This window comes from Lycium barbarum, chromosome 9 (assembly GCF_019175385.1).
Source record: "Lycium barbarum isolate Lr01 chromosome 9, ASM1917538v2, whole genome shotgun sequence".
Classification (NCBI taxonomy): domain Eukaryota; kingdom Viridiplantae; phylum Streptophyta; class Magnoliopsida; order Solanales; family Solanaceae; genus Lycium; species Lycium barbarum.
The window spans coordinates 124,135,823-124,280,001 of record NC_083345.1 but is presented as its reverse complement, the minus strand read 5'-3'; the positions used below and the strand labels follow the sequence as shown (position 1 = coordinate 124,280,001).

The window sequence follows — 144,179 nt, the reverse complement described above, 5'->3', positions numbered from 1 at the left end:
TTGAGTATTTCAGTATGATATTTGATATTATGGTATTTTTCTATAAGAGCCAAATACCATTTTAAAAAAATGCATATCAAGTACCGTAATATCGAAATGGCAGTGTCAAAAACTCCGATTTCGGTATTTATGAGAGTATGCGCACCCTTAGCTTCTTGTCTTAACATTTGTGGTTCTTTATTTTTAAATGTCCTTGCATTTTCTAAAGAAATAATAATATATTTTTAGGAGGAAATATAGACAATAAAATGTGAATAGGCTGCAACCCTTGCTTGCTAATGAAACAGACATTAGAACATCGATATTTCTTAGTTTTTATAATATTATTGGATATTTTACGACCACAATAGTCTTTTGAGACAGTTATCAGTTCTTTTAGTTGAAGAGGAATGGTGACAATTTTTGCCTCACAACAGGTGGACATGGGTGAATTGTGAATAATACTCCCTCCGGTTCAAAAAGAGTGCCTACTTAGCCATTTGCAGACCCCTTAAGAAAATACTAATTTCTAGGTAATTTGACTAAATTACCCATAATTAAATAGGTATTGAGATTTGATCACTTAAACACTTAATAAGGGCAAATCTGAAAAAATAAGGTTAATTCTTTCTTGATTTGATAAGGGGACACTTTTTTTAACCAAAAAATAAAGGCCAAGTGGACACTCTTTTGGACCGGAGGAGTATTATTTATACTACTTTTCGCGGATGACATAGTCCTGATCAACGAGACTCGTAGTGGAGTTAACGCTAAGCTGGAGGGTTGGAGATCTACCTTGGAGTTTAAAGGGTTTAAGCTGAGTAGGACCAAGACAGAGTACTTTGAGTGCAAGTTCAGTGAAGCACCTCAGGAGGTTGGCGTGGAAGTTAGGCTTGGTACCCAGGCCAGAAAAGTAGTTTCAAGTATCTTGGGTCTATCATGCAAGGCAGCGGAGAGATTGACGATGATGTCACACATCGTATTAGGGCAGGGTGGATGAAATAGAGGCTCGCTTCCGGAGTGCTATGTGACAAGAAGGTGCCACCACAACTTAAGGGCAAGTTCTACAAAGTGGTGGTTAGACCGACTATGTTGTATGGGGCGGAGTGTTGGCCAGTTAAGATCTCTCACGTTCAAAAGACGAAAGTTGCCGAGATGAGAATGTTGAGATGGATATGTGGGCACACCAGGAGTGACAGGATTAGGAATGAGACTATTCAGGACAAGGTGGGAGTGGCCTCGGTGGAAGACAAGATGCGGGAAGCGAGACTAAGATGGTTTGGGCATGTGAAGAGGAGAGGTACGGATGCCCCAGTGCGGAGGTGTGAGAGGTTGGCCATGGATGGTTTCAAAAGAGGTAGGGGTAGGCCGAAGAAATATTGGGGAGAGGTGATTATACAGGACATGGCGCAGTTACAGCTTAGCGAGGACATGACCTTAGATAGGAAGGTTTGGAGGACCCACATTAGGGTAGAAGGCTAGTAGATAGTCTCGTTATCCTTTCTTATTAGTAGGCACATTATCGCAGTAGAATTTCTTGTGCTCTGATTTATGCTATTATCTGTTATTTCCTGTACTTTGATTATTCTATCTTATCTGTCTCGCTTTCGTTATTTGCATTTCCATATCGCTTTGAATTTCTTAGCCTATCTGACCTCTTTTTATGCTTTTCATGGAGCCGAGGGTCTTTCGGAAACAGCCGTCCTACCTTGGTAGGAGTAAGGTCTGCGTACACTCTACCCTCTCCAGACCCCACGTTGTGGGATTTCACTGGGTTGTGGTTGTTGTTTGTATTTGTTAAACCTATAAGTGTTTATACTACTTATTCCATATGCTATTATTATATTTCTCACAAATTCAACCCCACTCTCCTCCTCTCCGAAAAGAAAAAAAAACAAGGGCAAAATTGGTTCCTTTCTCTTGTTTTGGAACAGCCATTAGTAGGAAGGGTATTTTTGAGCTATTTGGATAATTGGCGAGCATTTTGAGCTAAAAACGTAACGGCAAGAGCATTTTTTAGCCAAAAAATATAACGGAGGGTAAATCTGACTTATTTCGAATAACATAAGGGTATTTTTGGGCGTTTTCCTAAGATTCAATTAACATTCAAATAAAAGAAATAAATGAAAAAGGTAATATTTAACAATACATCATTTGTATATGTACTTGTAAGTTGTAACCTCAAGACTTAAGAAGCTCATATTTATTTTATTACAACTTATTACTTTTGTATGTAACAAAAATAATATAACATTTTTGTATGTAAAATCAATTATTTATTGATCATTGTAAAGATATTTATGTATTTTTGTATTCTATTATTTTCAGATAATTTCTATTAAGCACTCATTTTCAAAGAAAATATTCATGTTGAAGACTTTAAAGTTTATGGACATATTATGTATCCTTAACTATTTTTAAAAAGTAATCAAAAGTAATTTCATATATCTAAGAATTCAATTTTAAATAAGTTCTCATATATTGATAAACATTGCAGTGGTGTTGGTGCATTTAGTTTTGATAAATTAATAATAATAAGTTTAATGACATTTCGTAGCAACATAATAACGGAATAATGATGGATTTTTTTTTTACATCAGAAAATAAATAGAAAAAAATATGTTAAAATAATGAAGAATTTGCGATTAAAAATGAAATGTGTCGCTAATTTTTGTTACTGAAAGTTTTAGACAAAAAATTCCTATCGCTTACATTATTATTCATATTAGTTTTACATAATTTTATTTTATTAAATTAAACTAAAAATTTAAAATCTAATATGGTATCTTTTTTTTTCCGCTAAGGAAGATGTTAATATGGTTGATATCTAAGTCCAATTATTATTAAATAAGTACTAGTTGTAAATTCCAACTTTAAAAATTATTGAAATTATATCAAATTAATGTGTGAAAAGTATCATATAAATTTCAATATAACTACGTTTTTTTTTCCAAGAAGTAGCAAAGGAATGTCGCTATCGTGGAAACGTTGGATTGATCGAAGGGGAGGAGAGCAATATCTTGTGGAAAAAGGCAATTGTCTGGCAAGATCCGAGTCTTACATTGTAATATTCCTTTACTATCTTAATAACTTGTTCACTATCATAAATCAAATTGTACATTGTATTTACGAATAAAATTAATATAATTTATATACAAAAAGGGTCTTGTATCTCTTGTGACTTTCATTTGATATTTTATAACAATTTTTTATGTTATTAAAATTATAATGTTAAAGATTTAATATGGTTTATAAGTGTGTAACAAAACTAGCTAGTATAAGTAATTCATATTAAACAAAGTATTACTTATAATTTCACAGGTAATTTAAATAAATATTGATTAAATAGAATATTTGATTATATCAAATTGAAAAAACCCACATGTTGTATTTCTACATTGACACTAATTATACTCAATATAGATTAGTAAACAAGTTGTAAAGCAGTATTTTTTTCTGAGTAGACCGTAATTGTTTTTAATAAGTAAAGTGTATAATTTTTTAAATTAAATAAACCGTATAGTTTGCTATATACATCAAATACAAAAAGCATGTAAACACTATTCATCTTCATTTGTATGGAAATGTGGATCAATTTTAGTTGGTCAAATGTTTTGGGAATAGGAATAAATCATTGTATTTATTAGTGTGTTTTGGAGGAAAACATTGCAAAGTCAAATGGTAGTCTTTTCATAGGTGTGGCCACATTTGGGCCAAATAAGTGTGGTCATTTAGCAGCTCTCTTTATTTTTCTTCTATATTTCTCCCTCCGTCCCATATTACCTAATCATATTACTAAAATATATCTCCCAAATTACTTGTTCATTTACAAAGCGAAGATAAAATTAATTAAATCTTTCCCTTCTTACTTTTATTATTAAATGTTGTTGAAAATAGTCGATATTGATTAGAATGTATTTATTGGAGAGAAATAGGGGTAAGGTAGTAAAATACATCTTTCATTTACGATTTCTTAAGGTGCGTGCAAAAGGGAAAGTGACCACGTAATATGGGACGGAGGGAGTATTAATTATTATTATTATTGGGATCTTTTTTATCCGCGCGTTAGAAGTGCCTAAGTCACCGACGCCGAGGTTTCTTGCTCCTGATTGGCCTTCCTTAGGGAAGACCCCCGGCTGCAGAAGGTTCTGTGGTGAAATTTACTTTGTTATCTCCGATGAAAAGTGTGAAATTGACGCTGACTCTCATTCTTGGAATCAAAGTTTTGGTTGACGCAATACTCTCTGGAACTCACCTCACCTATTCATTATAGTGTTCATAATGTGGTCCTTAATGCTGATTCATTAAGATTTAACAACAAATAATTTATGTAATTCTTGATCAGTACCACCAGTGGGGTAGGGTAGTAAGTACCCTCACATGCATCCTTAACTGGAGGTCTTAGATTGGAACACTAAGAATAAAGTTGCCTTTCTTTACAAAGACGATTTTATTCTTAGTGCTCGAATCTGAGACCTCCAGTTAAGGATGCGTGTAAGGATATCGATGCCAATTCAAATTTATCGGGTGCCAAAACAGATATCGACCATCTGAAAAGGAAAAAAAAAAAGGAAAATGAAACTTTAAAATGTTTGAACCTATAACATTTAAGATAACAGTTTTATAAGTGACTTACCACTTAAAAGTTCACTCAAAAGACCAAAGAAAAGGAGAAAAAGAAAATCAAAATGTATTTCTTTAGCTTTTGACATCACATATATAACATTTGCTAACACAATGGCATCATAGACAATTATTTACTATCAAAACCTGCAGGACCCAAAATTATGACACAATGTCAACATGCAACTGAACATTTATGTTAAATTTTCAGGACATCACATGTGATGTCTAAAGATTGTAAAAGGATTGTCCTTATATGTTTGTGAATAGTAGTATTTTTCTAAAAAAACAATATGTATATATACAGTAGGTGATAGTGGATATTACTTTAAAATAAGGCAATGTACATGTCAATTTGGGAAAATGATATGAATTAAGCCTTAAATTTACCACCGTCTTAGGCCAAATTCACTTACAAATTGAATTTAAACTATGAGCCTACAACATTTACATAAATTCTGTGTACGTCATTATAATGAGTGTTGTATGTTACACTTATGTACTACAAGTTCTTAGTCCTTTCGTAATAAATTTCTATCAAATCTTCTTAGATGAGTATAGATAGACTTTATGAAAAATTTGTCCAACTAATAGAAACTATCCCTTGACAAAAAAAAAATGCAGATTAGAACAAAACTCTCGGCAAATTAAAACGACTTTTATCAAGTTTTTTTTACAATCTAGACATCACTTTCTTTGTCCCCTTGTGAACAAAGTTCAATGTAAAAAAACATAGTAAAGAATTTTGCACTAATCCTAGAATCTAGACAAAAATGTCCTTTCTCTCTGGTCATTATCAAGTCTTACTGATGGACGCTTAGACAACTACACAGGGTCATTTGATTACACGGATTAGGGGTTTCAGTTTTAAAATTTAGAATCATCATTACTCAATGTTTGGTCATGAGTATTAATTAAAATTAGGATAAAATTTATACCACAGGTTATCTATTTCCTATAGTGGACTGTCTAATTATGGTTATAATCCCTGCAGGACTTTAGTCTTAGAATAATCTTGTTTTGAACCAATGACCTCTGCGGATTGTAGTAAGATGAATAGGATCCCACCATAACTTAAAGGTAAGTTCTATAAAGTGGTGGTTAAGCCAACTATGTTGTATGGGGCGCGGAGTGTTGGCAGTAAAAAACTATCTTGTTCAAAAGATGAAAGTTGCGGAAATGAGGATGCTGAGAAGGATGTGTGGACATACTAAGAAAGATAGGATTAGGAATGAAAATATTCGGGACAAGGTGTAGTGGCCCCGTTGTGGACAAGATGAGGGAAGCGAGGGTGGGATGGTTTGGGCATATGAGGGTCTGTAGATGCACATATGCCCCAGTGAGTAGGTGAGACGTTGGCAATGGTGGGTTGAAGGAGAGGTAGAAGGAGGCCGAAGAACACTACAACACAAGGCATATATTGCTACAAAATACGTTGTAGCTAAATATGAAAGTTTTCGTGGCTAAACACTTTAGCTATAATTTTTTTTTTCTGTAGCATTCGTAGCAAAATGTAGCGTGGCTAAAAGCTAGCTACAAACTTTACATGGTCCGTGGCTAAGGACTTATGCTTATTGCCACAAAATATTAGTCTTTTGCCACGAAGAAAATAATTTGTAGCTATCTTCATATTGTATCCACAAGTTGTTATATTGTAGCAAAAGCTTAAATTTGCCACGCAAACTCAAATTTTATGGCTATTTCTATAGCTTAGTCTCGTGGCAATAGTACTCATATTTAGTTACGAATTAAAAAATTCATAGCTGTGAATTAAAGTAGTTGCCACAAATATTTTCATATTGTAGCTAAGAATTTGTGCATTTAGCCATGAAAATAAATAGCATTATAGCTAAAAAAGAGTCTTCATTTGCTCCGAAAGGTGAAAATTTATAGTCATGTTCTAAATACGTGGAAATTATAGGAGTATATGTTTAGCTACGAATTCAAAAACTCCTAGCTATAATTCCATGCTTTTTTGTCACGAGGGTTAAACTTGTAGCAAAAGAGCTTTTTAATTTGCTATGGAAATAAAAATGTGTATTCATGTTCTAATTTGTGTGGCAATTATATGTGTGTTTAGCTACAAATTCAAAAATTGCATAGCTACAAAAATTGTTAGCGATATAATGTAGCTGAGAAATCATTTTCGACATGAGATATAGGCAATCATATAAGAATATTATCTTCAATTTTGGAAGAAAAAAGACTTAATAAATGTCCAACAACTTCAAAATAGTGAAACCTAACTTTATTCAAACATATCAATATATTTCTACAAGAGAAAAAATAATTATTCATTTCCCTGTCGATTTTGATGCTTCAGTCACTCCTCCACAAGCTGCAATAACAATAAAAACAAATTAGAAAATGATACAATAAAGTGTTCGTTTTAAAAAGTAATTGTATTTGTTAATATGAATATTTTTTTTTAAGGAAATCACATATTTACTTGATTAGTAATATAAAAAGATATAACAGCTACTTACGATTAGAGCTGCGTCATTTGATTGTCGAACTTGAGCTGCAAGCATCATTTGAAATTTTTCTTCCCATCGCTTGCTCAACTTTGCTATCTTGTTATCCGTTTCTTTCTTCATTTCTTCAATTCTCTCATTGCATTTTTACGCACCTTGTAGGTCCTCTGGTTTTTCTTTTCACAACATTCAAAACTAAAATTGAAGATTAAATAGATAACGTCAAGTAAGAATGATGATAGAATTAAAAAAGATCAATAAAAAATAAAAAAATACCTGTTGAATTTGCTGATTCGTGTTCTTCCCTAACTTCTTCATTCACCTCTTCTGATTCATTTTCGCTATAACTATTTTCTTCGAGAAAAGTATTCATAAAAATATCACATTTTTTCGGGAGCGTATAAATCTGGATAGACTTCTCCTTATGTGTCTTATAACTAACAAGCATTTTCCTAACATCTAAATCATCACGGCATTCTAATAACCCATCGTAATCGCTAATAACTCTATCACCTCCTAAGTAAAAGAACTTATCTCCCTCAAAAATATCGAATTTATAGTATTTCTTTAAATCATCCAATAAATCAAAGTAACTAATAAAACCAATGTCCATGTTTGTTTTCATCAAATCCCCACTTACATATTTTCTAGAAGGCGAGAACATAAAATAACCACTACAATGGTAGCTAATTTCAATCTCACTCAGTGTGTCCATGCTTTCTGCAAAATTTTGAATATTAATTAGCTATATATGATTAAGCAAATACACAAATCTCTCTAATTGAAAATAATAATAATAATAATAATAATAATAATAATAATAAATTCAATATTGCGTAAAAATTATATTACCCGGATAAATTAGTTCTTCTACACGTTGTGTGGGCAGATTTTCTTTAACCGGTGCCGTCTTAGAACTCTTATAAGCTTCCATATTGTGATTATCAATCAAACGATTAGTTTTTTTGCGAAAACCATTCCTAGCCATGTCTGATCGCAAACAAGCATTTGTGAGGCGCAGCGTCAAGATATAAGTTTTATCAAGCCACAATTACTTATAAGGGAAAGCTTTTTTGAGATACATAAAATTTATAAAAAAATAAAAAAATATACATACAATTCAGAACCAAAATTTGATACTTTTGTTTTTTTAAAAAAACAAAATTGCAGTAAGCACCTTGATTAGAAAAATTCTTTTTAAAAAATGTGACTGAGATAGACTCTTTACTAAACTTCAATAAATTACAATAAAAAATCACACACAAAAAAAAAAGTTATACACTACAAACCAATACAGCAGAAAAATAATGCTTTGACGAACAACCAAAACTTATAACAAAAATGGAGCCTCACCTAATTCAATAGCAAAAGGTACTATATTCAATATTTTTAGTGATTCTAACGCATTGGTTAGAAAACTCTTTAAACAAATTGTGAATGAGACAAGAAATAAAGAAAATAATATAAATTTTACCTCTTAACTATGTCTTGAAAATATCAGTTGAAACTAGGGATATTAGAGATGAAAAGTGAAGGCACTCTTTTTTCTTTCTTAAGTGATTAGTCTTTTAGGGTTTTAGACTCATTAATAGGAAAATAAAGCTATGATTTAGGGATAAAATATTTAGAGGGAAATAATTTGGAGGGAACTTTTTTTGTTTTTATTGTTGTTTTCAATTTTCAGCACAACTCTTTCTTTTTAATTTAGTAAATTAGAGGGAACTTATTGTGAATTCATCATGTTTCCCTCCTAATAGTCTAAACAATAAAAAAACGTTAGCTAAGAATTTTCATTATGAGAATACATTGCAATTTGATATAAAGTAATTAGATTCATCCAGTTTAGTTGATAACTTATTAATTATTGGACATTGTTTGAAGTTAATACTTATTTGATATAAATTGTAATATAGATTCACTTCTATATTAGCTATATTAAATTATTAATATTAAGACAACAAATTATAATTAAATTGTAATAATCATTAAGTAATTGAATTAGTAGTGCATCATAAAGGTATTGTCCCGATAGATCAAGTCCAAATCAAATAACAATTCTCGAAACACTAGATCTCGATGAAGCTAGAGTTGGAGTTAGATATTTAGACACAATTATCTATTTATTTAAATAATATTTAAACTTATAGTTACAAGTAAAATCTCGTATAATCAAGTCAAATCGAACTAAATGTGACCATATAATTTTTAAATTAGATCGATAAAGGTATTGTTTCAATAGTAGAGGTCCCAGTGAAATGACAATTCTTGAAAGCACTTGTACATTGAGGATGAAACATGAGCGAGCCTTAGTGAAGTTTTGTTTAAATCAAAAGTAAATTGTCACTCAATTTAGTTAGATATAATTTAACTATTTAATTTATTTAAATTATATTTAAAACTTACAATTAAGACCATGTTAAATTGAATGATCAACACCTAATTAAATCAAATCGATAAAATATTGTCTCGATCGAACATGTCCGGCTCAAATAATAATTCTCGAAACACTTGATTAAGATTAACCTAAGTGAGATTTGGTAATAATTTGTACTTTAAATTCGATATAATTACTTAATCAAAGGTAATTAGACATAATCACAACTTATTAAATTTGATTTGAAACTTACAAGTATGCCTGTAAAATTTGAAACGTATCGAATGATAAACATCTCTAATTACACTAAAATGTATTATATCGATATAATAAGTTCAAGTCAAATAACAATTCTTGAAGTGCTAGATATGTATGAAACTTGAGTTGGGCTTAAATTATACTTAGATGTTACCTATTTATTTTAAATATATTTAAAACTTACAATTACAAGTAAGATCACGTAAAGTTAAACTGAATGGAACTATATGAACATCTAATAACATTAGATCGACAATCTAACTGTTTATTTAAATTATATTTAAAGATTACATGTAAAATTGGATTAATTAGAATGATCAACAACTAATTACACTAAATCGATAAAGGTACATTGTCTAGGTCGAACGAGTCCGAGTCAAATAAGAATTCTCGAAGCACTTGATGAAGATGAACTTAGTAAGACTTAGGGTGTGTTTGGTATGACGGAAAATGTTTTCCTCAAATTAGGAGAAAATGTTTCCATAAAAATTTGAGAAAACATTTTTCGAATTAATAAATGTTGACACCCAATTTTGTCCCGCCTCTCCTCCGAAATACCTATTTATACTTCTGGTATTTTGAGAAATTAAAAAATATGCATTTAAATTTTACTATAATTATTAGTCTTTTATTAACACCCACGTTTTTATTCTACTGCAGTTATTATTATCATTATTATTATTATTATTATTATTATTATTATTATTATTATTCTTAAATTATCATTTATTACTAATTATCATTAATTATTATTATTCTTGTTATTTCCATTATTATTATTATTATTATTATTATTATTATTATTATTATTATTATTATTATTATTATTATTATTATTGTTATTATTATTATTAATTACTAATCATTATTATCAGCGTTATTTTTGTTATTAATTATTAATCATCATTATCATAGTTATTTTTATTATTAATTATTATCATTGTTTTATCAATAATTGTTATTTATTATTATTATTATCATCATTATTATTTCTTATTATTATTATTATCATTATTATTTTATTATTACCACTATTACTGTTATTATTATTAATTTATTATCATTTTTGTTATTATCAATAATTGTCATTTTTTTTATTATTAATTACTACCATATTTATTATTATTATTAATTATTATCATTATTCTTATTGTTATTTGTTATTAATAATCAATATTTGTTATGTACTATTATTATTATATCTATTATTATTTTTTATCACCATTATCATCAGCATTATCATTATTACCATTATCATTATTGTTATCATTATTAGCAGTATTACTACCGCTATTTATTTGCTACTATTATTTAGTATTATTGAAACTTGCATTTCTCGACGTTTCTACCAATTTCCGCACACACATCGCATTTATTTCGCACATTTAAATGATAGCGTTTGTCATTAAATATTATAGCACGGTCATTTGCGACATCATATAATTTTTACCCGGATCTTTTTTTATAATTACATATTTCCGTATTAGGTGATATTCTGGCACCCTTAGTACATCGTCAATCAAAATGTGTCTCTTATTCAAATTTAGAAGCCAAACTATTTCTTGCACTCAGTCCGTATTTTGACTTACCGGGCCACAAATCAAAGTCCGATTAATTCCTAAAATTTTTTGGACTAGACCATATGTTTTATCTCAATTTTTTTAGATCAGTCCATATTTAATTTAATAGTCTGTTCTTTTAATACCCAGTCTAAAATTTGACCCGGTCCACAAATGGACCGGGTCCAATTCATTCTTCAGCCAAATAAGGGAAACCCTTTTAGGGTTTCCCCTTCATTTTCCTCCATACCCACCGCCGCACCTCTCTCTTCTCCTTTCCCTTTCTCCCTCCTCCTTTCCCGCCTCCCTCGCCGCCGCTCCCACTTCCCCCCTTTTCTTCCTTCTTCTCCGCTCCCCACTTTCCCCTGTTCCCCGCTTCTCTCTCCTTTTCACCCACCGCACTTCCCTTCCCTTTTCTTTAAAAAAAACTCGAATGGAAAACACTATAAAAGGGGTGGCGGGTTGAATCGTTGAGGACAGGTTCTAGAACCCCCAAAAAAATTGCCTCGCAAAGAAAGAAGATCCCTAAGAACTGAGTGGAAAAAGGCAGAAAAAGGATTTTTCCGATTCAAGAAACCCCCCAAGAACCGGAGGATTTTTTTTGGATTGGAAAACCCCCCCAAGGAACTAAGTTCTCAGCCGCACAAAACCCCTTGAAAAATTTGAGTCTTTTAGCCTGAAAAATTCCATAGAAACTGAAAGCCTTCGTTTTTTTTTGTCGCTAAAAATCCCCCAAGCAAAAATTTCAATTCTATCAATCTCTTTTATTTCTGGGAATTGAGTTTTGAAGTGTTTGAGTGTGTATCGAAGGCTTCGCACCCACTTCGCTGCACTCAAAGAAGGTAATTCTTCATCCCCTTTTTTTATTTCCGCCGCATTTCTCTGTTGCTCGGTGTTAGTTTAGTTTATTGTTCCGTGGTTCAAGCATGTTAGATAAATTATTTTAGTTTGATAGATATGTCTGGACTGGTCTGTTTGGGCGATTAAGCGTGTTTAAGTATGATAATGTAGTTGGTTTGTTTAAGTATGTGAGCTACTTTCCTTTAGTTGATTTCAGTTTTAGCAGTTGTAATATGTGCGCGCGTGTTTATATGCTAAGTTCGATTCACGTTTGGTTAGATATGCTTCTGCGTTAGCCGATTTAATTCATACAGTTAAGACATGTTCTGTGTAATTTAGCTGACTGCTTTGGTATGTTGTTGTTTAAATTAAGTGGCCCAGTACGTCCATGTGTGTTAAATTAGTTCAGCGTGTTTAAGTATGTTAGCTGCATTTTGCTTAGTTTAGTTTTATCCAAAATAGAATCACGTATGCCGATTTGTTTGGTTGTTAAGCATGATTAACAGATGGGTAATGCTCCTTTTCAGCAGATCATCCTGCATAATATGTTAAGTTGTGTTAGATTTATTAGTTCCCACACACTGCCTTGGGTTATTTTGGTTAGTTAATCATATCTTATCCCTTTTTTTTTTAGTTTAACTAGCCCTAGTTTAGCCTAACTTTGTATTGATCTAATCTGTGGAGCCTATACTTTGGGTTGACTGCTGTAAGTAGTATGAGTCATGGGGTATGTCTTAAAAGGATTAAAAAGTATTATGAGTGCAATCCTAGCATTTTTAGATTTGTGTGTATGACCTGCCAAATCTGGCAAAGCGTTTGAGATTCCTTGTTTGCTAAAACATGATATGCAAATTATACGATTACCACTTAGATCTGTTCACCCTTTTAATTGAGAATATCTCATGAAAAAAAAAATACATCCTCGCGTGGCATATGTTCATCCCTGTTCACGGGCATTAAATCGAAGAGTTAGCTATAAGTTATGAATTTAAGTATTGTCTAAAACCGATGAAAATCCAGTCCAAATATGGTGTTCTGCATTAGTGAGTACATCGCTGGAATCTGCTTACTTGCTTTGTTCACAGGGACTTGCTTTTTTTGTTTTTTTAAAAATGATGCTGCAATACTTGTTTAATTGAGGCTGTGTATATTATGGATTAGATTGGTATATTGTCCCTTTGTCCTAAACTATTGGGTGTGGTCTTTATTTATTCCTGATTCTCTAGTGTATAACATGCCCAATATGAAACCTCTTTATTTCAACTTGTCAACTGTTTTCTTCTTTGTAATAGCAATTTGAATTGGATAATCTTTCTTTGTGTCAACATTAAGTATTAGCAGCTGTTTGGTTGTTTCAAAACTGTAGCTGGCTGGGACTTTGTTTAGTTAGAATGCTTCTCATCTGAAATGTACACTTTTCAATCATTACATTTAAAGGGTGAACCTCTTTTCTTTTGAAACAAGCTGCATGCGGAATACTAAAATAGTCACCAACTTGTTTATTTTCTATTTGGGTCAATGCTTGTGAAAAGTTATGTTGAGCTGGTCACCCATACCTACATAGCCCCCTTTTCTCCCTTTTTTTTTTTAAAATTGTTACTCATTTCAGTCATGCTAAAAAATAAATGAACTAAAATATCTCATCTACAAATTCTTAAGTTTATCTCAATCCAAAAAAAAAAACATTCTTCAAATCATGTCTCGTTATGAACTTTAGAATTAGAAACACTGTTTTGTTGGGCTTGAGAATGTGAAGTTAAGGTCAGACTTGATGGCTGTTTGTTTCCATTTTCTCTTGCTGAAATATATATTCCAGATCTTGAAGTCATGTTTCTTTCACGTCTCTGCCACCATAAGTTTAAAGAACGATTTCGTTTTAGTAATAGACGTTTACATGAAATCAGTTTTCGTCGCAAGTTATTAGTTCGTTTGGTATCTCTCGTTGGGTGGCTATTCTTTTTTTAGAATGTGCGGATCACTTGCCTTTTGCAATTTTGAGTTTAAAATATGGAAAGTCCTTCACTTCCCTCTGACTTAGAATTTAAAACATTTCCTTAAATGACTGTTCATGATGTTAACTAATGACTAAAAATGAGTTTTCGTTTCGTAAATCACAAGACGGGTAGGATTGTTTGAGATAGATAAGGAAATTTCCAACTTTTCATTCCTGTTTGCCTCAGTACTGTCGCTGGTTTCGTTTGTGCTCTTTAAGTTCAGCATAAATATGAGTTATATAATTTCATAGTTTGTTTTTTAGCTAAATTTTGGTTGGTATGAGCACTTTAACCTCATTCAAATATAAATACGGTGAAGTAGTGAATTTGCTTGGTTGAGTTCGTAAATTTAAATATATCTATAATATGTGCTCTGCTATGTTCAGTATGTTTACGCACTTTAGAGTCTTGTGTGTTTGGGTTTCCTTCTTGTTACCCGTTTTGAGATCCACTGGTTGTTTTTTTTTTGAATTTACATTATTTACATTTAGCTTTATCGGTCATATATTAATCCTTTCCTTTCATTTTATGCATGACCATCGCATACGAGTCCGAGGACTTATCTTCTTTTTGCATTCGGTGTTGGGCTAAAAGACCAACGAAACCTCTCATCATTCCTCATCCGCAGCAAACAGAAAAGAAAATCTGGGCCAAGGCCCCAATAGCAGTCCAGATCCACAGCGATACAAGAAAAGCTGCTGGGCCGAAGCCCAAACAGCGCATAGGCCCAACAATCCCAAAATGGGCTGGGCCCATTTGATTTACTTTTATATATTTCATTTTCATTCGATTTGTATTATGTGACTAACATTTTACTTTGTTTTATTCTTCTTGATTTAGATGAACTTAGCGAATTTAGTGAGTTAACTTTAACATATTGGGTAGTAAATTTAGGAGAAAAACTCACAAGCAATCTCCCATAAGTTTCATTTTCTCCTTTTATATTTATAATATACATAATATTTACCCCCTAGAATAATTGATAGCATAAATTCTTTTGAGTTAGAGGAATCATATTTTAGTGTCTTAATTTCAGAATGTCATCAACACGCAAACGTATTTTAAAATAACTCTACAGATTTTGAGCCAATCATGTATATTCTTGATTAAGCTAATGGATAAAGATAATAAAAAATGGACAAAAGAAAGCTATTAGCTATTTCGTATTTTTTCATACTCCTAAAACTCAAAGTCAATTAATATCTCATTGTTTAGTTCGTTCAAATATTTATTAAAGCATTGCATAAATTTACGTCTTCTTTACTTATATGTTAGATTATCCTATTTTCGTAGACTCATTTTATTGTGCTACTTCCTTTTAAAATTATTGATAATTATTATAAATTTTATTTCAAATATCATTCTAAGATTTCCTTTTATAAAGTATTGGTCTTATTTCAATAGCCTCTTATTTAAAGCGTTAGCAACATTTATAAAACCCTTTGTTTCAAATAGCATTCTAAAATCTCCTCTTATATGAATTACTAGTCCCATTCTTTTTTTTTTTAAAATAGCATCATTATTTGAAGTCCTTCTATAAATGGCATTTAAAATCTTCTTTTGCACAAATCGTTATATCTTTCTATAAGTCTTATTTGGCACAATATATTTTCTTAAAATTTAAATACTATATCCAACATTAATTAATTAATCTAAGTTTGGCCGGATAACCGTATTCAACGGATTCTAAAGGATGCCTAATCCCTTCCCTTTAGGATGATATAGAACCCTTACCTAGAATCACATTGATTAAGCAGACCATTAATAGAGGTTTAGTTTTAGCTTTACCTTAGTTAATATCTAGGTGTCCTAATTCACCGTTAAACTAATTAGGTGGCGACTCCTTAAAACAAAGCAATATAGGAATCTCCAACATGTTTGTACTCCGCTTCCACTCCCGGGTTAAAAAGGGGTATAACAGCTTGGCGACTCCGCTGGGGATTTTTAGGTTCTTAACCATAACAACTTAGGTTAATAATTAAATTTGTTGGATGTTTGGTTGTTTTCTTTATTTTTTTTTTTGCCTTTATTGTTGCTTTTTTTTTTTTTTTTTTTTTTTTTTTTTATGTTCTTTTAAGTGATTGTTTTATTATGTAAATTTTCTATGTAATATGTATGTTATTGCTTTCCTTAAATTGGCATTCCGCTCATATTTCTTCCACTCCTGGAAAACTCACACATATTCACACACTTAAAGCGGCTTCGCAGTTTGCGCCCGTGCACTACTAAATTACCCCTTTAGTTGGATTGGTCTAGTGGATTTAGTCGATCAGCGGTGCAGTCGACGGCCACGGACTTTCCACTCCCAAGTTGTCCGCTTGGGGGAGCCTTGCGTCATAGGAAAACAACTCCTAGTCAGCCTAAGATAGAGCTAAGCCAAAACCCTTTAAGGGCATGCACGAACCTAGGAGGCTTAATACCCAGGGTGTATTAAGTCCATTAGTCAACCTCTTCCAAATGTCCAGGTGGGTCTACGACCCCGAGCGACGATTATCACGTTATGGGCATTGATTTGAAGGATGAATGTGCGTTATGTGGACCATATGCTTTTAGGTAGAACTAACCATTTGTGAACGCAGGTAACCATGAGTCAACACAATGCCTACCCGAGATTCAGCATGGTTTTGAGCGTCCCTTCCCAACTAACAGCATGGTGGGTTGATTTGGGGGATTACGGACAGCGGGTTGTACGTGGAGCATTGGGACACTTACCGTCTTTGATGGATATCCAGCCCTGCAGAGACATCATCGAAGCTGCAACTGTGTTTTGGGATGAAAGAGGGTCGTGTTTAGATTTGGCAACATTGAGATGACTCCGTTGTTAGAGGAAATAGGAGGCTATATAGAAAATGTGGCATTATTACGTAAACCAAGAAAATGGCAAAATTGTGGCATGATTATTCCGAGACAACCTTTACCAAAAGAATTTGCTGACAGCTTCGGGTTCAGAGAGGGTAAAGGTGTGGAATGTTTGCAGAAGTCTATGATACCACTCGAGTATTTGTATCACAGATTCGGTTATCAAAGGAGTTTCGTCGATCATCAGGATGAATTCTTCTCATATGACTCTTGGAAGCAGAAACGGTGCTTCGCTTTCGCAGTATGTTTTTTAGGGACTATAGTATTTCCTAAAGGAACCACAAAAGACATTCACACCCATCTTGTAATTGTAACTAAGGCTCTTTTTGGTGGCATCGACGGGAAACACTACACTCTGGTCCCTATGGTCGTGGCAGATATCTACCGAGCATTAGGGCGTTGTAAGCGCGGTATAAGCATTTTGAAGGATGCAACTTTCTTCTGCAAATTTGGCTGATGGAACATCTTCAGAAAGTCAACGGGGGTCTAGCATTCCAGAAGCCGACGGGTGAGAATCACATTCTGGGTCATGTTCCAGGCGCTATCTTGACAGCAAAATCATTTGAGAAACCAAAGTGTGTGAAAGAGTGGGTAGAATTTCTTAGCCATGTGAACGATGACTCGATGCAATGGATGTTCAGTTGGTTTCCGTTTGAGGTTTTGGTGTTTCGAACGAAGATCGTACCATTTTTGGTCTTGATAGGACTTCGAGGTTTGCAGCCTTACGCCCCGTTGAGAGTTTTGAGACAATCAGGGAGGAAGCAAAACATACCTTTAGTGGCAGATATGAGTCATTACTGTGTTGACTACAAAGAAGGGAAAATTCCTTTTGCAAAAGAGGTTATTCGCATGTGGAAATTGAAAGAGACCACAAAAACAGATTCAGTTGAGCCAAACAGATACCAAGCTGGGTGCGAGGACAACTATGTGGAATGGCTGGCCGCTGATTTGGAGGAATCAATCAAACCCGGTGTTAGTTTGAAAGATCGGATTAAGGATGGGGAAGCCGAAGCATGCATATTACTCCGACAATTGCGTAAGAAAAGTCTTGTTTCTGAAGCCGAGCATCATGCGCAACTTAAGGAAAAGGAAAGGGAAGCAGAGAATTGGAAGCAGCAAGCACTTAGTTACGAGCAAAGTATGCAAGAGTTGGATACACTTCTGGCTGAACAGGGCGATACTTGTATCAAAGAAGGCATCAAAACAGGGGGTGTTCTAGCTATGTCATACCTTGCCCAAAATCGCCGAAAGATCGATCAGTCAATTCGGGCAACCAAGAGGTTCAAGAGCGACGAAGGGCCATCTTCATTTTAGTTAACTTGTTCAATAGCGATTGTAATAATTTCTTTTGCATTGGGATTGTATTCGTTTTGGGTTTTCAATTAATAGCACACTGGAATGACACATGACTACATATGTTGTCCTTCAAATCCACGCTAGGCCTACCTTTGGCACAAAAGGTCCCTTGCATAATAGGACGCATTGATTTCCTTCCGATATGTTTTGTTTGCTATTCAATATATGTTTGTTTGCAATATGTTTTGTTTGCTATTCAATGTATGTTTGCTACGCAATATGTGCTTATTTGCTATGCAACATGTGCTTATTTCAACATTATCTGCTAAATCTCCATATTATTTTAAACAACAATCATTCGGACCATACTAACACAGCTTTCTTCATTCTTAAAAGGTTCATTTTTTACTATCCCCCAGAGGTTGATTCGCGTTGACTGTGAACTGGCAGACCACCCATACTTCACGAGATTAAAAGCACGAACATCCGGCAATATGAATGATTCAGGGGCATCCGAACAGACTGGCTTGGGACTCGTCACTCTTCCAAGAGAGGAACCTGAGGCTTCAGGAGGGGGAAATGATGAACTCATTGCCCAATTGTTGCAGCAAATGGCCAATATGCAGACCGAAATTGAGCGACTGCGGAATCTCACCAATCTGTCCATCACTTTGAACGCCCCTCACCCTGAGCAAAGAACAAACACAACAATTCCACCATCCTTTTCGCCTGTCGATTCACCCGCTCCACAACCTTCTCCCTCAAACCCTCCGCTTTACACAGTCCATCCAAATACCTCCAACCCCCAACAAACTAACCAACAATCCGCCTCACAACAGTCAAATCCACAACAAACCATTCCACACCAGATCCACCCGCAACCAACCATCCCGCAACAAACTATCCAACAACAAACCATCCCGCAACAAGCCAACATACAACAAACTACTTCACAACCAAATGACCACCAACGAGCCAACCTCCAGCAAATTAACTTCCAAAAAACCAATTCACAACCTTTCGCTACTCCTTACATTCCTCAACCTGCAGTTACCCAAATTAACCCACATACCCAAAACTACCAAGCAGTTCACCATACACCATTGGCGCATATTGCCAGCCATAACACACAGTATGCGGCAGAAGCTCATCCTTTCACTACCCAGGCACAGGCCTTGCAACATCCAGAAGTTGACCCCTATGAAGAGTTGGAAAGGGAAGCTAGGGCAAGAGCGGACGAAGATGTGGCAAAAGAGCTTCGCAGTCTGAGGGAAGCAGTCAGGAACATCCAAACCAACAGGGGATGTGAAGGACTTGAATATGAAGATCTGTGCATTCACCCGGACATTGAGTTACCTGCTGGATATAAGGTGCCGAAGTTTGACATGTTCGACGGGAAGGGAAACCCTCGGGCTCATTTGAGATCATATTGCGATAAGCTTGTCGGAGTGGGTAAAAATCAAGCTATCAGAATGAAACTGTTTATAAGGAGCTTAACTGGAGAGGCACTCGATTGGTACACATACCAAGACCCGCAGAGGTGGCACAGTTGGGGAGATATGGCCCAGGAATTCATGGACAGATTCAGGTTCAACACTGAGACTATCCCGGACCGGTTTTATTTGATGAAGCTGGAGAGAAAATCAACAGAAACTTTCCGGGAATACGCTATGCGCTGGAGAGCAGAAGCAGCAAAAGTCCAGCCTCCAATGGCAGAGAGTGAAATGACGATGCTTTTCGTACAATCTCTAAAGGACCCCACATATTATGAGAGAATGTTAAGTGTCATTGGGCAGAAGTTTGCTGAAGTCATCAGGATGGGGGACTTCATAGAAGAAGGGATAAAAACAGGAAGAGTTACAAATCTTGCGGCCTTGCAGGCCACAAGTAAGGCCATTCAGGCAGACCCTGCTAAGAAGAAGAGAGACGGAGTATCCCCGGTCATGGCCATCCAAGATCAAAGACCCACCCCAAAATCAACCCGCCAATATTCTTCACCCCAGCCCTCGCACTACAGCCAGTACACCCAAATACCTCAGCCTTATTACCAACCCCCACCTACCCCCCTTCCCGTCTATCATACTCAACCAGCATACTATTCACCCCGGACCCCTCCCTACCAAAACCCACCACAACACCGTCCAACCTTCGCAACGCAACCCCAGTACCATCCGCCAAACCGCCCACAAAACACCCCTAGACCACGCCCAAATGTCGAAAGAAGACCAACCAAAACTTACACACCATTAGCCGAACCTTTAGCCCAACTGTACGAGAGGCTGAAAATGGCAGGGATACTCCAACCGATTCAAGGAAGAACTCCTGATCCCATCCCGGGATGGTATGACGGGACTAAACATTGTGCATATCATTCGGGAATTGCAGGGCATGATACCGGAAGCTGCTTTGCTCTCAAGGATAGAGTTGAGACATTAATCAAGGAAGGAGTCATACAGCTTAAGGAAGCTCCCCCGAACATAAACAACAATCCACTGCCGAATCACGGCGATGCAAATGTGCACATGATCACCCTTGATGAAGATTGCAATCTGGAGGGGACTATCGTGCCAGTTAAAGAAAGGGAAGAGGTTGAATCGTCAGCTTGTGTTGCTCCAATAATCACAGTTCAAAAGAGGGCTCCATTCGAAGTTCTCACTCCGGGGCCCAGGATCACAGCTTTCGTTGCCCCAACACCTTCTCGCAACACCAAAGTGGTCCCTTGGGATTATCAATCCGGTGAGAGAGATAAAGGGAAAGGGAGAGTGGTCGTGGAAACCATTGCCACCGGAATGACTAGGTATGGACGGTGCTATGCCCCCGAAGAGATAGCACGAGGGGCGTCAAGCAAGGAAAATGGTCCGAAGAAGGCCGTTACAGAAGCTGAAGTCGAAGAATTCTGGAGAAAAATGCCAACGAAGGAATATTCTGTTGTAGAACAATTGAAGAAAACGCCAGCTCAGATTTCCTTATTCGCATTATTGATGAGTTCTGAAGCTCATAGGAGCGCTCTAGTGAAAATACTGAACGAAGCCTACGTTCCGGCCGAGACTTCCAGTGAGAAATTATCGGCTATGGTAGGGGAGATCCTTGAGGCCCACCGGGTCTCTTTTCATAACGACGAGTTGCCACCTGAAGGTTTGGGGCATAACAAAGCATTGAACATCACCATCAAATGCAGGGATAAGTTCATCTCCAAAGTATTGGTCGACGGAGGCTCTGCTGTGAATATATGTCCTGTTGCCACTCTACGAGCATTAGGGATAGACGTCGGGAAACTCCGTGACAGTCAAGTCAGTGTCAAAGGATTTGATGGAGCCCAAAGAGATGTTGTTGGAGAGATCGATTTGTTTCTGGAGATTGGGCCTGTGGAGTTCATTGTGAAGTTCCAAGTAATGGACATATCTGCTTGTTACAACCTGCTGATCGGGAGACCTTGGATCCACATGGCCGGCGCGGTTCCTTCCACTTTGCATCAGAGCCTGAAGTTTGTGTGGAATGACCAAGAAATAGTGATCCATGGAGAAGGCAACAATTCTTTATACCCGGAATGTTCAATTCCTCCTATTCAAAGTGTGGAAAGGCTAGACGGATCGGTTTTTCATATTAAGGGGAATGTGTGCACTGCTCAAGCGAAAAGAATGGAATTGCCACAAGTACTTATGATGGTGGCGTGGGAGATGCTGAAGAATGGCTTCCGACCCGGTCAAGGCCTTGGTCCGAACTTGAATGGAATTGTGGAACCAATTCAACTGCCCGGTCATAAGCATACTTTCGGTCTCGGATATGAGCCCACCCCCGAAGAGATTGCTTCGGCTAGTCTCAAAAGAAGAAGTGACATTCCCTTGCCAAAGCCTGTTCCTTGCCTGAATCAGTCATTTCTTAAGGCTTCCGCTGCCCAAGCACCAGAGGAAACGCTTGAAGACAAACTCCTGGAAAGTTTTAAACACTTATTCATCACCGAAGAAGAAACTGAATGCAGTATGGTTTCGGATGGGTATTCTGAAGACCCGACTATCCGGGATGCAGAGCCAGGATGTCGTTTGAACAATTGGATTTGTAACCCGCCCCCGTTTCTCCGGGAGTCTTGGTAGACTAATTGTATTCAGCATTTGATGAAACAGACACGATTTGAAATTGAGGCCTGAATCGTGTCTATGCTTTTGTTATTTTTGCCTCTAAACTTTGAAGTTCAAATGCAATTTTCAAGCCATGCTTTTATTTATATTTTTTTTTCCATCTTTGCTTAATTAATTTTCTTTTATTTCTCAGCAATCAAATTAACAAATCTGCCAATACTGTGAATGTGACACATAATGAAACAAGCAAGCCCATAGGAAATGCCGAGCAAGATTCTGAAGAAGATGAAGGGGATATGCAACCCGAGGGATTAACTAAGGATTTCGAGTATTTTGAAAATAAGCCGAAACCAAATTTGGATGAAACGGAAATTATAAATTTGAGTAATTCAAAAATCATTATGGAAGTGAGAATCAGTGTCCATTTGACCCCGTCGCAGAGAGAAGAATTGATCAAACTCCTGAAGGAATATATAGATGTGTTCGCTTGGTCTTACGATGATATGCCCGGATTGAGCACTGACATTGTTTCGCATAAGTTGTCTCTTGATCCATCCTGTCCTCCGATAAAGCAAAAGAAAAGAAACATTAAATCAGACTTGAGCTTAAAAATCAAGGAAGAGATCTCCAAGCAGTTTGATGCCAAGGTCATTCGAACTACGATGTACCCCACTTGGCTAGCCAATATCGTTCCCGTGCCAAAGAAGGATGGCAAGGTTAGGGTATGCGTAGATTATCGGGATCTCAACAGAGCCAGTCCGAAAGATGACTTTCCCCTTCCAAATATCCATATGCTCATTGATAATTGTGCAAAGCATGAGTTGCAGTCTTTCGTTGACTGCTACGCGGGATATCACCAAATCCTGATGGACGAGGAAGATGCAGAGAAAACAGCATTCATCACACCTTGGGGGGTGTATTATTATCGGGTGATGCCTTTCGGGCTCAAAAACGCAGGGGCCACGTACATGAGAGCCATGACCACCATCTTCCATGATATGATCCATAAAGAGATTGAAGTCTATGTGGATGATATCATCATCAAGTCGCGAAAGAGCTCAGACCATCTGACGGATTTGAGAAAGTTCTTCGACAGGTTGAGGCGATACAATCTGAAGTTGAACCCCGCAAAATGTGCATTCGGTGTTCCTGCAGGGAAGTTGTTGGGTTTTATTGTGAGCAGAAGGGGCATAGAGTTAGATCCCTCGAAGATAAAGGCCATTCAGGAGTTGCCTGCCCCAAAGAGTCGGAAAGATGTGATGAGTTTCCTCGGGCGTCTCAACTACATCAATCGATTTATAGCGCAATCAACGGTGATATGCGAACCAATAATTAAGTTATTGAGGAAGGACGCTCCTACCAAATGGACTGAAGATTGCCAAAGAGCCTTTGACAAAATCAAAGAATATTTGTCTAGCCCGCCTGTTTTGGTGCCTCCGGAAGCTGGAAGACCTTTGCTGTTGTATTTGTCCGTATCGGAGAACGCGTTTGGATGTGTATTAGGTCAACATGACAAAACGGGAAGGAAAGAGCGAGCAATATATTACCTGAGCAAAAAGTTCACACCTTACGAGGCACGGTATACGTTATTGGAATGCACCTGTTGTGCTTTGACTTGGGTTGCACAGAAGTTGAGACATTATTTGTCTGCATATACTACTTACCTCATCTCAAGGATGGACCAAGACCCACTCAAGTACATCTTCCAGAAGCCTATGCCTACGGGGAAGCTAGCTAAGTGGCAAATGTTGTTGAGCGAGTTTGATAATGTGTATGTTACCCAAAAGGCTGTCAAAGGGCAGGCGATAGCTGATCATCTTGCAGAAAATCCTGTGGGCGAGGAATACATACCCCTTAAAACCTATTTCCCGGATGAAGAAGTGTTGTTCATCGGGGAAGATATCGCAGAAGAGTACCCAGGGTGGAGAATGTTTTTCGATGGGGCGGCAAATGCTAAAGGGGTCGGCATTGGAGCAGTTTTGATTTCAGAGTCAGGACAGCACTATCCCATTTCAGCCAAAATCAAGTTCCCGTGTACCAATAATATGGCAGAATATGAGGCTTGTATTCTTGGCCTCAGAATGGCCGCTGATATGCATATACAGGAACTTTTGGTTATAGGCGATTCAGACTTACTGGTTCATCAAGTGCGAGGCGAATGGACCACTAAGAACGGGAAAATACTGCCATACTTGCATTGCGTGAAAGATTTATGTAAGAGATTCATCAGGGTGGAATTCAAACACGTTCCAAGGACACAGAACGAGTTCGCTGATGCTTTGGCCACTCTGTCCTCTATGATTCAGCACCCGGACAAGAATCGCATAGATCCTATCAAGATAAATGTGCACGATCAACAGGCATATTGCTTCTATGTGGACGAAGAGCCTGATGGAGAACCTTGGTACTATGACATTAACAAATATCTTAAGACAGGAGACTATCCGGAAGGCATTACCAGTGTTCAGAAGAAAACGCTTCGGAGATTAGCAAACCATTTCTTCCTAAGTGGAGAAATCCTGTATAGGAGGACTCCGGATTTAGGATTATTAAGGTGTGTTGATGCTAAAGAAGCGGCTCGGTTGATTGAAGAAGTGCATGGCGGTACATGTGGGCCTCATATGAATGGCTTTAATCTGGCCAAGAAAATCCTTCGCGCAGGCTATTTCTGGATGACTATGGAATCAGATTGTATCCGTTTTGTGCAGAAATGTCATCGATGTCAGATTCATGGTGATTTGATTCGGGTTCCGCCAAATGAATTAAATGTGACAAGTTCTCCGTGGCCTTTCGCAGCTTGGGGTATGGATGTCATTGGTCCTATCGAGCCAGCCGCGTCGAATGGACACAGGTTCATTTTGGTAGCAATTGATTATTTCACAAAGTGGGTGGAAGCATCTTCGCACAAGTCGGTAACGAAGAAAGTGGTAGCAGATTTCGTTCGGAGCAACATTATTTGCCGATTCGGAATCCCAGAGTCAATTATAACAGATAATGGAGCTAATCTTAACAGTGATCTAATGCAGGAGATTTGCGAGACATTTAAGATTACTCATCGCAATTCCACTCCTTATCGCCCTCAGATGAATGGGGCAGTTGAAGCAGCCAACAAAAACATCAAAAGAATACTGAGGAAGATGATCGATAATTACAGGCATTGGCACGAAAAACTGTCGTTAGCTCTCCTCGGTTATCGCACTACTGTGAGAACTTCAACGGGGGCAGCACCTTATCTTTTGGTCTATGGGACAGAGGCGGTGTTACCTGCTGAGGTAGAAATACCATCTTTGAGAATCATCCAAGAAGCTGAGTTAAGTGACGCTAAGTGGATGCAGAATCGATACGAACAATTGATGCTCATTGACGGAAAGAGATTGAATGCCGTTTGTCATGGACAGCTTTATCAGAATAGAATGGCCAAAGCTTTCAACAAGAAGGTAAGACCGAGGCAATTCAAAACAGGGCAATTGGTACTGAAACGCATATTCCCATGTCAAGATGAAGCCAAAGGAAAATTTGCACCTAACTGGCAGGGACCTTATATGGTTCATCGGGTATTGACTGGAGGAGCATTAATCCTAGCAGAAATGGATGGCGAAATTTGGCCGAAAGCTATCAACGCAGATGCCGTCAAGAGATATTATATTTAGAAACCTTCTTTTATTTGCATGAAATATTCTTCAACACTTTTCCATGTAATAGCACTACTCTCCCGTAGCGGGACGCATGACAAACCTATATCGGGTTAGGTCTTTAAGATAGAATTTTTCTCGAATTTTATTTTTTTGCTTGTAATATGAACTACGCCTGACCTGATTCCCATGGGGGATACGTAGGCGGCCCGCATAGGCCTCGGTCACATTCTCACAAAACCTCAATATCCTTTTTGTATTATGAACTACGCCTGACCTGATTCCCATGGGGGATACGTAGGCGGCCCGCATAGGCCTCGGTCACATTCTCACAAAACCTCAATATCCTTTTTGTATTTTGAACTACGCTTGACCTGATTCCCATGGGGGATACGTAGGTGGCCCGCATAGGCCTCGGTCACATCATTTATTCTCCCCAATTGCATTTCCGCTTGTAATTTGAACTACGCTCGACCTGATTCCTCTAGTGGGATACATAGGCAGCCTGTGTAGGCTCGGTCTGGCCATTTTGAAAAGATCAACATCCTTTGCACCAGAAACTGGGACAATTTTTTTTTTAAAAAGGGATCACCGTAAGACAACATCGACAGACTCGGGAGAATATTGTTCGGCAGAGTCTTCGGGCAGAAGAAAACTTCGGAAAAGGGGCATTCGCTTTGTTTCACAATGTGTCACAGTTCCGAGTTCAGCAAAATTATTTATCACCATACATATAGTTTACTATGTCTATTTTTTTTCGAAATAATGTGATTCTAATCAGACTGTTTACTAGTCGGCCAAGACTTAAAATGAGCGGAGGTTACAAGTTCATACGAAGCTGGAGGCACGAAGCGCAAGAGCCAGATCCCCAAGTCAACGCGAATCAACCCCCTCCCCAAACTTACAAATTTTCTTTGGATGCAGGTTGCCAAGTTGCAGGAGCGAAATAGGCACGACCTTGAAATGATGGCGCGTCAAACGGTTTGAGCATTCTTCTATCAATTATGTCTTCAAATATAAATAACTTTCGGCGATCACCATAAGCTAATCTTGCAAATTATTTTCTTCAAATATATATCAACGCACAAATATTTTGTATTGCTTTCGAATACATTGCTTTTATTTTTTGCCACTGCGTGTGCTTACAGCCGCATTGCACTGCACCTGCATTAATCACCGCCTTTCATATGATGCATGAGCTGCGCACCGCTCTTCGCATCGCTTTCATATTTACTGGGCCATGCACCGCCCTTTTAAATTTCTGCATAAGGCCATGCACCGCCTTTCATATGATGCATGAGCTGCGCACCGCTCTTCGCATCGCTTTCATATTTACTGGGCCATGCACCGCCCTTTTAAATATCTGCATAAGGCCATGCACCGCCTTTCATATGATGCATGAGCTGCGCACCGCTCTTCGCATCGCTTTCATATTTACTGGGCCATGCACCGCCCTTTTAAATTTCTGCATAAGGCCATGCACCGCCTTTCATATGATGCATGAGCTGCGCACCGCTCTTCGCATCGCTTTCATATTGCTTGGGCCATGCACCGCCCTTTTAAATTTCTGCATAAGGCCATGCACCGCCTTTCATATGATGCATGAGCTGCGCACCGCTCTTCGCATCGCTTTCATATTTACTGGGCCATGCACCGCCCTTTTAAATTTCTGCATAAGGCCATGCACCGCCTTTCATATGATGCATGAGCTGCGCACCGCTCTTCGCATCGCTTTCATATTGCTTGGGCCATGCACCGCCCTTTTAAATTTCTGCATAAGGCCATGCACCGCCTTTCACATGATGCATGAGCTGCGCACCGCTCTTCGCATCGCTTTCATATTTACTGGGCCATGCACCGCCCTTTTAAATTTCTGCATAAGGCCATGCACCGCCTTTCATATGATGCATGAGCTGCGCACCGCTCTTCGCATCGCTTTCATATTGCTTGGGCCATGCACCGCCCTTTTAAATTTCTGCATAAGGCCATGCACCGCCTTTCATATGATGCATGAGCTGCGCACCGCTCTTCGCATCGCTTTCATATTTACTGGGCCATGCACCGCCCTTTTAAATTTCTGCATAAGGCCATGCACCGCCTTTCATATGATGCATGAGCTGCGCACCGCTCTTCGCATCGCTTTCATATTGCTTGGGCCATGCACCGCCCTTTTAAATTTCTGCATAAGGCCATGCACCGCCTTTCACATGATGCATGAGCTGCGCACCGCTCTTCGCATTGCTTTCATATTTACTGGGTCATGCACCGCCCTTTTAAATTTCTGCATAAGGCCATGCACCGCCTTTCATATGATGCATGGGCTGCGCACCGCCCTTCGCACCACTTTCATATATATTGCCTGGGCCATGCACCGCCCTTTTAAATTTCTGCATAAGGCCATGCACCGCCTTTCATATGATGCATGAGCTGCGCACCGCTCTTCGCATCGCTTTCGTATATTTACTGGGCCATGCACCGCCCTTTTAAATTTCTGCATAAGGCCATGCACCGCCTTTCATATGATGCATGGGCTGCGCACCGCCCTTTGCATCGCTTACATATTGCCTGGGCCATGCACCGCCCTTTTAAATTTCTGCATAAGGCCATGCACCGCCTTCCATATGATGCATGGGCTGCGCACCGCCCTTTGCATCGCTTTCATATTTACTGGGCCATGCACCGCCCTTTTAAATTTCTACATAAGGCCATGCACCGCCTTTCATACATTACATGGGCCATGCACCGCCCTTTGTAAATTTCTGCATAAGGCTGAGCACCACCTTTCATACATTACATGGGCCATGCACCGCCCTTTTAAATTTCTGCATGGGTTGCGCACCGCCCTTTGCATCGCTTTCATATTTACTGGGCCGTGCACCGCCCTTTTAAATTTCTACATAAGGCCATGCACCGCCTTTCATACATTACATGGGCCATGCACCGCCCTTTTAAATTTCCGCATGGGCTGTGCTCCGCCCTTTGCATCGCTTTCATATATTACATGGGTCATGCACCGCCCTTTGTAAATTTCTGCATATGGCTGAGCACCACCTTTCATACATTACATGGGCCATGCACCGCCCTTTTAAATTTCTGCATGGGTTGCGCACCGCCCTTAGCACCGCCTTCCATATGTTACATGGGCCATGCACCGCCATTTTTAAATTTCTGCATAAGACATCGCACCGCACCTGCCCTGTCTTGTTATTATTTTATTAATGCCCTGCATATGCTCGCAGCCGCATTGCACCGCACTTGCGTCGCTATATTTCAATATTTATTCTTACTGACTATTTTCATCTAGTTTTTAGTTTCGCAGGAGCTTTAGCGCAACGTGGAACTATTTCTTCGGCAGCGAACTGGGGCAATACGTCGGGAAGGACAAGCAGACTTCTCGACAAGGGTCAAAGATCTACCTCGAACACTCGGCTCCAAATTCAAATTTCCCGTTCACATTCCAGCACAATCAATTTTTAGGGTTCTATCACAATACCCAGTGTCATCATAATTCGACACTGGGACAATATTTTTTGCGAAGATTCGCATCAAATCATTAGTTGCCAGTCATAGGTGTCGTAGTCTTCCCAGAACTACACACGGCCTGATTCTCGTGCAACCCGAGATATGTAGGCGATTCAGAGACCAGAGTTCGGCCGTAATTTTCTTTACCCTTAGTCCTCCACAATCCTTTAGCCGGGACAAAATAGGCTACTAAGTCAACGTCTTTGCCCGAAAATTCTTTCATCATTACCAGGCAAAGAGGGACAAGTTGTTGACACCCAATTTTGTCCCGCCTCTCCTCCGAAATACCTATTTATACTTCTGGTATTTTGAGAAATTAAAAAATATGCATTTAAATTTTACTATAATTATTAGTCTTTTATTAACACCCACGTTTTTATTCTACTGCAGTTATTATTATCATTATTATTATTATTATTATTATTATTATTATTATTATTATTATTATTATTCTTAAATTATCATTTATTACTAATTATCATTAATTATTATTATTCTTGTTATTTCCATTATTATTATTATTATTATTATTATTGTTATTATTATTATTAATTACTAATCATTATTATCACCGTTATTTTTGTTATTAATTATTAATCATCATTATCATAGTTATTTTTATTATTAATTATTATCATTGTTTTATCAATAATTGTTATTTATTATTATTATTATCATCATTATTATTTCTTATTATTATTATCATTATTATTTTATTATTACCACTATTACTGTTATTATTATTAATTTATTATCATTTTTGTTATTATCAATAATTGTCATTTTTTTTATTATTAATTACTACCATATTTATTATTATTATTAATTATTATCATTATTCTTATTGTTATTTGTTATTAATAATCAATATTTGTTATGTACTATTATTATTATATCTATTATTATTTTTTATCACCATTATCATCAGCATTATCATTATTACCATTATCATTATTGTTATCATTATTAGCAGTATTACTACCGCTATTTATTTGCTACTATTATTTAGTATTATTGAAACTTGCATTTCTCGACGTTTCTACCAATTTCCGCACACACATCGCATTTATTTCGCACATTTAAATGATAGCGTTTGTCATTAAATATTATAGCACGGTCATTTGCGACATCATATAATTTTTACCCGGATCTTTTTTTATAATTACATATTTCCGTATTAGGTGATATTCTGGCACCCTTAGTACATCGTCAATCAAAATGTGTCTCTTATTCAAATTTAGAAGCCAAACTATTTCTTGCACTCAGTCCGTATTTTGACTTACCGGGCCACAAATCAAAGTCCGATTAATTCCTAAAATTTTTTGGACTAGACCATATGTTTTATCTCAATTTTTTTAGATCAGTCCATATTTAATTTAATAGTCTGTTCTTTTAATACCCAGTCTAAAATTTGACCCGGTCCACAAATGGACCGGGTCCAATTCATTCTTCAGCCAAATAAGGGAAACCCTTTTAGGGTTTCCCCTTCATTTTCCTCCATACCCACCGCCGCACCCCTCTCTTCTCCTTTCCCTTTCTCCCTCCTCCTTTCCCGCCTCCCTCGCCGCCGCTCCCACTTCCCCCCTTTTCTTCCTTCTTCTCCGCTCCCCACTTTCCCCTGTTCCCCGCTTCTCTCTCCTTTTCACCCACCGCACTTCCCTTCCCTTTTCTTTAAAAAAAACTCGAATGGAAAGCACTATAAAAGGGGTGGCGGGTTGAATCGTTGAGGACAGGTTCTAGAACCCCCAAAAAAATTGCCTCGCAAAGAAAGAAGATCCCTAAGAACTGAGTGGAAAAAGGCAGAAAAAGGATTTTTCCGATTCAAGAAACCCCCCAAGAACCGGAGGATTTTTTTTGGATTGGAAAACCCCCCCAAGGAACTAAGTTCTCAGCCGCACAAAACCCCTTGAAAAATTTGAGTCTTTTAGCCTGAAAAATTCCATAGAAACTGAAAGCCTTCGTTTTTTTTTGTCGCTAAAAATCCCCCAAGCAAAAATTTCAATTCTATCAATCTCTTTTATTTCTGGGAATTGAGTTTTGAAGTGTTTGAGTGTGTATCGAAGGCTTCGCACCCACTTCGCTGCACTCAAAGAAGGTAATTCTTCATCCCCTTTTTTTATTTCCGCCGCATTTCTCTGTTGCTCGGTGTTAGTTTAGTTTATTGTTCCGTGGTTCAAGCATGTTAGATAAATTATTTTAGTTTGATAGATATGTCTGGACTGGTCTGTTTGGGCGATTAAGCGTGTTTAAGTATGATAATGTAGTTGGTTTGTTTAAGTATGTGAGCTACTTTCCTTTAGTTGATTTCAGTTTTAGCAGTTGTAATATGTGCGCGCGTGTTTATATGCTAAGTTCGATTCACGTTTGGTTAGATATGCTTCTGCGTTAGCCGATTTAATTCATACAGTTAAGACATGTTCTGTGTAATTTAGCTGACTGCTTTGGTATGTTGTTGTTTAAATTAAGTGGCCCAGTACGTCCATGTGTGTTAAATTAGTTCAGCGTGTTTAAGTATGTTAGCTGCATTTTGCTTAGTTTAGTTTTATCCAAAATAGAATCACGTATGCCGATTTGTTTGGTTGTTAAGCATGATTAACAGATGGGTAATGCTCCTTTTCAGCAGATCATCCTGCATAATATGTTAAGTTGTGTTAGATTTATTAGTTCCCACACACTGCCTTGGGTTATTTTGGTTAGTTAATCATATCTTATCCCCTTTTTTTTTAGTTTAACTAGCCCTAGTTTAGCCTAACTTTGTATTGATCTAATCTGTGGAGCCTATACTTTGGGTTGACTGCTGTAAGTAGTATGAGTCATGGGGTATGTCTTAAAAGGATTAAAAAGTATTATGAGTGCAATCCTAGCATTTTTAGATTTGTGTGTATGACCTGCCAAATCTGGCAAAGCGTTTGAGATTCCTTGTTTGCTAAAACATGATATGCAAATTATACGATTACCACTTAGATCTGTTCACCCTTTTAATTGAGAATATCTCATGAAAAAAAAAATACATCCTCGCGTGGCATATGTTCATCCCTGTTCACGGGCATTAAATCGAAGAGTTAGCTATAAGTTATGAATTTAAGTATTGTCTAAAACCGATGAAAATCCAGTCCAAATATGGTGTTCTGCATTAGTGAGTACATCGCTGGAATCTGCTTACTTGCTTTGTTCACAGGGACTTGCTTTTTTTGTTTTTTTAAAAATGATGCTGCAATACTTGTTTAATTGAGGCTGTGTATATTATGGATTAGCTTGGTATATTGTCCCTTTGTCCTAAACTATTGGGTGTGGTCTTTATTTATTCCTGATTCTCTAGTGTATAACATGCCCAATATGAAACCTCTTTATTTCAACTTGTCAACTGTTTTCTTCTTTGTAATAGCAATTTGAATTGGATAATCTTTCTTTGTGTCAACATTAAGTATTAGCAGCTGTTTGGTTGTTTCAAAACTGTAGCTGGCTGGGACTTTGTTTAGTTAGAATGCTTCTCATCTGAAATGTACACTTTTCAATCATTACATTTAAAGGGTGAACCTCTTTTCTTTTGAAACAAGCTGCATGCGGAATACTAAAATAGTCACCAACTTGTTTATTTTCTATTTGGGTCAATGCTTGTGAAAAGTTATGTTGAGCTGGTCACCCATACCTACATAGCCCCCTTTTCTCCCTTTTTTTTTTTTTTAAATTGTTACTCATTTCAGTCATGCTAAAAAATAAATGAACTAAAATATCTCATCTACAAATTCTTAAGTTTATCTCAATCCAAAAAAAAAAAACATTCTTCAAATCATGTCTCGTTATGAACTTTAGAATTAGAAACACTGTTTTGTTGGGCTTGAGAATGTGAAGTTAAGGTCAGACTTGATGGCTGTTTGTTTCCATTTTCTCTTGCTGAAATATATATTCCAGATCTTGAAGTCATGTTTCTTTCACGTCTCTGCCACCATAAGTTTAAAGAACGATTTCGTTTTAGTAATAGACGTTTACATGAAATCAGTTTTCGTCGCAAGTTATTAGTTCGTTTGGTATCTCTCGTTGGGTGGCTATTCTTTTTTTAGAATGTGCGGATCACTTGCCTTTTGCAATTTTGAGTTTAAAATATGGAAAGTCCTTCACTTCCCTCTGACTTAGAATTTAAAACATTTCCTTAAATGACTGTTCATGATGTTAACTAATGACTAAAAATGAGTTTTCGTTTCGTAAATCACAAGACGGGTAGGATTGTTTGAGATAGATAAGGAAATTTCCAACTTTTCATTTCTGTTTGCCTCAGTACTGTCGCTGGTTTCGTTTGTGCTCTTTAAGTTCAGCATAAATATGAGTTATATAATTTCATAGTTTGTTTTTTAGCTAAATTTTGGTTGGTATGAGCACTTTAACCTCATTCAAATATAAATACGGTGAAGTAGTGAATTTGCTTGGTTGAGTTCGTAAATTTAAATATATCTATAATATGTGCTCTGCTATGTTCAGTATGTTTACGCACTTTAGAGTCTTGTGTGTTTGGGTTTCCTTCTTGTTACCCGTTTTGAGATCCACTGGTTGTTTTTTTTTTGAATTTACATTATTTACATTTAGCTTTATCGGTCATATATTAATCCTTTCCTTTCATTTTATGCATGACCATCGCATACGAGTCCGAGGACTTATCTTCTTTTTGCATTCGGTGTTGGGCTAAAAGACCAACGAAACCTCTCATCATTCCTCATCCGCAGCAAACAGAAAAGAAAATCTGGGCCAAGGCCCCAATAGCAGTCCAGATCCACAGCGATACAAGAAAAGCTGCTGGGCCGAAGCCCAAACAGCGCATAGGCCCAACAATCCCAAAATGGGCTGGGCCCATTTGATTTACTTTTATATATTTCATTTTCATTCGATTTGTATTATGTGACTAACATTTTACTTTGTTTTATTCTTCTTGATTTAGATGAACTTAGCGAATTTAGTGAGTTAACTTTAACATATTGGGTAGTAAATTTAGGAGAAAAACTCACAAGCAATCTCCCATAAGTTTCATTTTCTCCTTTTATATTTATAATATACATAATATTTACCCCCTAGAATAATTGATAGCATAAATTCTTTTGAGTTAGAGGAATCATATTTTAGTGTCTTAATTTCAGAATGTCATCAACACGCAAACGTATTTTAAAATAACTCTACAGATTTTGAGCCAATCATGTATATTCTTGATTAAGCTAATGGATAAAGATAATAAAAAATGGACAAAAGAAAGCTATTAGCTATTTCGTATTTTTTCATACTCCTAAAACTCAAAGTCAATTAATATCTCATTGTTTAGTTCGTTCAAATATTTATTAAAGCATTGCATAAATTTACGTCTTCTTTACTTATATGTTAGATTATCCTATTTTCGTAGACTCATTTTATTGTGCTACTTCCTTTTAAAATTATTGATAATTATTATAAATTTTATTTCAAATATCATTCTAAGATTTCCTTTTATAAAGTATTGGTCTTATTTCAATAGCCTCTTATTTAAAGCGTTAGCAACATTTATAAAACCCTTTGTTTCAAATAGCATTCTAAAATCTCCTCTTATATGAATTACTAGTCCCATTCTTTTTTTTTAAAATAGCATCATTATTTGAAGTCCTTCTATAAATGGCATTTAAAATCTTCTTTTGCACAAATCGTTATATCTTTCTATAAGTCTTATTTGGCACAATATATTTTCTTAAAATTTAAATACTATATCCAACATTAATTAATTAATCTAAGTTTGGCCGGATAACCGTATTCAACGGATTCTAAAGGATGCCTAATCCCTTCCCTTTAGGATGATATAGAACCCTTACCTAGAATCACATTGATTAAGCAGACCATTAATAGAGGTTTAGTTTTAGCTTTACCTTAGTTAATATCTAGGTGTCCTAATTCACCGTTAAACTAATTAGGTGGCGACTCCTTAAAACAAAGCAATATAGGAATCTCCAACATGTTTGTACTCCGCTTCCACTCCCGGGTTAAAAAGGGGTATAACAATAAAAATACACAAACGCATTCCCCAACCCCCTCCCCCTACCCTAACACCCATAAACCTCAGCCACCATCCCCTCCCCCCGACCCACCCCCACCATCCTTTTTAAAATAAAGTTTTTAAAAGTTTTTTTACACCACCCACCCCCCGGCACCTCCTCCCTCTCACAGAATTTTCTATTTTATTTATTTTTAGAAAAAATAATTTTTTTCTTACCCCCAACAACCATCCCCTCCCCCCCCCCCCCGACTCACCCCCCCCCCATCCTTTTTTTTTAAAGAAAAAAAAATAAAAAAATCACCACACCGCCTCCCCCCCCCCCCCCACCCACCCACAGAATTTTCTACTTTATTTATTTATTTATTTATTTATTTTATACAAAAGAAATTCTTTCTCACCCACAACCACACCCCCCCCCCCCAAATTTTTTGGCACCCCCCGGACGTGACCCTCTCCCACAAAATTTTCTATTTTATAAAAAAGGAGCTATTGCTACAACAAATTTCAATTCGCATTAAAAAATACTAATTATTACCTATGAAATTTTATCACAACAATAATATGTGGCTATATGATTTCGTCATGACAAGTAACTACATCTATTAAGCCAACTATTGCCACGACTTTTTAGTACTCGAAGTAAAAATATTTATTTAGCTGTAATATTTTATTTTAAGTACTTTAATATTTTATTTTAAGTAGCTTTTTATGGCTAAAAGGTTAATATTGCTACAATAAGTTTCAACACGTGGCAAAAATTAATAATTAGCTACGAAATTTTATTATCGCAAAAAATTTATAGCTATATCGTGTAACTATTGCCACAATCTTTTATAACTTGAAGAAAATATATTTATTTTGCTACAACATTTTGTTTCAAATAATTTATTGTGGCTAAAAGGTTACTATTACCACAGTAAGTTTCAACCCGTGGCAAAAACTCATAATTAGCTACAAAAAATTTTTTTAGCAAACCATTCGTGGCTATATCATTTAACTATTGCCACAATTTTTATAACTTGAAGCAAAAATATCTATTTAGCTACGATATTTTGTTTCAAATAACTTATTGTGGCTAAAAGGTTACTATTACTACAGTAACTTTTATCGCGTGCAAAAACTTATGATCAGCTATAAAAGTTTATCGTAGCAATAAATTTGTAGCTATTTAGGTATATATTGCCACGATTGTTAGCAATTATAGCAAAAATGAGAAATTAGCTTTGTCAATTTGATTTTCGTGGCTAAGAAATTTTACGAATTTGTAGATAGCTACAAAATTTAAATTTTTGTGGCTATTACTAGGCAATAGCTACACTTTTTAAATTCATAGCTTAAATTTCGTAGCTATAGATACACTATGTTGTAGTGGAAGCATTAGGGAGAGGTGATTAGACAAGACATAACGTTTCTTCAGCTTACCGAGGACATAACCTTAGATAGGGGGATATGGAAGTACTCGCGAATTAGGGTAGATGATTAGTTGGTAGTTGACACCGTCTCGCTTTCTTGTGGGATAGGCTTGGTGGTAATTTGGAGCACCGTATGCTTCTCCTTTCGTACCAGGAGTATTAGTATTATTTGATTCTTGTTCTTTGATTTATGTTACTATATGTTGTTTCTTATTGTAACACTCCGTAAATTCGGATTAGGTGTGGATGTGTTAAATAAGTATTAATGTGACATTTTAGATATGTGAAGTACTATCGGGATGAGTTTAGGTGGAAAAAGTTGTTTGGAAATCAAGACAAATAGTGAGGTGCTTAAGATTCGATGGAATCGGCTAAGTTTACGGAAGGTCTGCCTTCCATCCCGATTTCGAGAAAATCCGCTGAGAATTTGAGAAAACTCAAGGCATGAAAGTTTTATCCCTTTGAAATACATTTTTAACTATATAAGGTGGAGCTCAAACGGACCAGTGAGTAAAAAGTGATGACCGTTTTACTAACCTGCGTTTCGCATGATCAGCCTGCGGTTCAACCTGCGAACTCTCGGTCATGTCATGCGTTTGGGCTGCATTTCTCAGGTCAATTCTATGATTCGTAGGACGTGTGATGCGCCTTGCTCAGCTATACAAACCCCAAAGCATGAAATTTTCTTAAATCTTCATTCTACTTAATTTCCCAAGCCTCCTAAGGTAAGTTCTTCCTCAAACTCCCAGTATTATTCCATTATATTAGCAAGGATTAACACCCATATATGGATTATTACAAGATTCTACTCTACAATCCTAGGGTTTTCAAGAAAACCCTTCTCAAGGATTCAAGTTCAGATTTTTTAGATTCTTCTTCAAAGTTTGGATTCTTCGTTGGGTGTTAAGGAGCGATTAAGGAATGTAGGGCTTCTATCCACATGTGGAAACATCATTGTTCTTCCCCACGCCACGTTTATCTATGAAAATATGAAGTTTCACAAACCTAGGGTTTTTATTCTAATTCATGATAACCATAACTTACACATATCATGTTATAACATGTTTGTACTACTAATTCGTTATTCTATTCTTGATATTCTATTTTGGTTATTGGGAATCCGTCCGTAATCCATGAATACCCATGTCTTGAATTCCATGGGTTTTTGAATGCAAGTTATGACTTATTATGCTTAATTCCATGAAATACTACATGCTTCCATGTTTTCATACAAGATATAATACTATGTATCTATATTCATGTTATATTACGTTTACGAATCATGTTTACAATCATGTTTATGTTATTCATAGGCTTCTAAGCCAACTATATCCATATATATATATATATATATATATATATATATATATATATATATATATATATATATATATATATATATATATGATGCTCATGTTCATGTTCAGCTTACAGTCTCAGTTTCAGTTCTTATTATTTCATATGCTATGCTTGTCCATTCAGTTGCTTTACATACCAGCCCGGTAAACAGTTTTAGTATTCAGACTCATATTTCAGAGGCTTCATAGACTGGTCTAGCGTGTCATGTCAGTTGTTTAGAGTCGTATAGGTAGTGTTGGCTCAGTACTTATTATGTTTTCGGACTATTTCCGCATTCATGATATAAACATTATTTTAAGACTTATGATTACTTAAACCCTATGCTTTATTCAGGTTGTTCATGATTTAAGCTATATTCTGCATTAGTACATGCCCCATGTTGATTCAGCAAGCCATGTGGTTCGCTTGGTCACATGCAGTCAGGTACCGAGTGTCGTGTTACGCCTAGGCCATGGTTCGGGGCGTGACACTTATACTTCGGTTATCGTATTATTTAGTTGTTGTACTGATCCTTTCTTTCAGAATGCTATGTAATGCTTTTCTTATTATTTGCCTGGCTTCTTCACGTTCGTGTTTTTTTTTTTCAAAACCAATTAAATGCTTTTTTTTTAGTCGAGGGTCTATCGGAAACAATTTCTGTAAATAAATGGATCATGGGCCTAACTCAATCTCAAAAGCTAGCTTATGGGGGGAGGATTGTCCAAGTCCATATAAGGAGACCACCCATCTCATTAACCACCGATGTGGGAGTTTTTCATTCTTCAACACCCTACCTCACGCCAGGGCTGGACATCTGATGCGTGGGAAAATTTATTTGGGGCCCCAACATTGGGTGAGATGGATCCTGCTCTGATACCATGTAAAGAAATGGATCATGGGCCTAACTCAACCTCACAAACTAGCTTATGAGGGGAGGATATATTGTCCAAGTCCATATAAGGAGACCACCCATCTCATTAACCACCGATGTTGGAGTTTTTCATTCTTCAACAATTTCTGTACCTCCACAAGGTAGGGGTAACGTTTACATATACACTACCCTTCCCATATCCCACTTGTGACATTAGATTAGGTATATTATTGTTGTTGTTGCTGAGGCTCGATCTTTGTGAATGATTTTTTTTTTATAAGGGTGCTTTGTCATGTATGATTCTTATTCACCGGAAATTCAGATTGGTCTAAATTCTAAGCAGATACCAAACATCGGATAAAAGATTTTAAAAATAATTATGGACCCTCTTCCCATGTGTAGAGAATGGGCGTCTTTGCCTAATATTCTTGACATCCCTTGTCCATCATATAACAATTTATTACCTTTTTTCATATATATATTTTTAATTTCATAACTGGAATCATTTAACTTGTGTCAATTTAAGCCTGGATCTCAGCTTTAGGTGCATGTGCTACCTTTTTATGATCCCATTATTCGTGAACCACATATTCATTTAGTGTCAAATTGGTCCGTTAATTATGATTTCATTAGATTACCTTTGATGACCAGATCTACTGATGCACGCATAGAGGTTTAATTAATTATCTTTTGACTCTATGAGATGTTATCTCACTTACAAACATAGTTTGAGGATTTTTATTTATTTATTTATTTATTTATTTATTTATTTGTTTTAAAGACATTTAGTGTGTGAGAGGGAAGAGATATATAAGTTATTCAAGACTTGCGTCTTCTGTCGATGAAAGACAAAAACTACTGTTGAGAAGGAAGACATATATATGTTGTTTAGGACCCTTGTCTCCTAATGTAAAACGAGATTCACTATACCAACGGGTCAAATTCTCATAACGGGATTTGAGAAGTGGTACATTGTTGTCTTTTCCATAGACGACATGATTTAAATGACCAAATTTATAACTATAATCGAACCCATTAAGTTTGGTTAAGAACAAGTATATATATTTAAAAATCTATTAAATATGAATAAATATTAAATTTTAAACCTCATATTCAATTGATTAATAGATTCAGTGACATCTCGAATCCATAAAAGTGGCTTGACTTCACGGAATTAGATCATCTTGCCTATATTAGTCGTATGAATAGTTTTGTTTAAACATGGGCTTCAAGAATGAACAAATAGAGAAATTATAAGGCCTTTGCCTCATTGCGATGCGAGACAAGTCATGTATGAAGTATTCAAGTATCAATAATGTTGTTTAATTAAATTTCAAAGTCTCTACAAATCCCAAGTTTTAGTGGAATTTTGTGTTGTGGTCAAAGAAAGACTAGAAAATTGGAACATTAATTCATTTGTCTCTTGGAAGTTGGATATGAAATCAGAAAAAAAAAAAAAAAAACTTTCGTTAGAAATAAATAAAAAATAAAAAAAGAAAGAAAGAAAGAGGACCGCCAAAATTCCTATGAGAGATAGCAATGGAGAATATTTTGCAATGAACAAAAGTTTAACAGTGCAATGTCGTATGGATGTAGAAGGCGGCCACCAGATCGTACATTTTTTTTTTTCGGAGAAGAAATGATATCTGAGGAAGAAGTATCAGCTAACTCTGTGCCAACGATCACAGTAATATAGAAAACGTAAGCTTTATCCACGTAAAGACATTTAGTGTGTGAGAGGAAAGAGATATATAAGTTGTTCAAGACTCTAGTCTTTTGTCGATAAAATACAAGAAAATGTTGGGAAGGAGGAGATTTATAAGTTGTTCAAGAACCTTGTCTCTTTTTACTCCAAAACGAGATTCACTAGACAATACCAATGGGTCAAATTCTCATAAAGGGATTTGAGGAGATTTATCACTATAATGGAACGCACTAGATTTGGTTAAGAACCAATATATATATATATATATACATATATATATATATATATATATATATATATATATATATATATATATATATATATATATATATATATATATATATATAGTTTAAAATCTATTAAATATCTATAAATATTAAGTTTTAAATCTCGTATTCAAACGATTAATAGATTCAGTGACATCTCGAATCCATAAAATTGGCTTGATTCCGCGAAATTAGATTATCTTGCCTACATTAATGGTATTGTTTACCCCGAAATTGGGAAACCAATTGAATTTGTACGCGGGTATAGGATATGTGCTTGGATCTTGATATATATATTTGATAGTGGAAAATAAGCGTGTGAGTATTTGGTAATAAAACGGCTAGTAACGGTGATTTGCTTAATTTGCTACGGACATGAACGTTTAGAAGCCATGTTGAATACTTAATGGAAGAAACACAACGTAAATGGAAACAAACGGCCTCGGCCGGATCAGATATTGAGAGAGAGATTGAATATATGAGCTCTTCTATTATAAATGTTCTTGGAAGGTAAAAGATGCCAACCCTTACAAAGGAGGGAGGTGTGCTCTATTTATAGTGTGACCTCCATGAGTCTCATATGATGTGAACTAATAAAATAATAGCAACAAGGACAACTCTGCACGGCTTTGGTGGGATTAGACTGAAGGCGCCGTCTGACACACACATGGTGGGTAGTTGACCAGGACAGGACGTTACTGGCGCGTGACCCGCGTGCAACGGCCACACGGACCAACGGCTACTCGGACCAACGGCCACACGGAGCAACGGCTACTCGGATCAACGGCCACACGGACCAACGACTATACGGACCAACGGCTACGAATGCTCAGGTCACCGGGCTTGGTCGTTCCAATGACGAAGAAGGCAGATCAGTCGGTCCCCTCGCTCCACCGGTTTGCCTCGCATCCAGTTTATCGTATACAGGTATGAAAGAGTTTTGTTTAAACAAGGGCTTCAAGAATGAACAAACAGAGAATTTATAAGGCCCTTGTCTCGTTGCGATGTGAGACAAAGTTCATGGTATTAAGTATCAACAAATTATTAATGTTGTTTAATTAAATTTCGAAGTCTCTTTCAAATCCCAAGTTCTAGTGAAATTTTGTGTTGGGGTCAAAGAAAGACTCTAGCAAAGTGGAACATTAATACTCTCTCCGTTCACTTTTACTTGTCCACATTTGACTTTGCACACCCCTTAAGAAATAATAAATGAAGTGCATAATTTACCAATTTACTCATATTAATTGGTGCATATTTTTATTGGATTTGAAGAATGATTTGAAGTGAGTATTTAATACTATGGGTAAAACAGGAAAAAAGCAATTGTCTTCTCTTGATATGCTAAAAGTGATAAGTAAAAGTGAAATTCTATTTTTATAATACTGGACAAGTAAAAGTGAACAGAGGGAGTATTTAATTTGGCTCTTGAAAATTGGACATGAAATCGAAGGAAAGCCTTTTCGTTAGAAGTTACAAAAAAAAAAAAAGGAAAAGAAAGAGGATGGACACAGCTAAGATTCCTACGAAAGATAGCAATGGAGAATATATCGCAATGAACAAAAATTTAACTTAGCATTGTCATGGAGATAGAAGGCATAGGATCACAAATTATTTTTTTCCGGGAGAAGAATCAACAATGAAAGTCAAAAAAAAAAAAAGAAAAAAAAAAGAAAGTTGAGGAAGTAGTATTAGCTAACTTTGGGCCAACCTTCACAGTAATATATACTCCCTCCGTCTCAAATTATCTGTCGTTTTTTTTTTTTTTTTTAATTTTATACGTTTCTTAAGAACTACTCCATGTGTCTCATAATATTTGTCCACTTTTTCCTTTACATGTACTTTAAGAAATCATAAATAAAAGTGTAATTTTACGACATTATCCATATTTTTCTCTAATAAATTGCACTCTAATCAATATTTATTTTTTGTCCAATAAATTGCACTCTAATCAATATTGGTTACTTTAAAAATAATTAATTTTAAGGACACAATATGAAACATGCAATTAATTCAATCTTGATTTTGTAAATGGAGAAGTATTTTGGGACGGTTATTTACAATAATGTGGACAATTAATATGTGACGAAGAGAGTAACTCTGTGCCAACCGTCACGGTAATACATACTCCCTACGTCTCAAATTATCTTGTCTTTTTTTACACGTCCCTTAAGAATTGTATTAATTAGGAGGGGTACTTTACTAACTTTATCCTTAATTTAGGGGTATCAATGGTTTTCAAAAAATCAACTTAACCGACCGAACCGTACCGTATCGAACCCTTTTTTAGGTTTTTTTAATAAAACCGACGATTTCTATATAAATTGATAATCGTACCGAATAATTAGGTTGGTTTTTAATTTGAGAAAAATGAACCGAAAAAAAATCGAACCGTACCAAATATGATTATATGTGTAAAATATATTCTATATATTAAATTTAAATATAATAAAATATTAAAAATTTCGTCTTGAGTTCGGGATGATGAAAACGACTACAAGCCGGCAACATAATTAACACCTTAAGTTCCTACGCTGAAACCTATTATACTACTCCTATTGAAATTAAATTAGTTCTACCATCTCGAGTAGTAACTAGCTTGTAAGTTACAAGGTATTCCAACGATCTTGGATAGAAAACTACATAGTATTAGATATCTTTCTTAAATACATAAAAAAAAAACCAACGTATACTCGGATAAATTATGACGCACCCAACCTTAGCGGGAGACCTATTACCCCCCTGGCCTTATTTTTTCTGTATTTTTGTACCATTTTTTGGCTGACGTGGCACCAAAAAAATTGATGCTCAGTTGCATAGTGGAGAGTGTTGCACACTCTCCGCCACATTGATGTCACGTCACTGCCACTTGTTAAAGCTACTAATTGCAATTTATTTTTCTCTTTCTTCTTTTTTCTCCTTTTTCTCTTTCTTCTTCTTTCTCCTCAACCACCCCCACCGCCGCCACATCGCTGCCGCCGCCGCCACCACCACACCATCGCCACCACACCGCCGCCATGATTGAACATAGCCCAATTCGTGAAATCATGGGCAATTCATGCAATTTCTACATTGTTGTTAAATTCCATTCCCCATGAATTTCTACATTGTTGTTAAACCTTTCTTCTTCTTCATTTCAAGAAATCCATCAATCCATTTTCTTCCTCCATTAACACACACACACATTCAACCCATATTCTTCCTCTATTAACACACACACGTTCAACCAATTTTCTTCCTCCATTAACACACACACATTCAACTCATTTTCTTCCTCCATTAACATACACACATTCAACCCATTTTCTTTCTCCATTAACACACACATTGTTAATTTTTCTGGCTCAAAGTTGAGGCTCTCTGATCCATGTTTCCCCTTAATTGTTGTATTACCTTGTCCAATGGCAGGCAGGAAGTAATGGACTTGGTCAATAAAAGTGGGAAGTTTGAGAAAAAATTTGAGGGTTTCACTGGTAACTGACTTTTGTTGAAATCCTTTAGCCACTGGTTTATAGAAAATCATGCTACAACAGTCATTTATTCCTTCTTTCAGGAACTAGTGGCCCTCTAGGGAAGGAGTTAAACAATTCAAAGACTAGTGCTGAACTGGGATGGGAGCCCAAATATCCAAGCTTCGCTCTGTTCCTTGGAGTTTCAGATTAAATTGCTGCAAGAGCTCTTATTCTCCCGAATTATTGAAGAAGTGCAGGAGAACTGTTTTCACAGAGTTCTCATAAAGTAAAATGCTCCTAGGAAAGACATAAATGTGTGTGTGTTAATGGAGGAAGAAAATGAGTTGAATGTGTGTGTGTTAATAGAGGAAGAAAATGAGTTGAATGTGTGTGTGTTAATGGAGGAAGAAAATGGGTTGGTTGATTTCTTGAAAATTAGCTTTTTATGACTGATGATGAAATTGAATGTGTTGTGTGTTAATGGAGGAAAATGGGTTGATTAATTTTTTGAAATGAAGAAAAAGAAGAAGAAGAAGAAGAAGAAGAAGAAGACGAAGAAGACGACGTGACAGTGACGTGGCGCCAATGTGGCGGAGAGTGTGCAACACTCTCCGCTGTGCAACTGGGCATCAAATTTTGATTGTGCCACGTCAGCCAAAAAGGGGTACAAAAATACAGAAAAAAATAAGGCCAGGGGGGTAATAGGTCGCCCGCAAAGGCTGGGTGCGTCATAATTAATCCGAGCATATGTTAGGGGGGGGGGGTATTTATGTATTTTCCCATTTTAAATTTATCTTATCGGGCATTTAATTTTAGTAGACTATGTTCTTGAGTCCCATCTTGATTGATTTTTTCCTCCTCGTGCGATCTAAATTATAATTTTTGTCTTTGCTTAACATTGCTTTACCCTCTCATAAAATAGTGGGATCAATCTTTATTCTTGTCTTCTTTCATGTTTTCTTGATCATCACGCTTTAAATAGTAAAAATGTCTTGAGAATTTTTGCCGAAATCCTATAAAAGTATGCATGATATCGTGTCTTTAACTTTTACTAGTGACTATAACATGTTCTTTTTGTAAAAAAAAGAACCGAAAATTAACCGAACCGTACCGATATCGAAGAGAAACCGAGATGATGGGACAGTTTCGAAAATTCTAATTTCGGTTCTATAAAATAAAATAACCGAAAAATTGGCATGATATAAATTTTATAAAATAACCGCCCGAACCGTACTATTGACACCCCGACTTAATTATGTCTAAATTATAATCTCTCTTCATTAAATGTTTACTCAATTTATGTGTCATCTTTATTAATGACAAAATTCTACTCCCTCCGGATAAAAAAAAGTGTCCACTTAACCTTTTTTTCTTGGATAAAAAAAAGTGTCCACTTATTAAATCAAGAAACAATTAATCTTATTTTTTCAGATTTGCCTCATTAAGTGTTAGGTGATCAAATCTCAATGTCTATTTAATTAGGGATAGTTTAGTCAATTTACATATTTTTATCTTGGAATAAGTAATTTTTTAAGAGGTGTGTAAATAGTTAAGTGAATTTTTTTTTTTATCCGGAGAGAATATTAAGGATAAAATAAAAACACATGTCCATAACAAGTTTAAACGTGTAAAATTGAAAGGGCTGCTAGTGGAACAACTGTCATGTAATGTTCCAAGAACAACCAATTTTTGACGAAACAACTGTCATATAATGTTCAAAGAAACAATCCATTTTTGACATAATTGCGTGGTAGACTATGTTTTTAAGATGGATTGTATAATTAAATAAAAAGATAAACTTTCAGTTACGGCTACTTATTAATCACAAGGTCATTTCTTGTTCTTACTTTATCCTTCGACACGTTGGATAATGTCCCTATTTAACTAGAACTTGTGGATATGTGGCCATATATTATAATTACTTCATAGCACGAAATTAAATATTAAATATATTGCGTTAATTGACAAGGACAGCCAAATGACTTGCACAATAGATTCATTCATTAGCAAAATCATTTTGATTTTTGATTAGTCAATGCCTTGTTGTCAATTGTAAATATGATGGATACGCAACTACCTCCTACCAAAAGTGCTATTATGATAAGCGGATTCCAAACTTAAACTTTATAGATTTTTGTCCAAATTTTTTATTATAGTTTGTTTTAATCTATGAGATTCGAAATCAATTATTTGAACTTGTTTGATGAATTTTTTAAATAAAGATACAAAATTTGAGTTAAAATTATTGAATTAAGATGAATCCATAAGTAGCATTTCACATCCGACCCGGCCATGTTGGCATGTTGCATGTCTTTTTCTTCCTTTCTTGCTTCATTTTTCTTCTATAATATTTTTAGTGTATGAGTTCTGATTTAATCATTAACTTGACATACTATTTATAGGGTTGGTGAAGTGGTCCTTAAAGACAATTATTCATGCTTAAATAATTAACTAGGACTCAGTATTTCTTTTTATGCATATCTTTATTTTACCTTCTTTATATTTCATTTTTATAACTTTTGGAGGTAGCTAGGCAAACTGATTTTAGATGATTAATTCATGAAATCATGACCATTTTTACAGCCTATTATGCGTGATTTTGAGGATTTTTATAGACTTAAAATCCATTAAAAATGATTGCCAATATTTAGATTTAACATTTTGGGTTGTATCTCAAGTAAATTTACAAATGCTAATAAAGCAAAATTTTGTGGGTCCAAATATATGAATTTTAGATTCTTTGAATCTGAAGCCACACATTGAAGAAAAGAATCTGAGAGTGGGCCAGTATATACAAAATTATAAATAAAGGGTCCCACGTGAAAAAAATAATAGATGATGGGTACAAATGCTAACACAATGATATCATAATTTTCATTCATGTTGCAATCTTCACAGCTTCTTTAATCCGTTCACTTTTACTTCTCAATTAGATTAAAAATAAATTTTTATTTTTACTTATTCATTTTAATATATCAAGAGAAAAAGATATTTTTTTATCCTTATTTTACCCTTACATTAGTTACTCATTCTCAAATTATTTTTCAAATTTATTGAGATTGATACACCAATTAATATGGGCATTACAGTAAAATATATATGTCATTTATTAGCTACTAAGAAGCATGCAAAATCAAAAGTAGACAAGTAAAAGTGAACAGAGGGGGTATTTCCCAAACTTTAAAGATAATTTTACAGTGTACCAATTTACATATTACTATGGTGTTTATCACATTAATTACTGTCCAAATTAGATATGTGCTTAATTTGGCTTAGTTAACATCTCAACAAAGACCAAAGATGTTAGGTGATTTCTTTCATGGACATTAAGTTTGACGGACAAAGTTATATGGTGCTTATATTAGGAGGAAGTAGCAGGTAGCTAGCATTTTTCAGGTGGAATAGTCGTGAGGAAATGATATCCTACACATGTTTATAATTTGAATAGAGAAAAATGACTCTATAAAGATCGTCTGAATATTATTTACAAATCTTCTATATTAGTATCTTTTACTGATATTTTGTGAAACTAGCATATCATTTAAATATTATTTGTAAAGTCGAAATGACGCTAAGCTGACTCAAATACTACGGATATTGACAAAAAAGTTTGTCAAATAGCGTTACAATCCTTTACTCGAAAAATGATACATAATCTGCTATGACAGATAATACTACACTCATATATACGTGGTGCAAATAATTTACATTGTCAATATATTAACTTGAATCCTTATTAAAAATCAGGTTTATGGATTCTGAATTCTATGACAGTGATCTCAAATGTTAGTAATACAATATTAAATTTAATTTATTTATATATTTAATAAAATTCGTAGTATATACACATAATTTTACAAAAATTATCATGCTGCCGAACCCATATCCTAAAGGCTAAGAGATTGTTTCCTCTATTTACTACCCCCTCCGCATAAAAAAGAGTGCCCACTTAGTTTTTTTTTTTTTGGTTCAAAAAGGGTGTCTACTTATTAAATTAAGAAATAATTAACTTTATTCTTCTAAAATGGCTCTTATTAAGTGTTAAGTAATCAAATTTCAATACTTATTTAATTAAGGATAATTTAGTCAAATTACCTATTTTGCTTAGGAGGGATTACTTTATTTATTATTTGTCACTAAATTTATATAAAATAATTAGTACTTAAGTAATATTTATAACGAATCACAAAGTAGAACTTTTTTATTTTTAAATTTTTTACTTATGTTATCATATTGCTAAAATAGAAAATATTATTGGAGAGAACACGTGCAGCAACAGTATTATGCAAACAAGGCCGAATTTCCCTAACTATATATACAATCAAACTCTCTTTCTCGTATCTTCACCACCTCATCTCTCACACTTTTCATGGCCACTATTCACGTACAAATTACACAATTCATATTTGCATAGAAAAATAAATCCAATTTGTTGTTCAGTAAATCCACGAGTTTTTTTTTTTTTTTGTTTGTTCGAAAAATTTATGTGAATCTGCTATTTTCTCTGTTTATAAAAACAGAGCTCAGTGTTTGTTGATGTTCATCTAAGGAGGTTATTTTCTGCAAGTTTCGGACACGTAAAGGGTCATTAAGGTAAATTTTTGTATTTGCAGAGAATACTCTTCACGTGAATACCTGCACAGACCCACACAAAAAAAAAAACATATGTGTGTGTACACGTGGAGAGGCGAACTCAGAATTTTGAGTTTATTGACGGTGAATTCTAGAAAAAAGTTAGCTTACTGGATTCTGGATAAATTATAAATACATATTAATAAGTAAATTTCTTAACATAAAATTTGTACATAATTTTGGCTAAAGCTATAACTAGAACTCTTAAATTTGGCTTTGTCTGTTTCTTTATTGGTGATTTTTTTTTTTTTGAGTCATCTTTTATATGAACGCTGAATTTTTTGTTTTTAATGTTGGAATAAACAGATGCATATGTGTGTGTATGTACATATATAGGATAGATTTTCGGTGTTTATGTACATATATTAACTTTTGAACACTCTGAATAAATGCAAAAGGTTTGCTCAAGTGGTCCAGGGTGTTCAAAATTGTCATTGCGTCCTAGGTTCGATTCTGATTGACAACATTATTTTTTATATTTAACTTTTGTTGTTTTTTTTAACCCCTTGAGTGAAGATCCTAAATCCGCCACTGCATACACAGATGCATTTTTTATATGAAGCTGAATTTTTTTGCCTATAAAGTAGTGATTTTGATGTGAAAATGGACAGTGGATGTTCTCTGTTTTTTTATTGCCTTAATTTTTGTGTATGTGTGTGTGTAATTTTTGAGTCATTTCGAATATGAACTGAAATTTTTAACTTTTAATGTGAAAGTAGACACATATAAAAGCATTCGATTGATTCAAAATTCTATCAACTCAAGAGATACTTTTCTGTTTTCTGTAGTCTCCAGTGACCAAATACTTTAGCTCTACTCATCATTAGAAATGTGGTGTTGCAATTTATTTGATTAGCTTTATTTTTGTGGATGAATACAGATAAAAATGGTGTCTTTTGGGAAAAAGTTGAAGGAAAGACAAATCCAAGAATGGCAAGGGTATGTCAACAATTTGGTGGAATTTAGAGATTGCTTTGAATTTTTGTGTTAAATTATGCAGGCTTTGATCTTATCGATGCTTTTATTCTGCATTTCTAGATGAGCTTCTGGACTTGCTATGTTTAGTTTTAGTAAAAACACAGTTCTAGAAAATGTTATGCTGTGAACTCAATAAATATGGTGTATACCTGTCGACCACAAACCTTATTGCAATCCTAGTAATATAAACCTTCTTGCCGTCCTAATAGATAACGTGTAACAAATTGAAGAGACGGCAGTTGCAATGTGTTCTCCTTTCTTCTTCTAGTAAAAGAGAGCAAGAGTTTTACCTGGATATTTTTAAGTTTTAATACAGTAGTGATTAGTCAGAGAGGAGAAATAAAACATTACGCAAGTACACTTTACCTTGAGTCTGCATTATTATGTTGAATGGTGAGCATCAATTTTGTTGCAGATACTATATCAATTACAAATTGATGAAGAAGAAGCTTAAGCAATATGCTAACCAAAGCCAAGCCGTAGTACTGGATCGGCGATATGTTCTTAAGGATTTCTCCAGAATGCTGGATCATCAGGTAAAGAGACAAGATTGATGCACTTGCATCCCTACATGTGTTTATCAACTCAATCGTATTAGAGTTTTTGTTCTTCCCGTGCCAATTTATCAATGTTTATTCTGAGAGGCATGTGCGTATCAACCAAACTGTCTTAGAGTTTTGTTCTTCCAATGAGATATTTCTTCGTCTTTTCCCGAAGTTGAATCCGTGCCTAGTTCAACTTGAATCAGGACAAGAACTATGTGTATATGCTATACATCCGTTGCGAGTACCTTTGAGTGAATGAAGCAACATCAGTATTTAGTCTCTGAGAAATAATCAGTTGTGGAACTTCATTTTGCAGAAAGATTTTTTGTTTCCTAAATCAAACTTTTAGGGAAAAGGCAGGTTCTTGTTTCAATCAACGGTCGTATTTTTCCATATTTATTTCTTGCTCTGGCTGTTGCATAATCCATTACGGGGCTAGCCTGCACTATACAAAAGAATGGATAAATAAAGTTACAGGACTAGCCTGCACTTAGAAAAGAATGTACATATAAATAGTTACGAGGCTAGCTCATGCTATACAAAAGAATGGAAATACCAACGACGTGATCACACGATCCTAAGGTGGGCTCACCAAAAGTACAGAAGGTGCAGGATCCTAGCTCGCACATGGACCGCCTTGCTCCTGACCAACGGCTGAATAGGTTTGGAGGGATCAATAATAGTCCGTAGAAATTAGTTTGACTATCTCTATTTTCTCGTATTATTTATGCATCCTGTATTGTATCAAAAGGATACTTCTTATAGTGAAGGATGCTCAGCCGCATCATGGAGATCTGATATGTTTCTTCTTAACTTTTGCAGATTGAAACAATAGTTCTCTTCTTGTTGGAACAACAAGGGGCTCTTGCGAGGAGGATATCTGAACTTAATGAACAGAAAGATTCTCTTCAAGAGCAGCCTGATTTAGCCAAAATAAATGAGCTGCGAGAAGCATATCAAGCTGTGGGGCGTGATCTTCTTAAGCTTCTCTATTTCGTCGAAATAAATGCTATTGGATTGCGGAAGATACTTAAAAAATTCGATAAACGTTTTGGCTATAAGTTCACAGATTATTATGTCAAAACCCGGGCTAATCATCCCTATTCCCAACTTCAGCAAGTATTCAAGCACGTGGTAATTTTCTAAACTCAAAGTGCTAATCTACTCTTCTTCCTACTATAATAATGAGACTGGGGCTAAGCCATGGCGGAGAAAGTTTCCCGGTACCTATGCTAGTTGGAGGTAGCAGGTACCTCATGGAATTAGTCGAGGTGTGCACAAGCTGGACCGGACACCACGGTTATCAAAAAAAAAAAAAAAAAAAAAACTACTGATGCTAAGACAACCGCCCCTACCACTTGTATTTTCTTTTGAGATTTGCCTTTTAACTCATAACTGCAATGTCGTTTCTTGACTAAACATGAGATTCAGATTTGCTTGCGCTAGTATTCCCTAATGCAAGCCATCTCCGAATGATGGTTGCAGGGATTAGGGGCAGTTGTTGGAGCAATATCACGTAATCTCGCAGATCTTCAAGACCGTCAGGGAAGCTATTTGTCAATTTATGACCAGCCAGCTCTTCCACTCCAGGTTTTAGTTTACTTCTATTAATCAGCTTTGGATCTTTGTGCAGGTTTTATAAATATTACTCCATCTGTCCATTTTATGTTACACTGTTACTATTTGGAGAGTCAGGAGTTTTTCTGTGACCACTACTTTTTCATATTGTGACTTATAGTATTTTTTATGTAGTTTCTGAATATGTAAAAAAAGTTCAAAAAAACTTGAAGATTCAATGTCCGAATTCATAATGAAAATTAGATTGTTTGACCTTCACACTCTGAATCGTGTCGCATAAAGTAAGACGGACGAAGTATAGTTTTTTCACTGTTAAGCTCCATATATAAATTGTAGACATGCTCTACAATTTTCTTATATGGTACAGAGCCTCTTTGCAGGATCCTGTGGTTGACTCGATGCAAGCAGCTGTCGATAGATTAAGTCATTCGACAAACTTCCTTAACTTTATGGCCCAACATGCACTTATCATGCAAGAGGAGTTACCCACTCCTGTTGAGGAAGAAGTTGATGATCAAAGATACCATTTTATGTCGCTCCTGTTGAACTTGGCGAATACCTTTCTGTACATGGTCAATACGTATATTATTGTACCAACGGCAGATGATTATTCTATGAGCCTCAGTGCGGCTGCAACGGTTTGTGGGATTGTGATTGGAGCCATGGCTGTTGCACAGATTTTCTCGTCCGTGTATTTCAGTGCTTGGTCAAACCGGTCTTATTTCAGACCTCTGGTATTCAGCAGTATAGTTCTTTTTGTCGGGAACGTCATGTATGCACTCGCTTATGATCTCAAATCAATACCAGTTCTGCTTATCGGTCGTCTCCTTTGCGGGCAAGTCTCTCTCCTCCGCTCTCTCCAGCTCTGTGCATCTGTACATGTGGTTTTCTGAATATTTTAAAAATTCCTTTTGTAGTAAATGTCTTCATTTTTGTGTCCTTAATTAACTTGGGTGATATATGGTCAATCTTGTGCAAATCACAGTTTTTTAGTTAACTTTTATGTTTCTGTTAAACCCTTGCGTTTAAGAACAGGTTATTATATTAGAACGGGAAGAGTTCGGGTAAACCAGAATGAATATATAGGATCCATATAGCTGACCCCAATTAGTTTTGGGATAGGGGATTAGTTAAATGATTGATTTATTGCAATTGTACCAAATCATAAAACTACAAGTTGACAAGACGGCGGCTTGCCCTTCTCTTCTTGAATTGCAGTTTTGGTTCCGCCAGAGCAGTGAACCGTCGCTACATCAGCGACTGCGTGCCACTTAAAATCCGGATGCAGGCTTCAGCAGGTTTTGTTAGTGCTAGTGCACTTGGAATGGCATGTGGACCTGCACTTGCTGGTTTACTTCAGACGAATTTTAAGATTTACAAGTTAACCTTCAATCAAAATACTTTGCCTGGTTGGCTTATGGCTTTTGCATGGTTAATTTATTTGGTATGGCTGTGGATCTCTTTTAAAGAACCTGTTCGCGATACTGAAATAAACAACGTTCCTCAAGAGTCTAAGGCTGGTATGTTCTACTTTCTTTTTGGTTATTTTAGCCGTCACTAGTCTATTCCAATGTTGCATATATTATCCTCTACGCTCTTCTTTCCCCTTGTTCTCCGTAATCTTTGCCTGGAACTAAACTCAGTGAAACAAGAAAATAAAGAAGGCAGAATCTTCAATTGAATTAATTCCACCCATAACAAATTCATTTCCGAAAAAGTGGCAAAGAGAACCATTTTTCTTTCCTTCTCGTTTGTCTTTCTATTAAAAAAATCGTGTAATACTCACATGTGTGATGTGCACACCATTGTGACAGTATTTGATATTCCGTTAGGTTCTTCTGAACTTTTTGTTAGCTTAAAATTGTTCTCCCAAATCAATAAACTTGAATTAGTGAACTTGCCAATCTTTAAGCATTAAGTATGCTTAAGTCAACTATGCCTAAATTTTTACGAACCTGTTTTAACTATGAACCCACATCTAGTCGCTCACAGTCACACACTTTTCAACTCAAATTTGAACCTTGTGGACTGGATAGACGCAATGTGGAGCCATAGACCAGCGGTAACGTTGTTTCCGTGTGACCTATGGGTCACGGGTTTGAGCGGTGGAATCAGTTATTGATGCTTGCATCAGGATAGGCTGCCAACATCATACCCCGTTGGGTTGTGGACCTTCACCCAACCCTGCGTGAACGCGGGATGCTTTGTGCACCAGATTGCTCTGTTTGGTCTTGCTAGACGCATTATTTAAGATAAGAGTAGAGTTTGCATTTATTCAATGAACAGAAATGCAATCTGCTACTTGCATTTTGCCTCTTTAAATGTTCAAAATAAAACCGTTGGTTTGTGTAGTAGGATAAAGTTTTCATGCTTGCTGTTTTCATGTAGTGCTTGTATAGGTGAGTATAAATTACGAATAATATTAAATTGCTATTGCTGAAGTAAAGATTAATCTTTTAACCATAAAATAAGAACGCTAACATTCAATGTGGCAATCCGTAATTAGAAACCATAAGTTTGATTTGAGATCTGGGATTTATGCCTTTTTATGTCAATTGCCGACTTCAGTTTTAAGCCCCAAAGTGTCACTGGAAAACTTTTTGGTCTTTGAAGTTCTTAATATATCGAAATGCTTCGAGTATGTTGCTCGGACTCTCCAAAAATGTTATGGCACATGTATCGGATCCTGCAAAAATTTACTACTTTTGAAAGATCTGACACGCACTCGTCGGAATTTTTGAAGCCTCCAAGCAACATAGATGTTCAATAGTGGACACTTAATAAGGTTGTACTCGCTTCATCTTATTTTTATGTGTCATGGTTTGACTAAGAATGTGATATCACAGTTCACTTGAGCTCCATATTGTAACAGTTCCATAGAATATGATTAAATTAATTCCTGGAGTATGTTCAAAAGCTGGGGTAATAAAGGTAAATACTTATTAAACAGGACCTGATAGAAAGTCTGCTCGATCACAAGAACCTGATGCCCTTGAAAAGGGTGTTGTGGAACCATTGCTATTAAAATCACCGGAGAATCCACATGATGAAGATGAACAAGAAGATGATGAGAGTGAAGAAGCTCCCGAGGAGTCTCATCGACCTGCTAATTCCATAGCAGCAGCATACAGATTACTCACTCCTTCTGTGAAGGTACGTTCAACTCTGAGCTCCTTTTTTGTTTTTTGTTTTTTGTTTTGTTTTGTGTGATCCAATAAGTAATATTCCTTTTGTTTGAAAGAGTGAGCTAGTGAAATTACCTGCTTTTAGGGTTTGCTTGGTACGAAGGAAAGTTTTCTTGGAAAATAAGTGGTTTACTAACTTATCCCAAGAGCATTTATGTGTAATCTAGGAAAAGTGGAAAACATTGTGAAATAGAGTGGGATGGTCAAACGGTGGGATTGGGGGTGGAGAGGAGAAAACGAGCTTAGATTGTCACTTTTGGAACTTGTTTTCCCTACTCCCACAAAGGAAGTCGTTTTCCTGATTTTTAAGGAGCTTGTTTTCCCAAAGAAAACGATTTCCAAGATAATTTGACCAACCAAACATAGGAACATTGGAAAATATTTTCCAGAAAATCGATTCTTTGGAGTTCAACTACCAGTATGTGATACGTGTTTCATGATGTTTCGTGGAGTTTGCAATTGTTTGTTGTTAAATGTTAGAAAGATAGATCTTGATGTCAAAGAAGGAAATTGGATTGCGAAGCAGAACTCGAGCTTTGACCATCATGATACTTCTAATAATGTTAGTGTAGTTAGTGATTGGAAAGAAGAGAATGCAGGTCGAACTTTTAATTGAAAGATGACTGTTAGATGTGTCGGTTGAAAGAGGTATGTTTGTTTTAATAGTTTTGGTCTAGTGAACATCTAAGGTATTATAAAACTTGTTTTACACCTCCAGAAATTAATAATAGGCGGCTTCTTCTTTTCTTCTCGATATTATAAAAAGAAGGAAAATAACATAGAAAAGGGAAGAAAAAAGGATGGAACATTAGTCTGCTACTTGACATGAGTCTATATGATTTGATTGTCTAATAGAAAGACATGAAATTTTATGACCACTGACGCGACTCTTTGATGTTTCCAGGTTCAATTGTTAATCTATTTTATGCTGAAATATGCAATGGAGATTTTACTTTCAGAATCTAGTGTCGTTACGACATACTACTTTAGCTGGTCAACAGGCACTGTTTCGATTTTTCTTGCGTGTCTTGGCCTCACAGTTCTTCCTGTAAATCTTGTTGTCGGGAGCTATATAAGTAACATGTTCGAGGACAGGTAATCTCTTTCACACAAGCATATGTTATGGATGCTTTCTTTATGGACAGAGTACGTTACTTTGAAGTATCTAGCTGTATAAAAAATTTCCAATACTATCATTGTGAGGATTGTTCTCGGAATGTAAATGGATATCCTTTACCTGCTTGTAAATGATTACTGTCAATATGTTTCGCTTTTTTGAGGGATTCATAACTAAAAAAAAAAAAAAACTGTTTGGGCCTTCTTGTTCACTACTGATTCCTTAAGTTTCTTACTCCGGATGGTCATGCATGTAGTCAATATTTTTCATGGCTTGGACTGCAACATCAAGGAAATGTTTTGGCAGCTATGTGCACAGAGTTCAAGTCTCAACTTGTAATGACTAGCTATTGATACTGTGTTTAAGTTGAAACGAAATGCACTAATTAGACATAAGTTGGACTATTTTATTCAACACTATGTCAAGACTGAAAATTCACTACGCGTCTCATATTAAATCATTACCATCAGAATTTGAATATCTAGTTTCCTATGTTTGCAGGCAAATTTTGCTGGCATCTGAAATTATGGTTTGTCTTGGTATACTCATGAGCTTTCAAGTTATAATCCCGTATTCTGTGCCACAATATGTCTGCTCGGGGCTCTTATTGTTCGTATCTGCTGAAGTGTTAGAAGGTATGATCCCCTCTTTTCGTTGTCTTTCTTAACAAACATATGTGTATCTTAATTGTCAATGGATCAAAACAAAAATCGTATAATTGAACAAAAGTTGTGCTCAAACCAAGAAAAATTGATGAAGTGGAGATAATGGCATATCTAAACAGCGAATGTGGACACGAACTATGCTCGTCAGGAAGATAGGGTAGATACTGATTTGTAGAAACACGATCTGCTATTATGTTTCCAAATCAAGAAAGGAGAAATTTTTGTTCTTGCAATTGAGTGGCTGTTCGAATTAAGAATGAAATGATAAATATACTGTCTTCTAGTTGATAGTTTCTTTATATAGTTTGCCTATCGACTAGTGCAGTCAACAATTATAGTTCAAGAGAAAAGTTGCATCATGATCTAAAGAAAGTCGTTGATTTTAGAAATTAGGTTAACAGTAGCACGTAGATATAAGTGAATTTATTCCTTACATATGTATAGGTGGCGATCGTAGTTTACATTTCTTTGGCTATAACAAAACTTGGAGATCCGACGATCTTCTCAATGATAATGGTATGTTATTGCTAGTTTTTATACTACGTTCATTCTGAAAGTTATTTTGGCTCGCTTCAGGTGTAAATTTGTCGCTTCTCTCTCGAGTCATGTCATCTAGGCTTTCTCGTGGAACCTACAACGGTGGCCTCTTGTCTACAGAAGCCGGAACCATTGCTCGGGTGATTGCAGATGCAACCATAACTCTCGCCGGGTATCTAGGGGAGAGTATGCTCTTGAATGTTACTCTTCTTCCTTCGCTCTTCATATGCATAGTGTCGATTCTCGCCACTTTTTGGACCTACAATTCTCTCTATTGATTTTATCTCATGTATTTAGAAAAACTCTCAGCACTCAACAATCATTTCTACTCGATTATTTTATCGATTGATTTATTTCTTGTCCTTTAATACTAATCATCTATATTTATTGCTATAAATTGGAAGTGGCACCACCGGATCATGAGCATAGATGATATTAAATTGATCCTTGTATCGGTTCATGGTCTAATTTTTAAGGCAACTAAAGAAATGAGCTACGAGAGTCTATGAATGGAAAATGTTTTACCTTGTGAAAATACTATCTTAATCATTTTCTAGTAGATATGTGCAAATTTGGGTTTAATCGATAAACCGAACCGAAAAAAGTGTTATTGGTTTATTTATATCAGGTTATTGATTTAACTGTTGTAAACAGTTTTGTAATTTATGCAATTGGCCTATCGGTTCAGTTAATGGTCTTTGATTTTCACAACAGTTTAATTGATAATCCAATAAAATCTGTTAAATTAATCAATAATCGTAAAAAGTTTTTGATTCTTTTTGTGAAGATCGTTTTTCCTTCTCAATTCATCAGCTCATAACACCTTTACTTTCTTGATCGATGCATTTAGTAAACATTTCCGAGATACATTTCCAAGAAAAAATATGGTAAGAAATTGAAAAAGAAAAAATCACTATAAGCCAACTGATTAATCGAAAATCGATAATCAATTTCTTATTGGTTTGATTATCGGTTTAATAGGTTTAACATGTTTATAGACCAATAATTGATAAATCGAATCGATAACATTCAAAATCAAGCCGAACTAACTAATAAACAACCCTATTTCCTAGTGTTTGGTTTGGTGTAACCAAAACTAAAGTTCCATACGATAATCATACAATGTGAAAGAGTATAATGTAGCGTGTGCTATTTTTTGAGTATTAAAATTTATAAATAATATCAATATTTGGTTGAATCAAATTATATGGAACAACAATGACTATGTATAAGTTAATTAACATTATTATTGACCAACAATAACAAATGATTCTTCACAACAATCATGATATTGTAACTTAAAAATAGATTAATCACTTTTTATAACCATTAAAATTGAACTGCTAATTGTGTAAAGAAATGGATCATGGGCCTAACTCAATCTCAAAAGCTAGCTTATGAGGGGAGGATTGCCCAAGTACATATAAGGATACCACTCATCTCATTAACCACCGATGAGGGACTTTTTTTTATTCTTTCACACCCCACCTCACGCCCAGGACTGGACATCTGGTGCGTGGGCAATTTAATTTGGGGGCCCATATCGGATGAGATGGGTCCTGCTCTGATATCATATAAAGAAATGGATCATGGTGAAATGGATCATGGGCCTAACTCAATCCCAAAAGCTAACTTATGAGGGGAGGATTGTCCAAGTCCATATAAGGAGACCACCCATCTCATTAACCACCGATGAAGGGCTTTTTTCATTCTTCAACAAATTGTGCACGACTTTTTAATTATATTATCAATGTATATAACTTAAATCGTTTTCAGATAGTACTACTATGTGGTTAAATGAGCAAACTAGGAGCAATTGTATTGGACAAAATGAAATGCCTCGATCCCATTATCCAATTAGTCTTGACCTTCACTTAAAAATGTCTTCGTATTTTCACGTTTTTACGTAGTCAATAGTCCTATATAGTTTTAGCGGTTTATAAAAAGAAGAGGAACATCTTTACCAGAGCAATCCAATAAATAGGACATTTAACTCTTATTAAAGTCTCATATATTGTTTTAGTGGTTTATATAAAAAGGAATATCTTTACCAGAGCAATAACAATAACATCATACCCTGTGGACATTAGTCTAATTTAAGTCTTACTGATTAGTTTATATTAATCTATGTACTCATTTCTTAATTTTAATTTCTTATCTTCTTCTTCTCCTTTTCGCCGGACCTACTTGTGGGATTATATTAGGTATGTTGTTGTTGTTTCTTCTTCTTTTTTTTGTATAGATAAATAAGACCATGGACATGGAAATCATTGCATCTATTACATATTAAGGATACTAAGTTTCAATTTAATGTAATTCTTTTAGAAGATTCATTTACGATATATAGAATATATAGTTTAACTCGAATACACTGAACGCGTTTGTATTCACAATGTCACGTAAATTGTATTCTCAGGTGGGTAGGATATCATATATTTGTTCATTATTCGAAAATTTATCAATTATGGATAATAATTTTGGAAAATCCAAACCTATAAGGGTAACCGTTTTTTGATCTCCTAACAATAGTATAGTAAATAAATAAAGATTATAAAAACATACTGAGTGTTGAGATGGCCGAGTTGGTCTATGGTGTCAAATTAAGGCTCTGGTCCGAAAAGGCTGCAAAATTGCTTACATCCTTGTTCATTTCTTTTATTTGTCTCACCTTCTCAATTTTCTTAACAATCATTTTACCTCCTTCCTTTCTTTATGGTTTATCGATTGATTGTATTTTGTAGGGCATTCGGTTCTTCGGTTCGGCTTTTTCAAAGTTTGATTCGATTTTTCGGTTTTCGATTCTTAGTATATACCGAACATCGAACCGAACAGAGGTGGATCCAGGATTTGAAGCTTGTGGGTTCTCAGCTAGCAGTGTCTGTTGTTACTGGGTTCTCAGCTCAACAGTAAAAGAGAACAAAGGTGAAAAGAAAAAGAGAAATTCTCATGGAAAGAGAAAAGCAAATAGCTGATGCAACTAAGTGTAAGAAATCTGAAGAAGAAACCCAACAGCTGCTCTCTGCCTCTGTAAATTCTCAGTCCTACGTGAAATTAGGGCAAAACTTTAGGGTGGATCAACCCGGATTTATATCCATAAAATAAATATATAATGACTTATATATTATTATTAAATTATAATAAAAGAAAAGAGAAAAAAGACACAACTGTTGGGGGAGTCCTCGACCAATTGCATCCTTCAGATTATATAAAGAGAAAAGAGAAGTCCTAACGATTAGGAACTTCTAATTCTAAAATCTCATGTTGCTTTCTGACATAGAAGAGAAAAGTCTTTTGTTTTCTCCCTCTGAAAACTCTCTTCTTTGTGCTGAGGAATTTCTGTTGAAGATTCATGCGTTGTTTATGAAACAATCTTCTTTTATGTAACTCAGGTATGTCATAGACTGTGATTTCAATATAGTTCGTGTTCCATTAACATGTGATTGCATTGAAGACTAATGAAACAAATATTGGAGAATATTGAGGGAACTATGTGTTATTTGATTATTCCTTCAAAATGCCTTGATTCCAATATTTTGTTCTTGACCTTCCCTTGGAAATTTCTTCAAGTTTACATGGAAGTACTGAAGTCCAGTATTTAAAATTCTATAATGTTGAATTCTTGGTTTAAGAAGTATTTTAAGGAAATTCTTTGAACTCTCAAAACTTTAGTTTTCAAGTACTAAGACCATGTCTAACAACAGTTTCAATCTCGAAAAATTTATAAACTCTTGGAATATTCACCAAGAGATCAAGTCTTTAGCAATTGCAAACTGATCAAGAGACATTCTTCTCTAAAATTAATTCGAAGCGTTACTGGAAACTTCTTCACAATTAAATATTTCAAGAATATCCACATCATCCGTTGCTCGAGAAATACACCACTTTGACCTTCGTTTAAAGAACAAAGAAGGAGAAATTAAGAGAAAATTGATCCTTGTGATCGATTCAAAGTGTTGTCCGATTATCTTGGAGACCAAGTGTATTGGGTAAAATGTAAAAGATCCAGCAGTACCAATGTGATTGAGACACATGGCATGAAGGATGAGACATCATATGAGTCAACATCACTGCCACCGGGGGAAGATCTATGATACCGGAAGAAGCTGCAGGTCCGGTGTAACGCGCAGCTTCTCAGAACCTGAGTGGCCTAACAGTCATCCGTTATTACACAATTGGGGTTACAGATTCACTATTATTGCGATTTTATGACCTTCTTTATTGCACATTATTATCATGCCTTTAAGGCTTATTATGAGTAGGGGCGTAATCAATGGAATATGTTCCCCTAGCTCTTAGGATAAATAGAGATGATGATTCTCATTGTAAGGATACGATATTCAAGCTAATACACACAGTTCTTACTCTCACATTTCTGTACAATTTATATTCTTGCTATTGCTTTACTAAGATCCAGAGTCACGGCTCATCAATAACAAGAGGAGTCTAACCTCGGATAAGCATCTATAATCCAGGCTCTCTCTCTTTCTTTATCTTATTTGCGTCTATTTACAATATTTCAATACTCTCATCTTAATCTTATTGGTTACTCTGGTATACGTGTTCCTGACCACGTATACAATTCAACTGAACCATTTTATGGGTAAACATCAAGTACATTACTAGGAGATTTACATCATTCTATGTTACGGAAAACATGTTGTTCCAACCCTCGAATCACGAAGAATAATTGTAAGAGAACGATCAAAGAATAACATAATTGTGCTAACACTGTTTGCTAATAATCTTTTTTCTTCAACAACAAAAAAGCCACAACTTCAACTTTCAAATACTTTTGTTCTTAACTTAATCTTCAAATACTCTTTTTTCAACTTCAACTAAATATTTTCCAAACGTACGCCAACTGAGTGTATATGTTGATTTTGCACATGCATTTAAGTATTTCACATACCAGTTACATCTTAGTTTGCTCTTGAATTAATTTGCATATGTGATCAGTTTGAACAAATCTATCGAATGTGGAGTGTTTATATCCATTGTCACATTTTTTTCTCTGTCTCTATTATCACTTGTGTGAATTATGATTATTTAAGTAGCTCAGATAATTGGCGATTTTGCACATCTTAATTACTGCATACATGAATAGCAAAACATAGAGAACTATAAAGCAGACAAGTAAAGGCCAAAAGAAAAAGGCTTATGGATTAAAACATTACTCTAATTGATTCGAGGTGGTTAGTCGAACAAACAAAGATTATAGTTCAAAATCAAAGACTTCGCTTCTATAGCGGTTTATTGGATTATGAGTCTACAACACTTTTAGTTAATCAATATATAATATAAAGCTAAGCATAAACAATCTTATGTGGCACCTCTCTATGACTTCTATTGACATTTATCCTTTTTCTCCTTTTTTTGACCTTTTCCCCCATTTCTTTTAATTATTTTATTTTAACAAATCATCTCCATAACTCATACCTCTTAATTACTCCATTAGTAATACTAAGTTAGCCACATAACAACACATTCCAGTAGGTACATTTAAAGGACAATTAATTATTAATAATCTTCTAAAACTGATATCTCTACATTCATGGTTCGTGTCTCGTCAGATTTCTCATATGTATATCTGCTCCTTAATTTTCTTTTAAATAACAATACGACCTATTTGAGTTTGATGGAGAGCACAAAACTTTGTCCCTTCCCATTCTCAATCGTGCATTAAGCTTTTATTTTTTCATTTTGCTTCTTACTTCTTATTGATCATATAATTAATGTTGTTTAATTGATGTATAAGATTTTGGTCTCTCATATAATGATAAATTGCTAAAATTTTGTTTCAATAACTTATGAGATGATAATTGTTTCAGGAGAAACCAATTGATCAGACGTTGTTCTTCCGTTGACAATTGAATATAATTCTACTTAGAATTGTGCCAACAATACAAATGAAGTAGGTGACATGTCTTTTTCATGGAATTTTCATTCTATGGCATGATTTTTTACAACTTTTTTTCTTGAATAATATCCTCTATGGGGTTCTGTTTTTTTTTTTATTGTCATTATGTCTGGTATATTGGATTTTCAAATGTGTATTTATACGGTAGCCTCCATTAAATATTCCTCCATTTTTTCATATTCTATTGTAAACAATTAATATAACAGCAATAGAGCAATATTGTGATTTGGAACGTTTCTTTACTTCTTTCGCAATTAATGTCATAATTACCAGCAAAGTTATTGCGTATGATAATGAAAGGCATTTAGGTAGCATATATCATTTCTCTCCTCATTTCATAATTTTTGCACAGAAAGTTTTCTCTTCTCTTTTGTCCTGCCTCATTTTGTTGGTGTTTTTGTCCTTCATTTTCATCTTAGTACTCCTATATTCGACTCATCTACAACACATACTATGGTGAGCTTTTCCATGTCCTAATAGATTTCGTTTTTGTAAATACTAAAAATTATGTACTCTTTTAGAGTGAAGGGAATTGCTTGTAGGTTGATTGCAAGATAAATCACACGAGATAGTAAAAATTTGCAAAACGGAGATATAAGAGTCGTTTGAGGTAGTTTCTGCTGTGATGCTCATTGTGGTAGAATCTCTTTTGATTGTAGGTTGAGTCGGAAGGTAAATCACACGAGACAACGAAAATTTGCAAAATGAAGGTAAGAGTCTTTCAAGGTAGTTTTTTGTGACGCATATTGTTGTAGTTTTTTATTTTATTTCTATTATTGTGTTTATTTTTTAAATGCTCTTGAGTTTTTGATAGGTGGCGGAATTAAAATGCTCTTGAGTTTTTGATAACTGTGTATGCGTGTGTGTGTTGTTGTTCTCTCTTTTAATATGTTATAGGCTTGTAGTTATAGTGCTAATTCATATTTAATAAGTTTGTCTTTTGGTAGGCTTAAAATGCCTATTTTGAAATTTACGAGTGATTGTACCAAGTTCATATTGTATTTGATTATATTTACGTTGTTTACAATTAGGTGCCGTTTGGCCATAAATACCAAAAAATATTTCACTTTTGTTTTTTGGAATTTTGGAGTTGGAGTTGGAGTTGGAGTTGTGTTTGGCTATAGTTTTTGAAATTGTAGTTTTTAGTGAAATGTAGTTGTAAAAAAGTGAAAAAAGTGAAATTTTTTTAAAAAACAAGTTTTTTGAGTTTTTGGTATTCCGGAATACAACTTCAAGTTGTATTCAGAATTTTCATGGCCAAACGCTACTTCCGGAAAAAAGTGAAAAAAAATTCCAGAAAAAGTGAATAATTTTTATGGCCAAACGGCACTTAGTATTGTTCTCCATGTTGTGGGATTTCACTGGGTTGTTGTTGTTGTTACAATTAGTATTGTTATCTCTACATGCTCCCAAAACAAATGATAATATCAGAAAATATTTTTTTTTTGCTCCAAGAAAATTGATATTGTGTACATATGCAAATGCAAACAATAGGGGAACATGAAGAACCACAATTAAGAAGGATTCAACTTCCTCGGATATGCTAGAGGGCGGCTTTTGATGGGCTTTAAAGATGTTGTCTCAACAATTTCTTAATCTGCTATAACAAAACAAATTTAGAAGACGCATTTGAAATTATAAGAGCGGGGTCACTTAAAAAGGTTCTCATCAACGACAAATATTGAAAAATACTGAATCAATGCATTTAAAGGTTCTCATAAATAGTAACTATGTATTGAGAAACGCTGGATCAATGCAATTTATAAACATGTAATTGTTATTAGCTAAATGACATAGAAATGTGCTTGAAAGGTTTTTTTTTTTGGGGGGTGGGGGGGAGTGCGCTAAGATTATTGAAAAAGTTTTTTTTTTTTTTTTTAAAATTCCTTTCAAATATAAAGCATGAATCATGAAAATATAAGTAAAAGTAATCAAGAGTGAGAAAAATCTAGAAATCTTTCATAATCTAGAATTTTTTCATGAAATTAGTGGAAGGAAAAATGAAAATTTGCTTGATTTAGCTGAAATTGTGTAAAATTTGAGGAAAAGTGTTACATCCCGTATTTTTGAACGTCGGATTATTTGTAAGCTGAGGTGGGGTCCACACGTCAAGATTTTTTATTTTTTTTTGGGACATGTGACAAATTATATGAATCACATATGTGAAGTTAAACACAACTCAAGAAGGACCCTTGGGCCAAATCAAAGTGGAAGTCCTCCAAACGAATATTTTTAAGAAAACGTTTTCGGGTGACCTGACTTTGGGGGGCAAAAACGGTATTATATGTTTGGAATTTGGAAAAATACCAAGAAGTAGAAGTTGTAGATAATTGAATTATCTTTCCAACCATAGGTCGTGGGTTCCCAGGTGACGTCGGTACAAGGAGATATGGACGTTTTAAGGTCGAAAGGTCAGTGGGCTAGGCCCAACTCGGGACCAACCGAGTTGGCCCAAAAAAATGAAAAGAAAAATTTAGGCCCAAGGTGAGAGGGTGGCCGGCCATACCTGGTCCAAGCCCACCAAATTAATTAATTTCCATGTGGCAAATTAATTATAAAGGGATCATTATCCCTTAGATGATTCAAGAAACTTAGAAGGAGAAAGAACAAACAAAACAAGAGCAAAAAAAAGGGCCATTTCGGGTTTGGCCATAGAAAATTCACCCCTCCAAATCTTCCTCCAAAAATTATTTTCTTGTGGTATTCCTACTAATTTAAGGGTCCTTTACAACTTGGTGTAATTGTTTTGGAAGAAGGAGCACTTATTTCTTCAAGTTGACAACTTGTTGAAGTGAAGGAGTTGTAGAAAAAGGTAAGAATCAATTCCTTTTTCTTATGTTATGAAGGTTTGTTTATGTTGTGGTATGTGGAAATGAGTAGAAATTATGGAAATAAGGAAGTTTGCAAAGTGGGTATGTATATATATATATGTAGCCATGAGTGTATATATGTTGTATACTATACATATATGAGTTGAATTTTATGTTGTATTCTAGTTGTGGTTATGGTGAAAATTATATTGGGAATGAAAGTTGAATGAATTTTGGTTGAAGTTGGAATGTAGAAGATTATGTCACTTTAGAATGATTTTGTGATATTATGGAAATGAAGTTGTTAAGATGTGAATTATGATTATGGTTGATGAAATTGGAAGATGGAAATATGTTATGAATATGTAGGTTGAAAATTTGAAGTTTTGGGTGAATTATGTTTTGGTGGAAAGTTTGTATATTTTGTATATCTTGTGAATATTTCGTAGAAATGATATGAAATATTTCCAAATTATATTGTGATGATCTAGATTAATGATGAATGTGAAACCATTGAGATTAGTTTGGAAATTGAAGTTGAAATGAAGGTTATGACATTATGTTGGAAAGATAGCTAGTTAAGTTATATTGTGTTTATAGTGATTGTTGTTGTTGTTGATGTTGTTGTTGGGTTGTTGTTGATTGTTTTGGCCGAGTTAAATTCTCGGGGATGCTATATGTATAGGGGAGATGCTGCCCAAATTTCTGTAGGCAATTATGAATAAAGATTGAATACTTAAAGATTGGAAATTGAGAATTGGTAAATGTGACCAATTGCAGATTTTGGGCGAAACGGGAATTGAATTTGGAAAGGCGTAAAGAGCATATAAGGTATGTAAGGCTATCCCGATTCTTCTTTTGGCATGTCCTAGGTGTACTAGGATCGGATTTGAGCCTCGGAAAGTATTCTGCTCATCGGAATCTGCATTTGAAAATACCCCTTTTTCATTCAATTGAATTGAACCCTATAAGTATGCTTTATTGAAAGAATTGTGCAAACTTCCGCAAATTGTCTAGAAAATTTTGGAATGTCCCTAGAACCTCCGTAGGTGACTTTATAAGCTTAAAATACGTAATTTGAGCCCACCGCTTCGTTTGTCCCGAGGTGGGCCCACTATTTCCAATTTTACCCTTTATGTGTCTATGACTTGTCTTCGAGCGTTTCGTTAGAGATACTCTAACTACTCCTTTATCTACTAAATAAAAACTATTTTAAATATTTCATTAAGTCTTATAAATTGTTTTGAATCTTGAAAACGATCTCGGATAGATTATGCCTCCGTAACCCGTTATGACATCTAAATTTACTTACTATGTTTCCGTCCGATTTCATTGATTTGATTTGACATTCGATATGCCTCATTGAGTCTCTGGAAATATATATATGGTATTTTTAGTGCATTTAGTTTCTCACTACTCCGTTCGTGGATGCCTCAATGTTTCCCCCACTGAGCCCGGGCCAGGATATGTTGTCAAGCGTAATTCTCTGCATTGTTCGCCGCGTCCCGATGTGAGGGGGCAGGTATACGCGTACATGGGTCTGTGGAGTATGATGTGCCATGTCCGCCTATTCTGATCTGATCTGTTATGGCCATTTTGATATGATATTATATGATACGGGGCCACGCCCCTTTTCTGATTCCTCTGTATTGTGGCACCAGTGTCGGGAGGGTGACCACGTTCTGTCTGCCGAGTCCCGTGGCAGGGATCGGATATGATATGACATATGTTTCTGTACACATTCTGTCTGATTTGGAAATATGCATTTGACACTCTGGATTTTGTACCCATTTTCTGTAATCATTATGATTTGACTTCTGTGATTCCGCTTTACATATTCAGTACATATTTCGTACTGACCCCCTTTCTTCGGGGGCTGCGTTTTCATGCCGCGCAGGTACAGACGACAGGTTTGCTGATCCGCACGTTTAGGATCCCATTTCTGCTATTTTGGGGCGCTCTCTTCTACAGAGCCCATCTTTTGGTACAGTCTGTCACTGCTATCTGGATATGTACTTTGTTCAGGGTATGACGGGGCCCTGTCCCGTCTTATGATTATGATATGTTCTGTAGAGGTCTGTGGATACATCTGTGTGGGTTCTGTACATATGTTTGGGATGTTTTGTTTTATGATAGCCTTATCGGCTTCTGTGTGCCAAGTCTGCTCTTCGGCTAAATTCTGTAGCATCCACTAATGTTATTATTATATTATTATTCTGATAATATGCTAATTTGGGTATCGGGTACGTATAGGTGCCCAGATAGGGCACTGGTCGCGGCCCACGGGGTTGGGTCGTGACAAAAAGAGGTTAACTTAAAAACAGTTTTTGATCTAAACATTTAGATGAAATAAATGAAATAGATGTAATTAAATTGTCAGTGTTGTTTTCAATCTTTAGAAAAAGGACCAAAGATTATGTTACTAATATTACCGCGCGAAGCGCGGATAGATTCACTAGTACTACAATCAGGGGGGATCTACTTGGGGGGCCAGGGAGTTCACCCGAACACCCTGGGCAAAAAATTACAGTATATATATAGGGTAAATTTTCTGTGTTTATGTGCATATATTAACTTTTGAACACCCTCAGCAAAAAATGACAGTGTATATTTAGCTTTTTCTTTATTGCGAATACCCTAAATGAAAATTTTAGATCCGCCACTGACTACAATAATAATGAGTTCATAGACAAATACTTATATGTAAAAAGGAAACAAATAAAAAATTGTTTATGTTGAGAGTGGGATTTGAACCCACGCCCTTTCGGACCAGAACCTTAATCTGGCGCCTTAGACCAACTCGGCCATCTCAACACATGGTGTGCTTTCATGATCTTTACTTATTTCATATGATAAATGAAAAATAAGTAAGAGAAAACTATGAAATGGGAGGAGAGATGAGAGACTTTCGCATTATTTAAAAAAAATTCAATTTAGAGGATTAATTAATAATTATTTTTACCCATTAACAAGCATTACAAAAAAATAGAAAGAAAAGAAAACTACATCGTCACAAATAGGAGTTTAGGTCATATCATTTAGGTAAAGCATTTAATACACCAACTTCAAAAGTAAAAAGTTCATAAATTCAACTGATAATTGCTGAATATTTTAGGTGTTGCTCTAAAACTTTAATTGTCCCTTTGTCCTTAATCCTTGAAAATTAATGGGTTAAAACTTAATCACATCGGGTACTTACACTAATGTGATAAATACATAACATGTATTTGCAAATAAACTTATTTTACTTGATCATGATTATAAGCATGATTAATTGATATGTATTCTTACTTCATTAATTTATTTAATCATAATAAATTAATAGAAATTTGTGTAAACATCCGATTCAGATAAATTCTTATCGAAATTCAGCCTCTTTATAGAAAACGTTAATGGGGTTTGGATTTAGTTTTGGTAGTCTTTAGAATTTTGAAAAAGCTTTCAAAACAATTTAGGGAAAAAAGTAGTGTTGTAGATACTTTTGAAGAAAATGAATTTGGAGAAGATTTGTTAGTTTTCATAAAAATCTTCCTTCTTTCTGTTATCATGTTAGAATTATGTGTTGTTTTTAATTAAAAAAATAAACTAGTAAAGAAGAGTTTGCTTACCACTAACCATATATATTTTGCATGAACTTTATCACTTAACTATAAACAATTACTAATATATATTTGCCTGTTAATCATGATAACTCAATATGATTAAGCGCATACGCCAAAAAATTTCCTCATGATTAGGGAGTACATTATATTTGGGCAGCCAAAGTAAGACTTTTTACACAAATTCGAGTTAATCGAGCCTCAAAATAAATGCTGAACATCGGTTAAAACCTAAAAAAATATATAAAAAGCATCTTTAGTGAGTCAGCCGCCGTGGCTTACTTAAAACAATATATTATTATTCCTTAAAATTTAGTATACTTGAGTAACAGCCTCCATCCAATTATTTCTTCTTACTGATGAAAGTCAAGCCGACACCTTGGATCAACTATGGCTTGCAATTGTTGCTTTATATTTTATTTCACAATCCCAACGTTGAAATTCATTAAGTTGTGAAAAAACAAAACAAATAGAAAAGCTGCAATCCTGAGGTGATTGTAGTCGGGCATATTGCTTGCATTTATGAAATTCAGTAGTTTTTGCTCAAACTTTATATATGTATTAAAAATATTCACTAGATATCTATAAATATTTGACTCTGAACGCAATTACTATCGTATATTCACTTGAAGTCGTTGTAGAAACATATAAACTTCAAATCTTGAATTCGCGTCCGATTGTAGTCAATTTAAACGATTCAATACGAATTCAGTAATTTTAGCTCAAACTAATTGTGTTTTACAAAAATTCACTATATAAATTCAAATAACATATTTCAGCCTAGTAAATCAAATGAATCATGATATCATTTCGAACTCGAACCTATAATGTTAGAAAATTTGCGTCCGTCTCTGCTTCAATAGTCATAACTTGGAGCTCTAAAATAGTCCTCCTTTTGTCTTTTTATTTAACAAGGGAATTGAATATTTAATTCCATACAGTTGGTGGTTAAAACAATAAATACAAAACTCATTGTCCAAAAGGTTCTAATCCTTGACTATTAAATGGACAATCATTCGACAACTGAATACTCAAAAGTCAAAACTAAGAAGAAATTTCATTAACATGAAACTGTCGCTTTTGCTTAATTTTAATATCTTGAAAGTAACACATAACAAATTTTGTAGGATCATCTTCTTCTATTTTAATTGTGAAGGCTAATCTTTACCTACTTTACGATCAATTGATTTTGTAATCTTTTATAAATTTGTTTTAATTTATTTTTTTACAACAAATTTTTATTTTACACATTAGAAATCTAAAAATAATACACAAAAGATCTTTCGACATCATTTTATTCTATTTAAGTTGTAAAGGGCTATATATATTCACTCATGTCCTCCAATAGAAAGTGTATCCGACAGAGTATTGGTCAAGGGACAAATTATTAGGTGACAATTCGAGTTGAGTTTTTCTTATTCTTATTAATTAACCATGTGAGAATGTAAAAAGAAAAAAAAAGTAGATCAAGGAAAGTACAATCGTTAAAATAGCAACAAATTTGGATAACTTTAACTTTTCTATGAATTGATCCAACTAAGTATTTGGAAGAAAGTTCATTTGTTGAAGTGCACCAAAAATAGCAGCTCTTTAATTATGCTGGTGGATTTTCCAACAAACCATTGCCTTTGTGATTATCGACACTTAGTTAATAAAGAGCGTTGCTAATTAGTCTCATCTAATAAGCCTAAGAAGCAGCATATCCTTAAGTATAAATTCATAAGCTGGCAAACAACACATATCCGAATTCGCATTGGCATCTGGACTAATTCGAATAAGCCCAGCATAAAGTCCATTAAAAAAGAAAGCGTTTCTATCAGAATACTTACTCTTGTGAAAATTATTTATAGATACAAAATAGAGTAACAATAATTTTGTTTGAAATATATAGTCTGAAGAATTCGCCATGATATACCTGATTCATGCATAATATCCTGAAAAATGAATACAAACTTTTGACTGCTACTTAGTGCAGTGGCAAAATTGATATAATTATGATTTTTGTTTACTGCCTTAAAATCTTGAATTCACTTTGCGGTAACCCTATAGATATATTAATTAATGTCCCTCCCAAAAACGAAAAAGATAATTAACCTAAACAAAATAGTAAAGTGGAACCAAATTTCCTATATTCGTAGCCTTATTCATTCAAATTTTCTACTATGATGATTATATTTTATATTACTACTAAACCACTGTAGATTTAAGTCGTTTTGACAACATGGAAGCGTGAACCAATTGTTCCCTTAAGTAATAAACATATTCAAAACAGAGAAATTACGGCTGATGTTGAAAAAAAGAATCTTTAAAATTAAAAAAAATAAAAAATAAAAGGTATAACGTGTGAGCAAAATCTTCAATATCGGTTGCTGAACTCAACGTCTGCGTGGTGCCTTCTCCTTTTAGGAGTAGTACTCTATTATTGACTCTAAAAGATCACAAATATCAAACAGGTTAATAAGGACCAATTATCAAACCTGTAGCCATCACTATGGAAAAAAGGAAAAATTCAGTGACGTGGGAAATATTTAGACTGTATTTACAAAACGTAGATATTGTATTGAACGTAGCTATCAGTGTTGATATAACTTTTTTGCTGATATAGCTGATACCCGTCTGATGTAGTTCTCCCGCCATATACAACAATTGTAGCTACGTCTCATAAAATAAACTAATTGTAGCTACATTTCGTTATTCACTCTTTTGTTATTATCCGCAGGCAGAGGTGAATCTATGTATAAAAAATAGGCCACGTGAACTCATGGTCACTCGACTAAATTCGGTATATTATGTATATAATACTTAAAATATATCTAATATTAACTGAAGGAACACATAGTCAAATTATTCCGAGTGGAGCATTGGTTAAGTGTTGGGTATAATCCCTTAAGGTTGTGGAATCGAACCCTGCTAAAAGCACTATTGCGTCCTTTTTTCGAAAGAAAAAATTATAAGTAGCCTTTAACGTTTTGCCACCACGTTGATGTTACTATAAAATTTTCTATCTTATCTTAAAAGTAATGGTGAACCACTCTCTTGAAATCCTGAATTCGCCTCTGTCCGTAAGAGCAACAACCAAGATGTATGTCATCATATTGGAAGAGGCGAATAACAAATTGCATAAATAAGCCCTTATCTATCAGCGCACGGATGGATAGGGCGGGCAAAGCGCGAAGGAATGGATGTTTGAGCGGTTGGAAAAGTATTTTCTATTTTACCCTTAATGAGCTGATTTTATAGTCATATAAATTTTGTGACATATTTAAAATTACAAGTTTTAAAAGTCATATAACCACAAATATTTATGGCTTCTTAAAGATTAAAAGGTTCTGAAGTTTTTTATTCTTGCTTAAATTTTGTGCCGAATTAAATTAGTCACATCAATTAGAATGAATGGAGTTGGTTTTTTGTAGTGTACTTAGTTGATCAAATTTCATATCAAAGAAGTTTTACACAGACAAGACTGAACAATAAGTGGTTGTCTGACTAAACTAACATGAAATGGGTCCAGGGGTCAAGTTTGGCTGTCAGCACCATATTAGCATTTAATATAATATTCAATTAAAAAGAAAGAATTTGTAATATCCCATTTCACCAATAAAAATAAAATAAGAAAGAAAAAAGCAACAAAGTGGTAAAAAGAAAAATCCTCAAATTGGTAGTTTACCACTTTGACCATTTTAATTAGGCTTATTTCATAATTTTATTTTCAATTCTAGATTTTTGATAAGTGGGGAGGAGGAAGATGCAATAGCTTGTTATAGTCTTGAAACTTTAGTTAGAAACTAGATCTAATCTTGCCAAGTTAATGGTTTATTAATTGAAATATTTGGTCCCTCAATTACTGATAAATTTTAATTTTGATCCTTGTAATATTTTGTTAAGTATATTTAACCTTCAATTAATTTAAATGTGTTTTTTGTCCCTTTATTTAAAAATACATGTCGTTTAGATTATTTTAAAACTATATTAACCTTTAAAAATAGAATAACAGCAAAAACAATTCTCAATCAAATGAATAAAAAGTGCAGATATCAAGTAAATGAAAGTTAAATATGTTTAACAAAAAAATTCAAAAACTAAAATTGAATTTTATTAATATTTGAAGGACTAAAAGTGCTAATTTCCCTAAATAGAAACATTAGATTCCATGAGGAATGGTCCAATCTTATTGGCAAAATGAAGTTGGGGTCAAGGTTGGCTGTCAGTTGTACAACAGATGTGACGTCTATTTTATTTCTTATTATTTTATTAGTATTATATAAATCTTGAAAGTGGATTTATCCCTAATGACAAAAAAGCAGATATAGATCTGGTATTTTTCCATGTACCTTTTGAAACTGAAAATTCTCTTTCTTATTTTTAGCAAGTTTAATTTCAAAGTTCAAACCACTTTTAGATTCAATGTAATACTCCCTCATGATAAAAAAGAATGTTCATTTAATTATTTGCACACTCTTAAAAAAATATTAACTTCTAGGTAAAAATAAATAATTTAACTAAACTATACCTAATTAAATAAGTATTAAGATTTGACCACTTAACACTTAATAAGAACGAGTTTGGAAGAATAAAGTTAATTATTTCTTAATTTGGTAAGTGGACACTCTTTTTAAATAAAAAAATAAAAAAATGTAAGTGAGCACTCTTTTTGATCCGGTGATAATATGTGATTTTGGCAAGGAAACACATTAAACTAATCTAGAGAGACTGTTTTTTAAGAAATATATATGGCATTGAACTAGAAATTGGGTGGTAAGATCAAAATATAAATCCTTAAAGTGAATTTTTTTTTCTTTCTGTTCACTGACTTCAAATAGTAAGAAAATATTTATACCTAGTATTTACATCAAATCATATAAATTTATTATAGTCATTTCATAAATTAAAGTAAGAATGTGTATAAATGGTTTTGTGATAAGAGCATTTGTCATGTTTCCCCTTTTCCATTTACGTGACACTTTTCACCTTTCGAGATTCAAACTATGTGAACTTTAATTTACATTTCAAAATATATTTTTTTGTCATTTGAAACCCTTCGAGGTGGGGGCTTCGAGGTGGGGGCCTTCCACGGATCCTGCTAACGCGGTATGTTTTGTGCATCCGACTGCCCTTTTTATTCCATTGTCATTTGAAATGAGAAAATTGCAATTTATATTATTTTTTGTATAGTTTTGAAAAATTTAAATTTTAATCTTAAAATATTGAGTTCATATAATTCAAATTTAACTTCAAAAATTAGTTAAATTAATATTCCATAAATGAAAAATGTCATATAAACTGAAACGGATAGAACATTTATTTGATTAGTATATACCGACTATACATATTCCCTCTGTCCCAATTTATATGACACACTTTCCTTTTTAGTCAGTCTAATAATGAATGACACATTTCCTTATTTGACAACAAATTAACTTTAAACTTTACTCTCTTCAGTCCAAAATAATTGCGGTTTTAGCCTCTAAAAGCTGGTCCAAAATAATTGAGGTTTCACAAAAACAAGAAAGTATTTACTTTGTATTTCCTAATTTGCCCTTGTTACATTCCCATATCCCTATAATAATTATGTCAACCTAAAAGAAAAGAAAATCATAATTACGGGTATTTTAGTCAAAACATCTCTTAATTTTTAGGAGTTAATTTTTAGTCAAATTAAAACCTTAATTAATTTGAACCGGAAGGAGTACTTTTTACGTTTAACGAGATATTTATAACCATACAAATATATATATATATATATAGCTTGTTTTAGACCAAAAAATTTAAAAATATTTTTTTATTTTCTTAAACTCCATGTCCAATCAAATTACGTGACATAAGAAGTTGTGACGGAGGGAGTAAGTTTTAAACCTTCAAATTCTAAAAATGTCCGCGGAATATATATTTATTTATTTTTCTCCATAAGTCTGCGGAATAGCAAAATGGAAAATTCTCAACTTCGTGGTAACTCACATGTGAGAAAAGCAAGCAGCAACAGATAGCAATTGTATAGTATAAATATGCGAATGAAACATGTAAAGCCTCCACACAACATATTTTTCTCTGTCTTTGCAAAAGCTTCAAAAACATTACTGGCTATTATTATTACTGTCTTTGCATCTTTTCTTGAGTCGAGGATCTATTATTACTGTTGTTGTTCTTGTTGTTCCGCAAAACGTTCAAACACTTCAACGAGACTTATTCGATCTGTGATATTTAACAGTAGAAGAAGTAATCAAAAATGGCAGCTCAACCAAAGAACGTTGGAATTCTTGCCGTTGAAATTTACTTCCCTCCTACTTGCCTCACACAGGTACACACTTTGCAAATCAATAAGTAGAGAAACTTGATGATTGATTAGGAGTATATAGCATAATTACTAAATGATTAATACTGTTAGACCAAGCTTCTAAAAATTACAGCTAATTACCGTGTTTCACTAATCAGTTTGAAAAACACTTTTAAGTAGCGATTAGTATTTGGCCGAAAATTTTAAAAAGTGTTTTTATTGTATTTTCTCAGAAGAAAATCTACTTCCTCCGTCCGAATTTAAGAGTTTTAGTTTGACTGAGTGCGAAATTTAAGAAATATTGCGGTTTTAAATTAAATCTGTCCCAATTTAAGTTTTCACTTCGAAAACTAAAACTACTTTTCTCAAATAACTGACAATTTCATGGCCAAACAGACCCTTAGCCTATTAGGTGCTTTAAATTAGTTGAGATCATAAGTAGAGAAAGTTTGATCTTACATATGTGTTAATTACTTTGATAATTCCTGAATATTAGTAGCATATTAGTGCTTTAAATTGGTTGAGGAACCAGGATGAAGGCAGGGGCGAAGGGAGGAAGGGCCAAGGGGTTCATCATTCGGGTTTCTTTTGGCGGAAAATTACACTGTTTATATATGTGGTTAAAATTATTTGTTTATGTATATATATATAGTAGATGTTGAACCCGTTTGGCTTCTGTGTGTGTTTACTTTTTCATATTTTGAGCCCTTAGTGAAAATTTTGGCTCCGCCACGGGACGAAGGTGGAGAGAGATATCGACTTTTCTCTGGCACATGGTTAATTGAAATTTTAATTTCTGTCGCTTTCTTAAAGGAATTTTCTTATCTTTTTTGTTTGCCCGAAAACAAAATGGAATAATTTTTTTCATCTGTTTTTGATAAATTTTTCATGAGCCGGGAACACTCTATAAATTCTTGTGGTTATTTTTCATTTTAATCTCTTTTTAATTCAAAATCTTGCTTTCTGTTTTCTTAATTGTTTCAACTTAGAGAGTCATAAAAAGCTCTGCTTAAAAGAGCATAAATTTTAATATTCTCTTAATATTTGAGGAGCTAAATGATGTGCATACACAACAGTATTAGGTACTCCTACTATTTGAGGAGTTAAATGATGTTTCAAACTTCTGACAAATAATTAATTATAAAAAGTTGTGTTGTACTCGTTCTAATTAACGTGACACACTTTTCTTTTTAGTTTGTCCCAAAAAGAATGTCACATATATATATATATATATATTTAAAAACAGTTTCATTTTTTGAGATGATTTACAACCACATAAATATCTCAAGCTTCTTCTAGACCATAAATTTTAAAAGCCTTTCTTTTTTAAAAATTCTTTGTCTAATGAAACGGTGCCACATAAATTGGAACGGAAGGAGCAATACTTTTAAAGTGACTTCTGATTGTAATATTTTACTTTTATTTCCAAAAACAGTAATGAAATCAATGTTACTTTCCTGCTGTAACCCATTATTGTGTCATGGACTAGCATGTGCACGTGCTCTGTTCTGAGATTACATTTTGCAATCAATCCTCTCAAATCATTTAATTTTATTCTTTTATATAGTTTCTATACTTTATCTTTCTTTGTTTCAATTTTTTGAGCGTCATAACATTCAAATCTTATCAGATATCAATAATTTGGATCTTCTAATACAAGTTTAAGGGAATAAAATTCTGATCACATGAAAAAATTTCATTATATTGCAATATTGTATAGGAAGCATTGGAGGCTCATGATGGAGCAAGCAAAGGGAAATACACAATTGGTCTTGGACAAGATTGCATGGGCTTTTGCACTGAGGTGGAAGATGTCATATCAATGAGGTATGCCTCCTTTATCGGAAAATTACATTGCGTAAATATATATTTTTTTGTTTTTAATGTAGTTATACTAAGGGTGTCAAATGGACGGATTGAGCTGAGTTAATAATGAGCGGGTCAAAATGGGTTGAACGTGTCCAAAAGTTGGGCTGAAATGAGATAAGAAATGAGTCACTATCCAATCCACCCAACTCACACTAAATTTAAATTTCTTTAGTTGTTTTCTTATAATTTGTTTAAGTACCCAATAATGTTTTTTCTTATAATGACTATATATAATTTGTTTATAATGATCTCATGGATAATATTTGTCATCCTTAAGATATACTATATGTTGAATTTATTAGCTTCTTCTGTGTTTACTTCTTCATATTTTAAATGCACTTTAGCGAAAATTCTGCCTCCACCACATCTAGTATGTAGTTTGAAGGTGTTGCTAATTTCTTCCGCTAGATGAATGGCAAAATAAATTTATCTTTGTAATTTTCTATCACTATATATATACTCTTCTAATTAAACTTTTCATGTTCAGTTTGACAGCAGTTACTTCCCTTCTAGAGAAGTATGCCATTGATCCAACGCAAATTGGTCGTCTAGAGGTTGGAAGTGAGACTGTCATTGATAAGAGCAAATCCATCAAGACATTCCTGATGCAAATATTTGAGGTACTAGCTTACAGTTCTATCAAAGTGAAACTTAGATAGCTAGAGATTTACTCACTGCACACTAGCTCAAGATGTTGAATAAGTATATCTTGCAGCCAAGTATTAGGAAATAGATGTGAAATGTTGGATTCACTTATTCTGCCTGATATATATTGTAAAGTTAACTTAGGCCCTGAATTCGCTTGCTCATACGATTCGTTAAAAAAATGAGTTTATTGATTGTTGTACATCAGCCTTAAAAATTAGTTGTTGCATCTGTTTTGTTTTTAGTATGATGATGATATGAAATGAGCTTAAATGAAGAAGTGACGATTCATATAGCCGACCTAACTTACTTGGAACTTAGGCGTAGTTGTTGCTGTATCTGTTTTGTTTTTGACTCTCTTGACATTCCACTTCACCAGTAAAGCTTTACATTACGGCTAACAGAAATATTGTTCAGCAAATACTTATCCTTCTCCTATTATGACAAGCAGAAATGTGGAAATACTGACATTGAAGGAGTTGACTCAACTAATGCATGCTATGGAGGAACTGCTGCATTGTTTAACTGCGTGAATTGGGTCGAGAGCTCTTCATGGGATGGACGCTATGGACTTGTTGTATGCACTGACAGTGCGGTAAGTTCATCACATTCATAGAGTTTCTACATCATGTGTTCTGTCTTTTACAATAATAAGTATGCATTGCTATTTGGTACATAATTCGCAATGAACTTGAGGCTCTGCATGAACAACATTGACATATCTGAGAACTTCTTTTGACAGGTCTATGCTGAGGGGGCTGCTCGGCCTACTGGAGGGGCTGCAGCAATTGCTATGCTAGTCGGGCCAGATGCTCCTATTGTATTCGAAAGCAAGATTAGGGCTAGCCATATGGCCCATGTCTATGATTTTTACAAGCCTGTCCTCGACAGTGAATATCCAGTAATTTTCTTAAACCCGTGCAATTGTTAATCATCTGTTTTCACAAGAATGCCTCTATCTGTTGCTTACTGGAAAATATTAGAAGAAATATATAGGAAATTGTTTGAGATTGGTACATGAATTTCCATATGTGCGCTATATGACAGTAATTGTTGGTTTGCAGGTTGTTGATGGCAAGCTTTCACAAACTTGTTACCTTATGGCACTTGATTCTTGCTACAAGAGCTTATGCAACAAGTAAGCTGCCCGTTGAGCACATTCTAATATTCAAAAGGACCTGTTTATTATCTTCCTTAATAACCTCTTCATTAACATTCTAGATACGAGAAATTGGAAGGCAAGCAGTTTTCGATTGATGATGCAGCCTATTTTGTTTTCCATTCACCATACAACAAGGTACTTTAAAGATCCAATACCAAATTTTGGTTTCTTTCTTCTATAAAATAAAATGATGGTACTGATTACCTGAACGTCTTATTTAATCCTGCAGCTCGTACAGAAGAGCACTGCTCGATTGATGTTCAACGACTTTATAAGGAACGCTAGGTGGGTTACAAATATTCCGTATTAAAGGAATCACCTTTTATTTTGTATACGGAATTCAGTTGACTTATCTTCGTTGATTTTGCATTTGCAGTTCCATCGATGAATCTACTAAAGAAAAGCTGGCACCATTTTCTTCCTTAACTGGTGATGAAAGTTATCAAAGTCGTGATCTTGAGAAGGTCCTTACAAAAGCTTTGGTCTTCCTTATTTTCCAAGAAATTTTGTTTTTGTCATTTTCAAACGGCTTCGTACTGATCTTCCAGTATATGTTTAAAATGTTGAAAATGAAGCATTAAGGAGTTTGAATTGCTCTAACAATTATAAGTTGAGATTGGCACTAACTAATGGAATATAATTGTGCATATACAGACATCCTGGCAAGTGGCAAAACCATTTTATGATGAGAAGGTGAAACCAGCCACATTAGTACCAAAACAAGTTGGGAACATGTATACCGCATCTCTCTATGCTGCTTTCGCATCACTCCTTCACAATAAGCACAGCTCATTGGTAACTACAAGCTACTTCTTTCCCTTTTGGCCCTGTTTCTTGTTAACATATTATAGTGTTTAATCTAACTTTCAAATGATTTTTGTCAAACTCAGGATGGACAACGGGTAATCTTGTTCTCTTATGGGAGTGGATTGACTGCAACGATGTTCTCATTAAGGCTTCGCGAAGGTCAACATCCTTTTAGCTTGTCAAACATCGCAGCTGTGATGAATGTTGAAGAGAAATTGAAGTCAAGGCATGAGGTATGTTCAAATTTTGTTTATAATTTAGTCGTAGAACTTTGAACTCATTACCAATTCTGTAACGGTTGGGTTCCATAACTTTCTTTGACAAACGATCTTTTGTGCAGTTCACTCCCGAAAATTTCATCGAAACGATGAAAATAATGGAGCACAGGTATGGTGGTAAGGATTTTGTGACGAGCAAGGATTGCAGCCTTCTAGCTCCGGGTACCTACTACCTCACAGAAGTCGATTCGAAGTACAGAAGATTTTATGCCAAGAAATGTACTGAGAATGGACTGGCCAATGGTCACTGAAGATAGTCCTAACATGATGTAACTGCCGTGAAGTTGGCTTGTGCTCTTTTAATTATCGTCAGCACATAGAAGAATAATTACTTCATATTTCATATAGTCTTTTTCTTGATATTTCAATGCATTTTTAGTTTTCCAACAAATTCAATGTCTCTAGTTCACTAATTTGAAGATGATTTGCAAAATCGTCGATGTATTGTAAGTCTATAATTGAATGAAATTCATTAAGCAAATTTTCTGAGCTGTGACCTGGTCAAATGATACGCCTCTGGGAACTATTGAATTGCTAAAAATGTTTTGTTCGTCAAAAGTATATCAATCAACTATAGTTTGAGATCAGCTATGTGAATCCATTTCGCTCTATTTAGGTCCACTAGCACATGCGTGGGATAGGAATGTGTCAACGTCCTGACGAATTCATCATTCAAAGGACTCGTAATGTTAGATTATTCTTGGTGTGACTCTTAACCTATTGCTACTTTCCTCTTTTATTTGGATTTGAGAAAAACAATGTTTTGTGGAGCTCACATATGTAGAGTTCACCGGTTTCCCTTTTTAGCCACATTTCAACCTATGGTTGAAGAACGTGGCGATCAAGAAAGTCGTAGGCTTTGTAGTTCCCTACATGCGACAGATTCTCACTTGCCAACTGGAGGGTGCAACATTGGAAGCTGCTAGAGTTACTTGCTATAGTAGGTCAACTTAACGAGACAACATGAAAATTAGAACATAAACGCATAAAATAAGAGTAAAAATTATAACTAAAATTATATAGTAATTCTTTCACCGGTGAAATGTTATCTATTACAAGATCAAATCGCGAAATAAAACTCGAGAAATAATTTCTTAAAAATCAAGAATAAATGCTTGAAAATCCCCAAAAAAATCCAAGGGAACTTATACATGATCATTTGAAGTTGACTTTGGCTTGGTAAGTCATCCCTACTTGCCAATTAGAAGGTGCAACATTAGCAGCTATAATTGTTTCACGTGATGTGTAAGAAGTGAGCTTAAATGTAAGTGCTTGGCCACTTAGTGTTGCAAATGCTTGATATGAAGCTCCCCAATTGTGGCTCATACTTAACCAATTTGTTTTAGTTCCCTTGACCCACATACTTGCAGTATCTCCACCTCCACCAACATTCATCACATATACCAATAACCAATAGCCATTTCCTTGGAAACTGAACTTGATTCCACCTTTTTTAACACAAGGTACCCTACAACCATGAAAGAAATGGAGCATATTAGATGATATTAAATGCATCAGATATTTGGTGGAACAGTTGAGGTGCACACAACTAGTTTGACTGTATCTTTAACCTTTGAAACATTGGTTAAATATTTAAAAAATAGCAAATTTCTCGAAGACCCGTCAATCCCTTTGTATCACCCCATGAACTTCATTTTTAGGAAATAGTTGTGACAAAAATATTGTGTCATTGCATAGGCGAATTTAAGAGAATAGGTTGTTTCAGGATGAATATGATTTTATTAAAAGTATATACACATTTCAAATTCTTCTCTTAAACTTGTATATATTGTTCAAGCCAATCGCGATAAGTTTAGTTGAACTCATAGAATCTGCCTTAAAAATTTGCCTTTGCGGCGTCTGAGTTAAATAACACCTCAATTACTAGAATGTTACCACCAGGATTATTGTGGGAGAAGTAAAAACGGGGCTAACAACTTTTCAACCTTATGATTGAAAAATAGCTATTGTCACGGTGTTTGAAATGCCATGATCATAACTTGGAGTTCCGTTTGTGAAATTTTAAACTTCGTGATAATGACTATTTTTCAATTACAAAGGTTGAGAAGTGACTATTTGCGAATTTTGTCTGTGTTGGAATGAACAAGATTTCTCCATTCTTAACCATAGGTCTTGAGTTCGAGTTCTGAAAACGGAATTTTTTTTTATAGAGAGCACTTCCTCCTTTAATGGGCCTTACGCAGCGTAAATCAGGACTATTCGAGGCCCAAACCAAATATTAAATGCTCTTAAATGTTCAAACTAAAAATGAATCATACCTACGATATGTAACAGGGACAATGCCCGCCTTCCATTGAGCGATTTTCATGAAAGCAGGTTTAGCCATGTCAAAATGTGTACGAGGTGGATTACACCAACCACCAGCGTTACTGTCTTGTGACCAATTTGGTGGACAAAGATTTGTTGCAGTTACTGTTGCAATGGTTGAATAACAAAATTTTGATTGTGTACATTTTATTTGGTAACATTGTCCACATGCATATCCATTGCTATATAATGTAGAGCTTAATGCTGCTGTATCTGTCCCATAGCCTGAATTGAATAAGTTTCCATATCCACATGCACCCCCTGCAAATTTACAAGAGACTTTACACTGTCAGTGTATGTATTGTAGAAGGTTATCTGCCTTATTTCGCAGGTTACTGCTATGTTGCTTGGACTCTTCAAATGTGAGGCTGAGTGTGTGTCACATCCTTCAAAAAGTACATTTTTGAAGGATCCAATACAGTGTGGCATCATTAATTATTGGTGAGTCGAGCAACATACGATTACTATCGCGTTCCTTGAAAAAGATTGGGCTGGTGCTAATAAATAAATTGTGCGGTGATTTAGATTTGTCTAGTAGGTTGAGCAAATTGGTTATAAGAGTTTAAGTTCTACGCATTGCGTAAAAAGTATTTACAAAATCAGATCATTTATTAGGTAATTACAGGTAAAACATAACTTAAATTATCTAGTAAAACTAGTACCTGACTTGCTATCATAAATTTAAATTTACTAATAGTGGTGAAATACTTTTGCATTGTCTGTATATATAACTTATATTTTAAACAAATATTAAGGATTTCTACTGTTGGTCAACTAGTCTAGATTGAAACATCGATTTGGTAGTAATGAGATGCTTTTATTATCTAAAAAAGGCCTTCCACCCAAAAAATCCAATAATATCACTTACTGCTAAAATAGCACAATACTTCTTCGTGAATATGCAACATTATAAGAATGAACATAAATGAAATAATCAAATGATTAAATGAACGCACCCATTGTAGCTGAAGCAGTCTCGTCGCCATAGAACGTAGCATGAGCGAGTTTCCAAGGCGTTGCCTTAAAGCCGCTAGGGGCGGCATATCCTCCGGCCATTGCTCGATCGATGAGTGCTAGTGTTGCAACAATCAAGAATATTGTCAAGCTCCATCTATGGTGGAAATAGGCCATGGAATTTAGCCCTTCTTACTATCAAGAAAATTGCAATGGCTTATTTGATTTTGTGAAGATAGGCCTTAATATATAGCTTTTTGGTGTATAAATAATGTTACAAGTGTATAGGCTTCGTGCCATCACGAACATTGTAAGATTTACAAGTCAATTTTGAATTTTAAAATTAGTTATGTTTGTTGAAATGCTATGTAAACGTGCTGGCAGGTTATACATTTACATGTTGTGTAGTAATATTACTTCTTTAGGGCCTTTGCTTGATTTGATTTTCCCTCTAATAAATGGAACACAAATACAAGTACCCAAATCTTAAATTAATTTTTCTGAATCTTGTGGTGATTGATTACCTTCCCCTTTTGACAAATCACTAATAAAGAATTTAAATTATATAATGACAGAATAGAATTTAAAAAATTTACTTTATCATCCCAATCTAACTGGCTAACAGATTGTTGCATATTGTTGTAAGTTAACTAAATATAATGGTAGTTACCCAAAAAAAAAAAAAAAAGGACTAAATATAATGGTGTAAAAAATCTATTTCATTATTTATATAGAAAGAAACCTTCAAGGATTGATAGTAAAAAGGAATATTTAAGGGCTAACTTACTTTTAGTCCCTTAATTATTGAGAAGTTTCGATTTTAATCTCTATTATATTTGACTATACATATTAAACCTTCAATTCATTGAACCGTGCAGTTTTGATCCCTCAATTGTTGATATTCTTATGTTTGTCTCTATGATAATTGACTAAGCATATTAAAACTTCATAATGTTTGTGCACTTTTTATCCCTATGCTTATGAATATTCGCAAATTTATCATAATTATTAATTGTCCGCTACGTAATTACTCATGTATTATGTTAAGTTTGTATTGTTACTCCATATTAACAGCAATATAATACTATAAATAGTCAAATATACATAGTTTCTACATAAATGTACCTAAAATACATTTTATTACTTGAAGGTTAAATATGTGGAATCATATGTCACAAAGACCAGAAGCAAAATTTGCCAAAACCAAAAGTGCTACTACTATCCCAAGTTTAAAAAACAAAAAGAAGAGACTTATCTCTCTATCTGACTCTCTTCTTTATTTATTTACTTATCATTCTCACCAATCATGGCAGGTTCCCACCTCCAACCAAAAAAAATTAAAAGAGAAAAATATTAACATCAGAAGACAGGCACTGAGTCAATTTCAAGAACCTTGATATTCTTCAACTGCTGTGCTTATTAAAAGCTGTTAATTTTTTTTATTGATATACTTATAAACACACACATTACATCACATATCCACACATTGCAAGTTGCAAAGCCTTCACAATTTTAACACTGAACTTGGTTTCACAAACTGCTACATAATGTGGGCTCTTCCATGCAACTTGTGTTAAGAGCAAATCTATTGTGCAAATGTCTCCACATATAATCACCCTGCATTTTGCAAGATGTCAGTAAACAGAGGCGGATTCAGAATTTAAGATCTATGGATTCAACATTTAACATTCTTAACATTGAATCTATTTGCATTTTAAATAATAGGTTCAGACCTACTAATTTGTTGCATTTTTAGTGAATTTTTACACATAAATTTATCTTTTGCATTGAAAGTGCTGGATCGAGATGAACCCGATGTTGCAACACTGCATCTCCTCTATCAGTAAATGGAATTGGTTATTTTGTACGAGGGAAGCACATATATTGTACTTCTCTACACAAGCGATACAACAAGGACAAACTCGCACAAAAAGAAAAAATGATTGCTCCCTTTGTATCAATTTATGTGTCTTACTTTTCTTTTTGGTATGTTTCAAAAAGAATGTCTACTTTATATTTAGTAGCCTTTAGTTCCAACATCCCATACGACATATCTAAGATCACACGATTCAAAGGGCATTTGGGTATATTACACACATCTTTAATTTATGACTACAAGATTCAAAAGTCGTTCTCCTTACTTTCTTAAACTCTATGCTCAGTTAAATTAAGACACATCAAATGAAATGGACGGAGTACTAGATTGAGAATGTTTAAGAACTTCAGGACAATGGTGATACAAGGGTGTACTGAGAACATAAGTAATCTATATGAAAGAACTTTAACATAAAAGATTGTGCCATTGATACAAATCTAATAAAACACAACTTTTATAGAATGAGCATCTCATTATTGTTAATCTCAAGCGATAATAATAGGGTAAAGAGCATAGGTACCTCAATTATGCATTACTTCCTTCAGGCAACGTGATCAAACGTGTGTCTGAATCATAGATCAAGTCCGTCCCACAGCTGCGAAAGAATATGGTGGCGGTTACACTATGAATAGATCATGATAAATACCGGAAAATCAACTGTTGTGGACTTACCCTGAGCATTTTACTTTGTTGTTGGAACCCCCACTAGATACTGATAATATTGTGCCAAAGAAGGAAGTATTCTCTGTTCCACAATTCGGACAGGGGCCCTGAAGATTGAGCTTATTGTGTGTAAATGCCAAACACATAGCTTATAAGAGTATTACTTATGTACGCCCAAAATGTCTATGACAACTTACCTTTAAGATCAGAAAATCCTTAATAATGATGTTTGTGATTGTAAAGGACAACCACAGTATCAAGGGCAAAGCAGCAAACCACGTGAAAATGAAACTAAAAGGCTCAGGAAGCTGCAAAATGACAAATTATAGCGTTATTTCTACTCTCAAGGAGAAGGAAAATATATAGGAGCTAATGGCATGAAACAGAATGCTAAAAACCAACATAACAAAGATTTGAAATCGATCCTTAAAACCTCCAACTTTTGGCAGAATTAGTTCGAACTCCGGATCACTAATTATTCTACTCCCTGTATCCTAAATAATGTGTTGTTTGACTGTGTACGAAGTTTAAGAATGAAATGAAGACTTTTAAAACTTGGATCTAAAACAAGTCACTGATATTTGTGTGACTATAAATCATTTCAGTAAGAGTAAAATGGAAGTATAAAGTTTAATTGTCACTAAATATAGAAAGGTGTCCTTCTTTCTTGGACTGACTAAAAAGGAAAGAGTGTTACGTAAACTGTGACGAGGGAGTAGTATAGTTCCATGATTTCATATCTCCCAATATCCTATCACTTTTACAAAGTCTTATGAATACTCTGATCTTTTAGCTAACTAGTTGTGTAGTTCGGACCCTCCAAAAATGTTGTCACGCCCATGTTGGATCCTCCAAAAATGCATAGCTTTTGGAGGATTCAACACATAGTCCTGGCGGTATTTTTGAAGAGTTTGATACCTTAGGGATGGAAATAAGGAACCAATCTAGCTAACAAGGCTTACCTCCAAAAGATAAGTGATCTCAAATCCAGTCAAATCATCAAGGAAGAAAAACCTAGCAAGACATTAGCGAAACATATCTATTAAAAATTAATGTATGGGCACAATATGTTCTGTAATACACATTTTTATGTCAAATAAAAAATGAGCAATTAAGGATGGAGGGATGAGTAGTGATTGAAGAAACCATCACAGAAAAACAGCTTATTACATAGGGAAAAAAGATCTTGTTAAATTCTTTATATTTGTGAATGTAGTAAGAACTAAAATCATTTGTAGATAGGGATCACTTATTTTTTCAACATCGTAACACAGAAGAAGTGTAACGTATAACGGGGTCAACAAACTAATAACAATGCAAAAAGAAATTAACTTATAATGATGAGAGAGTTAAGTCCTATAACTCACAATCCAAGAGCAACAACAGCAGCAGGGACATTTAACAAGAACATCTTCAGATAATCAACAGAAAGGTCACTATAAACCTGCAAGAAATAAAGTTTATCAACCCGCTTAACCTTGTAGACATCTTGCATGAATGTATAATGGCAGAAAATACAAGCATGTCCACAGAATGTAATACGAAAGATGACCCAAACTGAGCATGAAGTTTAAGTAAATAAGGGCACTTATGAATCTTGTGGTCTTAAACTAAAGTTGTATCTAATGTACCAAAATGCCCTTTGCATTTTGTGGTCTTAAACTATGCCATGTGAGATGTTAGAACAAAAGAGTTACAAAATATAGAAAGTGACATTCTTATTGAAACGGACTAAAAAGAAAGTAAGACGCGCAAATTGAAACGGAGAGAGAATGAATTGATAAAGTAGTAAATCCCATCGAGCAAAGAGGTACAAACCTTTCTACTTCGAAGACTGCATCTTGGACCCTCAACCACAATATCGCTGCCATCCCTCTAGAAAATTAAGAGATGTCAGTACAGGAAAGACTACATAAGACCGAGATATTATAATAAACAAAAGAAAGCAAATGACAGAACAATAACAATATTAACAACTAACTTGGTTTGATCATATTTTTGTAGTGACACTAAGTCGAAGAATAACAATCGACATAATCCAACTACTTCATAACTTGATAAGCTGCTGGGAAATTATTTACTATGTAAACTACAAAAAATAATTGCGATAGCGATAGAAAGTACATTATACAGTAAAATTAAATGCTTTCATTTTTGGTCAAACTAACAATTTTTCTTTATTGGGTCTGTTATCTTATCTATTAAATACAATATAGCATATATGATGCTAATAGCCAAGTACCTTAAGTTTCATCTTCAGCTTGTCATACTCTTTATCAGTCATAATTGGATTCCCTGATACATAAGCCATAGAAGCTTCCAGAAACTTCTGCTCATCAGTACCTGCATTGTGAGTAATTTCTATTACTATACCTATTTTAAGTCTCGACGAGACAAAAATACGAAAAAACATATCATCAAAGTTTTGGAGAATGTCGAATAGAGAATTTTTTTCATACTAAGCATGACGACACTGCTCCCTTCCCACATTAATTCTTCCTTAAGGTTATCAAATTCCTCATTCGACATGATGGCCTTTCCTTCATAATAGAATGACTGTGGTACAGAGCCAATAAAAGAGTGAGATTAATATTATTAGAAGACGAATGAAAACAATCGACGAATAAGAGATTCTTTCTGCTTTAGTACTTGTAGTGCTTGAAGAAACTCTTGCTCCATTTCCCCGAGAGACTTCTTTCCTTTCCCGTCAATGCTACAATACTGCAAGATTTTACTGTCATCAACCTCATCTTCGTTGATCCGACCTGAAAGCAAAAGCGGGATCCTCAATTGATGACTAGGCCACCATAAAACAAAGAATATGGAGAAGAAGAGAAGAAGAAAAAACACATAAACACAAAAGAGAGGGAGGAAAAAAATATTTAAGAGTATTTTTCAGTTTGAAAAAATTCATCTTCTGTTAGTTGTCTAATCACTTTACTACTTTCTTTCTTTATACCGCTATACTTTTTGAATATCCCTTGACCTTAGAAATACATGTATAGACCCAATTAAAAATGGAGATTGTTGGCCTGAAGAACCAACAATCAAGTGTCCATGAAGTTTGTTGAATTTAGTACTATAATAATCAAAATTGAAATTAACATAACCAATTTCAGCATCCAATACATAATAGTGCTACTATTAATCCAACTTTTCAGAATAAGATTCAAATAACCGATCCCTTCTTGTTGGATAGGAGCTACACTATTAGGCAGGGGTGAATTTGTGTACTAATTTTAGGGCACGGAACCTATGATCTCTCTGTAAAATTAGGTATTTTATGTATATATTTTTTAAAATTGGCATAATATTATATGTTGGAACTCATGCTACAAGAATGTTAAATGGTGCACTTGGTTAAAGGTTAAGTTATTTACCTAGAGTACTTAGGAATCAATTTCCACTCACTACATTTTCTCCTCCTTTTTTTTTTTTTTTTAATGCTGAACTCATGTTCTAGAAATTCTAGCTTCGCCTCTGCTATTAGGTATGGTTCGGACGAAACTAGGGGCAAAACCACCCCTTTATTTAGGGGTTAGGTAGAACCCAATACCCTGTATTTGTGTTAAATTTTTCATTATGTATAAATAAAATATTCCGAACCTAGTAAACAAAAAAATTATGGTCCATAGCTCATAAACTAAAAATCTTGGCTCCTCCTCTTGAGAAACCTAGTAGCTTTTGCTTAAATCCTGTATTTGTATTACGAACCAGTAACTAAATGATCTATAGGTTCATAACTCATAAATTTCAAATTCTAGCTCCGCCTCTTATATTCATAACATAATGAAACTATGATCAAATATGCAAACTCAATAACTTACCTGGTTGATCAGTAGTAGCCTTTGGAGAAAGAACCAATAGCCTACGTCTAGTAGATAACTTTCTTCCACCAAAATTAATCAATTCAACCTTCAAACCACCTTGTAAAGAAGCATTACAAGATGGAGAAAAAACAGGTTTTTTTCTAAAAGGTGCATGAAATAGTCGAGTGCTTGTTGTTACAGTGAAACCAAATTTGGTGGCCATTTGTGAAAAAATATGTGAAGTGTAAGCAAAAGGGGTAGTAGAAATGAATATTTCATTTGTTAAAAAATCTTGAAAAATGGGAATTTGATGAGTTTTTGGTAAAGATGAAGAAGATAAGATTATGTGATGAATGTGTGGAGGGTATTGAAACTAGAAAAATTGAAAAGCTTTTGTCCTGATTTTATTTGAATTCAAGAAAATTAATTTTCAGTTTTAACTGTTTTTTTATGTAACAGAATCTGCCATGTCAGCTTGTTGATGTTGTCGAGAATCTAGGATCCTACATTTGGGTGACACGTGGATAGTTGGTTGCTTTCATGTATCTGCCACGTGAGATTGCTCTATCAAGGCTATATTTGTCTCTTTCTTCAGGTTACTAAATCTGTCCCGTAATAAGTATTACCTTAGCTAAAAACACCCATATTAAGATAATAAGGGGCAATTTGCAGTATTGTGGGGTGGTCTTTAATTTTTGCCCCTTAAATTGGTGGTTTTTAACTTTTAGCCTTCGCTAAAGATCTCTTGGTTTCGGATTCGAACTTCCGCTCAGTTAAAAATTTAAAAAATTCGCAAGGTAGAGTTTTTGCATGAGTAAAATTTTACAAAATTCTACCTTAAAGTAGAGTTTTCAAGGCAAAACTCTGTCTTGCGAATCTAAACACCTGCTTTGCGAAAATTCCTTTTTTTTTTTACTGAGCTGGAGTTCGAGCCCAGAACCTCGGAGTATTAGGCGAAGGACAAAAATTAAAAACCGTCAATTTGAAGGGCAAAAATTAAAGACCACCCCAAATGAAGGGTAATCCGCGCAAGAAAAAGTAAAATAAACATAAATTACTTTTTCCTCTTGATTAGAGCATGCACAAATCGTAATCCATTTGATATTGGGAATCCAACAGTACCAATTTACAATGTGATTTTTTCAATGATCATTTAGATGTTACTTTAACTTGTTAGTTTTTTGTTTAAGGGTGGAGTTGGCAAAAACTAGCCAATTTATGTCTTGAATTCCTAAGGTGACACTTATTATGGGATAAATATTTTGGCTAAGATAACACTTATTATGGGACAGAGGGAGTATCTTATGGTGGGGGGGGGGGGGGTGTTTGGCCATGAATAATTTTTACTTTTTTTTGGAATTTAATTCCGGAAATCAAGTTTGGTCATAAAATTCAGAAAAATTTCGAAATTCAACTTAAAGTTGAATTCCGGAATTTGAAAAACATTAAAAAATTATTTTCACTTTTTTCATTCCAAATTACTCACAAAAATTTAAAAATACAATAAAAAACAACTCCAATTTGTATTCATAGCCAAACACAACTTCAATTTTCAAATACTATTTTTCATTTGGAAAACAAAAACTTTTTTTTTTCAAATTTCACAAATTTCATGGCCAAGGGGGTGCCTTATTTTCACTGCCAAAAAGTTGTTTTCACCATTTTCACTCCAAATTCTCACAAAAAGTAAAAAAAAAAAAAAAAAACAAAAAAATAAATCCAATTTGTATTCATGGCCAAACACAATTTCAATTTTCAAGTACCATTTTTCACTTGGAAAACAAAAACTATACTTTTTTCAAAATTCATGACCAAAGGGGTGCCTTATTTTCACTTACTTTATTGTTTTTACTATTTTTAACCCAAAAAAAAAACAAAAGATTTCCTCGAAATGAAACAATAAAGTATACCCTAGTTTGACCACCAAATGATGTGGTTCAGCGAACGGGACTGAAAAAAAATCCTTAGTAAGGATCACTCCCAAAATGGAGTCTTACGCGACGAGAGTCCAAATATAGTCGGGTTTTGAGAAACAAAAAAAAAAAAAAAAAAAAGATACAATAGTTTGACCCGAATTGGGTGTGTTTGACAGAAATTAGGGCACAGCTTATCTGAATAGGGAAAACTGCTATCTGCTCTCTCTCTCTCTCTCTCTCTCTCACACTCTGAATTTAAAAGGTAAATTAAATTTCCCTTACCATTTTCAGTTTCACTGCATTAAAATTAACTTCAAATAACAGTAAAAACCAAAGAATAGCTAATATTTTTTTTTTTTTGTAAATGTTAGTCGATTTTTTTTGAATTCTATTCTGTGAACATTTTTATTACTATTACTATGTTGAATTTGCAAATTAATTATTGCTAGTCAAAGAATTTGCAGGCAAAAAATGTTATTTTTATTGTCTATATTGTTTTTAAAGGTAAAATTCTCTTTTTGGTAATTCAATTGGTAATATTTTCTTACACATGTTAGTGGAATTTTTTATTGAATTATGTGAGCATTTTTATCAGTATGTTGAAGTTGTAAATTAATTGTTGCTAGTCAAAGAATTTGCTTACTGAATTGTTTTATCATGTGGGTTTATATGTTTTTTTTTTTTTTTGTATAAAGATTTTTAAAAGTAGTATTACCTAAGTTTGGTGCAAAAATGTTATTTTCGTTATCTTTATTGTTTTTATTGAGTTCTATTCTGTGGGTATTTTTATTTCTCCCTTCGTCCCAATTTATGTGAAAGATGCTTGAATAGCCACGGAGTTTTAAGAATAAACAATCTATAAGTATTTGTGTGACTATGAGCCCGTTTGGATTGGCTTATAAGTTGGTTATAAGCTGTTTTCAGTTTTTTTGAGTGTTTGGCTGACCAAAATAAGCTCAAAGAAATAATTGGGCTCATTTGACTTAGCTTATCTAAAGCAGCTTATAAGCTGAAAACAACTTATAAGCAAAAAAGAAAAAAGTTAGACTACCCTAACTTATTTTTTTTAGCTTATAAGCTGCAAACAGCTTATAGCCATAAGCCCATCCAAACAGGCTCTATAAATCATATCTCATTAAGGATAAAATAAGTAGTTTAAAGAGAAACTGTTACTAAATATTGAAAGGTAAAAAGTTTACATGGTAAAAATGATAATCTATTTGGTAATTCAGAATGTTGAAGAGTGTAATTCTGAAGTTGTTTTGGCTATAAATTAATTATTTTTTGTAAATGTTTAGTCGGATTTTTATTGAATTCTATTCTGTGAGCATTTGTATTGCTACTCCCTTCGTCCCAATTTATGCGAAGGTGTTTGATTGGGCACAAAGTATAAGAACAAAAGGAAGACTTTTGTGTGGCTATAAATATCTCATTAAGGGTAAAATAGGTAGTGAAACTGTTACTAAAATGACTTCAAGAAACACTGATAGCAAAGTTTACATGGTGTGAAAAAAAAAAAAAAAAACTTTTTGGTAATTCAGTTTCTTCTTGTTCGGAATTAATGTTGAAGAGCGTAATTCCAAAGTTGTTTTGGCTATAAACGGTTTTTTTTTTTCCAAATTTAGTCGAAGTTTATTGAATTCTATTCTGTGAGCATTTTTATTACTATGTTGAAGTTGTAAATGAATCATTTTTACTCAGAATTTGCAGACTCAATTGTTTTATCATGTGGGTTTCTGGGGTTTTAAAGGTATTTCTCCTTTCCATTTTCAGTTTCGCGGCATAAAATGACTTCAAAATACAACGAAAGCAAAGTTTATATGGTAAAAAAGATAAATCTCTTTTTTTGTCATTCAATTTCTTCTTGTTCGGAATGAATGTTGAAGATCATTCTGAAGTTATTTTGGCTATAAAAGAATTATTTTCTGTAAATGTTAGTAGAGTTTTATTAGAAAGTGAGCAATTTTCCAGGCATAATACATAAACATGCCCTCAAACTTGGTCTCAACTGGCAAGTATGTGCTCCAACTTTTGGTTTGCACAAGTGGGCACCTCAACTTGTATAAAGTTGAACACGTAAACAAATGCTAACGCGGCACTACATGGCACATAAATTTTGGAGGTGTCTAGATAATCATTTTGTAAGTTAGAGTGTTCAACTGATAAAGTGGAGACAAGTTGACGTGCCTACTCGTGCACACCAAAAGTTGAAGGGCATACTTGCCAGCAGAGTCCAAGTTTGAGGGCCTGTTTGTGCATTATGCCAATTTTTAACTATGCTGAAGTTGTAAATGAATTGTTTCAACTGGAGTTATCTCTGTGAATCTAAAGATAATTCCCCTTTCCTTTTTCAGTTTCGCGGGATAAAATGACTTCAAAATACAAAGAAAGCAAAGTTTACATGGTAAAAAAGATAATCTTTTTTTGTCATTCAATTTCTTCTTGTTCGGAATGAACGTTGAAGAGCGTTCCGAAGTTGCATCTTTTGGCTATAAACGAATTATATTTTGTAAATGTAGGTCGAATTTTATTGAATTCTGCAAGCTTATTAAAATTAGTCATAGATATTTGTGTGGCTATAAATCATCTCATTGAGGGTAATATAGGTAGTTTAAAGTGATATTATTACTAAATATAGAAAGCTGTCATTCCTTTTGGAATTGACTAAAAAGGAAAGAGTGTCAACTGTCACATAAATTGGGACAGAGGAAGTACTATGTTGAAGTTGTAAAATGAATCATTTCTAGTCAAAGAATTGGCAGACTGAATTGTTTTACCATGTGGGTTTCTGGGGTTTTAAAGGTAACTTCTTCTTTCCATTTTCAGTTTCGCGGCATTAAATGACTTCAAAAATCACTGAAAGCAAAGTTTACATGGCGAAAAAGAGAACTTTATGGTCGTTCAGTTTCTTCTTGCTTCAAATATGGTTGAAGAGTGTAATTCTGAAGTTGTTTTAGCTATAAATGAATTCTTCTCGGTAAATGTTAGTCGATTTTTATTGAATTCTGTGAGCATTTTTATTACCATGTTGAAGTTGTAAATGAATCATTTCTACTTAAAGAACACTGAAAGCAAAGTTTACATGGTAAAAAGAGAACCTTTTTTTGTCTTTCAGTTTCTTCTTGTTCGGAATGAATGTTGAAGTTGTTTTGGCGATAAATGAATTATTGTTTGTAAATGCTAGCCGAATTTTATTAGAAAGTGAGCATTTTTATACTATGTTGAAGTTATAAATGAATCGTTTCAACCGGAGTTATTCTCTGTGAATTTAAAGGTAAATTCTTCTTTCCATTTTCGGTTTCACAGCATAAATTGACTTATTTTATTAGAAAGTGAGCATTTTTATTAGGCATAATACATAAATAGGCCCTCAAGCTTGGCCTCATTTTTTAAGAATGCTGTCTAACTTTGGGTGTGCACAAGTAGGCACCTCAACTTGTAAAAAATTGAACACGTAAACACAAATGTTGACGTGGCGCTGACGTGACACATAAATTTTGGAGTGCCTAGATGATCATTTTGTAAGTTAAAGTGTTCAACTGATAAAGTGGTGACAAGTTAAGGTGCCTACTTGTGCACACCTAAAGTTGGAGGGCATACTTAAAATGAGACCAAGTTTGAGGGCCTATTTATGTATTACGCCTTTTTATTACTATGTTGAAGTTATAAATGAATCATTTAAACCGGAGTTGTTCTCTGTGAATTTAAAGGTAAATTCTTCTTTCCATTTTTGGTTTCACAGCATAAAATGACTTCAAAAACCACTAAAAACAAAGTTTCCTGGTAAAAAAGATAATTTATTTTCGGCGTTGAGTTTTTTCTTGTTTCAAATGTGGTTGAAGAGCGTAATTCCGAAGTTGTTTTGGCTATAAACGAATTATGTTTCACAAATGTTAATCGAATTTTATTGAAAGTGAGCATTTTTATTACTCCTATGTTGAAGTTGTAAATGTGTCATTTCTACTTAAAAGAGCCTGTAGACGGAATTGTTTTATCATGTTGGTCAATGGGGTTTTAAAGGTAAATTCTCCTTTCCGTTTTCAGTTTTGCGGCATAAAATGACTTCAAAATACAATGAAAGCAAAGTTTACATAATCTTTTTTTTTTTTTTCATTCAATTTCTTCTTGTTCGGAATGAATGTTGAAGAGCGTACGAATTATGTTGTGCAAATGTTATTGAATTCTGTGAGCATTTTTATTAAAATAAGTCAGAGATGTTTGTGTGGCTATAAATCATCTCATTAAGGGTAAAATAGGTAGTTTAAAGTTAAATTGTTACTAAATATAGAAAGATGTCATTCTTTTTGGAACTGACTAAAAAGGAAAGAGTATCACATAAATTTGGGACAGAGGAAGTACTATGTTGAAGTTGCAAAATGAATCATTTCTAGTCAAAGAATTTGCAGACTGAATTGTTTTATCATGTGGGTTTGGGGTTTTCCTTTTCTCTTCATAAAGAAAGATGAATAAACTTTAGCTGTCTATTTTAGTTGAAGTGTCTTAAAATAGTGAGCATTTTGTTACAATGTTTAAGAATGTACTCTAAGTATCACTCTGATCAACATTTGGATATTTAAAAGCTTAGCGGTTGCAATTAATGAATAGCTGCATTGAAGGAGAAGGGAAAGTGTCAAATTCAAAAACAAAAATGAGAATAATTGTTCACGAAAGAGAAACTTTACCATTACACTTCTGCAATGAATCAAGAGGTGTGGAGAACCCAATCTGCTAAACCAAATGAGCCGACGAGGGTGTGATTGAAAGAAAATGAATAAAAGTGGACTAAACTTTAGTAGGTATTCTAAAAGCTGAATGAATCTGAAGCTCAATATTTAAGTCATGAACAACTCCGGTGCCACTAGTAAGAATTTAGTCATTGCCTTATACAAGTGAAGGGTTTGGATTTTGTCAGGGATTGACTCCGTTATATCTTTAAAAGTCTCAATATTTGCTATGAGAGAATGCATAACTAGGAGGATAAGTGTAGAGTGCTAGCCCGCAAATTCTGTTAAATGACATTTGTCTTGTAAGTTGGTTTCTATCTCTCTTACGTATGCATTGTGGTTCATCTTGGAGTGGCTACTTGATATGGACATTGGAAACCTAGAACATAGTTGATACTGTCCAAATGTGATGATTCTCCTAGAGTTTGGGTATTCCAAAGTTGAATTTATGTGTTGTGGTCTTACCAAACAGTATAACTTGTTCTTTTTTCCCCCTTATAGACGATAGTGTCCGAGTAAGCTTGCACATGCCTCGATTGTTTCACCGCTGACCTGCTACCCCCCACCAGCTTATGTACTAGGTAACTTTGCCCCACAGGCATAGAAAGATGGAAAGAAATCACAATGTTTTTTGCCTCTGTTTGGACTTGAGCTTGAAACCACATGGTTGACCTTCTACTTCATTCACCACTAAGCCACACTTTTGGTGCTCGAGGCACTTGTTCTTGTTGTTTGAGCTTTCGACAAATTAGTCGAAGCTTCTTTTCATGCATGAGCTGACAGAATGGTTAAGTGAAGTCTAGTGCCGCTAAAGGATTTGCAACGATGAGTCATAGCTCATTGTATCCAATATTTGCTTCACGACCAAATAGTTAAAGCAAGAACAAGAAAGGTCCTTTTAAGTAGATGACGTGCACGGTGATTTAAGTTGGACGTATGGGGAAAAGAACTTGAATTACTTTGTTTTTTTGAAACTATCTTAGTTTTTCTCTCACCCTAAACCTTACGTCATTCACAATTTAGGCATTTTGATTGCTTGAAGGCCCTGCTGAGTACAGCTCACGATATTGATAGTGTTACTACAATCTGCAAATGTTAGTTCCTTTTTCTTCTCCTGATTATTGAGCTTTATTAGCTAAACACTTTTGTCTGCATTTTTTTCTTTGTTCCAGTTAGTTGACATTAGATGAGTTCGCCAGATTTTTCAGTTTCCTGCTCTTTGGAATGTCGTGTTGTTCCCAGTTGCCACCATAGCACCCATATGAGAATCAAACTATGTTTGTTTGAACGTTGATGATGTGTACTAGTTTTGGATTTGTTTTGTGTTAATTTCTTATGCCATTTAAAAATGACTCATCCGAGAATTTTCTTTTAGTGTTCCATATTTCTAGCTGTCTAAGAAGTTCTATGATTCCCTATATACTGAAGGATAATCTTCATACAGTATAAAAGTGACATGCCTGCTCATTGCAGTCTCTTTGTTTGTTCTTATCGTGCTTTGAACACGTATATTCTATGCTCCTCAGACAAAGAGAGCCTATAATATTTTTACCTTTCAGAAGGATTCCTCATTTTACCTTCTGATATACTTTATTTTATGTCTACGTTGAGGTTTTGTAATAGCCGAGGGTCTTTTGGAAACAGCCTCTCTGCCCCACAAAGGCAGAGATAAGGTCTGTGTACATCCTACCCTCCCAGACCCCACTTGTGGGAGCACATTGGGTATGTTGTTGTTGTTGTTGTTGTTTAGGTTTTGTAATCTTGTTGGTTTTTTATTTCTTTTTTGGCAGGAGGTTGTAAGAAAAATATGTCATCAGATACTGCAAATGAAGATACATCTGTAGTTGATTCCTCAGTGACTGAATGGAAAAATGAAAGAGGGAAATTGGATGAACCAGGTAAAACTGATGGTGAATCACTTCATAATTCAGTTATCTGTGTTGTCTTCGATATTCTTTTGAGTAGTCGTTGCTGCTGTTGAGATTTGTTACAAGGTTTACCGCTTCTCCTTGAATGTGTCTGCATGATGAAGACAAGGATGTGGTCATTTATACAAAAGGTGCTATGCTTCAAGTATCTTTTGGTTAGCTTTGCTATTCAACTGATGGAGCAATAAGTATTTTGTAACCCGCAAGGGTGGCTCAGTTGGTTGAGCATGGGGCTTTCATAATGGAGGTCTCAGGTTCGAAACCCCCTGCCAACGACAACAGGGGATTTGCCTTCTGGGTCGAGCTCGTCGCACGGGGCTTGCCTAGTGCGGGTTACCTCTCCTGTGTGGTTTGCGAGCTATTGCACAGGAGCTGGATTTACCCTGTGCGCACCCAAAGGGTAGCGACTGCGGGTTCCCATGTCATCAAAAAAAAAAAAAAGTATTTTGTAACATGTTAGTGATGGCCAAACAATTCCAGGCTTTTCTATTTAACTGGAGCTTCACTTGAGAATTAGGAAGTGCTTGCTGAATTTGATAGAAAGGAGGATCACTAGTTAGTAATTAATGATGACATGAAGAGCTTCAATTACTTGTGTAGTTTCTTGAGTATGTGTAAGCTGGTTTGATTTTAGTAGCTCTATCCACTAAACCACATAAAAGTGATATTAAATCTTTTCATAATTCATTTCTGCATGTTGTTTATTAACTGATCGAGACTTTAATACACCTTTTTCTGATCCTGCTGGAGGGGGAGACCCATATTATACCAGCATCTCTTTTGGTTCTTTGGTCATCCAGAGGTGTATATTCCCATTCTGCCTGGATCTAGCATCATAAGTCATATTGTTTCTACTTTTTTGTTAAACTGGTCAGTCAGTCTGTTCTTAATAAGGGAAAGCCAGTACGGTACGCGAGACGGTAATCCTCCTTTCTAGGAGTCCTCAGTCCTAGGTTCCTCGTAGTCCATTAGGCTGAATAGTCATGGACTTGCGTAAAAGGATTACATCCTCCATGAATTTGTATGCATATGATATAGATATGGTTATTTAGATGCTCAGTTTTAGGAGTGTCGTGCTTCAAGTATCTTTTGGTTGGCTTTGCTATGAAATTTATGGAGCAATAAACATGGATAACATATCAGTTGAAGAGGTAGAAGTAGGTCAAAATCCATTGTTTTGGAAAGTGAGAAGCAGAAAAAGCGATGAGGGCTCGCTTCACTGAAGCAAGAAGCGTGAAGCGAAGCACACACTTTTTTTCAACTGAAGTGCAAAATAAAACAAAGTAAAAAAATATTAAATTTGCATAGATAAATGTGATGACCTGCCACGTCATAATGCCACCTAAGTGCCATTTGGAGCTATTGAAGACTAAGGACGTGACATAAATAACCAAAAAACTCAATAGAAATAACATATTTAGCAAATCTTTCAGTTCTTAAATTAAAAGGTAAATAATAGATACTAGAACTAGATAGTCAATAATTGTCATAACATATTAAGCAAACTTTAAATAATAAACAAAATGAATATTTGTAAGCTACAACAAACAGGGGAAAAAGCTTGATAAAAAACAAAGAAACAAATAACAATAAAAAGGCTACAGTAAACTAGCGGAGGAGAAGAAAAGAAGATAAAGGAAAATCGAAAGAGGAGAAAATAAAAGAAAAACAGCGGAGAAAACAAGAAGAGAAAAAAATCGAAAAAAGAGGAGAAGAACTTACCTTGGAACCCTAGATTGGAGGAGAAGAAGAGCAGCGAAGAAGATGCGTAAGTCTGTTGCAATTGTTTTAAGATTAACCCTTATTTCAATTAAATTTCCAAAACTTCACACTTCGCCTTGCTTCTCTGCTGAAGCGAGTGCTTTTCAGATCTTCTCGCTTTAGGGAACAAAAGCGCTTGACCTGTCACCTCACCTCGCTTCACGCTTTAAGCGCTGAAGCCTGAAGCGAGCGCTTTTATTAACACTGGGTGAAGTAATGGCCAATCATGGCCATATCTATTTGATTAAAAGGAGCACCAGTTAGTAATCCATCATTTCTTTTGACTTTATTGGTTGTCTTGATGCTGTAACTTTTGCTGGGATCACGATTTGATCTTGCGCAATACCTTCATGTTACTAAACATTAATAAAATTACCTTTTTTTGGATGAAGTGATAAATTTCTTTGATAAGCATCCAGAGGATGCAAATAGTTACAAAAGGAAATTAGCTCCAGTAGAATGAGACTAGGTAAAGCTCAAGGAACTAACAAAATCTATGATTTGCTTTTTTTGATATGGTAAGTTTTTATTAGAAAACAGTATCAAGATGATACTGAAAGTACATAGAAAACAAAATCTACGATTTCTCTGATTTTTTTTTTTTTGATATGGTAAGTTTTTATTAGTAAATAGTATCAAGAGGATACTGTGAAAGTACATAGAAAACAAAATGTACGATTTCATTGATACTATTTGCATTGTTTAAGTTGCTCCCCCAAAAAAAAGACTTAAAAGACACATAGCTTTTAAGGAGTGATTGGAAGTTGAGATTCCATTAAAGCATCTACAGTTTCTCTCCATCAGATACACCAAAAAATGCATGCATGAACCGTTTTCCAGATATTCTTGATGGCTTTCTGGACTTTCCTTAGCCCCCAGCTTGCATAGGTATCTCCAATATTGTAGGGCATTTCCCAGCATACCCCAATTTGCAAATTTTTTATTATGCGTGTCACACAACTGACACTAGTTGTTTGAGGCTTCTTTTTGTCTCACAACTTAGTGGAACCAAAAGTGTAAGAATTGGGTCCAAATAATTGCGAGACAAAAAGAAGCCTCACACAACCAATGTCAGTTGTGTGAGGTACATAATAAAGTTTTTCCCAACATACAGAGATACATGCTTCAAATACCCGTTGCTACTTCACGATTGAGAAAAAAGATGGCAGACATTTCCCACTTCCTGCTGGCTATATAACACCTATTGCACGGTTCAATGCCTTTTTTCCCAAAGGTTATGTTGAGTCAAACAGGCTTCTGAATTACTCCGTTTCTTAAACAAGTATTTAAATAATGTGCCTTGACTTTGTAAATTCCACCACTTGAGCGTCCCCATATTAGTGATGAGTCCATCTTTTAGCTGTGGCACCAATGTAGAATTCTCCATTCTATCAAGCAAATCCAGAAAGCTGTTGAATTCCCAATTTTGAAAATTCCTTTTAAATGAAATGTTCCAAGCATTATCTTCTCTGCATTGCATAATTGTGGCGTGTGGATGTCTTGTTAACTGGAATAAATCGGGAAAATCATCTGCCAGAGATGAATTGGCTGACCATTTATCATTCCAGAAGCTAATGTATTCACCATTTCCCACTTTAAATGAGGTGCTGGAGTTGAATTCTACCATTATTTATTTGTACTTTTCCATAGGCCCAACCAATTTGGAGATGTAGAAGATTTTGTGCACCAGTAACCTTGTTCACCATCCTTGGCTTTTATCAACTGCCTCCAAAAGGCTGTATCGCCAAAGCCATTTCATCATCATACTTTTGTTATGGATTGTCAAGTTTCTGATTCCAAGTCCACCTAACTTCTTTGGCTACATGGTTTTCCCATTTCACCAAATGGTACTTATGATGTGGGTTGTTTCCTTCCCATCAGATAGTGTTCAGGAGCTAACTTGGTTTTGTCTATTTCTCGTTAATTTCAGCATCTCCTGGATGTAACCTTAATGAAATTTCACTTTACCTGATCATAGTTAACAAAAAAAGAAAAAAGAAAAAGAAAATATCCTGTAGCTTTCTTGTCCTTGACATGACAGTAGTGGTTAAATGATAGTTTATGAATTACTATATATTGGTACATGGACATGATTCTAATAAAAAATGTGGACTCTTTTCTCAGATAGTCCAAGCTACAGAGCAAATGAGGATACCGGTCGTTCTAGAGCAGAGGAGCACACAAATTCATGTCCGCAGATTGGAATTCCAAGTGCAATTGGAAAGGGTAAATTCTATGACATAAGATATTTCGTAATCAAGAGTTTGAACCATGAAAATATCCAATTATCAGTAAACAACGGGATTTGGGCTACTCAAGTCATGAATGAGCCCATTCTGGATGAAGCATTTCATGTAAGTCATTTGTCCTTTTATATTCTCATGAGTATTATGATATTATGAACAGCTGTCATATATCTAACAGTACAGACAAATATTCATAGTTTTTCTTTTGTGGCAGAATTCCAGCAAGGTGATACTAATATTCAGTGTCAACGCGAGTGGTTACTTTCAAGGATATGCCGAAATGGTTTCTTCTGTTGGTTGGAGAAGAGACCAAGTTTGGAGTCAAGGAAATGGTGGACGTAATCCTTGGGGTCGAAGCTTCAAAGTGAAATGGCTGCGATTATATGATTTGCCTTTCCAAAGAACTCTTCACCTTAATAATCCATGGAATCAGTACAAACCAGTCAAAATTAGTAGAGATTGTCAGGCATGGGTTTATATTCTTGTCCTAGTATTATTCGCTTAATTTTTTCCATGTACTCTTGTTAGTAAAGAGGCTTTTATGACTCTGGAACATGTACTGCTGTCAGGAGTTACCTCCAGATATTGGTGAAGCTTTATGTGAGCTCCTTGATGGACACGATGCTTTGGATGTTAATTTGAAAATGTATAGCCCTTTTCCCAATAACTTGAGTGTTCCCATTTTGTTATTTGGAAACATAGAACTAGGGGTGTCAAATGGGCGGGTTGGGCTGGATTTGGGCAAGTCAATGACCCGCCCGAAGTTACTTAGGGTGAAACGGATTGGGCTAAAATGGGCTAAAAAGCGGGTCATAACCCAACCGGCCTAATTCTTACTATGTTTTAATTTGTTGGTTTGTTCTATAATTTTATAAGTGCCTAATAAATCTATTATTCTTCTTTATTATGGCTATATATAACATATCAAATAAAAAATGTCTTTTTGAAATTATATTGACAAGGTTTCTATGGGTCAATTTATGCTACAATATTAGCCCAATTTGGCCAATTTGGGCTACATATCAACCCCATTTTTAGATGAGCTGAAATGGGTTGGGCTAAAATGGGCGGGTCATGAGCCTGTCACGTTTTCATGGGCTAGTTTTGCCACTCCTACATAGAGCTAGAGTTCTAGAAAAATTGGTCCAAATGATTTTTCTCTTTATAATAGTTATTGGCTCATCCAGGGATAAATTCGCAAGGAATGATCTCTCTTCAATGCATCTTGGAGATGAAAACTCTAATGCATCTCTGATGCCTAATGGGTCCATGTTTTATCCCTCTGTATTCTACCAACATCAAGTTGATGCTAGTAGACTCCATGGAGCACCTCAGAGAATAAATGGTGTTTTTTCTGCTGAGGAGTCAGCCATTGCATCAGGGGAATCAAAGTCAAAACCGTCAAGGCATTCACAGAGAAATGGAAGCCACTATAATCTTCATGTAGACCCTGATGTGGGTCCTCAAAACAACATGTGGGGCTTGTCCGCGGAATGGAGCCCTCTTGCCAGTAATTTGACTGAAGATGACATTCTTGAAATGGTTTGTATTTCTTGTCTTACCATTATTTATTTTTGATGAAGTTCTCCTCTATTCCTTTAACAAATGCATAGCTGTTGACCAAGATACTGTTGATTATTAGTTTATTATCATTAACTATAGGGTGTCTGTTTATATCAAACTGCGTAGCAAAAATGGTTTATTAGGTTTTAATTTATATAATTTCCCAACTTTACACGAATCCTGGTTGTCTTAGAAGTCAGTTTACGAAATTTTCCTTTTTCGTTGAGTAGTAATTCCTGTAGGTATAGAGAACAGACTGGGAACTTGTATATATACGTCAATACGTGTATATACCCATATAATTTAGTGGAAAATTATCAGGTTATTCACACCCAAGGGTTGGCCTAGTGGTCAATGAAGTGGGCTGAGAACCATGAGGTCTCAAGTTTAAGAATACTAGGTGAGTTCTTCCCCACCAGAGTTACCTGGTACCTATGCTGGTGGGAGGGTACAGGTACCTAGTGGAATTAGTCGAGGTGCACACAAGCTAGTATGGACACCAGCATTACAAAAAAAATGATATCAGGTTATTCCTATTTGATTGGTGAACACACACACACCCACACCAACCATCTTCTTTCCACTCACCCCCACCCCCTCATGGCTGCTACAATTTAAGGCCTTTTGACTCATATTGTCTCTTAGGCTGCTGCAATATAGACAATTTCAAGACAGTGTACTTCTTATGTATTTAGTACATCATATAGATTCACCTGGCTCCCAGCTGTAAACTCAGTGGCTCTTATGTATTTAGTTTGAAGAATATTCTCAATGAAGTGTAATACTTCATGGACCACATGGTGTAGCTGTTAGATCTACCATCAAATCATGTTGCCATAATTAAAATATTTTTGTAAACAACTTGTCTCTCACATTCCTTTATCTTGTTGCAGACATATGAGGAGTATCTTGAAGCTCATAGCAGAGGCAGCAAAAGACCGCACCACCCTGTTAGTACTCTTTGTCGCTTTTCTTGTTATATATTCCTGTATTATAGAATAAATCCATGAAGCATTCTCTGTTGGGTTGGAATTGAACTGTAAAAAGTTTACCTTTATCCTTCTATATTATCTCTGTTTTGGAAAATTCTTTTCTAGCTCTCTCTCCATTGAAAAAAGTATCTAGCGTTTCCTCATTATACAATAAGCAGGAGAGAAAATTCTTGGGGCAACTCCCATCCCTCTTTTTTCTTCATTGCTATCTGGTGGTTGATGGTCTCAATAAGGTTAATATCCCGGGTAAAGGATTGTTAAGTTCCGTCCTTAATGCAGTTGACATTTGTTATGTGTAAGAGGGTTGGCTGCACGTTTTATAAGTGCCAACAACACCTAAAGTCGGCCAGAGGTGTTCCTTTGGGTCGGAAAATCTGTGCATTGATCTACGGTGATCTTTGTATTTTGCCTAAGGGTGCTTGGGTATATTCTTGTATTTTGTGAATAATGCAATTTGAGAAAGAGTTTCCTGTATATTGTGCCTTCCTTTACTTGCTGCCTAGAATCGATCTAAGTCCAATTGACCCTACAAATATTCTAAGGGTTGGGAAGGCCGAGTGAAGTGCAGGACTTGACTGCTGCACAGGAACAAATTTAGGTTGTTAAGAAAGTTTACCCCTGTGATAAAATTAGAATGTCATAGTAAGTTCCTCGAAGTTTCGGTTTTCTGATCTGTAATTTGTAGATGTCACTTTCTTTTGTCTAGCGTGATGAAGTGGTTCCATATATGTGTTTATGCTCATTTTTGTGAGTGCCCTTGCCGGATACATGTATCCGTTGAAAGTTTCTTAGTGAGGATATCCATGAGAAGTATCTTTTGCTAGAAAGAATTCTGATTAAAGCATCAGATTTTTGTTGTGCTATAATTTACCTCTCTTTTTCTAGGTTTCAGGACCATCACGGAGTACACAAAGGTCATTAGTCAATGAAGAACATTGTGATGATTCGTAAGTCTTTTGTCTTCTCATTTCCAACACGCATGGGGGTTGCAACGAACCAGCTGAGTGACCTATATCTATTATCTTGTGCAGGCAGTCAGGTTGCAGTTCGAAGAAAAGGAGAAGTCACTAAATCTCCCAATCAGTTGCATTGATTTTTCTTGGCGAGCAGGCTGATATGGTTGATATTTGTATTGTTGCATTTGTCACGAAGTGGTGGCTCTTGCGGAATTGTTCCTTTATTTTTGTAAAACTTTAAACTTAGGAGCACATATTGCTATCATGTTCTAGTATATCTGTACTGTATTATATGGTCCTCTTGTCACCCTTCTTCTCCCTTCCTGTTTTTGAATTGAAAACTTTATACTGTCAATGCGAACTTGTACAGGAAATTAGCAGTCTTTGTACTCATATGTTCATTCTTGATTTTTATTTTAGCCTTGATAAAGGCAAACCCTGTATAGAATTGGATATTATCTTCTTCTGAATTTTTCTTGATTATTGTGATGGAGAGAGGAATTATACTCTCTTTTTGGCCTCTACGAGGAACATACACAATTATCCAAAGAGTCATTGTGGCTTGGCAGATGAATGAAATTGGAATGACGACCTCGACAATGTCGTATCTCTTGATATAAGAAAATTTTGTGATTTTTTTATCTTTCGAAATTTTGCTCTAGCAGAGTTAAACGGTACTTGCATTGGTGAGAGGATTAGATGTACAGTAAAATAATATGTGAACAAACTGGCCCTTGGAAAGAGAAATATAGAAAGGGTTTGAAGTGGTGAAATATATAATTAAAGCAGACATCACTAAAAAGTGTGGTGAGATAATTGAAATCTCTAGACTTTAATGAGAGGTTTCAAAATCACAAACCCTTAAGAATGGAGCTTATTGATGAAAGGAGTTCGAATTGCTCAAACTACTAAACTGAGCAAGGTGTGGTGAGATGATTGAAATTTCTAACGGAAAATGTTAACATATGTCATTGAATTATCGGAAATGGTTCATTTACGTCACTCATTAATAGTTTGACTCATTTATGCTATTGAATTATTTATGTCACTCATCAATAGTTTGGCTCATTTATGCTATTGAACTATCGGAAATGGTTCGTTTATGTCTCTCATCAATAGTTTGGCTCATTTATGCCATCGCTCGTTACCAAAATGACTCATTCATGCCATTTTTTATTAATGTCGGTTTTATAATACCAGATCTGACACATGACTAACTTACCTGTAATTAAATGCCTAAAAAAGAAAAACTTAATGATTGCTGATAATGTAAATAAATGTAATTTTGGAAGAATCAATTTCTACTTGAAATCCCAAAACATCACTTATTTTGAAATAAAATAAAAAGCCTAAAAAATCACTAATTATGAAACAAAGAAAGTAGCTTTTAAACACTTTATAGTATTTGAGTAAAAAAAAAAAAGTATTTTAAACACTTACTTTAAGATAAAATAACAAAAATAAGGCAAAAAAACAAAAGTTAAAGCCCATACAAACAGGCACTTAAGTTGCTGAAAATAACTTACAAGCTGTTTTCAATATTTTTGAATGTTTGACGGACCATTAAAACCATTTTGTACTTAAAATAAGCCCAAAAAAATAATTGGACCCATTTAGCTTAATTTATCTAAAACAGCTTATGAGCTAAAAACAACTTATAAGCCAAAAAAAAAAAAAAGTTGAACTACCTAATTTTTTTTTTTTTTTTTTTGGCTTATGCTTTTTTTAAGTCCATCCAAACAGGCTCTTAGTCATTCTCCACTCCTTCAACAACAGTTGTCAAAACAGATTCATTCCAACAAAATTTCAAAACAATAAAATTTCCCCCTATTCCATATTGTATTTGGTTTACACTTTGCACAAATTCAACATCCAAATTACACTTAGATTAATACCCATAAATATTTATTATTTTATCTATACCCCCCCCCCCCACCCCCCCCCCCCCCCACACACACACACAACAATAATGGAGAATGGTGGTTCTACAAAAAGAATAAGACCTGAAGATGTAATATGTAAACTCAAAGATGATGGTGATTTTGATATACTTCGTCTCAAAATTGTTCGCAAACTCAAAGAAAATGTTAGTATTTTTACTTTATTATTATTCTTCAATTTTATTTCCTTTTAGGGTTCCTAACTGTAGAGTATTATTATTATTATTATGTTTGTAAATAAAATTTTAAGTTGGGTTTTGTTCTTTTTACTCCATCAAGTTGTATATAATTGTCTTTTACCCCATATTTGTGTATAAACAAACACCTTTTATACAAGTTTGATACATTATGTATAATGTTGTATTCCCTCCGTGTCAAAAAGATTGTCTTACTTTTCTTATTAGGTTGTACAAAAAAGAATGACACATTTCTATATTTAGAAACAATTTTACAGCCATTGTTTTGGACTACACTTTTCAAAAAGTCTTCCGTTATTTTTTAAACTCTGTGTCAAGTCAAACTAAGACAATCTTTTTTGGAACGGAGGGAGGGAATGTAATATTGTATAAACTGAAAATACACTTAGATTAATACCTGTAAAGATTTAAGTTTTAGCTATATTACAATGGAGAATGTTGGGAAAAGAATAAGGGCTAATGATGTAATGTGTAAACTTAAAGATGATGGTGATTTCGATATATTTTTCGCCTCAAAATTGTTCGTAAACTCAAAGAAAATGTCAGTATTTACTTATTAGTTCTTCAATTTTGTTCCTTTTAGGGTTCACTCATTGGGCTTAAACCGTAGAGTATTTGTTGTTATCAACGGTTTCTGTATTGTTTTGTTTGTTTTTGCATCCTTTTGCATGAAATTCTAACTTGGGTTTTGTTTTTTTTTACTCATCCAAATTGGATTTGATTGTTTTTTTTTTTTTAATATCCGTGGTGTCCGGGCTAGATTGTGCACATGTCGATATTCTATTTAATTTTTGGCCTTCGATACGAGAGCAACTTTTTTGCATCATAATATCCCACAAGTTATGCGACACACTCATAAAGAACTTATGCCCCGATAGGCATAAGTTTGATTTTGAAGAGCAAAAAGACTTATTAATTCTTCAATTTTGTTACTTTAGGGGTCCTTCCTCATTAGTCTTAAACAGTAGAGTGTTTGTTGTTATTATTGTTGGTTTCTGTATTGTTATGTTTGTTTTTACATCAATTTGCACTAAATCCTAACTTGGGTTTTGTACTTTTTACTCCATCAAGTTGGATATGATTGTCTTTTTTGGGAAAATTACGCTCTATGTCTACTGGGAGAAAATATTTACGCTTTTAGCCCATATTTTGAGTTTGTTACTCGGTTTAGCCCATATTTGTGTGTAAACACCTTTTATACACTGTTATACACTAATATCGTATTTGGTAGTATATTAGTTGGTATGTATAAAATTCAGCATACCAAGTACCGTGTTTGGTTACTAGTTTACAATCCCACATAACTAAAACAGGTTTAAGTTGAGTCAATTTATGTATAATTTTATGCAGGGTAGAAGATGGAATAATTAATTTATGAATAACTAATACATGAATAACTAAATCCCTACATCTAATCCATGCATAACTAATCCCTACATCTAATCCATGCATTATTAATACCTGCATAGCTCTAACCAACAGCCAAACTGCCCCTTAAGTTATATACGCTGGGAGAGAGGCAAGGCATGTAGTTTTGCTGGGGCAGGTGCCTTCTATAGAGAACAAAAAAGGTGTGCAAAGGTGGGATTGAGCTACCGACTTATGGAACACAGGAGATGGAATTTGGTCATGGTGATCCAGAAGTCGATGGATATAAATGAACTTTAAATAATTGTTACAATATTATTTTAACCTAATCCATATTTACTGGCTGCACCAGGTCTTTAACACTCTTTGCAGTTTTCAGATCCTTGCTGACACTAGACTGCTATTTGTACTTTGTTTTTAAGTAACTTGATAGTCACTTTGTAAAGTGTATAAAAATTGAACCTTAATTCTGTAGCACACATCCTATTTATGTGGTGGTATTTGTTCAGTTTGCATGTGGTGGCTTAACATTATTGAAAAACCAAAGTACTTCTTTTTAGTTTCAAATCATAGAAGTAGAAACAAGGTCAACTAAAGGTCCAGTAAGGACTTAGCAGGATGCAAAAGGGGTTTTTTACAAGACGTGAAGACCCAATGTATACCTTGGTTGATTGTTGTTACTAGACTTACTGGCAGGATTCCATTGGCATGTTAAACTTGCCAGGCGGCCCAGGCCTTTACTTGAAAGCTTCTAACTGATTCATATGAGCTTCCATGAGAACTTTATTTTCACTGTATTTAAGGCAAAATTTTGTTTTAACAGAACTAATTGTACAAAAAGTCAATCTTTTCGAGCCTTTCCAAAACTGAGGTTCTGACGTCTTCTCTTTTTCCTAAAGAATACTTCTAGTTAAGCTAGATCAGTAAAAACTTCCGGCTCAGCTTGCATTAGGGCTGGGTTTTAAATCAGTACTAGTTGAGTTGAGTTGAGTCTGAAGTAAATTCAGATTGAAAGTACACTTAGCACAGGTTGAGGGTGAACTCACTTTAGTAGTTCTTTTTCACTTGCTACAAAAATTTCTTGTGATAGCCTGTTATAGTCGTAATTCTGTCTCAGCTCTGTCTAACTCTGTATGGTTTCGACTTTACTCTTCTGATATTCAGGTATAAGTAATTCATTTTTTCTTTTGACAAGACTTTCAATTTTGGTTGTATTGTTGCTATTGTTTGATGTACCTTAATAAGTTATTAGTTGTATTAGGTTTAGCAATGATTGCCTAGACTTTTAGGCTAGAGAAGTGCTACAAAAGGTGAGATGTGATTTGTTTGATGCACAACAGGTGACACGTGATTTGTATGTTACACGTGACTTTGTAATCAAACTTTTTCCTTATATATATATATATATATATATATATATATATATAAAAAAAAAAGGGCGACACGTGATTTGGTGCCCCAGGTTTTAGGGAAGTTTTACTGTATATAATGTATGTGTTTCTGTCGAGTATAAAAAAAAAGAAGGGCGACACGTGATTTGGTGCCCCAGGTTTTAGGGAAGTTTTACTGTATATAATGTATGTGTTTCTGTCGAGTACCAATCTCTTTACTTCAAATTAATGTTGGAAAACCTTTTAACCTTCCACAAGGGCGTACCTTTTAAAGAACTAAGCAACATTTTTATGTGCATTTACAAGCTAAGCAACAATATATCATACTAGCTTTATGTTGATCATGGTCATGGACTGGCATGTGAAATTTGAAAAAAGATGGGGACATGAGGATTGTAGGAGATGATATGATATCTGTTAGGATTTGAATCTCAAATCCGACCTTTATAAGCAGGTTCTCAGGAAAGATTGGAGGGTCACAGCTGGACCGCTTAAATACCAACCTCCTTAGACAGAACCTACTTACGCCGTGATGTAAGCGAAGAATAAATAGCACACACAGATTTATAGTGGTTCACCCTCAATGTGAGAGCTACGTCCACGTTGCTGCTGCAGATCTTATTAAAGAAGAAATATTACAAGTGTTTACAACACTCAACCTCACAACCCCAATCCCAATTACACTCAAGAATTTTTTACTAAAAAAAAATTCTCTCAAAAAATTCTCTCTTACTTAGGCCTTTCACTAAGAGTATTTCTCTTAGATTTTTCTCTCTTTGGGATGTGTTGTCTTCTTCAATTTTGGTGTATCTAGCAAATGAGAAAGCTTCCCTATTTATAGGGATGAGATGAACCTATTGATGTTATTAGTGACTCAAGCAAGCACTTGACAATTTGCCAAATACAAAGAATATGCTTTCTTCCTCAAAACAAGGGAGATGTTTTCTTCCTTAAAATGAGGGATGTGTTTTCTTCCTCAAAATAAGGGGATGGACCCAACAAATCTCCCACTTGAAGACTAATTTTAATTTGTCTTCACACTTTGATCGATGTAGCAGCTCTTTCCTAGTTTCATACTTCGTGCAGGCCAACTGAAGCTGAGCATAGCTTCAGTTTGTCTATCGTTACTGCCTTTGTCAGCATGTCTGTTGGATTCTGACTCCCTGCGATCTTCTCAAGCACTAATGTTCCATCTTCCAAAGCTGATCTAATGAAATGGTACCGGAGTTGTATGTGCTTCGTTCGAGCATGGTAGACCGGGTTCTTTGCCAAATGAATGGCACTTTGGCTATCACAATATAGCACACTTCCCTCGTGGTCTTGATCCAATTCCTGCAGAAAAGATTGTAGCCACATCATTTCATTTGTGGCCTCCGTCACATGACGTAGGGCTCGAATCCGTGACGTAAGTCACAGTCCCTCAATCTTTGCCACTTCAACTAAGCCCTGTTTTATTCAAGATATTAGAAACTGAAGGTGCGATTTGAGTTGAAATATAGTCATGAAAATCTGTTCTAAGCAATCTCTTTAAAAAAGAATTTTTTTTTCTAATGATTTAATGCGCAGAAATTCATTGTAAGGATCAACTGCAGACAAAAGCTGGTATTCATTAAGCTGAGAAGGGTAGATAGGCAGGTTAATTATCCTGAGTTTCGAACCGGGCGCCATTAACCCTGAGGGATTTTCTCGGTTATCAAACGAATATATATACATTTTGTATGAATGAATCTGGAAAAGTAATCAAATGATAACCTATAGGATCAAAGAGTTTATCATTGCTGGTTCTCATTTAAAGAGAGCACCTGTTTGTCATTAGTTAGTTTCATTTGTCTGATCAATTTCTATTTTCCGATTTACTCATTTTCCATTGCCACGATATTCAAAAGTGTTCTAGCAACATAAGAAATATAGACTTACACCTCAATGACTCTCGGGCTTAATCTCTCCCAAGCAGATATATTTGTACCTTTGCCTTTTAAAACTTTTGTAGCAATGCTAGCTTTTTGTGTGTGATTGTGTTGGATGTGGTTCCTTTTCTGTTATATCTCTTCTTTCCTCTCGAACCGAGGGTCTTTTTGGAAACAGTCTCTCTGCCCCACAAAGGTAGAGGTATGGTCTGCGTACATCCTACCCTCCCCAGACCTCACTTGTGGGATTACACTGGGTAGGTTGTTGTTGTATTGTGTTGGGTGTTGGTGCAACTTGTTCGATAATGTGCAATGTGCTTGACAATTATGATTACCAAGATAAATGGACTAAAAAGCACATGAAGACTTACCAATACATTATTCACTTGAATAGATAACTTGAATGACACTATTATCCTTTTAAATTTATATATGCTGCAGTTGTTGACAATTGTGTTTGTTTTCCAGGAAGAATTGCGGAATAGCATAATAGCCACTGTGAAAGAATCAGTAGCACTTAACCGTCCAGGCGTAGAAAATTTGAAACCAAGGCAACTCTCCGATGCTATATATCAAGAAGTTGGGTAGGTCATATTTGTAGGTCATATTTTCATACTTTCCCATGGTTTCGATTTTTTCAACTAAAGACACTAGAAGTACCTAAACTTTGTGAATTCTTTCCTTAGCTCCCCCGCGTTGTTCTTCGAACTAGGCTGTTTCTGTTTCTTCTTTGTCTTTCACTTGCTTAGAACCTTTTGATTCGAATTACCTTTAGAATAACCTTGGCCTCCATCCTTGTGTTCAACTGACAAATATAGTAATGCATGCTTGAAATAGGTAAATGCACAGTTGTTTTTATTTCTTTGATACTTCACTACTTTTTTTTTTTTAAAAAAAAAGAGGGGGGGGGGGGGGGGGGGGGAGGGTATGTTTTAATTTGTCTACTTTATGTGATACTGATTAGAAAGATTATCTATTTTTTTGGGATGTAGAATTACCCTTAATCTTTATTTGAGAAGACATTTTATCCAGGAAAAAATATGAAGATTATACCCTTGTCCAGAACAAACTTTTATGTCTGACTTGGCATGAAAATTAAGGGACACTTGAAATTGGTATTGCTTAGCTCTAAATGAAAAATAGCTGTGGGCCATAGAAAAGAGAAATAGGATAAGTAATTAGCAGTTTCTTTTTTTTTTTTTTGAGAGTGAAAATTGTTTTGAAATGTTTTAAAGCAATCTGGACATTTCAATTTGGTATTGAGGGAATAATTCTTTATCAACAAAATGAAAAAAGAAGTTTTCTGATGATTGTAGCGAAAATGTTGGTACTCGAGGGGTTGGGGGGGATGGCGGTGGTCAAGTGAGGGGAGAAAATTTAATGGGCCTAAGTGGTAAGTTAATGAAAGCTCGATGGCTTTTAGTCTTTTTTTTACCTGTTAAACGAGCAGCGAATTATGATAATGCGTTGCAACTAGTGATATAAGTTAACCTGTCTTGGTCATGAACTATAGGGACAAAGTCATGGGTAAAATTTCAGAAGATCTGTGGAGTACAATCAGAACTGGTGATGGCATTCAAACGGAGATAACCCAAACTGTTCAATCGGTTTACAATAAGTTATTGTACCCACAACTAAATGAAGCTGGCGAATCTTCCTCTCATTCAGACTTGCAGCCAGCTAAGAATGGAGTTGAAAGTAATGGACATATTGCTGCGTCAGGCAGTGGGTCCGCGTTGTCTGTTGATGCGGAGCCAAGTGAACCTCCTGGTTTTGCCCGATTAGGTTCAAATCAGAACAGCAAAAGTGACCATAAGGAATCACCCAAAGAGGAATCAGGAATTCCTGTTCCTGCCCAGTCAGAGACCAATTGCTCACTTGACCCTTTGGTGCCCGACAGTGTGGATGTTGGTGCGCCACCTGGCTTTGCTATAGTCACGAAAGAGAAGAATCCAGATAATGTCGATGATGAAGATCCGGACGTGCCTCCAGGATTTGGCTGATCGCTTATTAAGTTATAATGCTTCTGTTTATATTTTTGGAAAAGGTTAACCATATTGGGTTGATCATTGACGTGTCAAGTTCAAGAAGCTTGTTGACACGTGCAAAGAGTACCTTACTTTGACTTCGCCGACTAGAAGCTCATGACCTCTCTTTCTTCAATTTCCCGAGGTTAGAAGCCTTAATTATGTCACTTGTGCATGATCTTGGATTACAGATTAGTACTATCAAACATCAGAGCCTTTAGATATGAACATTTTGGATAAAAGGATGTCAGTTGTAAGAGTTAATTTTGTTGGTTCTTTAGATGTTAATCGTATTATTACTTCCTACACTGTACAGGGTCAACACACTTTTTTGCCCTTATGCTGTCTTTTAAATGGTTTTCTTTTAGCTGTTTTTCCAAAATTTCTAGGAGTTGATGCTGTGGATTGGACAAAGGAAAATTAGTTGCCCATACCAATTGGCAAGAAGGTATTATTTGTAAATGCCTTTTACGTGATTTTCTAAGCATTTTATTCTCTCTCTTGGTTACAAAGATACTGCATTATGCCTTGGTGAGGTGCCTTGTCTCTTATGGAGAATTATACTAGAGAAGAAAGCTACTATTCTCTCTGTCCCAATTATTTGTCATAATTTCCTTTTTAATGTCTAAAAAAGAATCTTGTACTTCTTTATTTGGAAACAATTTAATTTTAAACTTACCCTTAATGAGATTATTTATAGCCACACAAATGTCTATGACTTATTTTAGACCACAAGTTCCGACAATGTTACCTCCCTAAAACACCGTGCCCAATCAAACACTAGGGAGTAGGATTTTTTGAATTATTCATATTTATGACATGAATATGCCCCTCATGCACGAGCCTGATTTGTTTTTTTGATGATCCAAGCACATGGAAATTGTTTTTGATGAAGGGTTGGCGGTGAGATTTAAACTCAGGACATTTGCCTGTTCAGATACCATGTTAAATTGTGTGACCACTTTATGTCTAAAAAGCTTAAACTGTTAGAACAAACTTACTTTTATTTATGTAATTATATCATCAAGATATGTTTTCTCTTCTGATATGCCTCTTAGTTGTTTAGGTGTGCTTCTATGAGTACACAAGAATGGAATTTTATTATCTTTCTTTAGATTGTTTGTGTATGCTACATGAGATGATGAAATTTTATTAACAATTCTATGAATAATGCAGGTATGCAACACTAACTTCAGATACAAGAAGTGTTATTTATTGGTATTAAAAAGTTCCAAGCATGCTGTTTGGAATTCGATATTTAGGTTTGTTTGCCTAAACACTCCTGTAATATGAATCGGAATTTAGGTTTATTTGCCTAAACAATCCTGTAATATGAACCAAAACTTAGGTTTTTTTTTTTTTTTTTTTTTTTTTTTTTTTTTGCCTAGGCACTCCTTTAATTCGATTCGCAGTTTTGATTTGTTTGCCTAAATACTCCTGTAATTTACAGCATGGAGAGCTAGAGTCCTGGCATTACATAAATCTCTTTTTAATTTCGGCAGTTTCATTAATACATTGTATTAAGTACCATTCTAGTTGTTAATGAAATGATTGTCATATAATTGTGTGACTGGCAGCACTTTTCTCAAGGGGAACTGCTCAGCTCAATTTGAAAGAGTTGAAATGTTCAGATTTGCATAGTCTATTCTAGTTTGTTTTCATCCAAACTGTAATTAGTATTTACTTAAATATTTTGAGAACTGTATTAGCATTCAAAATTATAAGAATTCCAATCTATGAGGAAAAGAAAAAACAGGTAACTATCATTACATTGGGTCAATCAAGTACCTCAAGATATGAATGTCAACATCCAAACTACGAAAGTTATGAGACGAAAACATAGAAAGAGTCATTATGACCTAAGTAAAGGGAAGTTCCACCAATTGTGTATTCTAGTGGTCGTTGAGGTGTGAACGGTTACGGGAGACTAGGGAAATCTCGGGACAAAGAAAAATACTAAAAGTGATTTCTTTTCATCTGGTTAAGTCTTGGTGCATGAGATTACGCAGGTAGCTAGTGGATTATTGAGGTGTGCACGAGTTAGTTGGACACTACAGTAAATGATGTTGACGTTTGACAAAAAGTATCAAACATAAAATTAGTAAGAAACAAAGTAGTGAGGTTCTTGGAAGATGTGTTTATGTCAATTGAGATGGGGAAAGGAGAACCATCATGAGAAGACTAAAATATAGTTACAGGAAGGAAGACAGTGATGTGAAAGAGTGACTGGAAATATTCAATTTGAATTGACCTGCAATAGAATCTATAAATTCATTTTCCTATCTTGACACCATTTTTGCTTAATATTTCTAATTAAGTTGGAAGGAAAGTTTTGATCAAGAGAATCTCCAAAGTATTTTACTTAGGCTTTGTCACAGATTTTAGTCATTCAGATCTGTTCAAAACCTATTAAATGGTTGTAAAATAAGAAATGTAATGATTGAGATCTGATTCAAACCTAAAACACAAATGCATTTACTGACTGGGATCAGAATGATTAAGATTCAAACCTTCATCAAGTGCAAGTAACTAAGGTCTTAGCGGGTTTATGGTACGGAGAATTTAAGTTAAAAAATAGACATAGATAGTGAGGATTCATATAGCCAAAGTTAAGCTAAGGTGCAATCTGTATCTAATGAATTAAATACTTCCATGAAATGACACACTGATACTAAAGAAAACAACAGATGACTATCTTTCATTTTATGAAAATGCCTTAGCTTTAAGGGGTCGTCTGGCAGGGAAACAAGTTATCCCAGGATTACTTATCCTGGGATTAGTTATCTCGGAATTGGTTATTCCATTCTCTCAGAGAGATAAAGTAAAATTGCAATTCCGGGATTAGTTATACCTCGATTTTATCCCAACCAAAAGTGGGATAAAAACATCTCAAATTTAATCCCAAAATTATTTATTCCTTATTCCTCGTACCAAATGAGCCCGATAGTTCTCTTTCCATAAATTATACTTAATTAGTAGATAAAGTTATTTCTGTGAGTATTACTAAAGATCCAAAGTTGGGAACTTTTATTTTTTTATATATAAAATGTACCATGTGGATGTTTGTTCACTTATTTGAAGTTGCAGTTGGTCTCTGTCGTCATACGCATGCCCTATTTCTTAGTATTAAATACTAAGATGATAGTTGATTTCCCCACTCAGCAACATGTTAAAGTTGATTTCCCCACTCAGCAACATGTTAAAGTCTCCACATAATAATACTTTAATCAACATGAGATGCACTATTTGATTAAACAATTGACGAAGCTTCCAAAAGGATTTTCCTCTAGTCCAACTCCTCCAAAACTCTAAGGCTTAATTCCAAACAAGTCGTGATCGGCTATATAAATTCAGTGTCTTTGTGGCTCCATATATTTCTATAAGGACAAAAATGGCTGGCTGCAAACATAATACAGTTTAGCAGATTCCTCTGCAAGAAATCAATACCATTATTCTTTCTTCAACTGAACTCCACATGTTAAGTACAAAGCACATCAGTATTTATTTTCATCCTGTATTTTTTCTTTCTCATGATGGTCCACAAACCACAATAATACTTTAATCAACATGAGGTGAGCTATTTGATTAAAAAAATTTAAAAGTTTCTATGGTGAGTTTACCGCGTAGAAAATCAGTCAAAATTACAGGGCCGAAGAACACTATATATACTACTCGTTCAAAGAATGTCAAGTATCAACTTTACTAAATATCAAGAAATTAGAGCTCTTCTAGCCCATTTTGTACCATGAAATTCTTGAAACTCTTTATTCTTTTTTGCATCCTTAGCAATTATCCATGGCCAACTATTCAAAGCCCTTTAGAAACTTATATAGTTCATGTTGAATCTCCAGAAAGCCGAATTTCCACTCAATCTTTATCAGATCAGTATCTAGAGAGCTGGTACCTTTCATTTTTGCCAAATACCATAGCAAGCACAAGCTCAAATGAAGAGGCCCCGCGTTTAGTATATTCATATCGCAACGTGATGAAAGGCTTTGCTGCAAGATTATCTGCAGAGCAAATGAATGAAATGGAGAAAAAACCAGGCTTCATATCTGCATGGCCGCAGAGGATATTGTCTTTACACACTACACATACTCCAAGCTTTCTTGGATTGCAACAAAACATTGGCTTGTGGCAGGATTCCAACTATGGGAAAGGTGTGATCATTGGAGTCTTGGACACCGGGATTTCACCTGATCATCCTTCATTTAGCGACAAAGGAGTGCCTCCTCCGCCTGCTAAATGGAAGGGCAAGTGTGAATCAAATTTCACTACAAAGTGTAACAATAAGGTCATTGGCTTGAGGTCTTTCATAAAAGACAATCGTTCACCAATAGATGATCATGGACATGGCACTCACACGGCCAGCACAGCTGCAGGAGGTTTTGTTAAAGGTGCTAATGTATATGGGAATGCAAATGGCACTGCTGTAGGGGTTGCCCCTCTTGCTCACTTGGCTATTTATAGGGTTTGTGACTCATTTGGTTGTGAGGACAGTGACATTTTAGCTGGCATGGATGCAGCTATTGACGATGGTGTTGATATCCTATCCCTTTCCCTTGGTGGATTGACTAGTTCCTTCTATAACGACCCCGTTGCACTCGGCGCATATAGTGCAACAGAAAGAGGCATTCTTGTAAGTTGCTCTGCCGGTAATAGCGGGCCATCCAATAGCACTACTTCAAACGAAGCCCCGTGGATTCTGACAGTAGGTGCAAGCACTCTTGACAGGAAAATTAAGGCTACTGTTAAGCTAGGAAACAAAAAAGAATTTGAGGGAGAGTCAGCTTTTCATCCAAAGGCTCAGAATTCAACATTTTTGCCTTTGTTTGATCCTGCACAGAATGCAACTGACTTGAACAGCCCTTATTGCGGTACGGGTACACTGTCCGACCCCGCTATTAGAGGCAAAATAGTTTTGTGCATGGTAGGTGGTGGTTATACCAGGATTGAAAAGGGACAAGCAGTAAAGGATGCTGGAGGTGTTGGCATGATTATCTACAATGATCCGGATGATGGTTTCACTACATCAGCCGATGCTCACGTCCTTCCTGCCTTGGATGTTACTTATGTAAATGGAATGAAAATTCTTGCCTACATGAATTCAACAAAGAAACCAGTATCCAGAATTACATTCCAAGGAACGATAATCGGAGATAGAAATGCACCAGTGGTTGCTTCATTTTCTTCTAGAGGACCAAGCACGGCTAGTCCGGGAATCTTGAAGCCTGACATTATTGGTCCCGGTGTTAACATTCTTGCTGCTTGGTCTACTTCGGTTGAGAACAACACTGACACAAAATCAACCTTCAATATTATTTCTGGCACCTCCATGTCTTGTCCTCACCTTAGCGGAGTAGCAGCATTGCTAAAAAGCATTCACCCCACTTGGTCTCCTGCAGCTATTAAATCAGCAATCATGTCAACCGCTGATACAGTAAACCTCGCCAACAATCCCATACTAGATGAAAGGCTTCTTCCGGCTAATATCTTTGCAATTGGAGCAGGACATGTCAATCCATCAAGAGCAAGTGATCCGGGACTAATTTATGATACTCCTTTCGAGGACTACTTACCTTATTTAAGTGGTTTGAATTACACAAACCGACAGGCGGGAAACCTTCTACAACATAAGGTGAATTGCTCGGAAGTGCAAAGTATTTTTGAAGCGCAACTAAATTATCCTTCATTTTCCATCACACTCGGAGCAAATTCTCAGTCATATACAAGAACAGCGACTAACGTCGGTGTGGCTAAATCATCTTACAGTGTGGAGATAGTTTCACCACAAGGCGTGTCTGTGACTGTTAAACCCTCTACTCTAAACTTCTCCCAGTTGAACCAGAAGTTGACATACCAGGTGATCTTTTCCAAAACAACCAGCAACTCAAATAGTGATATAGTTCAAGGATTCTTGAAATGGACTAGTAATAGGCACTACGTAAGAAGTCCAATTGCAGTTGTGCTAGTGTAGTAAAACTGTAATAGTATTAGATTTCTAGTATTTCTAATGAATTTTGCTTGTAAAATTAACATGTATGGATGTTGCTCCCCTCCATTACCCTTTTCCTCTTGTTGGTCCAGTGCATGCATAGATCTTCTATACTTGTCCATTTTCAGTTCTCTGAGTCAAGACTAGTTCAAATCAACTTCCTGTTAACCATAATACGGATGGGAATTTCATTCTGGTTGGAGAAAGATTTTCTTACCATGGGTTTTAAGTTGTTTAGGTGTTTGCTTCTATTAGTACATAAGAATGGAGTTATGATCCGTCCACTAAACGTATAATCGTATTGAGGCGACTACAAGCCGCTAAACGCCATTATTCAGTGGCAACTTGCCTAAAAGTTGTTCTTTGGGACCCTTTTTTAGCAGCGTATCTGCCTACTTTTTTTAGCGAGTTTATCGCCACAATATCTTAGTGCACAGTAGGAGCTTAATACACTGGACTGCCCTTTTTGCTGCCATTTTAGTGGCGACTTGTAGGGGTCTTCACAGATAACTTTTAGCTATGGAAGTACTTGGAGCAGTCCCAAAGTCGCTACTAAAACCATTTATATATGCATTAGGATATCTCGGTCCGAGAAAACAAAATAAGAGGCTCGAACCATTTCTTCTTAGTTTTTTCAAATTTGATAAATATTGGTTGGTCGTAGATTTCATTATAGTTCTATGATTCAAAGTATTCTTTCCCATTTGATCCATTTGAATTCTATATTAAAAGTTGTGTTCCGATCTATTCAGTAAAAAGAATTGATTCAATATATTTCTTGTATACCCTTTGGTACTATATTGGATTTGAATCAGATTTGGAATCATTAATCTTTTCTTCAAGATTATGAAAACTGTATTAGCTTCAAAGTCATAAGAATTCCAATCTATCAGGAAAACAAATAAACAGGTACTATCACTATATTGTGTCAATCAAGTAGCTCAACATATTATGTCTAATTTACTTAGACCGTGAACATCAGCATCTAAACCACTAGAGTAGGAGTCACAAAAACATAAAATACCAAGAAAGCTAGTCATTGTAACCTAAATTGAGTAATGGGAGGTCTGCCAAGTCAATCGTTCGGATATTTCCCAAACCTAACCTGGTAATGGATTAGAGGGAACTACAACATGGGGAATGTTTGTGCCTTGTTGCAAGGCTCATTTTTGGTGTGGATTGCTAACTACTAGGTTGGATCGGGTGTTGACCTGTCGAGACACCTTTTGTTATAATTGGACAAATTTCTCCTTTTTGTTTCTTCTTGTTCTTTGCCATAATGTCCATTTTGGGTTGAGTTGGAAGAGGAATTCCTAATTCTTATAATGATGAGACTGATCACACTAAAACCGCTGTAGTTGAGTGATAACGTCCAAATCCACTCCTCAAAAAGAAAGTGTACACGGTCGTATGCAATATAATTTACCCAACTATGAGTCGGGGTCGATCCCCACAGGAAACAATATACTAGGCGATTAAGAAAGTAAGGAACTTTCACTTACCAAGCTAAGCCAAACGATAGATAATATTTTGGTTTTTGGAGAAAATTATAACTAATGCGGAAATGTAAACTAACCTAGAAAGCAAGTAAAATGATCAATGGTCACAAGCATGGATAATATGAGATTACACTCAAGTAACGATCCAATATATTTTACAATTTTACAACTAAGAACGAGATTACATTAATAGATAATGATTTCTAAATTTCATTGAAAGTTTCTCAACCAAATTAATGAATTTCACTTTAAGCTTTCTCAAGCCTTAAACTGTGATATTAGGCACAATCAATATAATCCCAAGTGACTTTCCTCTCTCGAGCTCAAGTCATTAGACGAGGGTTATGCCTCAAATCCTTGTTAATTAATCTTTCCCAAATCGATTTTCCTCTCTCGAGCTCAAATCAAATTAAATGGGCGAGTTCTAGGTTTAGCTAATCCCTTTGGAAACATTCAAGAACGAGATTAATTAAAGAAATAGTAACCCACTTCATTAGGAATAAAATCATTCAATACATAAGTAAAACAAGAGTTTCAAACCAAACTTTAATCAAGAATATTTTCATAAACAAGATTCAAGTAATGGAATAGAAAACTACACACTTAGATAATCAATACATAGCAAGGAAAAGAAGAAATGAGTAAAGGATTAAGAAATTTCTTATCAAGATCTTCAAATCTTCAATCCCCAAGTGTGGGTGCAAAAACCTAGCTCTCCAAGCTTGATGAAAATGGCCAAAGATCAAAATGATATGCCCCAAGTCTCTCATTTGTAGCTCCTATACTTTCCCAAGTCAAAATATGACAAAATAAACCCCAAAGTTTCAGTTTTGCAAATCTATCCCGTTTTTGCAAAACTGTTCAGTTTTGACAGTTTTGCAAAATTGTCCAGTTTGGCCTCTTTTTGACTTTATTTTCGCTTGGTTTCTTCCGATCACTTCTAAATCACATAAAACTGAATAGAGCACCAATATTCTACAAAAACACCCCTGCAAGACGCGAAGCATGCTCAGCAGCCTCATGTTATGCTCTTGACTTAAGGCTTCCTAGATTGCGTACAAGATTTGCGTTAACACTGTTGTCTCGCAAGTTCAACATGCGAGTCGCATGTTGATCTCGCAAATTGCGCAACCTTTCATTCTCTATTCTTCAGTGGCCTGTCATGCTATGCGGTGGAATTGTGGATCCGCAGACATGACATGCGGCTCGCATGTTGTGCAAAGTGTGTCCTTGGCCTATTTTGCTTCATTTTGCTCCGTTATGCTTTGCGAATATCTTTTCCTACAAAATGACAAAAACACACGAAAAGTAACACCAAAAGTGCTTGAAGAGTTACAAAAGCTTAAGAAATTAGCATCGAATATCCCGTAATTTCACGGCACATCATTGAGTTCAGTGAACTCAACGGTTACACCTACTTATTTAACACCATATTTAGATTTTATCATTCTAAAAGGAGCATTGGCTCTACAATTCCATAACCGTCTATCAGAACAACCGCAAATATTTTACAAAGGAGGTTGATGCTTGACAAAAGTGTCAATAAGTATAGTATCCGGAAAGCAATTATCCAAAGGTGTATTTGTTTCAATTTAGATGGACACTGTAACATTGCTATGTGGGGAATATAAAAGAGTTTAATAGCTAATACTTGTTGACACCTAATTTTAGCTCGACGTGCTTAAAATTAACGTTTTGGGGGGCCCTGATTCGTTAAAGAGCACGAAATACATTTTTTTTTTACACATTTTTACATTTTTTCAACAATTTATTGATGATTATCCTTATTTTAGGAATCTTCTCAATTTATTGTCATTTTTGAAGAATCATTATTTTGCACATGTACAGCGTAATACTACCGTTTTTTTGTGCAATTAATAATTGTTTCTTAATTTTATAGCAATACATTTTCATATCATAGACATTAATATTTATATTTTATACTTGCGTTATTATTTATACATGTATTAATTAACTATATTTTAGTACAGTCTGACAGTGTAGAGAAAATCGGAGCAAGTAATTTTTAAACACAGAGCAAGAATTCGATCAAATCAAGGTCTCGTCACCTTTTTAAAAGTTATACATTTGAGGTGATGGGTTGGGTTGTTGATCCATTGATTAATAAATTTTTATACAATGATTAAAAGGATTAATTCCCCATCGGGCAATAACCCAAGGATTAAAATAAGCATTAAGGGGACAAAAGGGTGCATTCTTTTATTTTTTGAACAAAAGAGGATGTTCATTGATATTATAAGAAAGGGTGGGGTTAACTTTTTTTTTTTTTCATCCTTTGTCTTCATTCTATACATCTACACAACACTTCCCCACACAATCACACATCAGATTTTATCCAAGGAAAACCTAAACATTTTCCCTCCTCTCATTTTTTTCTCACAGCCGCCGCCGCCTCCCCGCCGGAGCTCGGAGCTCCGGCGACGCGCCAAACCACTCCCTTCGCTCCCGCCTTCATCTTCCTCACCACTACGACGCCAGCCAAACGCCCAGACTTCTCTCTCTCTCTCTCTCTCTTTCCCTCTTCTCCCTACTGTTATCACGGCACAACCCCTCCCGCTGCTCCGGCGAGGAGCTCCACCTCCAGTGAACCGGAGCAGCGAACAACAGCTCCGTCCAGCCCAACCACACCACCGCCGGAGCTCCGAGCTCCGGCGACGCACCAAAAGCAACCCTCTTTCTCCCTCCGTTCTCACCCTCTACCTCTTTCCTCACCTCTGTCACATCGAAAACGACCAGATCTGTTCGATTTTTAATTCATCCAATAATAGTTGGTCGGAGTTCTATTTTCCGACGTCGCTTTGGTGTTCACTGTTGAAGCGATGCCGCCACTGTTCTCCCTCTGTTTTACTGTGTTGGCGACTTTGTGAGATGTTTCTATTATTGTTTTGCTTAAGGCTACCACTGCTACTCATATTTTGACTGCTTTCTTTTGGGTTATTTTGGTTTTCTAGTGACTGTACCAAAAAAAAAAAAAAACTTACGACATGCTACAAAAGAATTCCATCGGTAATATTTGATTATATGATGTTTAACAAAGTCAATCAGAAAGCATGAGACATTTGGTTCAGAAATGTGTTCTTATGTCGTTGTTTCCTTCCCTGTTCAGAAAACAACTGCAGAACCAAGTTTGTTTGTCTTCTTGTCCTAACAATTTATAGGTTTACAAGGGCGGTCATTCTTACTTTTTGGTAATGATTGTATTTATGCATTATGTGCTTGTTTTACATAAGACCAACATTGCTTGCTTTCTTTCACTTTCTTGAAACTATGTTGGGAAAGTATAAGTTGTTTAATGCCTTCCTTTCAGCAGGTCACGTGGAGATTGATCAATTTTTGTTGTAAGAAAATTGGATTTGGTTCGGGCGTTGCTTGGCTGCTTCATTTTTTGCTATTGCTCTTGCTGTCTTGGACTGTTCTGCTCCTATTATTATTATTATTATTGTTGTTGTTGTTGTTGTTGTTGGTACTTTTGACTGATATAGATCAATTACTACAGTTTGGCCGATGAAGAAATTTCCGTCGATTTCCAAGGCCTTCCATGTACAAATACAAAGACGGGTTTTTATTTTAAGTTTATTCATTATTTCTTTAATTCATCCGATAGTTATTTATTTTTTTACTAACATTTTTATTAAGTCTCACGCAGGTATCCAGAGTTACTTTTTGAAGATGACACTCAAAAGAAGTTCAAATAGCTTCTTAAATTCTTTGTTTATATTTTCTTTTACATTCTTAAATTATGCAAGCATAAAATATAGTGAAACTTTACTTTTTAGGGTGTAGGTTGGTTGTATTTATTTATGATCTGCTTAGGTGATTTAAATTTTATGTGTTTTAGATAAATTAATATTAGACAGTTATTATTTTTGTAGTTAATATTCTGATAGTTATCATGTTTCGCTAGAGTTTTAATTCAATAGCTTAGCACACTTAAGTGAATAAATAGGGTGATTTGCCTCAATATTTAGGCTTTAGAATGTACTCTCATAATTAATTGATTAGGCGTACATACTTAACTAGTTAAATTAGTTAACTCACTTCGAGTGTAAAATAATTTCATGTCCATTTTCTTTTTATACCTTTGTCACATACCCAAGTTTCTAAGTTGTACATAACCTTTTTTTAAAAAAGTAATTATTATATCACATATGTAAAAAATACATATTGCACGATTATTTATGTGAATAGTCATATTAGTTATTTTTTAGTCTAAATTCTACTAATTTTTGTAAGTAATAATCAAGCCTTTTTACACATCCCTCGAATAGTTAAATTGGTCTAGCCGGGAACCACATTTGTGGATTCTGAAGGATGCCTAACACCTTCCCTTCGGAATAATTTGAACTCTTATCTAGAATCTCACTTATTTTCGTAGACCATGTTAAGCTGCATATATTAATAATTTATAGGTACCCTAGTATACCTTAAATGCTAGGTGGCGACTCTGTACATAATTAATTATTTCAGAGCTCCATAAGTTGTGCTTTGTTTAGCCTTGGAAAAAAAAAGGTGCAACAATACTCCCTCTGTTTCAATTCATATGACATACTTTTTGTTTTAGTCTGTCTAAAATAGGATGTCATACCCATGCAAAAATAATTTAAATTTTAAACTTCTTATTATATCCTTAATGAGATGATTTATAGTCACACAATTACTTATGGTTTGTTATAAGAAGTTTCAACAATCAATCTTTCTTTCTTAAATTCGTACCTAATCAAATACCGCCATATAAATTGGGACGGAGGGTGTAGGAAATAGGGCATGCCAATTATGATAGACACCATCACCATTGTCTAATAAGTGAAAAAAGTAACATCCACATGGTACATAACTACCTTGTTATATCCAAAACTCTGACTATATTATAATTCCAAACAATTTGTGATCGAGTTACACTATGGGATTACACGGGGTATGTCGTCGTTGTTGTTGCGATTAGTTTATATAAATTTCGGAAAAGGGTCAAAAATACCCCTGAACTATCAGAAATGGATCACATATACCCGTCGTTTGCATTTGGTATCAAATATACCCTCGCCGTTACCAAAGGAGGCCACCAATACCTTTCCACTTAACGGCTGGCCATTTAAGCTGAAGTGGCAGTGCCATGTGGAAAAAAATTATTCACGTGGATGGCCACATCAGCCTCTCTCCCTCTTCCTCTTTAGTTCAGGAGTATTTTTGATCTTTTTTTGTAGTTTTTAAATTTTTTTTTCTGAATTTTATACATCACCACATACCCCACCCCTCAAAAAAAAAAAAACTTTTTGTTTTTGAAGTTTTTAATTTTTTTCTGGGTTTTCTACACCACCACATACCCACCCCCACCACCCACGCCCATGACCCCCCCCCCCCCCCCCACACGCCACCACCCCTCCAAAAATTTTAATTTTTAACCACGCAAACTTTCAATTTTTATAATTTCTTTTATAAAGGTAAATTAAATATGAAGTAGAAAATTCAGGAGGGGGTACAGGGTGCGTGTAGATAATAAAAAAAGAACCAAATCAAACCGAACCGAATTTGGTGCGGTGTTCGGTGTCTACTTTCAAAAAACCGAATCGAAATTTGAGAAAATCGAACCGAAAAACCAAAGAACCGAACGCCCACTCCTACGTGTAAGACTATTGCTGCTTGTTATACAAATATTTCATGTTTCATAAGTATTCATTACCATCAAGCATTACTAACAGAATTGTAAGCGTGATGTTCTAGAAATTTCATTTTAATCTTGGTTGTCTACAACTTCATTTTGTAAAATGATTTTCAAGAAGTTTATGAAACTGATGCATTAAATTTCCTTGCCTCAGCTGTATGGAATAGAAACTATTGTGCAATTCAGGGGCATCTTATTAAAGCAAAGTTACTATTTCTCATCTTGTAAACTCATAATTCAACACTAATATGTGACATGAACTTCATGCACGCTAAAATCTATGAACAGATGTATATTTTTTTATGCAGTGTCTTGTTGGTGCTTAAGCTAGAAAAGCCAAACTAGAAAAACCGAAACCGAAACCGAACCGAACCGAATTAGTTTGGTGCAGTGTTCGATGTCCACTTTCAAAAAACCGAAATTAAAAAACTGAACCGAAGTTTGAGAAAACCGAACCGAAAAAACGAACGCCCACCCCTAGTGGGGGGGGGGGGTATGTGGTGGTGTAAAAAATCCAGAAAAAAATTAAAAACTACAAAAAAAAGGGTCAAAAATACCCCTAAACTAAAGAGGAAGAGGGAGAGAGGCTGACATGGCCATCCACGTGGATAATTTTTTTCCATGTGGCACTGCCACATCAGCTTAAATGGTCAGCAGTTAAGTGGAGGGGTATTGGTGGCCTCCTTTGGTAACGGCGAGGGTATATTCGATACCAAATGCAAACAAAGGATATATGTGATCCATTTCTGATAGTTTAGGGGTATTTTTGGCCCTTTTCTGTATAAATTTTCACTGTCTAGTCACTTTATATATGTCACACTCCAACCTTGCGGGATGTGGCTTGCACCCGGCACCCGAAGGACCGAGCGAACCAATTGTGATATCTAAACTCGGTAACATAAATCATAGGCCGACAAGACCACTAAATAACAACTGTAAGAAGTATATCATGACAACCTGCAAGCAGAAAAGGCCCAATAACATATATATGCATAACTGAGGCTGACAAGGCCAACAAGACACATCAACACTAAATGATAGTCTGTAAGCCTCTAAGAGTACTAAAATGCAACAACTGGTCGGGATAGGGCCCTGCCATACCCAACCCCATCTAAATATATGTATATACATGCATGCGTCCTATTTGATGACTCTGACCAGCAACTCCGGAGAATCGAGTGCGAACATCGCTGCTGAACTCTAGTACCCTACTGAGAAAGATACACCAATCCGTCTACCTGTACCCGTGGGCATGATCACAGCGTAAGGACGTCAGTATGAATAATGTACTGAGTATGTAAGACATGAATATCAACATAATAAATGTATGGAAGGAACATGAGATAGGAGAAGTAATCTGTACATCTAATTGCCTCTTAAGGCGGATATCATGCATGCTTAGCTTTTAAAAAAGAAACATTTTCATACATATATAATATAAGTGTTAACGCTGCGGAATGTGCAGCCCGATTCATAAATGTTAGTGCTGCGGAAAGTGCAGCCCGATCCATATATCATATCATCCCGCGCCCGGGATATCATCATAACCTGTCCACTGCAGTGGTGTACACAATAGGTGCTGTACCCCGCCGACCATAGCGCGGCTCGGTAATGAATATATATACATACATATATACAAAATATATATACATACATATATACAAAATATATATACATACATATATACAAAATATATATACATACATATATACAAAATATATATACATACATATATACAAAATATATATACATACATACATACATATATATATATATATACACACACACACACACACACACGTAGAGAATAGGAGATATACTTCAATAATGATTATATAAGTGATAAAGATTGGCTCAACTGAATATAATACCATTAGCTCAACCTCAACATGAAGAATAAAATAGTGAACAACTTTTTTCCAATCGACAAGAAAGATATGAGGTGCGGGAAAGTACTACTACCCAAGCCATATTTAAATCAAGGAAACAAGCTTCACCATTAGGAAGTGAACTCAACTCAACTTTAATGGGAAAAGTACCACGATGAACATTATACTTCTCTCGGTAAACAAGAAGGATAAGGAATGTGAGAAGATATTTCAATGTGAACTATTCATGAGAAGAAGTAAGGTTAATCATTTTGGAACACCCTCGATACATGTTTAACGGAAGACCTTTCAAATGATAACCAAACGGAATATGGAAGCATGGAGAGTGCTTTTATACAAGTCATATAGGAAGTAGAGATTAGCTCGTTCATTCTTGGATATGATCGACACAAGTCAATGGGATAACGTTTAAAAAAAAAACGCATTTGAATTCTAGTCATGCCAAGAAAAGAAGAGAAAAGCCCTACATACCTTAACGACGAAGTTTTCCACGTTTCACGAGTCCTTGAATTCCTTACAAACGATAACCTACATCATACGACCAATTTGGGATCAATTCTAAGTTCATAGCTTATGGAAATACTCATTGAGGCATTTCATCGAATAACTTGCCGGCGTAAGTTTGTAGGGTCATTTCTAGTTTAATTTCTTCATTCATGACTACCATTTTCTTCTCCTTTACCCCTACTCTTCCTTATCAATCCATACATAACTTCATAATTCCAAGAAATGCATTTAAACCACAAGAAACAGCCAAACAATCAAGTTCATCCATAAGAGTTCATAAAAATTCATAAGGACTTGTTCTTGGGAATTCTCCTTCCAATTTCTATGTAAAACACTTGTAGTATCTTAGGAGGATCATTAAGATGAGGAAACATACCTAAATTGATGAATAACACTCCAAAACAAAGATTACTTCAAGTCGAAAAATTCTTCCGAGAAGCGAAATGGCGAGAAAATCACGATTCTATGATTGCCACGTTGTTCCTTGCGTTAGAGTTGATTGATTTGCATTTGAATTGGTTAGGATTCATGAAGGATTTGTTTGGAGAGTATATTAGGGTTTCCTTGGTCTTTGAAGATGAAGAAATAGGGATAAAATCGTGGAAAAAGTGATATTTGTGCAAAAAGTAAGCCACCGACTATGCCCACTGTTCCCGCAGCAGTTTGCACCCTTGGACGGAAATGTAAATATCTCTCTACTCCGACGTCGTATCGACGAACGGTAAAATGCGCTGGAAACTAGACTCATAGAACTTTAATTTGGTAGGTGGATCATCCCGTAACTCCAAGTAGATTGAGAGAAAAGCTCCGAGACATCTGACCCAAATTTCAGCGAAATTTACAAACTTAACTTGCGACGCCCTTTGTCGACTTTCGTATTACAACTCGTTTGACTTCCAAACTTAATAAGAGACCATTATACGATTCAAATACTTCATATCATTACTTGATTATCATGTGAAGCACTCTTAATCTCACCCAAAAGTGCAAGTTATCGTATTCCCAACTTGCCGACTTTTGACGAAACTCGTCCTTCTTTGATTCATTCACGCTCCAAACCTTCCTCCACTTACTAGTATTTTTTATAGACTCTTATAACCATTTATATTAATAAGCTCAATCCCTTTTAACTTCAAGATAATTTCTTTTGAACTTGCGTCAACTAACTCATGATGCGACTTTAACGTGCGAAAATTCGGGGTGTAACGATATATTTCTATAAGGTCAAAATTGGCTGGCTGCAAAAGTAATACAGGTTAGCAGATTGCCCTGCAAGAAATCAATCCCATGATCCTCTCAAGGAACTCCATATGTTATCTAATTGTTGTCATTAAAAATAATAAATTATAGGAAAGAGTTCACAAATAGACTATACATATTTCTAGTCCCGCAGTTCACATCACTGTCCTTTTCCTTTTCTTGATGCGTCCTTTTCCTTATCTTGATGCATCCTTTCACTTTTTCCTCACATTAATACATTAATCAACATGAGGTGGGCTAGCGGATTAAATAATTGAAAAGGCTTCCATCCAATAATTTTTTATTGTAGTTATTGGTTTCGTAATGAAATATTGATACATATTTAACGAATTTTTTAATATAAATACAAAGTCTAAAACGGAACCTGATATTGGAGCTGTGCCCTTGAATTCTGAGCTCGAACATGTAAATTTACAAAAAAAAAAAAAAAAAAAAAAAAAAAAGAGCAGTTTGAGAATGATCAATTATATGAAAGAGTTAATCACTAAACTCATTTATCAGGTGATGCATACTTTGATTCAATTCATGAAGGTGAGAAGAATTTTTTTTAGATATGCACCATATAATTGGAGTGTGATTGTGGAGTCATTACAGAGATATTCTCCAAAGATAAGAGTAACACCAGTGACTTGGAGAACTCCAGATATTGGATGGATAAAAGTCAACATTGATGGAGCCTCAAGAGGAAACCCGGGTAGGAGTTCATGAGCCTTTTGTGTAAGAGATGAAAGGGGAGATGTGATACAAGCACAGGCCAGAGAAATAGAGGATCTTCAAAGCACCAACACCGAGGCAGAGGCCCTGGCCATTTTACAGGCTCTCAGGTATTTAAAAGACAATCAATGGGATCAAATAATGATAGAGACAGATTCACTATTGCTGAAAAACATTATCCAAAGGACATGGGAAATTCCCTGACAAATCATTAATATGGTGGAAGAAATTTGGAGAATAATTGAGGAAAAAGTGGTGGTGATAGAGCATACTTATAGGGAAGGAAACAAATTAGCAGATCACCTGGCTAATTTAGCTTTGGACACAGGGGACATACAATTCAATTCCTTTCATGACATGGAGAGCCACTGTAAAAGAATTGTGAACAGTGACAAATTACAGTTGCCCTATCTAAGAATCAGATTATGTTAAGGAGACTGAATATAGGGGAAGGTGGGAGAAAAGGAGGTCCTCACACTCAAATCCATTGGGAGGAGAATGTGAACGATTTGGTTTACACTAACTGTTTGCTAATGGTTGTAGGTACACAATCTAACATAAATGGAGGATTTTTAATTAAACAGGTACCACAGAACAACCACAGTGAAGGAATACCAACAAGCAGCGAAACATAGTGTAAAAAAAAAAAAAAAAAAAAAAAAAAAAAAGGGAGAGAATACAGATGCATACCAAATATGATCAAGATCCAACTCAGGAAAGCCTCAAAGGGGAGTTTAATTAATATAAGTTTGATGGATGTTCAATTCGTGGTATTAGCACCAAGTTGTGCTCAATTGAATGGACAAAAGTCAATTTTATATGGGTTAAATCACAAAGAGGAAGATACATATTTGCTCAGCCAAGCTTTTCAATCGAAACATAGAGAAGACAGAACAATGGAGATTACAAAACAAGCAAGAATCAAATGCAGATCTGTGTATTGACTATATATCAGTGTGTGGTATTAGCAATTGTTGCTCATTCTGTTGATGGAGTGACAATACATAGAAAGCGTGTTGAACTTATGGAGTCACATGGAAATCATACTTTGCTACTGGTGGGATTGGCCTTTTAGCAGATCACAACATGCAAGATATAGAAGTGGTGCTATACAAATTGGGATAAGGCAATTCTGTGTATCAACTTGGTTATGCAGACCTGGTTGGTTTGCATCAAAAGGGAATAGATTTTGCTCTCAAGGACTACATTCAAAAAATCAGTTAAAGGACAACATTGAGCAGTCACTAAGTTGCTGGTTTTTTTTTTTTTAAAAAATAAAAAATAATAATAATAAAAAAAATCAATCAAGATACGAATGGGAATTTCTGTGAAGTATCAGGGATTAGGCTATGCTGCTGCTATGGTAGAACCAAACATGACACCACCTCAATGTGTGCAATTTGGTATCTACTAAATGCAGCAAGTGGTAACAGGTTTTTTGCAGGATTTCAAAATTCAACAGGTTTGTTTTTTATATTTGATGCAGCAAGTTCATACATGATCTATATATTGACTTTGTTACAGTGTGTGGTATTAGTACTTTGTACTCAGCCTACTGTGAGATTGACAATACATAGAAAGTGCTTTGAGCTTCAATGCAACCCTTTGTGCACCATCAATACATGGTCTCAATTATTTAAAGATGGTGCAAGTGTAGGAATATGGTTCAGTTCCTGCTATGCTACTAATGGTGATATCACTAGAAGCAACAACGTTTCTATAGTTCTACCTCATGTTTGGTACAAACTGGAAAATTCAAGAACATTGCATGGAAGACACAATACAACAGGGAAATGGACGGATGCAGCTTTGCCTTACTATTTACGTTGCATAATTTTAGGATATGATATAAGTCCTAAGTTGGTCATTAGTTCAAGTCTTAAATTTTATTAGCCAATTTGGCTACATTGTAAAGACTCTTTATTTATTTGCTTCTGAGAAAATTTATAAAATCAGCCCTAGGCTCACACTTTATTTAAAAAAAAAAAAATTATATGAAAGAGTTCAAATAGACTATTCATATTTCTAGTCACTCTGTTCACATCAGTGTCTTTTTCCTTTTCTTGATTCATCTTTTTCACTTTATTTTTTTCTTCTCGTGATGGTTCTCCTTTTTCCACACAATAATACTTTAATCAACATAAGATGGGATAGTGGATTAAATAATTGAAGAGGCTTGCATCCAATAATTCTTCATTTTAGTTATTGAGTTCATAACTAAATATTCATTCGTATTTAATGAATGTTCTAATACAAATACAAAGTCTAAACAAAAGCTATATTAGGTTTGTCTGAAGCTGTACTTAATTAGTGCTCCGCCCCTGAATTCCGAGCTCGAAACTATAATCTTGCCTCTGACTACCTTAATTCCGAGTAATTTGTGACCGGCTATACAAATTTTCACCGTCTATGTCACTCCATATATTTCTATGAGGTCAAATTTTAGCAGATTGCACTTCAAGAATTCAATCCCACTATTTCTTTCTTCAAGTGAATTCCAAATGTTAAGTACTAAGCACATCAGTAAATTTCCTTCTATTCTTGATTCTTCCTTTAACTTTATTTTTTCTTTCTCATGATGGTTCTCCTTTCTCCACACAATAATGCTTTAATCAACGTGAGGTGAGCTATCTGATTTAACAATTACAAAGTTTCTATGGTGAGTTTACCGCGTAGAAAAAAAGTCAAACTTATAAAGCCAGAGAGCACTATATATACTAGTAGTTCAAAGAATGCCAAGTATCAACTGTGCTCTACTAAATACCAAGAAATTAGAGCTCTTCTAACCCATTTCCAGCCATGATGTTCTTGAAGTTCTGTCTTCTTTTTTGCATGATTAGTTGTTTATCATGGCCAACTATTCAAAGCCCTTTAGAGACTTATATAGTTCATGTTGCATCTCCAGAAAGCCGAATTTCCACTCAATCTTTATCAGATCAGGATCTAGAGAGCTGGTACCTTTCATTTTTGCCAAATACCACAGCAAGCACAAGCTCAAATGAAGAGGCCCCGCGTTTAGTATATTCATATCGCAATGTGTTGAAAGGCTTTGCTGCAAGATTATCTGCAGAGCAAATGAAAGAAATGGAGAAAAAACCAGGCTTCATATTTGCATGGCCGCAGAGGATATTGTCTTTACACACTACACATACTCCAAGCTTTCTTGGATTGCAACAAAACATTGGCTTGTGGCGGGATTCCAACTATGGGAAAGGTGTGATCATTGGAGTCTTGGACACTGGGGTTTCACCTGATCATCCTTCATTTAGCGACAAAGGAGTGCCTCCTCCGCCTGCTAAATGGAAGGGCAAGTGTGAATCAAATTTCACTACAAAGTGTAACAATAAGCTCATTGGCTTGAGGTCTTTCATAAAAGACAATCGTTCACCAATAGATGATGATGGACATGGCACTCACACGGCCAGCACAGCTGCAGGAGGTTTTGTTAAAGGTGCTAATGTATATGGGAATGCAAATGGCACTGCTGTAGGGGTTGCCCCTCTTGCTCACTTGGCTATTTATAAGGTTTGTGACTCATTTGGTTGTGAGGACAGTGACATTTTAGCTGGCATGGATGCAGCTATTGACGATGGTGTTGATATTCTATCCCTTTCCCTTGGTGGATTGACTAGTTCCTTCTATAACGACCCCGTTGCACTCGGCGCATATAGTGCAACAGAAAGAGGCATTCTTGTAAGTTGCTCTGCTGGTAATAGTGGTCCATCCAATAGCACTATTTCAAATGAAGCCCCATGGATTCTGACAGTAGGTGCAAGCACTCTTGACAGGAAAATTAAGGCTACGGTTAAGCTAGGAAACAAACAAGAAATCGAGGGTGAATCAGCTTTCCATCCAAAGGCTTTCCACTCAACATTCTTTCCTCTGTATGAACCTGGAAAAGGTGAACGTGAATTTACCGAAGGCTCTTATTGCCGAGATGGGTTAGCGTACACTTCTAATGGAGGCAAAATAGTTTTGTGCCAGGTAGGTGGTGGTATTACAAGGGTTGCAAAAGGACAAGTCGTAAAGGATTCTGGAGGTGTTGGCATGATTATTATCAATGATCCAGAAAACGGTTTCACAACATCAGCCGATGCTCACGTTCTTCCTGCCTTGGATGTTACTTATGCAGATGGAATGAAAATTCTTGCCTACATGAATTCAACAAATAAACCTGTTGCCCGGATTACTTTCCAAGGAACTATAATAGGAGATAAAAATGCTCCTGTGGTTGCTGGATTTTCTTCTAGAGGACCAAGCACGGCTAGTCCTGGAATACTGAAGCCGGACATTATTGGTCCTGGTGTTAACATTCTTGCTGCTTGGCCTACCTTCGTGGAGAACAACACAAACACAAAATCTACCTTCAATATTATTTCCGGCACATCCATGTCTTGTCCTCACCTGAGTGGAGTAGCAGCATTGCTAAAAAGCGCTCACCCCGCTTGGTCTCCAGCAGCTATTAAGTCAGCAATCATGACAACTGCTGATACAATAAACCTCGCCAACAATCCCATCCTAGATGAAAGGCTACTTCCTGCAAATATCTTTGCGGTTGGTGCAGGACACGTCAATCCGTCAAGAGCAAATGATCCAGGACTAATTTATGATACCCAATTCAAGAGCTACTTACCTTATTTGTGTGGTTTGAATTACACAAATCGAGAGGTTCGAGACCTTCTTCAACGCAAGGTGAATTGCTCGGAAGTGAAAAGTATTCCTGAAGCACAACTAAATTATCCTTCATTTTCCATCATACTCGGAGTGAATTCTCAAACATACACAAGAACAGTGACTAATGTCGGAGAGGCTAAATCAGCTTACAATGTGGAGATTTTTTCACCACCAGGAGTTTCCGTGAATGTTAAGCCGTCTACTCTAAAATTCTCCAAGTTGAACCAGAAGTTGACATACCAAGTGACTTTTTCCAAAACAACCAACAGCTCCAACAGTACTGTAGTTCAAGGATTCTTGAAATGGATTAGTAATAGGCACTCTGTAAGAAGTCCAATTGCAGTTGTGCTAGTCTAGTAGAACTGCCAGATTATTGGATTTCTGATTTTGTTTTATTTCTAATGATTTTTCCTTGTACAATAAACATGTATGTGCTTAGATTTCAGATCTAAGGGTCAAGACTTATTTAAAATCAGCTTCCCCTTAACCATAGTTAGACTAGAAATTGGCAAGAGAAAACAAGTATCCGAAAATATTGATGAGAATTTCCTTCTGGTTGGAGAAAGATTTTCTTACCATGGAAATTATTCTTTCAAGATAGAAATGGTGGAAATATCAAAAAAACAAAAATAGAAGCAGCTTTCATTATTTACAAAATTCAATAACAACAAATGATCACTAGGAGAAAAAGAAAACCAGTTTATGAGCAAAACATTTTCGGTAGGTTCTTCTTCGTTCTTACACCACTTTTTGCAAGAAATGTTATTTATAGGTTTTAAAAAGTTCCAAGAATGATGATTGGAATACATATACTCCTATAATATGATTCAACTGTGAATACATTTTTAAACGTGGAGATGTATAGGTTCTGCCATTACTTGAATCAATTACCATTCTAGTTGTTGATGTAGTGAGAGTCATTTAATTGATTTACTGGCAGCACTTTTCTCCTGTGGAACTAGTCAGCTCAGCGTTACACCTAGATTTACTGAAATATTCAGATTAAAAATAAACCAGATTGGTATGCATTTTTTTCGTAGTCTAATGTAGTTCATTCTTATCCAAACTGTAGTTCATTCTCATCCAAACTCTCTTTAGTCTTTTGTTCAAGATTATAAAGTTTATTAGCATTCAAAATTATAAGAATTCCAATCTATGAGGAAAAAAAAAGAAAGAAATAAACTGGTACTATCACTACATTTTATGATAATGATGAGTTGAGCTTACATGGAGAAGTGAGGAATCATATAGTTGACCCAACCTTGTTTAGGACTGAGACATAGTTATTATTAGTACTATCATTACATTGCATAAATCAAGTACCGAAAGATATGAATTGTCAACACCCAATCTACAAAAGTATGAGTTACAAAAACATAAGATACCAAGAAAACCAGTCCATCCAAGTGTGGGTTCTAGCGGTTAATAAGGTGTGAATGGTCATGAGAGACTGGGGAAATCTTGGGACAAATATGCCGTCCAAGGCTCTAACTTTGGGTGTACACAAGTAGACATCTCAACTTGTCTTCACTTTGTCAATTGAACACTCCAACTTACAAAATAATCATCTAGACACCCCCAAAATTTATGTGTCACGTCAACATTTGTGTTTACGTATTCAACTTTATACAAGTTGAGGTGCCTACTTGTACATATTCAAAGTTTGAGGGCATACTTGCTAATTTCGGCCAAGTTTGAAGACCTGCATGTATTATGCCAAGAAAATACTAACAACAATTTCATTTTGTTTAAATGTTATTTCTGTTAGTCTACTTAAGTCTTGGAGTGCAAAATTGCACAAACACTACTAAAATATCTCTATTTTCCCATTGAAAAATGTTCAGTGGCTATTTTCCACTGAATGTCAGTGGGAAAAATCGAAATACTAGTTTTTTCACACGGAAAAATTAGAAAGTTTACCAGCGTCTCAATGCGAACCTGTTTCCCACCATGCTTTTTACCACTGAGCTGTTTGGTGGGAATGAGGTGAGAAAAACATATTTTATAACTCAATTTTTTCACTGAATATCGGTGGAAAAAACCTCTGTTTCTAGTTGTGAAATACCGGGTGGATTATTTATGAGGCTTTGCACAAGTTAGTCGGACACCACAGTTATAGAAGGCTTAATACATAAATAAGCACTTAAACTTGGCCCCAGCAGACAAGTATGCCCTCCATCTTCGAGTGTACACAAGTAAGTACCTCAACTTGTATAAAGTTGAACACGTAAACACAAATGCTGTCGCGGCATTGACGTGGCCCTCCCAAACTTTATGTGTCACGTCAATACATGTCAGCATTTGTGTTTATGTGTTCAACTTTATACAAGTTGAGGTGCCTACTTGTGCACATCCAAAGTTGGAGGGTATACTTGCCAGCTGAGGCCAAGTTTAAGGGTTTGTTTATGTATTATGCCTTATAAATAAAAGTAGGGAAAAGGGTCAAATATACCCCTCTACTTTAGTTTATTAGTCAACTTTTCCCTTCGTTAGCGAAAGTAGTCAAATATACCCCTCCCGTTTATAAAGTTTACACCCATACCCTCAATTGGATGGAATCCCCAAATCAACCTCAATTTCCCAATTTCACTTAAAATTACCTGATTTCCCTTTGTAACCCGACCCAACCGTATCCACCTAATTAAAATAACCACAAAATATACCCCATTTCCGCCCTAAAATATTTCGGTGGACATTTGACAGAGAAGGGAGCGCGACTGCTTCTTCTTCTTCTCAGGCGAACTACATAGAATTTATAAATTAAATATTTTTCTTTTGATAATTGACATGTTTTAATATGAAAGTAATAAATTGATAGGATGACATAAGAAACAGTCTGTTTTTGTCCTTTTGGTATTAAACCAACTCTCTATGTTACTTGCAAACTTCTCACAAACACTTCATCGATCATTACAGCGGTGGCACAGTGGAGCTATATATCCCATGGGCCATAGCTTGAGGGGTTCTCTCCCCGTCACCATTGCTCTTACCTCAACGTTCTCACTCCCACGCTGCCAAAACACAACAAGCAGCCAACAAAATCCAGGTTCGAAACCCCCCGCCTATGACAACAGGAGATTTGCCTTCTGGGACGAGCTCGTCGCACGGGGTTTGCCTAATGTGGATTACCTCTCCTGTGTGGTTTGCGAGTTATTGCACAGAAGCTGGGTTTACTCTGTACGCATCCGAACGATAGCGGTTGCGGGTTCCCATGTCATAAAAAAAATCCAGTGAGCTCCAACCAAATCCGACAAGCTCGTCTCCGGCCACATGAACTACGACGGCCATCATGACTGTTCCTAATAGTGTTTATCACTATTTAAAAAAAAGCATCATTTGTACACTTACCATGCTTAAAATAATCTTTTTTTTTTTAGCTAATTTCAGCATCTGAACCCAAGATTGAATCTTGCAAAAGAATCAATTCTTGGACCGAAAATGATTGTATTAGTAACTTGTTCTTGTGGAAAAATATCATTTGTTGGGAATTTCAATTTTATATGGGTCTACCAATTTATGTTAATTATTCTTATATGAATCTTCAAGAGATTTTAAATGAATGTCCAAGAAAATTGGCGAGAATCGGTGGTTAATTTCCCCCCCCCACACAAGAATCGGTAGTTAGATGATCAAGAAAATGGGTTTTGGAGTTTAATTCGTTAAATTAGTTTTGTGGGTACGGCCGGGTCCAGTTAAAAAGGAAAAATCGGGTAATTTTAAGTGAAATTGGGAATTTGAGGTTGAATTGGGGGATTCCATCTAATTGAGGGGTATGGGTGTAAACTTTATAATTGAGAGGGGTATATTTGACTACTTTCGCTAACGGAGGGCAAAATCGACTAATAAACTAAAATAAAGACATATATTTGACCCTATTCCCATAAAAGTATGTTTGACGGTTGACAATAGTGTCAAGAAACATAGAAGTAGTAGAAACATAGAAATAGTGAGGTTCTTGGAACTTGGAAGATGTATTTAATTATTTCAATTCATATGGAGACTTTAACATGTTGCTGAATCGGGAACTCAAAAGAACTTCTATAGTTATAGTAAATAGGGCATGCCAATGATGACTAGGGCTGTCCACCGTTTTAGTTAAAACTAAAATCAAATTGAAAATTTAACCAAACCGATTAAAAAACCGATATTTGGTTTGGTTTGATTTGATTTAGTTTTAAATTTTAAAAACCGATTATATTTGGTTTGGTTATGGTTCTATTAAAAAATAACCGAATAAATAACTGAACCAAACCGATAAATTATATACATAAATTTTATAATTATTTATATGTATAATATTAGTTTTTCATAAATAATTATAAATATTTTATACCTTTTAATCATTAATTTGATTTTTGATATACTTATTTCACATGATTGTTTAAGGCCCATGTTGTTAAGAATATGTCCAAGCCCATGTCTTTAAGTCTTTTAACTCTTTTAAATGTTAAGTGTAAACCTACTAACAGAAGCTCATGTTAGAGTCTAATGTCTTTAACTTAAATTTTTAGCCTTTCTTTGTCAGTCATTTGATTTTAGGTTGTTTCTTCTTCTTTTTTCGAATTTATACCTTTCTTTTTTCTTGTCTGAATGGGTCCTAAACTTCTAATACTTTTCTTATGAAAAGGACAGAGGTTGATTATACAAGATACTTCAGTAACATCAGCATTTGCTGCAACTCAAGCACATGGTAATGCTCTAATACTTCTTCCGTGAGTAATCCTCCTAAAAAACAGAAAAGAATAACTTCTTGTAATCGAGCCCCTAGCCTTGGGGATAATGGTAGAAAAACATATAAAGTTTGGATCATTACACAAAGTTTTTTTAATAAAATGGGAGAATTGAGGGCAAAAATGAAAGTACTGCCTCAAAGTTTGTGATCATTACACAGTTTTTTTATTTCATATATTTTCATTTTAATTTTAGGTAGTCTTTATGTTTAATTATTATGTATGTTTGTAACAACAACTAAAAACTCTTATGCTCTACTTTATTCCCATGTATGTGTATTAAGATGACAAAAATGGTGTAGTCACTACTAAGTTAGTTTTTAGCTCTATATGTAATAGTTTAGTAACTTTGGGTAACTTGAGTACTACACTATCACTAATAGTGAAAGTGTTTCTATGATATATGTTCCACCTTAAACTATAAATAAAAGTTATCGTTTGAACAAAAAAAAAAAAAAACATGTCTTTTTCAACCTTTTAATGTTTTACTGATAAGTCTCATGGCTGCTAGTCATAAATCGAAAAATCAAACCAAACCAACAATAACCAAACCGGTGGTTATTATTTTATTTGGTTTAGTTATGGTTTTAGACATTTAAAACCGACTAAATTGGTTTGGTTATGATTTTAATCAATAACCGACCCAAACCGAACCATGAACACCCCTAATGATGACAGAGACTAACTCCAACGTTTAAATAAGTGAACAAAGTAACATCCACATTGTACATGTTATATACACAAAAATTAAAGTTTTCAACTTTGGATCGTTAATAATATTCAATGAAAAAAAATAATAATAATATTCAATGAAATAACTTTATCTAGTATAACTTTATGAGAAAAAAATAAGATATTAAAGATAAGGCACTTTCATAAAATGAAAAAGTAGAGTCATCTGTTGTTTTATTAATATCACTGGGTCATCCCATGGAATATTTTATTCAGTAATAATACATCGTCACAGTAAATTTGCTTCACCAGGTCATACGAGGTATATCTATCGGTAAGCCTCCTAAAAATGTGAGATTTGAAAATTTGAAAATAAGATGCATTACCCTTTATAACAGATAAAAATGACTTGATGGCGTAAAATTTACTTACACTGACGGTATATATTCTTATGTCCTTAAGTATGCAATTTTTTATTAAGGGATAATTTCAGAGACCTCCCCTGAGGTTTCGGCCTATAACACTGATCTCCTTTGTGGTTCTAAATATTACGTAGACCTCCCTTCTTTCGCATTTAATGTAACAAAACTATGTTATAATTTAAAATAGACAAGTTTTCCCTTCATATTTTAATTCTATTTTTTCTTCTATTTTATTAATCCATAACAAAACCATAAAGCTATAATTTAATCTGAAAAGCAATTAAGCAAATTAGTTACCCATTATACTTTACATTATTTTTAAAATAGCAAAACTATTTTCTGACTTTCTATTATCTTCATTCAATTTCTTCAAATAACTTTTGAATCTTACAAAATGAATAAAAATAAACAATATAAAATATAGGCATAATACATAAACAGACCCTCAAACTTGGTCTCAGCTGA

The 144,179-nt window shown here is 35.1% G+C and overlaps 8 protein-coding genes, 1 long non-coding RNA gene and 1 other non-coding gene across 22 annotated transcripts; 6 read left to right on the top strand and 4 right to left on the bottom strand.

Annotated features, from left to right (window-relative positions):
• The first annotated feature begins 48,870 nt into the window (after positions 1–48,870).
• Positions 48,871–58,136, top strand: LOC132609866 (SPX domain-containing membrane protein At4g22990-like). Its single transcript, XM_060324051.1, has 11 exons — positions 48,871–49,124; positions 50,044–50,102; positions 50,557–50,677; positions 51,509–51,820; positions 52,172–52,276; positions 52,645–53,099; positions 53,483–53,784; positions 55,215–55,417; positions 56,354–56,544; positions 57,068–57,201; positions 57,808–58,136. The coding sequence occupies exons 2-11, from the start codon at positions 50,050–50,052 to the stop codon at positions 58,044–58,046; spliced, it is 2,115 nt and encodes a 704-aa protein (XP_060180034.1). The 5' UTR covers positions 48,871–49,124; positions 50,044–50,049; the 3' UTR covers positions 58,047–58,136.
• An 11,092-nt stretch (positions 58,137–69,228) lies between these two features.
• Positions 69,229–69,309, bottom strand: TRNAL-AAG (transfer RNA leucine (anticodon AAG)). Its single transcript has one exon. It is a non-coding gene; the product is annotated as a tRNA-Leu (tRNA).
• A 6,800-nt stretch (positions 69,310–76,109) lies between these two features.
• On the top strand, positions 76,110–81,617 carry LOC132609865 (hydroxymethylglutaryl-CoA synthase-like). The gene is made up of 12 exons (XM_060324050.1): positions 76,110–76,389; positions 78,086–78,192; positions 78,722–78,854; positions 79,331–79,474; positions 79,622–79,780; positions 79,944–80,017; positions 80,101–80,176; positions 80,271–80,326; positions 80,418–80,505; positions 80,696–80,836; positions 80,932–81,081; positions 81,189–81,617. Exons 1-12 carry the CDS (start codon positions 76,318–76,320, stop codon positions 81,375–81,377), a joined length of 1,389 nt encoding a protein of 462 aa, XP_060180033.1. The 5' UTR covers positions 76,110–76,317; the 3' UTR covers positions 81,378–81,617.
• Positions 81,618–82,281: 664 nt separating this feature from the next.
• Positions 82,282–84,585, bottom strand: LOC132608754 (expansin-A7). The gene is made up of 3 exons (XM_060322483.1): positions 84,411–84,585; positions 83,406–83,715; positions 82,282–82,594 (listed from the first exon to the last, which is right to left on the bottom strand). Exons 1-3 carry the CDS (start codon positions 84,583–84,585, stop codon positions 82,282–82,284), a joined length of 798 nt encoding a protein of 265 aa, XP_060178466.1.
• A 1,197-nt stretch (positions 84,586–85,782) lies between these two features.
• LOC132609864 (PGR5-like protein 1B, chloroplastic) lies at positions 85,783–91,049 on the bottom strand. Its single transcript, XM_060324049.1, has 11 exons — positions 90,775–91,049; positions 89,597–89,712; positions 89,407–89,503; positions 89,190–89,290; positions 88,766–88,822; positions 88,315–88,391; positions 87,910–87,961; positions 87,145–87,255; positions 86,957–87,054; positions 86,805–86,879; positions 85,783–86,025 (listed from the first exon to the last, which is right to left on the bottom strand). Exons 1-10 carry the CDS (start codon positions 90,977–90,979, stop codon positions 86,810–86,812), a joined length of 984 nt encoding a protein of 327 aa, XP_060180032.1. The 5' UTR covers positions 90,980–91,049; the 3' UTR covers positions 85,783–86,025; positions 86,805–86,809.
• A 1,725-nt stretch (positions 91,050–92,774) lies between these two features.
• LOC132609863 (uncharacterized) lies at positions 92,775–107,382 on the top strand. Of its 11 annotated transcripts, XM_060324046.1 has the most exons (11): positions 92,857–92,934; positions 94,374–94,422; positions 95,027–95,076; positions 99,187–99,294; positions 103,210–103,439; positions 103,546–103,797; positions 103,901–103,977; positions 104,519–104,873; positions 105,788–105,844; positions 106,772–106,833; positions 106,922–107,382. In XM_060324046.1, the coding sequence occupies exons 4-11, from the start codon at positions 99,204–99,206 to the stop codon at positions 106,977–106,979; spliced, it is 1,182 nt and encodes a 393-aa protein (XP_060180029.1). In that variant the 5' UTR covers positions 92,857–92,934; positions 94,374–94,422; positions 95,027–95,076; positions 99,187–99,203; the 3' UTR covers positions 106,980–107,382. The 11 variants fall into 11 exon arrangements, with proteins under 11 accessions (XP_060180027.1, XP_060180029.1, XP_060180030.1 ...); XM_060324044.1 differs by lacking the exons at positions 94,374–94,422; positions 95,027–95,076 and having other exon boundaries at positions 92,775–92,934; XM_060324047.1 differs by lacking the exons at positions 92,857–92,934; positions 94,374–94,422; positions 95,027–95,076 and adding an exon at positions 95,517–95,649.
• Positions 107,383–108,612: 1,230 nt separating this feature from the next.
• Positions 108,613–117,237, top strand: LOC132609862 (uncharacterized). Of its 3 annotated transcripts, none has more exons than XR_009570957.1 (5): positions 108,613–108,928; positions 114,114–114,229; positions 115,159–115,817; positions 116,062–116,120; positions 116,849–117,237. XR_009570957.1 is itself a non-coding variant. In XM_060324036.1 (3 exons), exons 1-3 carry the CDS (start codon positions 108,812–108,814, stop codon positions 115,646–115,648), a joined length of 723 nt encoding a protein of 240 aa, XP_060180019.1. In that variant the 5' UTR covers positions 108,613–108,811; the 3' UTR covers positions 115,649–115,948. The 3 variants fall into 3 exon arrangements, 1 of the variants encoding a protein (XP_060180019.1); XR_009570956.1 differs by having other exon boundaries at positions 116,041–116,120; XM_060324036.1 differs by lacking the exons at positions 116,062–116,120; positions 116,849–117,237 and having other exon boundaries at positions 115,159–115,948.
• Positions 117,238–119,219: 1,982 nt separating this feature from the next.
• LOC132608753 (subtilisin-like protease) lies at positions 119,220–121,710 on the top strand. Its single transcript, XM_060322482.1, has one exon. The coding sequence runs from the start codon at positions 119,418–119,420 to the stop codon at positions 121,647–121,649; it is 2,232 nt and encodes a 743-aa protein (XP_060178465.1). The 5' UTR covers positions 119,220–119,417; the 3' UTR covers positions 121,650–121,710.
• Positions 121,711–129,659: 7,949 nt separating this feature from the next.
• Positions 129,660–131,880, bottom strand: LOC132608752 (uncharacterized). Its single transcript, XR_009570515.1, has 3 exons — positions 131,619–131,880; positions 131,207–131,263; positions 129,660–130,084 (listed from the first exon to the last, which is right to left on the bottom strand). It is a non-coding gene; the product is annotated as an uncharacterized LOC132608752 (long non-coding RNA).
• Positions 131,881–135,442: 3,562 nt separating this feature from the next.
• On the top strand, positions 135,443–138,362 carry LOC132609861 (subtilisin-like protease 4). Its single transcript, XM_060324035.1, has one exon. The coding sequence runs from the start codon at positions 136,016–136,018 to the stop codon at positions 138,245–138,247; it is 2,232 nt and encodes a 743-aa protein (XP_060180018.1). The 5' UTR covers positions 135,443–136,015; the 3' UTR covers positions 138,248–138,362.
• Positions 138,363–144,179: the final 5,817 nt, after the last annotated feature.

What these genes read in the sequence shown, in the direction of transcription:
- LOC132609861 (XM_060324035.1), top strand. Translation starts at nt 136,016, where the DNA reads ATGATGTTCTTGAAGTTCTGTCTTCTTTTTTGCATGATTAGTTGTTTA.
- LOC132609864 (XM_060324049.1), bottom strand. Translation starts at nt 90,979, where the DNA reads ATGGCCACCAAATTTGGTTTCACTGTAACAACAAGCACTCGACTATTT. An exon ending in GGCTACTACTGATCAACCAG is followed by an intron (nt 89,713 to 90,774) that starts GTAAGTTATTGA and finishes TTTTGCTTTCAG; the next exon opens with GTCGGATCAACGAAGATGAG. An exon ending in AGCTGAAGATGAAACTTAAG is followed by an intron (nt 88,823 to 89,189) that starts GTACTTGGCTAT and finishes TTAATTTTCTAG; the next exon opens with AGGGATGGCAGCGATATTGT.
- LOC132609862 (XM_060324036.1), top strand. Translation starts at nt 108,812, where the DNA reads ATGGAGAATGGTGGTTCTACAAAAAGAATAAGACCTGAAGATGTAATA. An exon ending in TTCGCAAACTCAAAGAAAAT is followed by an intron (nt 108,929 to 114,113) that starts GTTAGTATTTTT and finishes TTTGTTTTCCAG; the next exon opens with GAAGAATTGCGGAATAGCAT. An exon ending in GCTATATATCAAGAAGTTGG is followed by an intron (nt 114,230 to 115,158) that starts GTAGGTCATATT and finishes CATGAACTATAG; the next exon opens with GGACAAAGTCATGGGTAAAA.
- LOC132609866 (XM_060324051.1), top strand. Translation starts at nt 50,050, where the DNA reads ATGGTGTCTTTTGGGAAAAAGTTGAAGGAAAGACAAATCCAAGAATGG. An exon ending in CAAATCCAAGAATGGCAAGG is followed by an intron (nt 50,103 to 50,556) that starts GTATGTCAACAA and finishes ATTTTGTTGCAG; the next exon opens with ATACTATATCAATTACAAAT. An exon ending in TACTCACTCCTTCTGTGAAG is followed by an intron (nt 55,418 to 56,353) that starts GTACGTTCAACT and finishes TGATGTTTCCAG; the next exon opens with GTTCAATTGTTAATCTATTT.
- LOC132609863 (XM_060324038.1), top strand. Translation starts at nt 98,583, where the DNA reads ATGAGTTCGCCAGATTTTTCAGTTTCCTGCTCTTTGGAATGTCGTGTT. An exon ending in AAATTAGTAGAGATTGTCAG is followed by an intron (nt 103,798 to 103,900) that starts GCATGGGTTTAT and finishes TACTGCTGTCAG; the next exon opens with GAGTTACCTCCAGATATTGG. An exon ending in TTGGATGTTAATTTGAAAAT is followed by an intron (nt 103,978 to 104,518) that starts GTATAGCCCTTT and finishes TGGCTCATCCAG; the next exon opens with GGATAAATTCGCAAGGAATG.
- LOC132608754 (XM_060322483.1), bottom strand. Translation starts at nt 84,585, where the DNA reads ATGGCCTATTTCCACCATAGATGGAGCTTGACAATATTCTTGATTGTT. An exon ending in GACTGCTTCAGCTACAATGG is followed by an intron (nt 83,716 to 84,410) that starts GTGCGTTCATTT and finishes GTAAATTTGCAG; the next exon opens with GGGGTGCATGTGGATATGGA. An exon ending in GTCCCTGTTACATATCGTAG is followed by an intron (nt 82,595 to 83,405) that starts GTATGATTCATT and finishes TCATGGTTGTAG; the next exon opens with GGTACCTTGTGTTAAAAAAG.
- LOC132608753 (XM_060322482.1), top strand. Translation starts at nt 119,418, where the DNA reads ATGAAATTCTTGAAACTCTTTATTCTTTTTTGCATCCTTAGCAATTAT.
- LOC132609865 (XM_060324050.1), top strand. Translation starts at nt 76,318, where the DNA reads ATGGCAGCTCAACCAAAGAACGTTGGAATTCTTGCCGTTGAAATTTAC. An exon ending in TACAAGAGCTTATGCAACAA is followed by an intron (nt 80,018 to 80,100) that starts GTAAGCTGCCCG and finishes TTAACATTCTAG; the next exon opens with ATACGAGAAATTGGAAGGCA. An exon ending in ACAATAAGCACAGCTCATTG is followed by an intron (nt 80,837 to 80,931) that starts GTAACTACAAGC and finishes TGTCAAACTCAG; the next exon opens with GATGGACAACGGGTAATCTT.